At 35.9% G+C, this 144,179-nt stretch overlaps 1 protein-coding gene and 8 pseudogenes across 1 annotated transcript; 3 read left to right on the forward strand and 6 right to left on the reverse strand.

Moving 5' to 3' along the window:
- Nucleotides 1-3,404: 3,404 nt before the first annotated feature.
- On the forward strand, nucleotides 3,405-20,844 carry LOC120201740 (annotated as a pseudogene).
- Nucleotides 20,845-21,286: 442 nt separating this feature from the next.
- Nucleotides 21,287-26,686, reverse strand: LOC120201748 (annotated as a pseudogene).
- Nucleotides 26,687-31,203: 4,517 nt separating this feature from the next.
- Nucleotides 31,204-33,008, reverse strand: LOC120201744 (annotated as a pseudogene).
- An 8,727-nt stretch (nucleotides 33,009-41,735) lies between these two features.
- Nucleotides 41,736-42,721, reverse strand: LOC120201745. The gene is made up of 2 exons (XM_039202289.1): nucleotides 42,281-42,721; nucleotides 41,736-41,867 (listed from the first exon to the last, which is right to left on the reverse strand). Exons 1-2 carry the CDS (start codon nucleotides 42,542-42,544, stop codon nucleotides 41,736-41,738), a joined length of 396 nt encoding a protein of 131 aa, XP_039058220.1. The 5' UTR covers nucleotides 42,545-42,721.
- Nucleotides 42,722-56,360: 13,639 nt separating this feature from the next.
- Nucleotides 56,361-71,203, reverse strand: LOC120201746 (annotated as a pseudogene).
- Nucleotides 71,204-71,636: 433 nt separating this feature from the next.
- LOC120201750 lies at nucleotides 71,637-73,012 on the reverse strand (annotated as a pseudogene).
- A 7,809-nt stretch (nucleotides 73,013-80,821) lies between these two features.
- On the reverse strand, nucleotides 80,822-87,380 carry LOC120201747 (annotated as a pseudogene).
- Nucleotides 87,381-111,473: 24,093 nt separating this feature from the next.
- Nucleotides 111,474-113,231, forward strand: LOC120201741 (annotated as a pseudogene).
- A 1,823-nt stretch (nucleotides 113,232-115,054) lies between these two features.
- On the forward strand, nucleotides 115,055-134,333 carry LOC120201742 (annotated as a pseudogene).
- The last annotated feature ends 9,846 nt before the right edge of the window (nucleotides 134,334-144,179 follow it).

A 144,179-nucleotide genomic window follows, 5' to 3' on the forward strand; every position in this document is an offset into this window, starting at 1 on the left:
CCCATGTCCTGCTGTATCTCTTGCAGACAGATATTCTTCTGTTTTGTTGATTCTACCACCGGCGGCTAGATAGCCTCCATAGAAATACCTAGCACCGATTAGTTCTTGTTGCAATTTGATGGAGAGAATCTGGTGCCTTTTTCACAAGCCCTCTCCATCTTTCCGGTACAGGAGGCAAGCCATGGTCGCGGAAACTAACATGCTCCGGCCAATTCCACTGTCCACCACACCATTATGACATCTGACCGTATATTAGAAGAACCCCAGTCCTTTTTTCCTTCTAAGCCAAGAAACAGTGGACTCCGAGTGGTGTGGAGGCTTAGCATTTTATCAGGACCGCAGACACGAAGCCATCCATCTTTTTCAAACGATTTTAACTGCGTTCGAGAAGCTTTGCGGCGAAACCAGAAAAGGGCGGTTTCGTAGGAATAGTAGCCTCGGAGGTGTCACATCCAGTTCCTCTTGAGCTAAAGAATCAAGAACACTTGGTGCCATGGTTTGGAATCGCAAGGGAATTGTAGGTTTTTGTGATCTGGTCTTGTCCATATGAACTATATATGTTTGTTTGTACGCTGAGGCAGTTGAAATAACGGCAATGAATGCTAGTAACAGCAACATTGCATTAAGATCTTGACGACTAAAGAAAGAGAAAAAGAATGGAGTTAATTTAACATAAAAATAGTAATTGAACTCAAGCATGACAGTTAATCCTGCATATTGTCAGTTCCAAATTCAAACATGTCTCAGCACTGATCTTCATGACTTTGGGAACTTAGATACTTCAGGAAATGGAAGTTTGGGAGGTTTTAACAATGGTGATAAATAAGGATGGAGCAAATAACGAAAGTATGCATGTCATAAGTTAATGAACTAAGCAAAGAAAATGTAATTACCAGTACTTTTCATGGCTTTCTAAGCTGAAGATGAAGAAGAATAAGAACACATGGAGAATTAGGTGTTATTGACGAGTGACGACTGGCAAGGATCTTATAGGCAAGGCCAAGGACGAATCATGAGAAATTGAATACTGCTTCCTTTGTTACAAAGACGAAACAAGGAGTGATTGGCGTGATTCATGATGTATCCTTTTACAAAAAAATATATATTTGAAGGATCAAAACATTATTTTATATTTTTTAAAGAGATTAAATTATAATTCACTATTTTGTGAAGTCAAAATATAATTAATTTTTATATTAATTTCTGTGTAGGAATGGGGTGAGTAGATTGGTCCTCAAATGATAAAGTAACACCACGCCAATTAAAAATGAATTTTGACTTCATAAATAGAAATTTACATTAATCCCTCTAGAATCTTTTATTCCTTAATAACTATGATAAAGGAGGTTTATTTAAAGACCTTATTGATGGAGTGTTAACGAAGGTTTTATAATATATTTGAAAGATTAGATCTATATTATCTTAATTTTAAATATATCAAGTGACTAGTGCCGTTTTATGATCTGTCATTGATTCTTTTTTGCAAATTTTCTTTCTTTTCTTTTTGGGTAAACTATGCATATAGTCCCTTATTTTTAGGGCCCGACCGACTTTGGTCACCAATTTAAAAATTAAGAGGAAATGATCCCCAACATTATCTATTCATTCGATTTTAGTCCTTATCCATTAATTTTTATTAACCCCTTTGTTAAGTCCCTTTTGTTTGAAGTCTCTAACGGGACTAAAATTGAGGGACTAAAATCAAACGAATTAATAATATTAGGGACTTAAATCAAACAGATCGATAACGTTAAGGGTAATTCCCTTTGATTTTTAAATTGGTGATCAAATTCGATCCGAAACATAATGAATTATCTGCATAGTTCATCCTTTTTTTCCAGAAAAGTTATCGTTATCCATTCATATCAACCATTTGTGTTCTTCAATAATATGATTTCTCACGAAACAATTTAAATTTTTATTGATTCTAAATCATTATTATAATTTATATTTTGGGTAAGCTACATGTTTAGTAACTAAACTATTACTTTGTTCCGTTTTAGTGTCTAAACTTTATTTATTTTCAAAATTATACTTAATATTTAGTTTAAATTTCATTTGATATCCCACTATTAAAAACTTAATAGTGATAGGTGTCACCATAAGTAATACATCAACATTGAATTTTGTAAAAATATCACACACCAGCAGCTCTGTTAATTTGTTAACGATAGATACCAACTTGAAATATAAACTGAATGTTAGGTATGATTTAAAATGAGTATCAAATAGAATAAAAGTAATAGTTTAGGTACTAAACGTGTAGTTTACCCATTTATTTGTATAATTAAAATTATTAATAAATAATTTTAAACTAAATCATAAATTTATAAAAAAATATGGGCTAATTTAAAACTAAATAATAATTTAAAGAATAAACCGAATAAAAACAAAACTTGAAAGATTTGACATGTAATTCATGTAATGCACTCTTTTTTTCTATTAAATTTAGTATTATTTCTTTAATCAAGAGTGTCATATGGGGTATTTTGATTGACTAACATTTATAATCATAGATAAATTAATGGAAATACGTATTTGGAAATCATATAAATATTTTTAAATATTTTTTATTTTTTATTTTATTTCTTTATTTTTTTTTATAAATTTGTTATCCTTAAAGTTTTCGAAATTCAATTTTCTACCATAAATCATGCTTTCGTCCATATCGATAACAATTTCAAAATAAAATGAATAACTTGTATACTTCAAAACATTATTAACAAAAACACATTAAAGATCAAAATAGAAAACATGCAACATTAGGGTAGCAACTAGAACTAGTAATTGGTATTTTATTTTGCACGAACCAAGTGACCGCCGTGGTAAAGTAATTGTTGTTATTCATTGAAGGCATGAGTTTGATATAATATATGTCATAAGTTGAGCGTTTAATATCGAAAGCTGAGAGTTTATATTAAACACATATTATTTTTATACTTATTTTATATTAATAAAAATATATATTGGTCTTCTATTTTGACCCGTGATGCTTGTAAAATACGCAAGGAAGGGCTAAATTTGTTATTTCCATTGGATAAAATAAAGATCAAAGGAGTTGATAATTCCACACTTGCCATTTATATTTCCTTGTTGCAAGTTGCAGCAAAGTATTTTTCACGTTGAAGAGTCATCATTACTTCATATTTAGAAAGACTTGAGCTGTCCGAGTCTCTTCTTTCGTCATATGATTGAAACAATAATGGGTAAAATATATTAAAATCCTTAAATTATTTCATTTTTTAAAAGGTCCAATACTTTTTTTCCTTCGGTCCCTCAACTTTAGAGAATTTCACTTATCATTAAACATTTCAAATATTCATGTTTTTTCACCCATGTGTTAAATTAGAAACAAAAATTTTGTGTTGACGTGAAGATCACTTGTTGTTCATCTTATTTTCTATTTTTTCTTTTTTTATTTGGATTTCTTCTTCTTCACAATTAAAAAATTTGTACTCATGATTTCACTGTCAAAACCACCATTATTCGATGTTTTGTCCAACCACTTTAATTCATATAAACTCCTCTTATCGTCAACTATCATTTCAATCAACATAAAATCAGGATATATAACTCGTCTTCTCCTTATCCACTTCATTGTCATTAAACTTGGAAGAGGATGCTCCAATATTGAGAAATGAATAATAATAAAAATCATATTTTAGTAAGATTTTATGGGGTTTTCAAAAGCAAAATGAAGAAAGTTTTTGAACCTTTCATAAATTTTAGAGAAAAAATGTTCTATCATACCGCTTAAATTATTTAACAGCATATTTCAAAATTCGGATGATTAAATTAAAAATTATTAAAGTAGAGTTGCCAAAGAGGAACACAAGATTGAGTGATGAATAGAATTGTTTATCCATATTCTCGCTATCGTTCATAGTTTTTTTCCCCTCCTTTGTAGCTGTCGAATTTAATTTCTCTTCGACTTTTCTCTCTCTTTTGGTTAAAGTAATATGAACGCCGGGCAAGAATATTTTGCAGGAGGGGAGCACTTTTGTAGTCAACCATAACTCGTTTTAACTAGCTTTGAACTCGTTTTCACAATGATTAAGTATAAAATAAGTGTTTAAACTATACATGTTTTTAAAAATAAGTGCCTAATATTTTTTGGGTCATTGACGTATGTCGTTTTTAGCGTCAGAATAATTCCTTTATTTTTAAATAATATGTAAAGAAAATTAACATAGTAAATGAGAAGTAAGGGTTGATCCCATAGAGATTAAAAAACTTTTGATTTATTCGTGATTTGTTTAATTTTTACGTCAAGAAATGGATGGAGTAGAGTTTGAGTGACAATTGATTTGTAGATGAAGAGTAAAGTAAATAAAAACAAGAAAATAAAGAAGATAAAAAAAATTTAAAAAGAAGATTAAGGAAATAAATTTGATATGGTAGAAATCAGCCTTAGGCTTTTGCTTTGATTCAGTTTTCTCGGATCATCGAAACTGGATTTTACTTCGAGATTCACGTCGGTTATTTGTCTACAAGGATCAATCCTTGTGACTATGTTTTGTATACCGAATACCCCAATTGCAACCTTTGGTTTCGGCTTTTGAAAATTAATCTAATAAACATCAATTGTTGTAGATCAAGAACCAATTAAGTTCGTAAAAACCGACTCGGATTATATTGTTTTCAATAATAACATATTCCGATCTTAATTCCCTCTTAGCAATCAATTTGTTAAGTGTGTTCCCAGTAAGTCGAATGTGCTTCAATAAGTCGGTTCTTTCTCCCACACAGTTAATCGCAACAATATCTTAACCATAGTCGATCTTTGGTTTTGAAAATAAGCACAAACAAAAGGTGAGAGATTTCCAAAGATATTTGAGTAAAAGAAATAAATGTAAGTAAAAGAAAATATAAGTTTTAAGTACTCAAATAAAAGTCGTACTTAGCATTCAAATAAAAGTTTTAAAGTAAAAGTAAAGAAATGTAAGTAAAAGAAAAATAAAGAAGTTTTATAAAACATAAATGAAGAACTTCAAGATTCGAATGATCCTTGTTTAGGCCCACCATAGGAGGATATTTATTGCCTTCGGAAACCCTAGAATGCTAATAATAATCCAAATTAAATCACAAAAGATAATTCTAAAAAAATATTTGAATTTAATTTTAAAAGATAAATCCTAGATCGTGAATTTGAATGTGCTTAAAATACTCAGTCGTCCGTCATATTCTAGAAGCAGTTGACTATATGCTGATTGGACGCTTCTAGAAATTGCTAACGTGGTAGTGAGTCAGCATTTCATGCCCAATTACGCACGGTTCCACACTTGATTCCAGAACAAAATGTGTAATTTCCAGGCCTTTTTAGCATATTTTCCAGCAATGATCGTCCTGCACTAAAAACATATAAAAACATCCAATTTAGTAGTAAGATGGACAAACAAATAGCATTTAAGCACGAAAAGTAGCACAAAATAAACACTAGTCACTCATCTATATGTCTAACATCACAAACGTTACCACTTTACGTGTTTGTACCGTTAACGACGTTAATTTCCTCCGTTAAGTAACACATGTCACAATGATAATTTTAAAATTTTTGTATAAAAATTAAAAAATAAAATTATTATTTAAAAAACACAAAATTTAAAAAAAAAATCCCAAAACTTTAAAAATCTTCATTTCAATCCCTAAACTCACACGACCACCACCCTTTCCTGTCGATGAAGCTCCACCCGGCCTAACCTCCCCTAGCGATCAAAACCCTATGAAATCGTGACTGATCGACATTCGATCGATGACGAATTGATTTTTTATACCCCTCGAATCCTAGGTTGAAAATCGTGATCCCACGTGATTCCTACGACCAATTGGCAGCAAATACGGCGGCGTATGACTAGGAGGATGGTAGGAACTATGTTGGTAGCGGTGGTCGTGGCCGGAAAGGGCTGCGCTGGCGGATTAAGGTTAGTATTTGTAGATTTTGGGGATTTGGGGGTTATTTTATAATTTAAGAGAATTAGTTTTTTATAAATAATAATATTTTTAATTTAGAAAAAATAAATTTCAAAATCACCAGGTTTTGACACATGTCACTTAACGAAAATTGTCGTCGTGGATGGGCCGAGCACCTAAATGAGTAACATTTGTAACTTTAGGCACCTGGATGGGTCGAAAAATACTTTAGAAACCTATTCGTGAAAATGTATAGTTTGGGCACTTATTTATATTAAGCCTTTTTACAACCATGTATAGCTTTGTTTGGTTTAATTCTTGTTTTAGTCCCTCTATTATCTTGAATTTGGATATCTAACCATCCTACTTTAATCTAAAATGATTTACTCCTCCATTTTAATGTAGTGAAATTCTTGGCAAAAGTTGTTATATATCAATATGAACACACATATAAAAACCTTGAACAGGAAGCTTCAATGGAGAACTAAAGAACACTCTATACGTTTATTCGTCTCATTTTGTTGTCCGCCTTCCACATCAAATGTTCACATTATTGGAAGTGTGTGACCAAGTTGATCAGTTTGTCCGCATATAATGTTAAAAATGAAATTAGGATGAATTGAATTAATATATATAAAGTTAAATTATTATATTAATTGCATAGACATCAAATCATATTACCTATTTATTAATTAAAGATTAGTGATGAAGAAAGATAAACTTAATAAATTAATTATTTCTGTAATATTTTACAGTTAAATAATATTTATAGTAAAGCGTCTTGCATAAAGGCGAAAAGGGGTTATGTTAGCCCCGACAAAAACGACCATGGCTTGGTTTGCTTTTGTTCTTCTTTTGGCCTTTGCAATAATTCATTCATGCTGGGTGGCCCCGTACATGGAATATTGAGATAATGTTTGTTTCTTTCGTATATGCAATAATACAAAGATTTAAAATATAAATTGTGTATATTTTACTAAAATTCTTAAAATAAAATTTCAATTATAGATTATTAGACAAATTTACAATACAAAAAATTAAAATTATAAAATTAAAATAAATTTTATAAACAAAAAACTTGAACAAAAATAGAACATGCTCCTGTTATATCGAATACTATACATTGTTTTGTTAAGATGTGTATGTACAATCTTCTTATTTATTATCCTCTCTTCAATATTTAAGATATCTCCCAAAATACAAAAACAAATGTTCTCTCTCGCCCATTAACGGAGCCAGCTATATGTGTGAGGGGTGTCCCAATTTTTTTTAAAATTTATAAATTAACACTTTAAAATATATATAATTTTAAATTTAACACCCAAAAAATCTTCTAATTGCGCCCTTACTCTCGTTATCACAACTTTGGTGAACAATCAACACGGCTTTTTTTTCAAAAACATTTTTGAATATGACATATTTTTCAAATTGGTCGACCAATCTTCCTTTTTCAAATATCTACATTTATAATATTTTAATATTAAAATCGGTAAAACTTAAATAGAGCAAACTAAAAGAAAGTTATTTTAATTTTTTCTTATAGTTGTTAGATAAGCAACCAATAATAAAATTAGATTAATAACTAAAGGAGAGATCAAGATATTGGGCTTTCTAACACTGTATTTTCAAGACACCACACAAGGGATCCAAAATGATGACCCGGCTACTCGTTTTGTTCTTTTTGATCCAAAGAAACTCACCCCATAACTCTGTCTGACCCAACTTGACCTTCACGATGACCGATACTTCTTTAGATTCTTCCACTGGGACTTCGTACATATTTTGAGGAACCTAGATATTTGTGAATCATCATAACTGAAGCTGCATAAGAACACCAGGTAATCGTCTGCACATATATGATTAACACTGGGTCTGAAGCTATCTCGGGATCAGCATGACCGGAGCCGAATGCAAATGGTGTAGCAGAGGTGTTGAAAGCTGCATCCTGGATGGACTCCTTGTGTCGTCTGTGACATATGCTGTTTCCATTAGAACCTATGCCTATGGTAGATTCCGGGCATTTTACCAAAACATGGTGTGGCATTTTACTATTAGTGTGGAGTTTAAACTTTGAATAGTGACATATGATTCAGCGTTTTTATTGTTTGTATTAAATTGATGGGTTATTTGATTTTATTCTTTAGAGACGATAGGGACCTTGAAAGCCGCTTTAATGAATGTACCCTAAACCAAAGTGAAAGTAGTTTACACTCTTTTTGGGTAATGGAATGGCTCATCATCAGTCGCGGACCATCCGTGACGATGAAGATTTCGAATCCTCCGATCAATCGCCGTCCAATCAACAGTCTTCCCTCCCACCGAACACTCATCATCGGAACTACAATCACAGCCGGGTCAACAACGAGAAAGTTAAAGTCAGCTCTCCCTCCCAATTCCTTTCTTTTTTAGTTTTTTTTTTTTTTTTTTTTTGTTTCAAATCATCTCTTCTTGCAGCGGTTGTGTTAACTTAATGTTTTTTAGGGTTCTACGACTAAAGGCTTGTAAACTTTCTGAAGAGAGGTCAGTTGCCCTTACGTTGTCTATTGATGTTGAGCATGGTTAACATTAAACACTTTCTTCTTGTTTGCTCAGTTTCATGACACTTTTTCTTTTTTCTTGTATTGTGATTATTTTCTCGTGCAGATTTTTGGATTCCTTGATGTTAGAAGAATGGATCCATAACATATAAGCAGGTCAGTTCAACTGCCAGTTTATTTATGTCTTCATGTTGACATCATGCTATAGTGTGGCTACCTGACAATGGCCATGGCAACATATTCACGGGAAATGATACGGCTCGTACCTCCTACGAAGTTGTGAATTTGTCTTTGGACTCACTACTTTTCCCCTGCAAGTTATGGTTGGACTTATCCTCTTTTTCTTTGTCATTGCCACTACTGCGACCGTTTCTACTATATTGCCTTTAGAGATAAACTTTTAGTGGTCTGCTGTACTAAAGCATTAGGAGATGTAGAGATGATGATATTTATAGGCATACATGCGGTTTTCTTTTCTTCATGGCAGTTCTTATTTGGAGTAGTTCATGTCATGAAGCAACCACTATTCATGCAAGCCTGCGAACTAGCGTTTATCGAATGTGATGTGAGGGGTGATAAGTACGGTTACTACGGTATGGAGGAAATTTTTAGCTCTTTCTTGCTTCTTTGAAACTCTAACGTTTGTGCCTTTTATGCTTAGAACATTAACTTAAAAACTCTGTTGTTTCTGATAAGTAATATTTTGGGGTTCATCTGGTGACTCGATAGAATCTATATATGCACCGATTTAGGTCCATGGGGCTATATTCAAAGATGGGAGAATCAGCAAAGGTGGTGATAGAATGCTAGAGGAGATAGTTTGATGGATGGGCCGCCGTTTTCTGCAATAGATTGTTTTCCACTAGTGTAAATTAAATTAGTTTTACTCTAACACAACAGTTCACAAATGACTTTAAATGTCACACGTGATTTTGCTAAATTGTGGGGGAGGGGGAATCTAAGACAGGACCACCAATCCTTAAATAAAGGGAACATCTCAGAACTTTCTAAAAAATGAGGGTTCTCTGTAAAATAAGAAATTTCACCACAAAGGAAGTTGAATGAAGGGTCAGGATGCGATGCCACACATCCCAAACTGGAATATGGATCCTTGGATTGAAAAGGCAGGCAGCATGAGTGGTCCCCCTTGTTAGAGACGGCAGGCTTGTTTGTCAAGTAACGGACGCAACAAAGGGGGACCCTTGGGTCTTGGCCTTGGGGCAAGGCAAAAGGACAACCTCGGCCGACGCCCATAAACGGTATATATACATGAGATGAGAGAGACCATCACAGTTGAAGTCTTTTAGGCTTTTTTGACAACCACATGCGATGCGTGGTAATTAGTAAACTAATCGCACTTACTTTCACCTTCGTTTTCTTAATATTATGATGTTTGCATTATTATAGTACCAAAAAGTAATCAAAATATTTAAGAAACTATTCAAATTGTGGAACATCGATCTCAGAAATCTGATGTAGATTAAATTAATAAATACAATATTTTTATCGATTAAAAGTATTTAAAAGAAAACTTTTTGTTGAATTCGTCCAACTTTTCATTTGGTTAAAATGTATTTTTTTTTATTAATTTTGAGTAGATAATATCTGTTTAAAGATATTTTTCAATATTTTTGAGATTTAATGTTCACACTCTCGAAATCTATAATGCTTGAATTCGACTCTTCAAGGAACATTAACAATTCATTTACCAGTTAAAATGTACTTGCACTTCATATATTGTTCCTATTGTTGGAATTTAATTTATTTACTTTTATTTCTTGGAATTTACTCTCTTCGTTTTGTATTTAAAAATTCTAATTTAATTACTAACAATGTTAAAATCAATTTATTATCTTAATAGGTATGCCATTTATTTATTTTTAAACAAATATTTACCATAAGAATGTGAATTTTTTTAATAAGAATGTGACATTCAAGTAAATAAAAAAATAAGTCTTAAAAATTTAATAAGAGAACCGAAAGAATTAAAAATATTGAAAGGATGATCATTCCTATAACGAATTTGTATATTTTCTTTGTAAATTAGAGTTCGAATATCATAAATATCAAGGGTGTGAAAATTTAATGTTAAATGATTAAGACTTTTCTTTAAACAGATACTACTTTGTACTTACTCCAAATTAATTAAATTTTTTTATATAATATCCAATTTGGATTCATCAATTAGTAAATCAGATATTAATAATTATAGAATCAATTACATTATATGTCCTCAAATTATGACTTTTATTTTAAATTAGTCTCTAAACTTTTAAATATTTTAATTTCATCCCTAAATTATAAAGTTCATTCTAAATTAGTCCTTAAAATTTTAAACATTCTAAATCCATCCTCAAACTATGACCTGCATTCTATATTGATCCCCGAACTTTTGAATGATTTAGGGGCAAGTTTTTGGAATTTTTAAAAGTTTGGAAACTAATTTAGAATGAGGGTCATAGTTTAGGGATGAATTTGAAATTTTCAAAAGTTGGACCAATTTAGAATGACGATCATAATTTGGGGATGGATTTAGAATGTTTAAAAGTTTAAGGACTAAATTAAAATGGGACCATAGTTTAAGGACGCATAATGTAACTAACTCACAATTATAAAAAATGAGGTTAAAAAATGAATTTTAACAAAATTAATAAATAATATTTTTAAATAAAAGACTATTTTTTAAATATACAATGAGTATATAAAGCATGCGCATATTTTTTTTCTCTTTTTTATGTCTAATAGAATCATATATGATTCGAAAATATGAAGACTCTATAATACTATAGTCACGTAATCATGAAGCGGGCATTTGCCATTCCATTTCCACCATTCTCATTATTCCAATTTCCACCAATATACACACAAGTGGGTGACTTTGTAGTTATATGAAAAAACAATCGTCACTTAGTATTTATTCTTTTTATAACCTGATATATGATCTATTGATTAACTAACTCCTTACCTTATTTAAGAGATTTAATGTCTCATCTCACTAGACTAATTGGTTGTTGGTGTCACTTTGTATTTATACATAACGATATAAACTCTAATTTACATAAATGTAATTATTCTTAATAGAAGCATTAATAAATTAATCTGCTAAATGGTAAATAATCAAATAATTTTAACCAGTTTCAGGTGACATTAGACAAATTTATATACTTAGTCACATAGAAACCTGAGTACCAAATCCAACGCTCACTCGGATCTACCTTTCATTTTCTTAAAAGGTTTTTGACAAAAGAAAAAGTGAATTTAGTGAGCTTTCGAAACCTAATTGGCATCCTGCGTACGGGATTGTACGGACGATGTTGCCATGTTTCTCACATTGTCCTCCCATGCTCCTCCACTTACCATTTTTCACTTCAAATGAAACTGCTTGCTTTACGTAATTATTTTTCTTTTAACTTTTCCAACAAGTTGGTTTCTCTTTCAACCACTAGGCATTGTTTTTAGTAAAGTATTCTTTGCCTTTTCCACCTAAGTTGAGTGATTTGGATATGTGTTACGAGTTTTGTTGGGGGAAATCGTGTTATTTCCCACACGAATGTAGTTTGAAAATTGACCTAAAATGTTAAAATTAAAACCACAAAAGGTTGCACAGCGGATAAACCTGTCAAACTATTGAATATTGAAACATAATGGAAAAAACCGAATAAAAACAATAAAGGAGAGAACACACCAAATTTACGAGGTTCGACGAGAATATCGTCTACTCCTCGGGCACCACACCGGATGATAACTTCACTATATCACCAATATTACAACAAATGGAATTCTTTAGAATTCCCAAAGTGGGAGAATGAAGAATATAAGAGGAAGAGAGAACTTGTTTTGGGATGATTTCTAATGAAATACTTATGCCTATTTATAGTTGAGTTTTAAGGACTAAACTTATAAATAACCTAATATTTTAGGGATCAAACATGAAAAATAAGTTGGCCACCTACCAAAGAAATTTTCAATATGTACAAGTTAGCCACCAAATATGAAATTCTCATATTCAAAGTTTGGCCACCAACCAAGATGAAATTTTTAATAAGTTGGCCACCAACCAAGATGAAGTTTTTAACTTGCTAACTTAATTTCAAGCCAAATCTATCAAATCTTCACCTTGGCTTGAAATTACCAAGCCTACTCAACTTCTTCAACTCCCCAAATTTGTAGTGTCTCTAATTGCGCTCACAAGCGCCACACACCCGAAGGTGTTCATACCTTCAGGATGTTAATCAAGTTCAAACAATGATTGAACTTGATTACTGTTACCACCTTGGTCATCATATCTGCAGGATTTTCTGATGTCGCAATTTTCTGAAGTAGAATCTTTCCTTCTTCAAAGATCTCCCGCACAAAGTGATACCTAACGTCGATATGCTTAGTCCTTGAATGGTAGACTTGATTTTTCGCTAAGTGAATAGCGCTCTGACTGTCACAATAGAGACTAATGTGACTTTGAACAACTCCCAAGTCTTCCATCAACCCGTTAAGCCAAATTGCTTCCTTTACAGCCTCTGAAACTGTCATTGCCTCTGTAGTAGACAAGGCCACCGTAGATTGCAATGCAGACTTACAATTTACTGGGGCTTTAGCAAGAGTAAACAAATACCCAGTAGTTGATCGACGCTTATCCAAATCACCAGCATAATCGGAATCAGCATATCTAACCACACATTGACCAAGTGTTTCATCCTGTTCAAAAACTAAACCAACATCCACGGTTTGTTGGAGATACCGTAGAATCCATTTCACAGCTTGCCAATGTCCTTCTCCAGGATCATGCATGTACCTGCTCACAACTCCAACTGCTTGTGAAATGTCAGAACGCGTACACACCATTGCATACATCAAGCTCCCAACTGCATTAGCATATGGAACTTTTGCCATATACTCTCGTCCTTCGTTAGTTTTAGGAGATAATTGAGAACTAAGTTTCAAATGAGAAGCCAGTGGGATACTTACATGTTTGGTATTTTCATTCATGCCAAAACATTGTAATACCTTTCTCAAATACTGCTTCTGTGTTAAACAAAGCTTCATTCTCTGTCTATCTCTGCTTATCTCCATACCAAGAATCTTCTTGGCCTCACCTAGATCTTTCATCTCAAACTCTTGATTCAACTGATCCTTTAATTTGTCTATCTCCTTTTGACTCTTCGAAGCGATCAACATATCGTCAACGTACAAGAGAAGATAAATGAAAGATCCATCTTTGAGCTTTTTCAAATACACACAATGATCATATTTTCTTCTAGTGTACTTTTGTCTCCTCATAAAGCTATCAAATCGCTTGTACCACTGCCTCGGAGATTGTTTCAATCCATATAGCGATTTGTTCAGCTTACAAACCCATTTCTCACAACCACCATCTTTGTATCCTTCTGGCTAAATCATATAGATCTCCTCTTCTAAATCACCGTGCAAGAAAGCCGTCTTTACATCAAGTTAAGCTAGCTCCAAATTCAACTTTGCTACCAAGGCCAACAATATTCTAATGGAAGAATGCTTCACAACAGGGGAAAATACTTCATTGTAGTCGATTCTCTCCTTTTGAGCGTAGCCTTTAGCTACCAACCGTGCCTTGTAGCGAACATCTTTCTTGCTATGAGATCCATCTTTCTTTGCAATTACCCACTTGCATCCAATTACTTTTTTACCTTTCGGTAATTGAGCCAGTTTCCAAGTGTTGTTCTTTTGGAGAGATTGCATTTCTTTATCCATGACAGTTTTCCACTTATCACTTTCCAAGCTTTGTATTGCTTCTTGGTAAGTGATAGGGATATCATCATCAACAACTGGAAGAGCATAGGCAACCATATCAACAAATCAAGCAGGTCTACGAATTTCTCTCATTGGCCTTGTAAATGCAAGTGGTTCCAATGTCTCCAATAGTTATTGGGTTTGAACCTCTTTATCTTCTAATTCTTCTATTTGAGTTGAAGAATCATATGCATCAACTTCTGGGATTATCGTCTGCTGAAACTCCACCTGTTTTGGAGTATGCTCCACCTGTTGCGGAGTACTACTTGTCTGGACAGCTTCATTTGTTATCTTCTTTATTAGGGCAGATTCATCAAAGGTAACATCTCTGCTACAAATTATCTTCTTGGTGTCTAAACACCAAAGGCGAAATCCCTTCACTCCATGGGTGATTCACATAAAGAATGCTTTCTTTGCTCTCGGATCAAGCTTGGATTCCTTCACATGATAATAAGCAGTGAATCCAAATACATGTAAGGAATCATAATCAGCAGCAAGTTTTCCAGACCATACCTCCAATGGTGTTTTTCCTCCTATCGCTGATGACGACAGATGATTGATGAGATGGCCAACATATGTCACAGCCTCAGCCCAAAATGTCTTGCCTAACCCAGCATTAGACAACATACATCAAACTTTCTCCAATAGTGTTCAATTCATATGCTCTACCACCCCATTCTGTTGTGGTGTATTTCTAAACGTGAAGTGTCGAAAAATACCATACTCATGGCAAACGTCAAAGAATGAGTCACTTTTATATTCCCCTTCATTGTCTGCCCTAAGACGTTTGATCTTTCTACCAGTCTGGTTTTCGATCATATTTTTCCATTTCAGGAAAATTTGGAGCACTTCATCGGATACACCCAAACTCTTCTGGAAAAGTCATATATAAAAGTTACAAAATAATGGTTTCCTCCTAAAGACGATGTCTTTGAAGGACCCCATACATCTGAGTGAATATAATCCACAATACCTTTTGTATTATGTATAGTGGTGTCAAACTTGACTCTCTTCTGCTTTCCCAGAACACAATACTCGCAAAAATTCAATTTGCAAGCCTTTGCACCTTTCAACAATCCTTTCTTTGCCAGAATTTGCAAGGATTTCTCTTCAGCATGTCCCAACCGCATATGCCACAACTGGGTTGCATCCAAATCATCACCTCTGGAAGCTACTGCAACTGCTCCAATAATTGTACTACCTTGGTAGTAATACAAATTATTTTTCCTGATGCCCTTCATCATCACAAGTGCGTCATATGTGACTTTTAAAACTCCATCTCTCATAGTGACTGCTGAGCCTTTGGATTCCAAGGCTCCCAACGAGATGAGATTTTTCTTCAAACTGGGCACGTATCGGAAATCTGTCAGAACTATGGTTGATCCATCTTGATTCTTCAATCGAATTAAACCTATCCCAACAGTTTTACAGGCATTGTCATTACCCATATGAACAACTCATGCATTTAGTTCTACTAAATCGGATAACCACTCTCGATTAGGGGACATATGATAGGTGTAACCCGAATCTAATATCCATTCATCTGAATGGAATGTTGTTGATGAAGCAACCAATGATATGTCAGAGTCATTTGCATCATGCTCTGCAACATATGCATCTGGAGCAGCTTTTCCTTTCTTCTTCAGCTTCGGACAATCTTTCTTCCAATGACCTTTCTCATAACAAAAGGCACATTCATCTTTTTCTAGCCAAGACTTCGACTTTGATCTCCCTCTCCACTTTGGCTTTTGACTTTTTGAGCGACCTCTTGCCACCATGGCCTCTGCTGCTTCGTACTTGCTCTCCTTCTTGGTTTTCTTCTTGAGCTCATAACTATACAAAGCATCAGTTACATCTTTAAGGGTACATTATCCTTACCATAAAGTAACGTTTTCTCAATGTGCTCAAATTCATTTGGAAGAGATGACAACAACATCAAAGCCAAATCTTCATCTTTGAAGGTTTCATCCATGCCCAATAAGTCTTCCACTAGCTCATTGAACGTAGTGATATGTTCATTCATACTGGTGCCTGGTTGATAATCAAATATGAACAATCTTCTCTTCATGTGGAGACGATTCTAAGAGCTTTTCTTTAGGAATTTTTCCTCCAATGCTTTCCACATCTTACTTGCAGAAGTCTCGTTCTTGTAGCCATACTTCTGCTCCCTAGAAAGACAAGATCGAATTGTGCTGCACGCCAAACGATTGATTGTTCCCCATTCTTTCTCCTCCATATATTCGGGCTTTTCTTCCTCAATGGCGATGTCTAGACCTTGTTGGAATAAAACGTCTAACACCTCGCCTTGCCACATGCCAAAATGACGGATCTATCGAATAACTCCACCGAGAAATTTGCATTTGACATCATCCTCCTCACCGGTCTGGATGAAGAGCTTGATGTCTCAACTGATCCGTATTTTGGCATTTTAATTCCAACGAACAATATTCAATAGAACGAATTGTATCTTTTCAACAACGAAACCACCAGGATAACCTCCTCAACCGAAGTTCTGATGCCAATTGTTGGGGAAATTGTGTTATGTCTCACACGAACGTAGTTTCAAAATTGACCTAAAATGTCAAGATTAAAACCACCAAAGGTTGCACAGCGGATAAACCTGTCAAACTATTGAATATTGAAACACAATGGAAAAAACCGAATAAAAATAATAAAGGAGAGAACATACCAAATTTACGAGGTTCGACGAGAATATCGTCTACTCCTCGGGCACCACACCGGATGATAACTTCACTATATCACCAATATTACAACAAATGAAATTCTTTAGAATTCCCAAAGTGGGAGAATGAAGAATACAAGAGGAAGAGAGAACTTGTTTTGGGATGATTTCTAATGAAATACTTAGGCCTATTTATAGTTGAGTTTTAAGGACTAACTTATAAATAACCTAATATTTTAGGGATCAAACATGAAAAATAAGTTGACCACCTACCAAAGAATCTTCCAATGTGTACAAGTTAGCCACCAAATATGAAATTCTCATATTCAAAGTTTGGCCACCAACCAAGATGAAATTTTCAATAAATTGACCACCAACCAAGATGAAATTTTCAACTTACCAACTTAATTTCAAGCCAAATCTAACAAGTTTACCCTAAGAAGCAAAAAGATGAGGGTTCAATTACAAAAATGTGCTCTTTGCTTTACACCTGTGTTGAAAATAGAGAATTTTGTCGTTCCTTTACTTTGGTGGGTGGGGGATTGAAGCAACAACGAGAAAAACATGATAGAAAATGAAAGGATGATCTTTGAGGGGTTTATAGATTTTTTGTTTTTATTTTCACCTTTAGTTGGTGATTAATAATAAAGGGACAGCCCAAGCAAATCAATCACATTAAAAACTTCCAAACTTGGGTGTTCTGGGTATTCCATATTCTTCATCACAATCAGATTTTCTTCCTTCCTGGGTTTTGTTGAGGGGGTAAGTTAGGCTAGGTTTGATGATCTCTTTTCCATGTCTAGTTCTTTGAAGCTTGAACCTTTGTTTTTTAAGGACCATATCACAAATAATTTGAATTATTTGATTTCCTATAAAAACTTGTTCTCTTTCTTCCATTTCTTTAAGTTGAAAGTTCTTTGCTTGGCAATTTGGTAAGAGCAGACTTTGTTCTTCACACTTTTATGCTGTCTTGTTTTCATTGAAACAATCAAACTACAGTACCCTTCAGTTTTCTCTTACAGATCCCTATTATTTCTCATTTTTCTTGGCTCCTTCTCCTCTAACATCACTGAAATCAAACAAACAAAGGGTTTATGGGTTTTGCTCAGCTTCGATTTATCTTTACTTAAAGTCTTGCTCGTTTACAGTCTTAATTTGCTTCCTAGGGAACTGTCTGTCATGTTATATTGGTGCTTGGTTTCTGCTTTGTGACATGAAAGCTCCATCTTTTTTTGGCCGAAGGTACGGGGATCATGGTGAGGGGGAAGACTCAAATGAGGCGCATAGAAAACGACACAAGCAGACAAGTCACATTCTCAAAGAGACGAAATGGGTTGCTAAAGAAGGCTTTTGAACTATCAGTTCTTTGTGATGCTGAAGTTGCCCTCATCATCTTCTCTCCCAGGGGCAAGCTCTTTGAATTTGCAAGCTCTAGGTATCTTCTCATATATCATCATATGCCACTTTCAACTAATTACTATCAATTTCATATTCTTTTTGGTTATAGTATTTGCAACCTAGGGTTGTTTGATTCTAGCATAAGCCTTCATATATACGCACAGTTAAACACATACTACAATTAGTAAGCTATAAGATCTCAGTCTCGAGATTTTCTTAGTCTAAAGCGGATTTGTTTTTGTCTTGAAATTGTTTAAAGTGTCCTTCAAATGTTTCATACGAATATACAATAGATATAGGTTGTGTCCACATTGTTCTTCATATGGGGTTTCCAAGAACCGAATACTATAAGCTAAAAGTAAATCTTTGGGTATCTCAGTGACCAAAATAATGCAGGCTTAGTATGGCTAAGAAAAAGCAGAAACCTAAGTAGCATGTACCTTGTCCCAAAAGAAAACTTTTATTTCCTTGAAAACTGGTTTGCAAAATAATGGTTATTCAAGGAAATGGTACAATGTCTGATATTATTTTATGAAGGGTATTGTACTATCCCTTTCATCAATGTACTGATATTAGCTTTTGGGAAATCTTAGAGAGATTCTTCATTGTTCATAACACAACTCTTATGTGCCTTATTGAGTATATAAAAACATAAAAACAGCGAAAGATCGAAGAAAAATACTTCCGGCCATTATTTCAACAAAGCATTAAAACTGAGATGTTATAATCCTATTGTTGAATACGTATATACCAGATTCTACTGTTATATACTAAAAGCAAAGGTTAAACATTCAAACATATTAATGGGTGGTAGCGTAGTAGGTGGAAATGGTCCACCATATGAACCACCATCACGTTCACCCAGTACCTTCTTGTTTAAGCTTTTAAAGTTATATATTTATATAACTTTTGGTATTTTAATAATCTATAATGTATATATTTTGATATATATGCTTGTACCATTGTATAATTTTACTCTTGCCACTAGCTTTATTTTTAGTACTAAGAATTTAAAACAGAAAAGTTAATCATCCCAAACTATATATAGTTGAACTTTGTCTCTTACATTTTTTCCTGTTTTGATTCGAATTATGGGGTATGATTTATTAAAGAAAAAAGAAGATAAATCTGCCATATGATTTATTAAAGACGGTCAATATAATGTAATAGTAGTGGAGTGGTCAACTTATTCACCTAATAAGATCCACAGATGAATTTATACAGGTATGATTATGAATGAAAATGTTTAGGTTATGCTTTATAAACATAAATCTGTATTGTAAGCTTCCATGCATTGATTGTATTGCTATTGGATATCATTGCTTAGCATGCAGGCGACAGTAGAACGTTACATGCGGCATACAAAGGATTATAATCGAACCAAGCCGACTGAACCAAACCTGCAGGTTAGGATGTCTTTTGTTTATTTGTATGTTTACCATGAAAATGGATTCTACTGTGTTTACTACGTTTAATTCCATGCACTATCATGGAAAATGGATTCATTTTAACTTCATTTCTACTGAAATGACATGATCTGATGAATACCGAGTATTTCGTGTTTCGGGTGGTTTTTTACTATGCTGAAATGGCAGCAGATGAAGAGTGAAGCGGCAACCTTACTGAAGAAAAAGAGGATCTTGAAGTTTCAAGACGGTAGTTTAAGATTTCATTTGGTGATTTCGAATGCATTGAAACAGTGGAGGGCTTTGAAATTTGATTCTGCAATGCCTCAGGAAATTACTTGGAGAGGGTTTGGGTTCATGCACACTTCAAGAACTACAACGGATAGAGCAGCAGCTAGAAAAGAGCGTGAGCATCATCAGAGCAAAAAAGGTTGATTATCAAAACCTATGTTGCTCACATCTTTTTTTTTTCTAAAGTATTCAAATTCGATACTCGTATCTTACATATGGATATAAAGATATAACACTTGAGTCCGAGTCCAAGTAGGGTTGGTGAAGATTATTAATATGTTTTTCAACATTCTATAGAGTGAAATTAAACGAATATTAACCATGACTGTCTACTTTCCAGACACAAGTTTTCAAGCAACAGATTGAACAATTGAAAGAAAAGGTGAGTCTTTGGGTTTGAACAGTATTCTGAGTTCTTTCCTTGAATGATTGAGTTGCTAATAGCTAACAACTGTCTTCAAATAACTCAGGAGAAAGCCCTAACTGCTGAAAATGAAAAGCTTTGTGAAAAGGTCAGCCTCTCCTACATATCCACTAAAATGCATGGCAAGGAATATGGATTAGACTTTACTTTGATTGTGGTTTCGATGTGTGTAGTAAACTTAAGTATGGTAAAGGGGGTGAAAGCCATAATTTGTCCCTGATTTGACACTCTCATTGATCCCTTAGACACAAACTTACTTACCCTTCTCTTTTCAATTTTTTTTCATTCAGTGTGGAGCTAAGCCATGGGAAGGTTCAACCGAGCAGGAAGAGAATGTACCATATGATGAAAGCAGTCCCAGCCCGGACGTCGAGACTGAACTGTTCATTGGACTACCCGAAGGGAGAACAACACGCATCCTGCAGCCCAACTAATTGACCATAACAACTTATCCCACGTCTAGCCAGAACTCTACGTATTAAGCATGCATATACTTTGTTGTTTTAGTTTCAAATAAAATTTTATGGTATATTGAGTATAAAACTTGCTTGTCCAGAAAACCTACCATTCAAGATCTGCTACATAAAATACCTTTATTTGGAGCACGGTATATGTCATTAGTCTCTTAACCCCGCAACTTTATTTGGATAAATTAGCTGTTTAAATTAAAGTACAACAATTTACAGGATCAACATTATTTTACAAAAAAAAATTGATTATAAAGAAACTAGAAATCTAAAACAAAAGAAGAAGAAGAAGAAGAAGAAGAAGAAAAGTTTCATAAACCTGATAATTCTTTACAGTTATGGTCATGAACAACGCCTAAAGCCCTAAATACATAATATAAACCCAACGCAAAATTGGCTTACTTTAAACACACCAAGGTCTTTTGCTAACCACGAACATAAGGTTCGAAGAGCTTGACACAAGGATTTGGATCATACTGCATGATATCAGCAGCGCGTTCAAACTCTTCTCTCAGAACTCTGATGCTGAACCTGTCCACCACACGGCCAAGGTATGCAGATCAAATGACGATCATTCCCAACTCTTCTTGTCCAATCTTTTTCTTGCTTACTGTACAAAGAAATGTCATAAATGAGATTTTAATCTACCAAAAAGAAAAGCATTATCTTATCCTATTCTTCGCACCTTCATCTATTTATTCCTCAATTAAGGCAAAACAAATGTATTTACTTTAAGTAGTCATTGATCTTTTACAAATTGCAAGCCATTCTAAGAGTAGAAACATGTTTCTTCCAGCCCAAATATTGTAATACCGTCTCGAATTTCTAGACCTAAGAGAACCGGAACAGAAAGGCATATTGCATAAGGGGACATTCACCACAAGCTGCAAATAATACCCAAAGTGCTTCAAACTAAAACTAGATTCATGCAATTTACTTGCACTTGCATATTCAGCAATCGTCAAGAGAAATTTGTATTTCACCTGATTATGCAGCCCATGCGAACAGATATTACTGAATTTGCATAATCATGACCATATGCCCAATAGTTAAAAAATCCCCACACCAGTTGAGCAACGGTTTCCTTGTTAGGAGAGCCAAAGTTGCTAAGTTGTTCAACTTTATCAAAGTAAGCACACTCAATATTATCCACTGTAACATTGTAGGTTTTCTCCATCCCCTGAGGGAGAATAAGCAAATGCAAAAAAAAAAAAAAAAGGTTAACCCAACAACATTCAGTCACAATATTTGACAAGTAAAAAAGAAAAAAATGCAAAGCTTCTCATTTAAAAAGAAAAGAAAAATGCAAAGCTTCTCATTAAGTGTTTCACGCAAAGGAATAAAGGTTGTGGATAGATCCAACATGAAACTAACCATATGTTAATTACGAACCATAAGATTTATTGTAAGAAACATAATCAACAATCATAAATGAATCATACAGGTAACATATGACTGCAACACTACCTAAATAATTGGAAAAAAAACATTATTAAAAGTCCACTCATTTCTGACAGAATTTTCCATTGGTTACGTTATCTAACTTGTTGTCTGCCACTCGTTCATTATATCAATAAACTGAAAGTGGTAAAGCAGAAAATAGATATCATGTTACCATTACTATTTAGGAGAATATTCACTAAAAATAAAGTAGCAAGGGTAGAACAAAATTCAAATTATTAAGTTTCATAAGTTTTTGCACCATAGAAATAACATAAAAGAGCCATATGAAATAGCAGATATAGGAAGCAAGAAGGCCTACACACCTGCAAGCATGGAAGGATGGCAGGTCTACGCTGCTGTAAGAAATGAATGCACATCAAAACATACCTGAAAAGAAAATCCTAATTAAAAACAAAACCTGAGAACAAGAAAAAATGTTTCCCTACTCTTTTCTAGATGCACAAATCCTAACCACATTGACCATCATTAGCTTGTATTTTTATCTATGCTTGAACTCCAAAGCAAGCTAAACAGCCTAACCACTAGCACCAATTGGAATATGCTGCACAAGGATTACATTTCTGATTGTTGGAATAGAGTTATAGTAGCAAATTACTTACGCATAGCTGGATAAAGTTCCTTGATAAGTTGCATTCACAACTCTGTACTTGGCCCAATGTTTCACAACAAATGCCAACTGCCGTAATCTTGCATCTATCTTTGCATAATCACATAGAAGCTTAGTATTTACTACAGCCAAAACATTGTTTATGCATATGTCACAGGAAATTCCAGTTGCCGGATCCATAAGCTTTACTATGGGGACTCTGGCACGAGTCAATGCCTGCACAGGAGGCAAATGGTAAGTTATACTCTATTTGCTGTGTAAGTTTTAGTCTACGCTTCAAGGGCAAAGTTCTGTATACACTTCATGGAAGTAGATTCCCCATGTAGTCTTTGTTGTTGTGAAGATGAAAACATGGACCATCTCTTCTTTGGATGCAGTTATGCAAAGAAAGTTTGGAAGGAGGTAGATAGGATATGAAGTCTTAACAGAGAGGTAATGGCATGGCAGAGTGAGCATGTGTACACTGAAAGGAAAATCTTCTCACTATTATATTGAAAATTGCTTGGAATGCTCGTACTTATTTGATTTGGAAAGAAATAAATGATAGATGGTTTCAAAAGGTAAAAAGAAGTGAAGATGATATGATCGAGGATATTAGAAATACTACACAAACAAGGTTTTTAGGTAAAAACATTAATATGAGTAGTGACATAAATTCTCAGCTTTGTATACACTGGGGGATAGTTCAATTATTGTATAGATTAAGGTTCATTAGTTTATTTGTATGATTCTTATACTATTGTACTGTAGCAGACATGCTTTCTTTGGATAATGAATATTCAGCATTTATCCATAAAAAAGTGTTGTCACTTCATGGAAGTATAGTAGCAGGAAAGGAAAACAAAAGGAAGTTTAATGAAAATATAATACAAAGATAACATGGAATTCTGAACCTATCTACACAAACTAATATAAATCAGATAATGAATCTTAAGGGTGTAAATTCAATATTTCTTAGGTGCATGTACTGATTCGAATCCGGATCAATATACTCAACTTATATTATCATCCACCTAGAAAAACAAAAAAGTAATGAAATAACCAAGTTTATTTTAAAAGAAAAAGGCCACATGTAGTGGCCATTAATAAAATAAATACGAAAACTAATCAGTTAAAGAAAGCAAAATTGGCAAATTACGATCAATAATAGAACATACCAAAAATCTCAGCAACTATTTTAAAACCAATTTTAAAAGGAAAAACACAAGGTAAGATCACACTTATAGTTGATTGCATTAAATTTTAAAGGAATTGGCAATATAACCAACCTGCACATTCTGAAGATTATCTGACTGCAAAATAGCTGCCAACTTTAACAAGATTTCAGATTTGTTGTTAATGTTCTCGTTAAATGCAAGGCAAACATCAATATCACTTTTTGAAACCCCAAAAGAGTTGGCACATGATCCATATAGAAATAACTGTGCTTTCGGCCATTCATTGCAAACTAGTTTCTCAAGTAATGCCAATAACTGTTTCTGCTTAGTTCTTTCCTCCTCAGGTGGAATAAGCGACTCATAAATAGCAAGCAAAGGTGTATTTAGCCTGTGAATGTCACCACGACATGCAATCTGCCTTTTCACCATTCTAACTCTCTGGCCAAGTAACCTTTGGCCTCTGTTATCTAATCTTGATTCATGATATGAAAATCACAAGTCAATACCAAATTTAAACAAGAGTCCATTTGGACACCATTTGAATTTAAAATGCAAAGCATTGGAAACTAACATTACAAACTAAATAAGTGATTGACGCCAGACATAATAGTGATTATCCTCTAGGCTAGCTCCGACAGACGATTCACAAGAGAAAATTTGCCCAAAAATCAGAGAAAAAGTCTCTAGGGTTTAATAAAATATTATAAAATCAAAACTATCAAAAAACAGTCCACAAGCCGGACTGTTATAGCAAAAAAAATCGTCTTTATTCGAATTTTGCCAAAAATAGCAAAATCCCGAAAATCACTCTAAATTGAAATTCGAAATAAAATAAGCAATCTCCCAAATCACTCTAAATTGAAATTCGAAATAAAATAAGCAATCTCCCAAAAATCCGGCCTAAATCGGATTTAAATTGACTTCCTAATTAACAATCGAAATATTATCATAAATAGTAAAAAATAACTAAATCTAGTGATTCAGAGGGGAAAACGACAGAATTTGAAGTTGAAAAAAAGGCCACATGGAGCGTAGCTCATGTGGAGAGCGTGCGCGTCGAAAAGAGCTTTCCGGATTGGGGTCTTATGCGCGATTCTGACACCTGTAGCCAAAATGATGACCAAAAGACTGAAACATACTCAAAACGACCCCAATGAGGAACATGTCACAATCAATTCCCGCCTTTGCGTTGATCTGCTAACTCATGGTATCTCAGCGCCATCAACGTGCAATCTGACAGCTCAGCATCATCTGTCTCGGATCCCCTGCATCAGTGATCTATTAAGCATATAATACCAAAATTAATTGTGTGCCTGTTGAATCTAAATCTAGAATCCAGACCTACACGACTATGCCTTAATCGTTAAGTCTCTGATCTCTCAATGCTTCACAAACCATTGTGATAACTTCAAGGTAAAAGAAGTAATATTAGGGGGGAGTTTACCTTCTCATGACGATGCTGCTTCTTATCATCAGAGTCTTCCCCAATCAACAAAGACACAACAAGCTTTTCCCCAACCTTGTCCACTTGGCTACCACCTTCACTCTTAAACTTATCACGCTTTGACAACCCATCTCTATAACCAACCCTACACGATTCGAAAAGAGACTCTTCAATATCAGTAGCTGAAACAGACCGTAGATTACTCCCTGCCGGCGGCCCAGGGTGATCAAGCTGCCACGAAGTCCCATCTCATTCTCACTACTCAAATGACTGTATTCAGCTTTTAGTTCATCTACATTGTGCTCAACATGCTTTTTCCTTCTGAAATCCCAGCTCCCTCCTCCTCTAGGCTTCCCTGAAAACCCAGCAGGCGCCCTTATAGTTTCCCCTGATGAGGGAGGCCTGTAATTTCCATCATTCTGACGTTGCTTTCCTCTTTCACCAGAATTTTGATGTTGAAAGGCGTATGGAGTCAAATTCGTATTGGTATTACGCTTCGACGCTGGTTGCTGCTCCGATAGTTCCAACTTCAATTTTTCAAGCAAATTACCATTAAGTAAACTCTCAGGCTTCTGCGGCATTTGAATATCACTAGGCAAAGAACCAAAGAGGAGCTTTTGTTCCTGATGCTTTTGCTGCAGGATCAGGTTCTGGATCACGTGACTGTTGTTATTATCCATGCCTGGAAAACCTAGCCTTCTCAAGTCATCGTTCAAAGCTCCTTGATTACCGACGAATTGGTTTCCCGATGAAGACCAAGGGTTTTGGGGAAACCCTAGAAAATTAGGCGCGAAAGGCGGATGGTTTGTTTGCGGCCAGGGAGTCTGTAGATCCCGTGCATTAGATGGCCAAGATGGCGGCAAAGGGAGTGCACGCCCAACTGCTGCAACGGCCGGATCTAAGGGCAACGGCTGCTGCTGCTGCTGCCACTGTCGCGGTTGAGGAATAAGCATGGCTGTAACACTGGACATTAATGGAGATTGTTGCTGCTGTTCATTTGATTTGGGCTTTCGGAGTAAAGAAAGAAGGAATTCGCCACCGTTGGCAGAGGATGCCAGTGGCGCGTCGCTACCACCGCCGGGCATCGCAGCTAGTTTCTCCAACGCTTGAATCGATTGGCACAGGGAGACGCGAGAACCTGTCAGGTTACCTGATGAATCGGCTATAAGGTAAAACTTTGTGAGATTTTAAAATAAGGGTAAAGTATAGTAATAGTCACTGAATATTTCTGAAGCTTGTATTTAGGTCTCTCAATTTTTAAAACTTACAATACAGTCCCTCAATATTTATTCCGTTTGCAATATGGTCCCCTAAATTAAACCACCGTTAGAAATTAGGGTAAATTATATAAAAGGTTATTGAACTTTTCAGACACTTGAATTTAGGTCTCCCAACTTTTAAAACTTGCAAAACAGTCCTCAATTTCATTATAAACCCCAATTTCCAAAGTAATTCAATTTCATTCTCAACCCTAAATTCCAAAATAATTCAATTAAATTCAATTATGTCAGATTTATTATTATTTAATTTCATCTTATTTCATGTGATACGTATTTTTTATATAAATATAATAGTATAATTCTTATCTGTTGAAAAAAAATTTTAATTAAAAAAAGTAGTTAGGATATAGAAGAGGTTGAAAATAATTCGAATTTTAAATTTATAAAATGTTATTTTGATGTATAAATAAAAGTGTAAACTACTAGGTTGACAACTTAACTATCTAGCCCTTTTTACTTTTGTCATCGATCTTTTAAATTTATCAATCATACAACATAATTATTTAACTATTTCAACTAAGTCACTAGTCGTTACCAATTGATACAAATGATGAAGTGGCAGTTAAAAGGAATTGACATTATTATACATTCAATCTTTATTATTTATATAATCAATTTGGTCCTAAATTAAATAGAATTTAATAAATTAATCATTTAATTAGGATCTGACATGTGTTAGCACATGATCATGACACGTGTCATTGGTGACGCATGTCACCACCTAATTATTTATATATGCTATCAATTTGGTCCTAAATTAAATAAAATTTAATAAATTAATCATTTAACCAGGATCTGACATATGTTAACACATGATCATGATATATGTTATTGGTGACACATGTCACCACCTAATTAGAAGAAAATTAAGTTACAAAGAAGTAAAATTTGGGTATTGGGCAAACTCAAACCTGAGTCACGCAAATGAAAGATACAGGGTGGAGCCACTAAGCTAACACCATCGTTTGTGTTAAGAGATATACAATAATACATATACTAATAGTATGACCAATGCCAGAAAAAAAAGAATATAATGGAAAACGAAAATAATGAGATTTGAACTTCGGCAAAAAATTTGAAAGCAATAAATGATGGGAAAATATTATATTTTTTTACAATAAAAAATATTATATTTGATAAATTGTTTGATAGATTTAATATATTTTTTAAATATTAGTTGATACAATATTTTAAAAGAATAAATTTAAGATTTATATATTTTTAAACTAAATATAATATTTATATTTTTCATATTTATAATTCATGATTATATATATAATCTTAAGTTGAGTATTTCTAATATAATTAATAATTTTAATTTCTTATTAAAAATAAAATATTCAAAAAATATAAATGATTCATACATTAATATATGAATATATTTTTTTATTTATACATCTAAATATAAATATACATTTATATAAATATATTTTTATTCGTATATTGAAATATTTTGATTAAAATATAAACATATTTTAAATACTAGTTTATACAAGAAAAATAAAATATATCAAAAATATAAATGATTCATACATTTAAATATAAATTGAATCATTTATATTTTCTATACATCTATATTTAATAAGAAAATAAAATTATTGGGGGACTGTTTTGAAAATTTTAAAAAGTTGGGGACCTAAATTCAAGTGCCTAAAAAGTTCAATGACCGTTTATATAATTTACCCTAATTTTCTAACAGTTATTTAAGTTGGGGGATCATATTGCAAACGGAATAAATGTTGGAGGACTGTATTGCAAGTTTTAAAAGTTGAGGGACCTAAATGCAAACTTCAGAAATGTTCAGTGACCATTACTATACTTTACCCTTAAAATAATGGTATCTAAAATCTTAAATCAGGTAAACATACAGTTCGGTTGACGTCCGACAACCGTTGGATATTTTAGATCGAAGAATGTCGGATTGTGGTATTATGTAAAGACTTTCGGATATTGGCTTTCAGTGTTCGACTATTTGTTACCTACTACGAATCAATCCTGAGCTATCAAGCTTAGGGTACAATTCCTTTTGCTTTTCCGTAGCCACCAAGTTTGGACTACACTAATCTATTCTTACTTTTAATTTTGTTATTGAAATTTGGTGAACTAATTTTTATAATGTTTTGATATAACACATCTAGGTAAAATATTTTTAGATTAAATTAAATTTGTTGAAAGTTTTTAAAAGATTTCACAAATAATTTAAAGTCCATTAAATTTAAATTTGAGCATAAAAACAATTTTCACGTACGATGTAACGATACTGCTCTCATAGTATCAATATTATTTGAATAGTATCGATATTATTCATATGATACTGATATCAAAGGTAAGAGAAGTAATGATATTATCTAAGTAGTATCGATACTACCAATTTGCTTAAATTCCAAAATGCAAAATAGGTAACGATACCCAAAGGGGGTACCGATACTACTTTACATAGTCGTATCGATACCGTCATGACCAACGGCTAGTAACGGGTATTTTTATTTAAAAATATTAAAGAAAATACCAATACTCATTAAAAGAGTACTGATACTCCATGTCCTGGACAATTCTATTTTGCATAGAAATTATCTCTCCAAATCATCCCAACGACTAGAAACAGTCACAAACACATTCCAACCTATAAAAACAAGTTAATGACACTTGAAGATAGATTAGAACACATATCCAAGAAATCAAACAAGAGATAAGAGTTTTTTATTCTTATTTTTATTTCTCTTGTAAATATTAGTGTTTAGTGAGCCTAATCTTTGTAAACACCTACTTTAGAGAGGTTTTATTGTTTACATTTTTTTTGTAAAAGGAGTTTGATTCTATCTTAGTCAATTGAAAAGATAGAGAATTGTAAATGTTATCTCTTTATCATTGAAAAAGAAAGAACAAATTAGTAGATTTGTTGAAAAATTCTAAGTGAGGAGCTTAGGTAGTGGATGTAGACTTGGTTGATAAGTCGAACCAATATAAATATTTGAGCAAATTTCCTATCTTTATAGTTCTTACTCCCTAAATTTTAAATTGTCAATTCATCCTCTCTTAGCACATTTTCGGTTGTCTTTTTTAGCTTCATCAATCCTAACAAAATTTAACTTTTTTATTAAAATAATTATTATTTTATCAATTAATTAATTCAAGTGGTGATATCGTTTAAGTATACTTCAAATTCGAGGCTTTTATATATGCAGAGATTTTTTCCTATAAAACTTATCCAGCGATGTTGGGTATGCAATACATGATTAATCGGTATGAATCTAAGGTATCGGAAGTACAATAAAAAAATATAATCATTATTTTAAAGAAAATTATTTTGACTACTGAATTGATAAAATATGAACAATAATTTATGTGATACGTTAAAAATATTAACAATTTAAGGTTTTTCTTTTTTTTATTATTGTAATTTTCTCTTAAATTATAAAATGTTCTGTTTGAATTCTTAGAGTGTTAACATGATTTACATTATCTTCCTATTAATTTAATAATAAATATTAGTTTAAATCTAATATGAATAAATTTAAATTATTAGATCAAACAGTGAATATATTTATTTGTACACGAACAAATTAGATATTTGTTAATGTTTTTCAATTGTTTTAAGGGTCATTTTTGTTCAGTAATAGATCTAACTTATCATTTTCGTCTCAATTTAACCTTTAAAGTTGTTCAATTGCATCATTGTATACGATACCCTTAATTTAAAATCCTAAATTATAAACCTTAAGTTAAGGTTTAAGGTACATGGTTTATTGTTTAAAGGTTGTAGGGTTATAGTTTAGGACTTAGATGTTATAGTTTAGAGTTTTAGGTTAAGGGTATATTATAATTGAATAACTTCAACGGTTAAATTGACGCGAAATACGATAGAGACGAAAATAACAAATTAAATATACTATAAGGAAAAAGTATCCTTATACGTTTTCAATTTTACATATAATTCAACATTTTAATTTGTGTAATAACACAATATAAATAAGAAAGAAGTAATCAATATAGTATTCATATTTTATAACTGAATTAAAATATTTTAAAAAAGAGATAAAGTGATAAAGGAAACAGAGAAGAGGGAATCTAAACAAGGCCAGGGCCGCATTGAGCAGATAGATGATTCAGTGTAAACAAGAGTCTTGTTCAAAACCACAAGGGTACTGGAGAATCTTTTCCTGACCAATTACACAGAAATTGGAATCTTTCCGATTCAACCGGTAAGAGCGCTCAATGAGCTTTCTCTGCTTTTGGTTGGTTAAAGCTGAGACCATCGCATATCCCCAAAGGCAAAGCACCACAACTCATTCTCATTGTAGACACAGGCAAAGGCAAAGGCAAGAATGAAACAACCTTTGTTTGCAACTATTTCTACTACACAGTGAATCGAAACTCATCCGGTGATCCTCCTGGGGGATGGCGAGAACTCGAAAGGCAAATGCGGTGGTTCGGCCTCACCGGAAAGCATCTCCACAATCTCCTTCATAGTGGGCCGCTTGCTCGGTGATCTTTGGAGACAAAGCAATGCCATGGTGATGCAAAGCAATGCTTGATCCTTGTCCACTGAATGAATACATGGATCAACAAGTTCTAAAAGCCACCCACTGCAACCCACTTGCCTTGCCCAAGATATCAAATTCCTCCTCTCCAATTCACACATCGTCGAGCCCGTTACTTGGAGAGGTCTCCGCCCGGATATTATAACCAAAGCCAATACCCCAAAGCTATATACATCGCATTTTTCCGAAAGTAAACCGCCGCCGCCATATTCCGGCGCGATATAACAAACTGTTCCTCTCATACTCGGTGTATTACTGATCCCACCGCTCTTTGGTACTCTGAATTCACCACTAAATCCATCTAACCACCGATCAATGCTGCCTCTCCTACTTCTTTTCCTTTTCTTTTCTACCGTTTCTTCATCTCTTTCCCACCACGATTCTCCTCCATTGTTACTTGAACTAGGCCCTCTTTTCTTCTTCTTCTTCTTTGTTAGTTCTTCACAAAATTCTTCTTTCCACCATTCTCTCGGCTTCCTGTTCCTCTGCTTCTTGATGCCAACACTGGAACTCGATACCTTGTTATCATTAATATTATCAACTGAGCCCGGAGAAGCAAGCCATTCATTTCTGGGCTTTTCTTTTTGAATCTCATTTCCCACCCATTCCATCACATAGTCTTTAATTCTCACGGATTCAGACCCACCTCCATGATTTTGGTTCCACCACCAATCTCTTCTCGAGCCACCCTTTTTATCAAACAACCCTTCAGATACAACACTCCCTTTTCCGGTGACAGTCCCGGCGACGCCTCCGGTGATCTATCAGCGACCGTCGAACTCGCCCCTTCTTCGAACCCGGTCAAACCGCTCTCTGTTTCTTCTAAAATCGATCCGTTTTCATCTTTTTTCTTCAAAATGTCATCTTCTTCAAGCCCTTCAATCAGAACCTCAGTTTTCAATCTAGCAAGCCCGAAATCACCAATCTTGGCCTTAAATTCTCCATCCAAGAGGATGTTGCTTGGCTTAATATCACCATGAATGACCGGAGGATTACAAAAATGGTGAAGATATTCAAGCCCTTTAGCTACATCGCATAAAACACGATATCTTCTGCTCCAGCTCATTAATTCTTCACATTTTTTATCCAACAGCGCGTCTTGGACGCTGCCATTTTCCATTAATTCGTAAACCAAAACGAACCTCCTCTTTCCCGAATCTGAAGAGAAACCGAGGAGAGGGACAATGTGGGGAGAAACCAAGGCGCGTGATAGAGAGAGTTCGTTGTGGAACTCACGCTCTCCGTGCAATGAATCCGCTGACTTCATGACTTTGATTGCAAGTTGTTGAGGCAAAGAAGGAAGACTTCCTTTGTAAACAGAGCCAAAACCGCCATGTCCTAAGCGGTTGGAAGCGGAGAATGAGGAGGTGGCGCGGCGGATAAGGGAGTACGAAAAGCGATGGCATTGACGGTGGCTTGGAGAGTCCGATGGAGCAGTACGGTTGCGAGAGAGCTTCCGGTAGATGAAGATGGTTAATAGGGTTAAAAGGATTATGGTTATAGTTATGGTTCCTGCAAGTAGTGGGGGAAGGAGGTGGTAGGAGTTTATGTGGCGGTGGTGCTTCAACGACGTATCCTCCCCAATCTCCGGCGGTGAAGACCGTGACGGCATGATTCTGAATAAAGAGATCAAAGCACAAGTTTGAATTTCATTTGCTTTCACATAATACATAGTAGTTTCGAATTTTTCGCTTAAAGGATAAAGAGTTTTTGGGTGACCGTGACCGTGACCGGGAGAGAGTCCTTTTATGATGCAGATGGTAATGTTGACGTGTCCAACTAGTGTTGTTGGAGTGTCACGAACTTAATCGTGACAGTTGAGTTCGGTTTTATTTTATTTTATTTCTAGTTGAAGAATTTGAACAACACGCGCTATTGTGATGAAGATGAACATGGGACGACTGAGGTTTCACGTGAGATCGAGATCTACATTAACTATAAAACTAGTTCTTTGTCTCCTGTTGCTCTGTGAGCCACTGATGGCTGCTGGTGCCCGCATCCTGGCTGGTTAAGGAACTGAGGAAAGGGAAACTCGCTTTGCGAGTCGCGTGAGTTGAATGGAGTCTTGTGCCTTGTTTGTCTTGCTCGTATTTGCTCGTATATGTTTGACCCATAGTATTAGATTATGGTTACCTTGGTTGGTTGTATATACAGTTACGGTATTGTAGTTGTGTATGTTACAAATACAATACTTTAAGGGTTGGAATGGACTGAGGTCATGTGAGTCCCACTTGCCAATAGCCATTGTTCTGTTTTTTTATGCACACATGTTGTTGTTCGCTTCTAAAAGCCAAAGTCTTACAGCCCACGCTTGCCGGGGTTGTCACTGCTGACCCCGTGAGTGAATGTGAATGTGACGATGATGATGAAACAATGTGCTTGCTTTTAATTAAATACTTTTTTTGGTCTAACCCAGAACAACAAATTATTAATAAAGTTCGGGAAACAAAACTGAGTAGAATGCGATATATACAATAAAATAATGTATTAATAATTTTTTCTTAAAAAAGTAAACAGTGTTGGAGAATGAAACAAGATTTTCACATGCACAATCCAATTCCAGACAACGAGCAATAACAATGAAGAAGCATTTGAATTACTTACTTGCAGTAAACTGAACCTGGGCAGCTTTAAGTACACACATGTTCTTTCTGGTACTGGAATTTAAAGGGAAGGGGGAGGGGGGGCTTTGATCCACCATATGCTTGGATGATGCTAGTCACCTCTTCTACTAGATTGCCCGTTAATGTCCTGCCCATGAACTTCCCACTGCCAACACTCCCCATGATCCCACCACCACTACCGGCCGCTGTTGCATCGACTGCAGCCGTTGTGCTTTGGATAACTCCGGCTTCTTTCAATTCCTTTCTAGCTTCTAGGATCCTCTTCTCTTCTTCCACCGCATTCGCTTGTTCCTCCATGTTAAACAGAAAGTATGAAACAGATACGATAATCAGAACAGTTAAACAACATCAAGGCAAGAATAATACTCTATTCTTCCACAAAGCATGTATAAGAATCATCTATATACTTCAGTAAAAACTGCTATAAATAACCACTTCTCTTTCAGAAATTTATGAAATTGTGCTCCAGATTCTAGACAATCTTACAACAAAAGCAAGCTGCATGTATCGTCTATTGCGCAATTAAATGTTTTTATGGAACATCCTGGAAAGTTTGTTCAACCAAAACATCTATACAAACCCCTGTAAGGTTGCAGCCCTTTAGAAATTACTGAATGGTACCTCAGAAATACAAGGCATCTCCTCAGTAAGTTGGAAAATGACTCGAACCACGGAGAAAATTTGATATCCTTCAACTGCATCATAGAGCATAACACTAATAGTAAGCCAAAAAAAAGATCACATCTCATAAGATTTTCAAACTATGAAGATCGAAAAAATAACATGGTATGCAACACTGTTCAAAATATATGATACTAGAATATCATGTGTATAAGTTTGAAAGGTTGTTAATGCCCCAACCTGAATTGGTATTGCAACAACAGGTGTATCAACATCTATAACTATATTTGGATCCCCACCCTATCGAAGATCAATATCCACCGTAATATGGCCTTTCTTAAGACTCTGAACACGAATACCTAAATTTTCGTAAGTAACCATGCCAGTAGAAATGCTGAAAAAGTGGGCATATATAGATATTTGGTATACATTTACATGACATGTATAAACAAATAAACTACATGAAATCTTAATAACAAAAACAGTACATTTTTCTATTCCTAATACATGAAGATGTATCTAGTCTTTGAACATGCATATTTTAGATAGTAGATGGTAAACATGATTGGATAAAAAATCAAAGAGACGAATGCATTCGAAAGTTTAAAGATGACCAAGTCAAAAGATCTAAATTACTACCGAAAAGTTCAGTTCCCATGAAGACTAAATAAAATGTAACCCATTACCTAAATGAAAAGGCAGGGGCAATACGTTTCTCCCGCATTTTTGCATCAACCACTCTTAACATAGAATGAATTTTGACACGATTAAATGAGAAATTTGTTCGGTATTAAGCATAGAAGAAGATATTGTAAAACCACCTCAGAATGCTCACTTAGTTTCTAAGTACTGCCTAACCACATATAATCAATCATATTCTAAATGAAAATGGGAAACAATAATTCCTTCTCCTTGAGGATGCTTCTGCTGAGAGAGTTCCTTCAAGCAATACTCAGAAATCAGAGTTCAACTCAGCAGCCAATTCTATCAACTGATAACAAATGAAGGCTGTTTAATGAGTTGATCCCTTTACCGAGCAATAAAGCTATTGCTTATACTTGGTTCAAAACACAACACCTTCTGGCCAGGTCAAATATATTCGTTGGATTCAGATCAATTACAGCACAACCGTCTCAATGCTCTGCACAAATGTTTAAAATCTTTTGCATTAATTCCTATGATCCGAAGTCCTATAATAAAAACTTTTCAAGTCCATTGTCTAGAATAGAAAAAATTGACCAAGTATAAGACTCCTATAAATGGTTTTTCTGGTCAAGACCGCTGAAAACCTATACTTTTACCAAAGCCTTTACAATGCAATCACAAACTGAGGCACCTCAGATCATCAATTCCAAACCCATATATGCATTTCCGTTGCTTCTTCCATTTCTTTCACTAAAGAATTAAAAAAAAATCAATGAAACTATGTCTTCTATATTAGCTTCCTAATTATGATTCAGAACTTGGTAAAGCTTCATCTCATGCTTAAATCACAGCCTACTCCAGCATCGACTCTTCCTGGCGTAGTCGATCGAGTCTCTTCTTGGTGCGAATGCCGATAAAAATCGTAGCCCCCACCGATGCACAGAATCCGACGACGTTGAATATGATCTGTTTGGTAGTAAGACTCCTTTTGTCCTGCGTCCTAATCAACGTAACAGTCCGGAACTGATGAAACCAGCCCCCTTCTCCTGCCAGTCTCAGTATTGAAGATTCCTTTGGATATTTCTCTAACAACCGCTACGTTATACCAACCCAAAACCAAAACAAAAATGTTAGATACTACTGATTATTGTTGTTGAAACCATGAAACGAAAAAGAGATAGCTAGTGTTTCAAAACAAACTTGAATCTCGGCGTGAAAGACAGAACCAACAAAGTAAGGTAAGGATACACCGACAGAAACCCCGGCCATGACCAGTAGCATTCCTTTTACATATCCGTAAGCCATTCCAGCCATCCACATTGATGGTGTAGGTTTGTTTTTTGGCAAAGTTCCACATTGGTTGTGTATAAGGAGGAGGAGAAATTCTTTTGTTATAAATAAAGTCATATTCCTTCTTAGTTTAGCATCCCACAAATATAAGCCTTCTTCTATATTAAAGGCTATTTGTACTCTTTCTCTCTTTGTAATATTTCCTCTATTAGTGAAATATTATTTTAGTAGTGTTCGAGGTGGTAGGTATAATTTTGGCCTAACCTCGTTAAATTTTGGTGTTCTCTTTATGTCTATTTAATAGCTATTGTCGGGTATAGTTGTTGTTAATTATTGTTCTATTAAAATTACTTGTCTTGGTAGTTCTATCTAAGGAAAGTGGGTTTTAAGAGGGACCATTGTGACCCCTCCTCTTTCCTGGGATTCTACCTTGGGGTGTTTTTTTAGTACAATCGTTTTCACACTAGTCACCTAGATAATAGTTTTCAAGGTGAATTTGTTATTATTGGTGGAAATTAACCCGAATTCCACAACAATTGGTATCACCGCTCTTGGTTTATTTTAGTATGCTCTGTGGTTGCGGCTTAGGCTGATCTTCCACATCAGAAAAAATTTCCTTAGGGTAATTGACATTCCGCATTGACAGCTATTAAATAGAATTTGTAGCAGGGTAATTGACATTTCGCATTGACAGCTATTAAATAGAATTTGTAACAAAAATGGCAGACGACACAAAAACATCCGCAAGAAATGTTGTGACAAATGTTAGATTTGCAGTGGAGATTTTTGATAGCACCGGTCATTTCGGCATGCGGCAAAGTGAGGTTTTAGATGCCCTATTTCTGCAGGGTCTAGACATTGCTATTGAAGGAGAGAAACCAGATGATGTTGAGGAGAAAGAATGGAAGAGGATCAATAGATTGACATGTGGTACTATTCGATCGTGTCTTTCTAGAGAGCAGAAGTATGCATTTTCTAAGGAAACTTCTGCAAGTAAATTGTGGAAGGCACTGGAGGAGAAATTTTTGAAGAAAAGCGGTCAAAACAATCTCTACATGAAAAAGAGATTGTTCCGCTTCAACTATGTACCAGGTACCACTATGAATGATCACATTATTAGCTTTAATCTGCTGGTGACTAATCTGATGAATATGGACGTGACTTTTGAAGATGAAAATTTGGCTTTGATGTTGATGGGATCACTTCCTGATGAGTTTGAGTATCTTGAAACTACTCTACTTCATGGGAAGGTTGATGTGTCTCTCAGTGAAGTAACTGCTGCCTTGTTTAGTTATGAATTGAGAAAGAAAGACAAACAAGAAAACACAAGTGTCGAAGAAGAAGCTCTTGTTGTTAGAGGCCATTCGAAGAGTCAAAATAAAGGAAGGAGAGGGAGATCGAAGTCAAAGTCCAGCTTGAACAAAGATGAATGTGTCTTTTGTCGAGAAAAAGGGCACTGGAAGAAAGAAGTCTCAAGCTAAAGAATAAAGGTAAACCTGAAAGGGGAAAGGCCGTCTCAGAATCAAATGTGGTCGAGTATGATGATACAGATTCAGATTTCGCATTCGCTGCTACGCCATCAACCAGCTGTTCCAGTTCATGGCTGTTAGATTCAGCTTGTAGCCACCATATGACTCCCAATAGAGAATGGTTCTTTGATTTTAAAGAACTAAAAGGTGAAATTGTCTACACAGCAAATAATTCCCCTCTTGACACACTTGGGATTGGTTCAATTCGCTTGAGGAATCAGGATGGATTAATCAGAACCTTTATAGGTGTCCATTATGTACCAGATTTAATGAGAAATCTCATCTCTGTGGGAACCTTAGAGTCAAAAGGTTTAGAAGTGAGAGCAAAAGATGGGATTATGAGGATTATCTCTGGTTCACTGGTGATAATGAAGGGAATCCGGAAAAGAAACAATGTGTATTATTTTCTGGGTAGTACAATTGTTGGGACAACAACAGTGGCAGCTTCTACTGAAGAACAGGAATCAGAAGCAACCAAGTTATGGCATATGCGCTTGGGGCATGTTGGTGAAAAATCCTTGAAATTGCTGATAGATCAAGGATTATTGAAGGGTGCTCGGGCTTGCAAATTAGCTTTTGTGAGCATTGCATCAAAGGGAAGAAGACGATGGTGAAATTTAGAAAAACAATTCATGATACTAAAGGTATTTTGGATTATGTTCATTCAGATGTATGGGGGTCTTCTAAGACAACTTCATTGGGAGGAACACACTATTATGTCACCTTTGTTGATGATTTTTCCCGGAGAGTTTGGGTGTATACAATGAAGACAAAGGATGAGGTGCTAGGATTTTTCCTTAAATGGAAAAAGATGGTGGAGACTCAAACAGGTATAAAAATCAAACGTCTCCGTACAGACAATGGTGGAGAGTACAAAAAATGATCAATTTCTGAAAGTCTGTGAAGAAGAAGGTATTGTCAGGCACTTCACTGTCAGAAGTACACCACAACAGAATGGGGTGGCAGAGCGTATGAACCGGACATTAGTGGAGAAGGTTCGGTGTATGTTGTCTAATGCTGGGTTAGGCAAAGAATTTTGGGCTGAGGCTTTGGTCTATGCTTGTCATCTTGTCAACCGCTTACCATCGACTGCTATTGGTGGTAAAACACCATTAGAGAAATGGTTTGGAGAACCTGTTACAGATTATGATTCCTTACATGTGTTTGGTTCCAGTGCATACTACCATGTTAAGGAGTCAAAGCTGGATCCAAGAGCAAAGAAAATAATCTTTAGCAGGGATGTTACCTTTGATGAATCTACCATGTTGAGAAAGGTGACTTCAGAAAAATTGGAGCAGACAGATGGAACTCCCAAACAGGTGGAGTTTGAAGGAAGCAGAATTGACCCAACCAGTAAAGAAACTGTTGTTGACTATCCTATGGTAGAAGAAGAGTCAGATGAAGAAGAGGTTCAGACCCAAGAACCTCCACATCAACATGAATCAATTGCACTCAGAAAGGAAAAGATGACCATTAGACAACCTACTCGTTATGCTGATATGGTCTCTTTTGCATCACCAATTGCAATTGATGACGTTCCTGCCACTTTTAATGAAGCAGTCCAAAGTTCAGAACATAAAAAGTGGAGGATCGCCATGAATGAAGAAATTCAATCCCTTCAAAAGAATTAGATGTGGAAACTAGCTAGTCTTCCGAAGGGAAAGAAGACAATTGGGTGCAAGTGGGTATATGCAAAGAAAGATGGATTTCCTGATAAGAATAACATCCTCTACAAAGCAAGATTGGTGGCTAAAGGCTACGCTCAAACGGAGGGAGTTGATTATAATGAAGTATTTTCTCCAGTTATAAAACATTCCTCCATCAAAATTTTGTTGGCTTTGGTAGCACAGTTGGATTTGGAACTAGTTCAGATGGATGTAAAAACTGCATTTTTAAATGGAGACTTGGATGAGAAAATCTACATGACTCAGCCAGATGGATTCAAAATTGATGAAAAAGAAGAGATGGTGTGCAAATTAGAAAAATCGTTGTATGGATTGAAGCAATCTCCAAGGCAGTGGTACAATCAATTTGACAAGTTTATGATAGGGCATAAGTACACAAGAAGCAAATATGATCATTGTGTGTATTTACGCAAGCTACAAGACGGATCATATATATATCTTCTTCTTTATGTTGATGATATGTTGATAGCTTCCAAGAGTCAGACAGAAATTGCGAAACTAAAGACTCAATTGAACAGGGAGTTTGAGATGAAGGATCTTGGTGAAGCGAAGAAGATTCTAGACATGGAAATATCAAGGGATAAGAAATTGGGGAGGCTTTGTTTATCTCAGAAAGAATATCTGAGGAAGGTACTAAAACATTTTGGCATGAATGAGAAGTCAAAACCAGTTAGTACATATCTTGCTCCTCATTTCAAGCTCGGTGCATCCATGTCACCTAAGGATGATGCAGAACGGGAATATATGTCAAAGGTTCCGTATGCAAGTGCTGTTGGTAGCTTGATGTATGCAATGGTGTGTATGAGACCTGATATTTCATAGGCAGTTGGGGTTGTGAACAGGTATATGCATGATCCTGGAAAGGAGCATTGGCAAGCTGTGAAATGGATTATGCGGTATATTCTGAACACCGTAGATGTTGGTTTGGTCTTTCAGCAGGACAAACAAGATGGTCATTATGTAGTTGGGTATTGTGATTCAGACTATGCAGGTGATTTGGACAAGCGTCGATCAACTACTGGTTATGTGTTTACATTTGCAAAGGCACCGGTCAGTTGGAAGTCCACCTTACAGTCAACAGTAGCTTTGTCTACTACAGAGGCAGAGTATATGGCAGTTACAGAGGCTGTGAAGGAGGTAATTTGGCTTCAAGGGTTGCTTGGTGAATTGGGAATGGAACAGAAGCACATCAAAGTGCATTGTGACAGTCAGAGTGCTATTCATTTAGCAAAGAACCAGGTTTACCATGCAAGGACAAAGCACATCGATGTTCGATATCACTTTGTACGAGAGATTCTAGAAGAAGGTGGAGTCATAATCCAGAAGATTCGGACCGCTGAGAATCATGTTGATATGTTGACAAAAGTGGTAATTGCGGTCAAGTTTAAACATTGTTTAGACTTGGTCAATATTGTTACAAATTGAAAGATGAATTTGCACACACTACTGAAGATTGGATTTTTGAGAGATGTGTGTGGAATTTGCCAAGGTGGAGATTTGTTGGTTTTTTGGCAAAGTCCCACATTGGTTGTGTATAAGGAGGAGGGGAAATTCTTTTGTTATAAATAAAGTCATACTCCTCCTTAGTTTAGCATCCCACAAATATAAGCCTTCTTCTATATTAAAGGCTATTTGTACTCTTTCTCTCTTTGTAATATTTCCTCTATTAGTGAAATATTATTTTAGTAGTGTTCGAGGAGGCATGCATAATTTTGTCCTAACCTCGTTAAATTTTGGTATTCTCTTTATGTATATTTAATAGCTATTGTCGGGTATAGTTGTTGTTAATTATTGTCCTATTAAAATTACTTGTCTTGGTAGTTCTGTCTAAGGAAAGTGGGTTTTAAGAGGGACCATTGTGACCCCTCCTCTTTCCTGGGAATCTACCTTGGGGTGATTTTTAATACAATCGTTTTCACACTAGTCACTTAGGTAATAGTTTTCAAGGTGAATTTGTTATTATTGGTGAAAATTAACCCGAATTCCACAACAGTATAGATGGAAAACATATGGTTGGAAATACAGCTAATGTAACTAAGATTACACTTATTATCTCGCTCGAGTTGAAAGCATGCGCCTCCCATTGTAAAGCCGGGACAACCACCTGTCGTCATACAACCATGTATATCCTTTCTACTGATCTTATTTCTTCATACAGTTTTGTCAAAATATCAACAAATACAGCATAACTTGATTGACTATCAAAGGCCTAGCACCATAAATGAACAATCAAAGTTGTGAGGCTAGGAGGTAGCTACTATCCATAATATAATGAGCATTTTGGAGCACAAACTTGGATTCTCTTTAGCTCATGTCCATCTTGCGAGACCCTAAAATTATCAAAGTACGTCTCATCATCTTAAAAGATCATTCTTCAGCAAAATAACATCAACAGCAATCAACTTCTAATATTTCTCTGGGTTCAAATCATAGCTTCTACTATCCATTGAAAATAATTAAACATGTCATGATTTATGAATATTAAAAAAAAGAGAAAAAAATGAGATTGCTGGTTACCTTTTTCAACACAAAGGGTCCAATCCATTTAATTGCAACTATGACCACAATGACCGAAGAGATGCCAACTGCGATCAACTTGAGTAGCCGATTCCATGATTTCTCGTTGGTAGGGATTTGAGGTAAGGGTTCTTCCTGAAAAGGTAACTCAACTTGGGAATCGCAAGAATTTTCTTCTTCACCCTGTTCTTGTTCTTGTTTGAGTTGTTCTGCTCCTGTTTCGTCTTCTTTTATTCTCACATACGCCACATTATTAATTTCCATTGAACGTCGAGATTCATGATCAGTGGTCTTGCTGCTTTAGATTCATAACAATAAGAAATTGTTGCAAACAATTTTGATCCCTTTATCACCTATCGAAGAACAAGAGCAGAAAACGACTTTGATCCTTTGTGTATTATATATGAAACGAAACCATTAGTTATGAAAGAATTACAGTGGTTGGGGAGAGAGAAGGTTTTTTTTGCAACGTACATAATGCAAAAAAAAAAAAACGGTTTTCTACGAGATAATCGGCCATAAATTCTCTGGAATCTATCAAGTTTTGTGGTCTGTTGAAACTGACTTCGGCTACCAAAATTAACCTTTAAACTTTAAGATGTTCATTAATCAGGAACAATTATGGACCATAGGCAGAGAAAAGACATGGACCGATTATAATGGGAACGGTGCCACTAAGGCAGGCTCCAATTGCTTCAGCTCAGTGGATTAGTATTTCTAGTGGTAAAGCCATTGGCTAAAACACAGGAGGCAGAATTTACTAGTGCCAATCATTTTATTAAAGGTGGCTTTGGTTTTGACATAGATGGTGTGGATACAGCACCTGTTCACCAAGGAGATATCATTGGAACTGAGTGTGTTGCTTAGGAATCAAGGTCAAACATAATTTTGAGTTGAACAGGTCCGGAACTCTAGGCAAGGATACAATGAAGTTCGATTGTGAAACAGATGCAAATGAATGCAACAGACAGATTTCCCAGATACTTGCATTGCATGCATTCTGGGCCGAATAAACAAATTTCGTATTCCTCCACTACTCCTTCCCAGTTTCCACTTCATACGCATTCATCACTAATTAAACTATCTTGGCTTAATATGGGTTTTAAAACAGCCATGTGTGGCAGGCTGAATCTATGAATTGGGCTCTCTAACTTCATTTTGTGCTCAGCCCTTACTGGGAATAAGAGAACAAGAGACGAGGGTTCTTTCCATCTCTTGCTACAAACTAATTGATTCCACAGTGTAATGATTGAAATACAGAAAAATGACAAGTGTATTTAATAGTGGGGAGTCAGAGATTGTTCATAGATTTCTGCTTTGAAAATTAGGGATGGCGATTTGGACCACATGGTTGAGGCCTTGACGGAGGGTGAAAGAAGCTAAATGCTCTACCAGAGCTCGTCAGTGGTGCACGTGAACCTATCATACAACGTGGCTCTCTAGTCACTAAGACCATCAAATCAAAGCAAGAAAAAAGAGAAGAAAGAACATAAAAATAAAAACATTGATATTTGTTGGTTTGAGTGTTAAGGAGTGTGACCTTTAAGTAAGACTGCTATTTGAGTACTTTGTCTTAGTAACTAATACAATAATGAATGAAGCCTAGACTAGGGTAGTATTTTGGTTTTGGTGGCCATCAATTGCTTCGACCATTTATATTCTTCAAAATGACATGATTAGGGTTTTTTTACCGTCCGGGTTGTTGCAGAAGACGGCTATTAGTTAGAGCAAAATCGTAATTGATAAGTTAAGAAAATAAAAATGAAGATAAAAGATGACACAAATTTTACGTGGAAAACCCCTAAATTATATAGGGTAAAAACCACGGGCAACTGTAGAAGAATTTCACTATGAGAAAATAGAAATTACAACTTCTCTCGATCGACCAAGGAGAAAACAATGATAATTCTCTCTTGATAAAAAGGAGAAAATAATTCTCAAGAAACTCTCTAAATTCTCTCTAGTATTGGAAGAAAGCTAGAATGCATTGGGATGATTTTGAAGCTAAATGAGCTAGGGTATTTATAGTTGAAGCTTAAGGACAAATTTGTAAATACCCTAAATTATAATGTCTAAAATTGAGATTATCCCTATTACCAAAAATCAACAAAAAACCAGCTCATTTTTTCGGTGCCCATATTTTTGACTAATTATTCGGTGCATTCAATGCACTGAAAATGCTTGTCTTTCAACAATCTTCCACTTAAAGATTTAATTGGAACAATCATATCTTCACACCATTCTTTCTACCTTGTACCATCATGTTGCTTACATCTCTGACAGACCACAAGAGGATCGACATAGAGTAAATGTATCAGCATTTACCGCCTTTGTCATGAAATCTGCTATGTTGTCTTTGGTATGGATCTTCAGCATATCTACCGTCCCTTTTTCCACCTTTTCACGAATAAAATGGTCCTAACTCGTATGTGTTTTGTCCTTGAATGAAAGATTGGATTCCTTGCTAGATGCAAGGCGCTTTGACTGTCATAAAACAAAGAGACATACTCTTGATTGTGCCCAAGCTCCTCCAATAGCATATTCAACCAAATTGCTTCTTTACTGGCTTGTGTAGCTGCTACATATTCTTCCTCTGTTGTTGACGTAGCCACAACTTACTGCAATTTTGAAACCCAACTTACAGCCCCACCATCAATTTTGAGCACATATCCTGTAGTAGATTTACTTTTATCCAAATCCCCTACATAGTCAGAATCTACATAACCATTTATTAGTAAGTTTGATCCTCCATAATATAATGCAACATTTGAGGTTCCTTTGATATATCTCAGGATCCTGTTTACTGTATTCCAATGCTCTTTGCCTGGATTCGCCATGTACCGACTAACCACTCCCACTGCTTGTGCAATATCTGGTCTTGTGCATATCATAACGAACATTAAACTTCCCACTGCCGATGCATACGGTACTCGAGACATCTCCATCCTCTCTTCTTCACTGCTAGGACTCATACTGGATGATAATTTGAAGTTAATAGGAAGATGGGTAGAAATTGGCTTACAATCTTGCATGCTGAATCGTGACAAGATCTTTTTCAAGTAAATCTTTTGTGAAAACCAAATCTTCCTATTACTTCTGTCTCGATGAATTTGCATCCCTAAAATCTTGTTTGTTGATCCCAAGTCCTTCATTTCAAATTCCCTAGCCAGTTGTGCCTTCAATTCTTCAATATGATATTTGTTGGGTCCTGCAACCAACATGTCATCAACATACAACAACAATATAACAAAATCGTTATCACCAGACCTCTTGAAATAAGCACAAGGGTCTGCGTTAAGTCTGTTGTATCCAAATCACATAATGAAGGAATCAAATCTCTTATACTAACACGTCGGCGCCTGCTTTAGACCGTACAAAGATTTGTTCACCTGCAAACCAAGTTCTTCTTTTATTTTTCTTTAAAATCTTTGGGCTTGAGCATGTAAATCTCTTATTCAAGATTTCTATGAAAAAAAGCCGTTTTAACATCTAGCTACTCTAGATGTAAGTTCAATATAGTACACATTGCCAAAACTACTCGAACTGTTATTAGTCGAACCGCAGGAGAAAATATTTCATTGAAATCAATACCTTCTTTTTGAGCATATCCTTTGACCACTAGTCTTGCACGATACCTCTCCACTTGATCGTCACCATTTTGCTTGATTTTGAAGACCCATTTGTTACCAATTGACTTTATTCCTTGTGGTAGTGGCACAAGGTCCCATGTATTATTTTTATGAAGGGCTTCAATCTCTTCTTGCATTGTCATCATCCACAGTGAAGCATCTGAGTTGTTTATTGCCTCTTGGTATATTGATGGCTTACCATCCTCTGTTAAAAGGCAGTATGCAACATTTCCTTCTATAACATAATCTGAGTGCCAATTGGGACGTCTTCTCACACGATCTGATTGACGAGTTGTTGGAGCTTCAGAACTCTCTGGTTCTTGTTCATCATATGCCGATTCTGCTTCAGAAGAATCTCCTTGTTCAAGCTCATTTTCCACATGTATTTGTGTAGTCTCTGACTTTTCAGTGCTATCATCGTCTTCTTTGCTTGTAGTTTATCTTCTACAAAGATAACATCCCTGCTAATGATCACTTTGCGGGCAGTGGGATCCCACAAACGATACCCATTTACTCCATCAACATACCCCAAGAATTTGTATTTCCTGGATTTTGGATCCAGATTTGAAATTTCTTGGGAGTTGTACATCACGTACACAATACTTCCAAATACATGGAGGTTTGAATAATCAGCTGGTTTACTAGTCCACATCTCCATTGGTGTCTTCAGCTCTATTGCAGTTGATGGAGCTCGATTCACCAAATAACAGGCGGTATTGACTGCTTCTGCCCAAAATAATTTTTCTAGGCCTGCATCCCTCAACATTGCTCTTGTTATTTCTAACAAGGTTATGTTCATCCGCTCTGCCACTCCATTTTGTTGAGGAGTGTTCGCCACTGTGAACTGTCTTTTGATGCCTTCTTTCCTGCAAAAGTCATCAAATTCTTCACTTGTGTATTCTCCTCCATTATCTGGTCTGAAACACTTGATCTTATTTCCAGAATCCAGTTCCACCCGCGCTTTGAAGTTTTTGAAAGTTGAAAACACATCTGACTTCTTCTTAATAGGTACACTCAACATCTACTGGAGTAGTCATCAATAAATGAGACAAAGTATTTTGCTCAGCCTAGGGATGTAACTGGTGCTTGCCATACATCAGAGTGAACCAATTCTAGAACACATTTGCCTCTAGAATTTGATGTGTTGAATTTCAACCGACGCTGCTTACTTGTTATGCAATGCTCACACAAAGGAAGTGTTACCTTTGTTAAGCCTGAAAGTAGTTTTTGCTCCACAAGGACTTTCATTCCTTGTTCTGACATGTGTCCAAGTTTCTGATGCCATAGCATTGTAGAATCTGAACTACATGAGGCAACAGAGGCTTCTGCTTCTAGCAAAGTCTTCCCCTTCAACATGTACAAGTTTGCTGCTATCTTTTCGCCTTTCAGCACCACAAGCACTCCACGGAACACCTTCATGATTCCATTCTGTGTTTCAATCTTGCTTGCATTATTATCCAACAATCCATAGGATAATACATTTTTCTTCAGGCCTTTCACGTGCCGCACATCTCGAACAACTTTAATTGTTTCATCATACATCTTCAATTTGATGGTTCCAACGCCAACTATCTCTAAGGCATGATCATTCCAACTATACACAGATCCTCCTGAGACAGGTTCATAATGATGTAACCATTCTCTTCTTGAGGTCATGTGATATGTTGCTCCCGAATCAATGAGTCATATATGTAAATCTTTTTCTGCCTTCCACGGTGGTTGACGTTTCACAGCATAGAGCATCTCCATCATCTGAAGTGTTTGCAGTATTGCCTTGTGGATTGGAGTTTTTATTTAGACTCCAACAATCCTTCTTCAAGTGACCCTTCTTTCCACAGTTGTAACACTTTAAATTCTTCTTGCTCCTCAACTTCGATCTACCATGTTTGTGACTGCTGCTTTGGCCACGTTCTGTTGATCTCCCTCTCATCGTTGTCATCGTTGTCAACGCTTCTGCTTGTTGTAGATTTACTTGTCTGTTTTCCTTGTTCTTGCACCGATTTTATTCTTGTAGAACAGCAGCTGCAACGTCATCGAAGACTAGACTGGTGACATTACTGTTTTTCAAGTTGATGATGAGTTGATCATACGAATCCGGTAGACTTTGAAGTAGAAGTTCAGCACGTTATTGTTCTCCTATTTTACAGCTTAAGGATGTAAGCTGAGAAAATAAAGTGTTCAGTGTATTTAAATGCTCTATCACTGAAGTAGATTCTGGCATACGGAGAGTGTACAATTTTCTCTTAAGGAAAATTTTATTGTGCAGCGATGTGGCCTCGTACAGTTTGGTGAGATGATCCCATATCTCCTTAGTTGTCTTCTTTTCCTCGATGATACTTCATCTACTAATGCTAGATGAAAGTTTGCCATAACATTCCCGTCCATTCAATCCATTTGTTGTCATATGTGAAATCTACCGGCCTTTCACTGATAGCTGCTAGACAATCGTCTTTCCTCAGGATAGCCTTCATCTTCAATTTCACAAAGAGAAATTTCTCCCATTGAATTTTTCAATTCAAATTTTGTTTCCATAACTTCTATTACAGATAGCTCCCAGTATTTCACTATCGTGAATAGTTCTTTGGAACCTTCAAAGAATGGGTAATACCTTCTTACTTTCTTATGTTGAAGGATCCACCTTTTGGTGGCAACCACAAAGACAATAAGCAGATATTACACACTCAAATCTGGCTCGGATACCAATTGTTGCGGAAGACGGCTATCGAATAGAGCAAAATCGCAACTGATAATTTAAGAAAATAAAAAATGAAGATAAAAGATGACATAAATTTTACCTGGAAAACCCCTAAATAATATAGGGTAAAAACCAAGGGCAACGGTAGAAGAATTTCACTATGAGAAAATAGGAATTACAACTTCTCTCGATCGACCAAAGAAAAAACAATGATAATTCTCTCTTGATAAAAAGGAGAAAACAACTCTCAAGAAACTCTCTAAATTATCTCTAGTATTGGAAGAAAGCTAGAATGCTTTGGGATGGTTTTGAAGCTAAATGAGCTATGGTATTTATAGTTGAAGCTTAAGGACTAATTTGTAAATACCCTAAATTACAATGTCTAAAATTGAGATTATCCTTATCACCAAAAATCAACAAAAAACCAGCTCATTTTTTCGGTGCCCATATTTTTGACTAATTATTCGGTGCGCATATTTGAGTACTTTGTCTTAGTAACTAATACAATAATGAATGAAGCCTAGACTATGGTAGTATTTTGGTTTTGGTGGCCATCAATTTCTTCGACCATTTATATTCTTCAAAATGACATGATTAGGGTTTTTTTTACAGTCCGGGTAACTTGTAAAAAGATTTGTTATTTCAAAGGACCATGTGAGTGAAGTGGGCAAGATGAAACTGGACCAAAATCAACCACCCACCCACCCATTAACCCTCTTAATGATCCCAAATTGACATTCCTTTTACCTTGACGATGAAGATAGGAGTCTCAAATGAAGGGTCTGGCTTTTGTTTTTTGTTTTGGGTGCAGAAAGTCCAAAAGGGGAGGTTTCATTTTCCAAATTAAATGAGCATGAGCTAAGGGGTACTCAATTGCATGAAAGAAATAAGGGCAAAAGAACCAAACCACATTGACTATTCCCCCCCTTCCTAGCTAGTCCCTCCAACCCTACACTCATTTGCTTTTGGACTTTTCTCCACCCTTTCGTAGGTAGACACGTGACTTGCACGTGCCTTCCATGATTATTCAACTACAATTCAATATTTCAGAATGTTACTACTATTTTTTATTTACAAAATTGGTTTAGAGGTAAGTACCCCTAACTCATTGGCTAAGTTGATGATAAGCATAGGAGAAAGAGGGTCAAAAGCATCAAGAATCATCAATCCCATCAAAACTTAACAGAACAATCATGAAGTATATGTGTCGACAAGTATGATTAATAAGGTCCAAAGGAAGTGGAGTTGTGTTGGATTTACATTTGTTTCTACTTTGGCAAATCATAGACGCTGAAGGAATAATAATGAGGGAGTGTCGGCTTTACAGTTTTTCACCAAACTCTGTAGTAGGAACATCAACATGTTTCCCAACTCCAAACCCTAAAATATAAACCCAACTCCTAGTCATTGGTAAATTTTGGCAGTAAATGGAAGCGCCAAAGGCTGAAGATATATTAAGAAACCCAGGGGGAAAGGGTTAATGCAGGTGTGTAGGGAATAGTCGTTTTCTGTGTGCCCCAACACAACTTGAAGCTTGTCAGCCAGCCAACACCCTCCCTTTGGCTTTAAAGTCTCTTCCACATTTCAATTAACTAAATATCTAAAAACGAAAAAACTTCTAATTGATCTTCTGCCTTGTGCTCTCCTCAATTCTTCCATCATCCATCCATCGCTGCCCCTGGTAATCATTATTTCTTTTGTCATCATTACCATGAAAAGCCTCTCTCTCTCTCTCTATCCACTCCGCAATTCAATTATATAACACTTTCGGAGACAAACACAAAACATAACCCAGCAGTATATATATAATCTCTTCCAAGTCCAAACCCTCTCAAGGCTTTGGCATTTTTTTCCAGTGCAAAGCAAACACTGTTCTACTCTCAATCCTAAGATGTGCATGAAGCCTTTAGGCAACTCCTTGCGTCGAAACCCTCCTTTCAAAAGACATAACATTCGTGTTCCAAGACTCAACAGGTTTAAGATTTGTTCATGTTTTGTTTCCTTTGCTGTGTTTGGTCGTAAATTTAACAGAAGTGTCAAACAGGTGGAGAAGGTTAAGGAAGGGAGGGAAAACAAACAAGGTTAAAACGGATCATATGGAAAGGAAGAACTTGAAACTGTACATGGAGAACCAAAGCATCCTAAAACAGAATGAGGCACTGAGGAACAAAGCTCTTCTCCTTCACCAGGAGAATCGAACCCTCTTGACTCTGCTGCAAAACAAGTTCTCTACTCCTCAAAATCACTTCTAAAATGGATAACCTGCAAGCTCCATCGATATCAATAACGTGTACCATGTTGTGTAATATTATGCTCTTTTTATAGATTCGAGTTGGGAATAATGTTTCGAGTTTTATTCGTGTATCAATTGATGAATAGTGGCGATAGAACAAAGAAGTTTAATGTAGAATTTAGCATATCCATGGAGAATTTAATTAAATGTTTAGTATTATTGAAGCTGGAGCCTGGAACAGAAACGCAAAGGAACGGACACCTTTCCGTGGAAATCAAAGAACAACCATTTCTAAGAAGTGCAAAGCAAACCAGTCTAAATAGGCAAATACTCAGATATCCATAAACATATCAGTACCATGTGTTTTTTTATATTTATAAACAACCGGGTAGACTTTATCTGTGGTTCTATAAACGAAAATGTAAAATTGCAATGTCGAAATCGAGACACCAGCTGCTGAGTCCTGAACATCGACAATAATCTAATATCGCTGTTAAAAGTTTCAAAGTTTGGCAACCAACTTTGGAAAATGTTTTTTTCAAAGTTTGGTAAATGTTTCTTTGAAAAATGTTTTTCAAAGTTTGGTAAAATTTTGGTAGATGTTTGTTGAAAATAGGAATGGGTAAATTCACTTTAGTCATTGCACTTTAGAGTATTTTCAAAGATTAGTCCCTAAGTTTCTACTATAAATACCCTTACCCATTTAGCTTCAAAATCCCATCCCAAAACATTTCTTTCTTCCTATACTAGAGAGCTTTCTTGTAAGTAGTGAGTGTTTTTGTAAACACCTGTAAATTTTCTCTCTTAGTAAAAGATCTGCAGCAGCCCGGAGACGTAAGCACAATTGGCTAAACTCCGTTATCAATTTTCGGATATTATTTTTCCGCTTTTATTTCGCATTCTCACTAATCTGGTTATAGGAAAATTACTTGTACTCGGTTTATTTTCCTAACAACTGGTATCAGAGCTTTTGGTTGTGAATTTTGTCAAATTTTCTGCGAGGTTACTATTCATTACTATTCACGTGAATAGTGAATTTCGTGAATAGTGAATTTCGGTCGGCGATACGAGTTTATCGACGGTGGTGTTCTAATACACGGTGATTCGCAAGAATTGTCAGAAACGATCCAAACGAAGCCAGATTCGAGTGGGAGCGATGGCTGCAGACGAAGGGAAGGTGAAAATTGAAAAGTTCGATGGTGCGGACTTTGGCTTTTGGAAGATGCAGATTGAAGATTTTTTGTACCAGAAAAATCTATATCAACCTCTCTCAGGAAAGCAACCAGAGGGCATGAAGGATGAAGATTGGGCTCTTCTCGACAGACAAGCCCTCAGAGTTATCCGACTGACGTTATCCCGCAATGTTGCTTTTAACATAGCAAAGGAAAAGACCACGGCGGGTCTTATGGCGGCTCTCTCCAGTATGTACGAGAAGCCATCGGCCTCAAACAAAGTTCATTTGATGAGGCGATTATTCAATTTGCGGATGGCGGAAGGGGCATCGGTGGCACAACACCTAAATGAACTCAACACAATCACAACCCAGTTGAGTTCAGTGGAAATTGAGTTCGATGATGAAGTTCGAGCTTTAATTCTCTTATCATCTCTACCAGACAGTTGGAATGCTACTGTTACAGCAGTCAGCAGTTCGTCGGGAAACAGCAAATTAAAATTCGACAATGTTCGGGATCTGGTACTGAGTGAAGAAATTCGACAGAGAGAATCGGGTGAAGCATCAACCTCCTCAGCCTTGCACACGGAGTCTAGAGGAAGAACTTCAGAAAGATATTCAAATCGTGGCAGATCAAAATCCAGACGGGAAAAATCTAGAACGGGAAAGAAAGATTTTACCTGTTATAATTGTGGCAAGAAAGGTCACTTTAAAAGAGATTGCCGAGCACTGAAGAAAGATACCGATGCACAGGATTCTGCCAACGTGACAGAGGAGACAGGTGATGCCATGATTCTAAGCGTCAACAGTCCGATTGAATCATGGATCTTGGATTCAGGGGCATCTTTCCACTCCACCCCATGCCAAGAAATCATGGAGAACTATGTCAGTGGTGATTTTGGGAAGGTTCATCTTGCTGATGATGAAACCTTAAAGATCGTCGGAAAAGGAGACATCCGACTAAAGTTGCCAAACCAGACCACCTGGAAGCTGACAGGAGTGAGACATATTCCTGGCCTCAAAAGAAATCTGATTTCTGTTGGACAGCTTGATGGAGAAGGATATAGCACAACCTTTTCAGGCTATGAATGGAAGATTACCAAAGGAGCACTCGTCATTGCTTGTGGTAAGAAGACTGGTACTCTCTATGTAACCTCAAATTTAGAGAATATCATTGCAGTAGCAGATGCTGATGGAAAATCAAACCTATGGCACCAAAGGCTTGGCCATATGAGCGAGAAAGGGATGAAGACACTTTTGTCAAAAGGGAAGCTGCCGGATCTAAAAAATGTAGATGTTGGACTATGCGAGGATTGCATCTTTGGCAAACAAAAGAAAGTCAGTTTTGCAAAGATTGGCAAGACACCCAAGGCAGAAAGGTTAGAATCGGTTCATACTGATGTATGGGGACCATCCCCAGTTCCATCTCTTGCAGGCTCACTATATTATGTCACCTTCATCGATGATTCAACAAGGAAGGTGTGGGTTTATTTTCTGAAGAAGAAATCAGAAGTCTTCGATATCTTCAGAAAATGGAAGGTCATGGTGGAAAATGAGACTGGTTTGAAAGTCAAGCGGTTGAGGTCTGACAATGGAGGAGAGTACAGAGACAGTAGATTCAGAGATTTCTGCGCAAACAATGGGATCAAGATGGAGACAACAGTTCCCAAGACACCGCAACATAATGGTGTAGCAGAGCGCATGAACAGAACTCTGAATGAACGTGCCAGAAGTATGAGGATACATGCCGGCTTGCCCAAATTTCTATGGGCTGAAGCAATCAACACTGCAGCTTACTTGATCAACCGTGGGCCCTCAGTTCCTTTGGATGGCAGAATACCAGAGGAAGTTTGGAGCAAGAAAGAAATAAACCTTTCACACTTAAGAGTGTTTGGTTGTATTTCTTATGTACACATAGACTCTGCTGAAAGAAGTAAGCTTGATGCTAAGTCCAACAAATGTGCCTTTGTTGGTTATGGCGGTGATGAGTTCGGTTACCGGTTTTGGGACTATGAAAATCGGAAGATCATCAGAAGCAAAGACGTCATTTTCAATGAAAATGTGATGTACAAAGATAGATCAACCGCAGAATCAAGTAATACCGAAGCTGAAACAAAGGAATTTGCTGAGTTCGAGGAGATTTCTGGAAATGATGTTCAGATCAATCCTGAAGCAGTTCAAGAAGAACCAGGCACACCAGAACTGAGACGCTCCTCCAGAATTCCTAAACCAACCCAACGGTATTCTCCTTCTTTACACTACTTGTTGCTGACTGACAATGGTGAACCAGAGTGCTATGATGAAGCAATGCAAGTGGAGGATTCAGTCAAGTGGGAGTCTTCCATGAAAGATGAGATGGACTCGCTTATGTCAAATCAGACATGGGAATTAGCTGAATTACCACCAGGCAAGAAAGCGCTCCACAACAAGTGGATTTACAGGATCAAAGAAGAGCACGATGGGAGCAAACACTACAAAGAAAGATTGGTTGTCAAAGTCTTTCAGCAAAAAGAAGGTATTGACTACAATGAAATTTTCTCTCCAGTCGTAAAATTGTCTACAATCAGACTGGTGTTGAAAATTGTAGCTGCAGAGAATTTACATCTTGAGCAGTTAGATGTAAAGACAGTTTTCCTTCATGGTGATTTGGAGGAAGAAATCTATATGAGGCAGCCAGAAGGCTTCATAGAGGCATACAAGAAAAACCTGGTATGCAGGTTGAAGAAGAGCTTGTATGGTTTAAAACAAGCTCCTAGGCAGTGGTACAAGAAGTTCGATAGCTTCATGAGTAGCAGTGGTTTTATCAGATGCCAAGCAGATCATTGTTGCTACATCAAGAGGTTCGACAACAGCTTCATTATTTTATTATTGTACGTTGATGACATGCTCGTTGCAGGCTCAGACATGCAAGAGATTATACACTTGAAGCAAAAATTGTCGAAGCAGTTTGCTATGAAGGATCTGGGCGCTGCAAAGCAGATTCTTGGGATGAGGATCAAGAGAGACACAAAGTCGGGGACTTTGATGTTATCACAGGCTGAGTACATCAACAAAGTACTCTCCAGGTTCAACATGCAAGATGCTAAACCAGTAAGTACACCTTTAGGTGTTCATTTCAGACTCTCCAAAGACCAATCACCAAAGACGGAGGAAGAACGTGCACACATGGTGAAGGTGCCGTATGCCTCAGCAATTGGAAGTCTGATGTATGCCATGGTTTGTACCAGACCAGATATTGCTCATGCAGTGGGAGCTGTTAGCAGGTACATGAATAATCCGGGCAAGGTACACTGGGAAGCAGTCAAATGGATCCTCAGATATCTTCGGGGTACCACAAACAAAGCACTTTGTTTCAAAGGTGGAGATATGATACTGACAGGCTATGTAGATGCTGACTTAGCCGGAAATATCGACATCAGAAGGAGCACTACAGGGTATGTCTATACTCTAGGAGGAACTGCAGTGAGTTGGGTTTCTCAACTACAGAAGATAGTTGCTCTCTCCACAACTGAAGCAGAATATGTCGCTGTTACGGAAGCCAGCAAGGAGATGGTTTGGCTCTAAAGTTTCTTGGAAGAGTTAGGCAAGAAACAAGAAAACAATATCTTGTATTGCGACAGTCAAAGTGCTATCCATCTAGCAAAGAATCCGTCTTTTCATTCCAGGACAAAGCACATACAATTGAGATATCATTTTATCCGGTCTCTTCTGGAAGATGGGATTTTGAAACTTGAAAAGATTAGTGGAGCTCAAAATCCGGCAGACATGTTGACAAAGACGGTGACTACGGACAAACTGAAGTTGTGTTCAACTTCAGTTGGCATGCTAGAATAACAAGACCAGACATGCTGCTACATTGATCGAGGTGTGAAGACATATTAAAATCAGTCTTCAAGTGGGAGATTGTTAAAAGTTTCAAAGTTTGGCAACCAACTTTGGAAAATGTTTTTTTCAAAGTTTGGTAAATGTTTCTTTGAAAAATGTTTTTCAAAGTTTGGTAAAATTTTGGTAGATGTTTGTTGAAAATAGGAATGTGTAAATTCACTTTAGTCATTGTACTTTAGGGTATTTTCAAAGATTAGTCCCTAAGTTTCTACTATAAATACCCTTACCCATTTAGCTTCAAAATCCCATCTCAAAACATTTCTTTCTTCCTATACTAGAGAGCTTTCTTGTGAGTAGTGAGTGTTTTGTAAACACCTGTAAATTTTCTCTCTTAGTAAAAGATCTGCAGCAGCCCGGAGACGTAAGCACAATTGGCTGAACTGCGTTATCAATTTTCGGGTATTATTTTTCCGCTTTTATTTCGCATTCTCACTAATCTGGTTATAGGGAAATTACTTGTACTCGGTTTATTTTCCTAACAACCGCCCAACCAAGATGAATTCGTTGTCATCGAGCACCTTAACATCTTTTTTTCCAACAAAGTTCTCCCGCCCAATTTCCTTGACCAGATTAACAAATTCTACTCTCTTTGCCAGTGGAAGAGGTACATATGGTAACCTGAAAACTGGCCTCACAACCCCCAGCTGGGCAAGGGCTGTGTTAAGGCCAATGGGGTTAGGCTCCTAAAAGAGCCACTCGATCAGAGGTAAGAGCTTTGCGTTAAGTGAAAGGGTTTTCCCACTGAACATGAGTTCACGCATCAAGCCTGGAATCAAATTGCTTGTAACAGAAATTACCCCGGTAGCCCCATGGCTCAACCTAGCATCATGGCACTGATTGTCGTTCCCACTCCACACTACAATTCCATTGCCTATATATTGCTTAATGCGGTCATTTCCAACACATTCCTTGATACCAGCCAAGTTAGGACTCTGTGCTACAGTGTTGACAACACGTGGAGGAATATCTTGTCCAGTTCTTGATGGCACATTGTATATGATCGTAGGGCCCATTGGCAGAACGCTATCAAAGTGAGAAACTAAGCCTTCAAGAGAAGTTTTGCCATAATAAGGATTGATGTGAAGAGCAGCATGCACTCCAACAGCAAAACCTTGTTCTGTAGCATGAATCGCTTCCCTGGTTGAGTTGCTTCCCTTTTTACCAATTACCTTAACTGATCCACCAAAACAGTTGACAGTATGACCAATAAGCATTATGTGTTCATCCCAGCTCATCAGCTGGCCCTCACCAGTTGTGCCGCCAACAATTACCCCTTCAGTACCATTTTCAATCTGCATATTCACCAAGTTATCATATGCTTCAAGATCAAACCTTCCATCAGGTAGATATGGGGTTTTGATGGCTGTTATCAGTCTAAGAGCTTTTATATCTTCTGTCGATGTCCTGCAAAACACAAGGCAGGTAAAATCATCAACAACAGTGATTCTTACAAAAGAAGCTTCATTTCCAACAAATCTAAAGCTACAGACAAACCATCTCTCCATCGATTAAGACACTAAAACATTCACCACAAGTTTATGACACAGTGAATATACATACACCATAGCACCATCATCACAGAACCACTAGATCTTAGGCATTCTCCATGAATGGAGCATTAGACAAGTACCAACTTCAAACATAAGACTATAATAAGTATGAAAAGATTATTCTAATTGAAATTATGCACGGGTCAATACCAAGTAATTCGGTTATGTTTATTTCAAGGCACGTAATACAGATTTGAATAACAGAACAATGTCAATGACACATCCAAAACATATGGATTATAGCAGCTTAAGAAAAGAAAACAAACAGATACGAAAACATGGCAAACATTGACATTTCAAGAAGGAACACAGTGTTGGATCATAAACTTGATCTATTATGGGAGCTTAAACCCAAACCCAAACTAAATTGATGTCATCGCTTACATCATTTAAGTAAAGATGTCATTGCTTACATCATTTAAATAATGATGTCATTGCTTATATCAATTTAGTTAGGTGAGAGTTAGGTATTTGTTGTATTTGTAATGGTTTAAATTAGTTTATTTGTATGGTGTAGGATTATTCTTGAGTAGTATAAATACCTCTCCCCATTTTAGTTTTAAGCATCAAGAAAAATTAAGAGCTTCTAAGTGAGTGAAGAAGCAAAGTCCTATAAGAGTGAGTTGTAGTTCTTGTTTTTGAGTGAGAGTACTCTTGTAATATTTGTTTGAGTTTCAATAAAAGTTGTTTGTGTGAGTGTTTTATTTCCAGCAAAGTGGTATTAGAGCGAGTTGGAAAGATCGAAGGTCTCGACGAGAGGAATCTGACGCCGCCAGAATATTCTCAATCTAAGTTCTGACGCACCGCCGAAAGACTGCTGCCAGAAAATCCAGTTGACTCACCGAGTTGAGCCGAGTCAGCCGAGTTAGAGCCCTTGACCGAGTTGTCAAAGTCCCTCCTAAGGTTTTTTCGGTGTTCCGGATTCATCCGTGCAATCGGATTTTACAAAATCTCATTATATTGAGAAATATGGAAAATGGTATGTCACCATTCCAAGTTCCGACACTCAACGACAACAACTACGATAATTGGAGTATCAAAATAAAGGCACTTCTTGGATCACAAGATGTGTGGGATATCATAGAGAAAGGCTATAACGAGATTGTGGATGATGTTGTTTTTGCTACTCTTACACCAGATCAAAAGACAACTTTGAAGGATTCAAGAAAGAGAGACAAGAAGAGTCTCTACCTCATCTACCAAGCATTAGATGATGATGGTTTTGAAAAGATTTCAAGTGCAAGCTCTAGCAAGGAAGCATGGGAGAAGCTGCAAACCTCTTACAAAGGATCTGAGCAAGTGAACAAGGTTTGTCTCCAAACATTAAGAGGTGAATTCGAATCCTTACACATGAAGCATCTGAGTCTATTTCAGATTATTTCTCAAGAGTAGTAGTTGTTTCTAATCAATTAAAAAGAAATGGTGAAAAGTTAGAAGATGTGAGGATAATAGAGAAGATACTCCGTTCGTTGGATCCCAAATTTGAGCACATCGTCGTGACGATTGAAGAAACTAAAGACTTGGAAGAAATGAGGATCGAGCAGCTCCAAGGATCATTGCAAGGATACGAAGAGAAGCATAAGAAGAAGCATGAGTTTACTGAGCAACACCTCAAGCTGCAACTCAAGGATATGCATGAGAGCCAACGCAATGATAGAAACCAACGTGGCTAAGGCAGAGGTAGAGGTCATAGACGAGGTGGAGAATTTACTTCTAGGGAGTTTGAAGAGTTCTATGAAGCAAATGGAATTCATCGACCAATGACAGTTCCTAGATCCCCCCCAGCAAAATGGTGTGGTAGAAATAAAGAACAGAACAATCCTCGACATGGCACGAAGCATGCTCAAAAGCAAGAAACTACTTAAGGAATTTTGGGCGAAGGCAGTAGCGTGTGCAGTCTACTTGACAAACCGATCTCCAACAAGAAGTGTATGGGGAAAGACACCGCAAGAAGCATGGAGTGAAAGAAAGTCTGACATTTCCCATTTGAGAACCTTTGGAAGTATAGCCCATGTTCACGTACCAGACGAGAGAAGAACGAAGCTTGATGCTAAAAGCGAGAGTTTTATCTTTATCGGCTATGATGCTAATTTGAAGGGCTACAAGTTGTACAATCCAAACAATAAGAAGTTTGTGATTAGTCGAGATGTGGTCTTCAACGAAGAAGGAGAATGAGATTTTAACTCTCATACGGATGACTTCAATTTCTTTCCTCAGTTTGAAGAAGATGAGCAGACAATGAGGGAACAACTAGATGAATCTCAACAAGAGCTTGCAACTCCACCCACTTCACCAACATCAACCACTCAAGGAGACTCATCACCTTCTTCATCGTCAAGTGGGAGTCAAAGTGAAAGAGTTGTGCAACGCACAAGAAGCCTTAGAGATCTGTAACATCCTCAATACCGGGTTAGTGATTAAATTGTAAGGTTTCAAAATTTGGTGATTTAAATTAGAATAATTGAGTGGTTTAAAGACTTATATGAGAAATGAGGGGTAAGATCAAATTGAAAAGAATGAGGAATGAAAGGATAGTATGGTCATTTGTAAAGAAAAGAAAAATATAATAATAATATATGGTATATATTGATACACATGGAAGGAAGGAAACAAAGTTTAGAGGTTTCCAGAGTTCCCTTCTTTTTCTTCTTCTTCTTCACGTGTGAAGCCAAGCAAAGGTGAGTTTTCTCTTGAGTTGATTATGTGCTGAAATTTAAGTTTAGCTTTGATTATTAGATGCTAAGTAAGATTATGGAAAGATTAATTTGCTTTAAAACAACAAAATGAAGAGTTTATGAGGATTTAAAGATTTGAATTTTTTGAATGAAATATCGAAATAAAGTTTATATTGAGAATTGGAAGTTGAATTTGACTTGTCATCAAGGGATAGGAAGTGTTAGAATAGGAATTTGAACATGTTGCAAAACTAGTATAATTTTTGCAATTACATAGGAATGACTAGCTTTGAAGTTAAAGAAGTGATTATGGAATCGAAATAAGTTTAAGTATGTGTATTAAAGTTAGGAGTATTAAAGGAAGTGAAATAGGAAGGTTTGAGCTGAAATAAGGTGATTTTCGAGCTCAAATTGGGATTTCTGGGCTAGGGGAATCGATCCCCCCTCAAACGAATATGAATTTCCAGAATGCTAGAGGGGAATCGATACCCCCAGGGGGGGAACCGATTCCCCCATAATGAAAAAAAAGAAGAAGAAAGAAGAGAAACTAAACTATTAATCCCTTAAATTTGTAGGCTATTAGAGGTTAATTTCAAGACTTAGGCATCTGATAATCATCTTGAAAATTATGCTTATGTAGATATTGAACGTGACTTTGCTTCAAAGTAATCGAAGGGTTAGAATTGATTCAATTCAAACAAGGGTAAGGTGAGTGCATGTGCATAACATGATTATGTTAGTATATTCAGTTTTAGAATTTCGATAAGTCTAGATTTAATATCTTGATACATGATTCATTCAATATTATTAAATATGATATGAATTCATACCATATACATTATGGGATATACTATGCAGATTGTGGTAAGTCTATTTTCCAGATTAGAGCTTATATATGAATGAGTTACGAGATATCTATATTAGGTATATGAAGTGTGTGTGCCGTGTCTGTTATGGTTTATATGTATGAATGAGCATATGTATTGACATGTTACAGTATATATATATGATATGAGTTGTGTAAATAGGTAGATAAATGTGTTAAATATGTGAAATAGTTAAAATGATCAATATGATTTCATAAGAATATGAAATAAGAAATATGAAAAGGGCATAAGAAAGAATATGAAATATATAGAATATGAATATGAATCATATGAGGGGTGACATGAATTATATGAAAATATGCTAGTGTGATGGGAACTAGGAACTAGTATACGTGATAAATATACATTTATATAAGTTATTGGATGAAAAATGAACAAGAGATAAAAGAGATGAAGGATAATACTATAGGAGTATGATAAAAACATAAATGATGACATGTATGTATGTATGTAATGGTTATATGAAAAGGTATAGGTAATAAGATGATCATATGAACATGTGATAAAGAGCTATAGAAAAAGAAAATGTGATATGATGTATGAATATGTAATAAGGTAAAAGACAATACCATGATATGAGTTATGAGAACTGTAAGTATAGTTGATATGCCAAGAGTCGAAGAACTACCTATGTCTTTCGAGACATATGGACAATATATCTATGTTCTAAGGAACATATGGATAGTTACCGAGGATCTTTATGACCTCTGGATAGTTACCGAGGATCTTTATGACCTCTGGATAGTTACCGAGGATCTTTATGACCTCTGGATAGTTACCGAGGATCTTTATGACCTCTGGATAGTTACCGAGGATCTTTATGACCTCTGGATAGTTACCGAGGATCTTTATGACCTCTGGATAGTTACCGAGGATCTTTATGACCTCTGGATAGTTACCGAGGATCTTTATGACCTCTGGATAGTTACCGAGGATCTTTATGACCTCTGGATAGTTACCGAGGATCTTTATGACCTCTGGATAGTTACCGAGGATCTTTATGACCTCTGGATAGTTACTGAGGATCTTTATGACCTCTGGATAGGTCTTTCGGAATATTCATTGAGCTGTGGTGGCAGCATACGTATGCACAACCTCATAATACTCGTATACCTTGGGTTCTCAATAGTGTGTATGGGCTTAAATAAGACATAACGAGGATGCATATAATTGTATCTTAATATGGTATTATTATGATTTATATTGGCTCATATGTGGTATAATACATGATGGGATGATAGTATAATTATGTTTGGATAGTAGACGACCTGTTTATATTTTTGTAATTCTTTATTATGTAATTATGCCTCACTAAGTCTATGACTTAGCGTGTAAGTGTTTTTACACGTAGGTTTCTAAGAGCAGGAGAATCAAGAATAGGAATTTGCAGATCAACCTATCTCTACTCAGCGGTCAGATCAGAAGTAAAGTCACAGTAGGTATTTTATTGTATGTAGTGTGTTGGCATGTAAGAAAAGTGGTAGTTACAAATGCTCTGATTAGTTTTGTCTTGTTTTGGTTAACTCGTGTACAGTGACAATGTTATTTTAATGAAAGTTTTAAATTTCATTGGTTTTCGTTAAAAGATTAAAGTTTGAAAAGTCAATGTGACACCTCAGACTTGTATCCGGGTCGGATACGGGTTGAGAGTGTTACATTTAATGGTATCAGAGCTATGGTTTAGTCGATTCTCGGCATGAATCGGAGTCCAGAGTGTCTTAAAAAGTGTTCATGCCAACATAGTAGTAAGAACTTCTGATCTGATACGAGTAATGAGTATGTTGTTTAGCTGATAGAAATATTTGGTTATCTCTTATTAGATGTCAGGACAAGATAGCTCTCGGGGTGAAGCGAGAGATGATATATTAGCTGAAAGTAGTAATTCACCTGCCCTGGCCAGGCAAGGTGAAGGACAGACACCCTTTGGAGTGCCTGTACAAGATCAAAATGTATTCTTCAGGACGTTGGGCACTATTTTGACACGTTTCCAAACTCTTGCATCCTCAACGCAGAGGATTAATATAGCTAAAGAGTTAAAGGGATTAGGAGCTCCAGAGTTCAAATGTGAAGCCGAAGAAGGTCCTGTTGTTGCGGACCTTTGGCTTAATGATGTAAAGATCATGTTAGAGGGACTCCACTGCTCTGATATGGAGAAACTAGATGGGATGGTCTCTTTGCTCCGTGGGCAAGCGAGAATCTGGTGGACGAATGTTATTCATAGGATGCCAAATGATCAGAAAACATGGTATTTGTTTTTAGAAGAGTTTAAGCACAAGTATATAGGAGATCAGTTCATTAGGGAAATGAAGCAAGAATTCTTGAATTTGAAACAGCTGAATCACACTGTGTATGAATATGAGTGTGAATTCAACAAGTTAAGTCGATTCACGGTCGAATTGATTCGGACAGAGAAAGAAGCATGTGAGTGGTTTGTTGAAGGACTACGACCAAGGCTAAAAGAGATGTTGATTGTTTTGAACTTGTCATCGTTTCAGGAAGTAGTAAATCGTGCTAAAGCTCTAGAAAGAGCTCAGAATGAGCAGTTTGGGGATCAGAAAGCTCAATCTTCCAAAAGAACGGGGGCTTCATCGAGCTCTGTACCACCCAAGAGAAGTAGAGATTTTGGGTTCCAATACCAAGTAAGGTCTGAATCAGTGGTATCCTCTGCTAGAGGATCAAATCAGATGAGAGCTAGACAGACTCAATTAGGAAAGTCTGGTGATGGAAGAGCACAACAGAGACACTGTCAGATTTGTGAGAGATATCATGGTGGGGCATGTAGAGTTGAATCTGGAGCCTGTTTTCGATGTGGGGAAATAGGACATTTCATGAGAGATTGTCCATTGGGGACAGGAAAGCCTGTGCAGTCGGAGCGATCTGCTTCGATATTCCAGAGAGGACGGGGTAGAGGTAGAGGAAGAAGTCAGACAGAATTTTCTACTCAACAGGAAATGCGCTCTACGGCTAGAGTATATAATCTCAATATCAGTGAAGACAATGAGGATCCAGAGATAATAGCAGGTATCTTCTATTGTACAGTAAATGCTTTATGATATTAGTTGATATGAGCTTGTATAACCATATAAGATTAGAGAATGGGTAAGAGAATTGCAAATTTAGTTGGAAGTCATTTTTTTTAAATAGTGTAGTGACAATTCCATTAAGGTACAGTGCTAAAGTAAACAAGATATGTTAGAAGTGTTACATTCGAATTCAGGGAATTTAATTCTATGTTAATCTAATGGAGATAGTTCTCAAGGGATAAGTAAGGAGATAGTGATTTATAAAGGAGTATATATATAGGTAATTAAATGAAAAAGGGGTGTAAAGTGTGAATTATAAGTTGATAAGGGTAAGGAAATGGTAGAAAATGTTATAAAAAGATTGATTGATTTCATAAAGTATACGTTTAATAATAATTGAAGAGGTTTAGGGTTGTGTTCTGAGTTATAGAATGATGGAATAAGAGATTGGGTATGGTTATAAGGTAATTAGAAATGGATTGGGTTCTTTGGGAAGTGAAAGCAAATCATTCATTACAAATTGCAATGGAATAAGTAGAGAAAGGAGCATGAGAACATTGAAAGATATGTTCTTATCGATATGTGTAATGGAAATTTGAGGACGAATTTTCTTAAAAGGAGGAGAGATTTGTAACATCCTCAATACCGGTTAGTGATTAAATTGTAAGGTTTCAAAATTTGGTGATTTAAATTAGAATAATTGAGTGGTTTAAAGACTTATATGAGAAATGAGGGGTAAGATCAAATTGAAAAGAATGAGGAATGAAAGGATAGTATGGTCATTTGTAAAGAAAAGAAAAATATAATAATAATATATGGTATATATAGATACACATGGAAGGAAGGAAACAAAGATTAGAGGTTTCCAGAGTTCCCTTCTTTTTCTTCTTCTTCTTCACGTGTGAAGCCAAGCAAAGGTGAGTTTTCTCTTGAGTTGATTATGTACTGAAATTTAAGTTTAGCTTTGATTATTAGATGCTAAGTAAGATTAAGGAAAGATTAATTTGCTTTAAAACAACAAAATGAAGAGTTCATGAGGATTTAAAGATTTGAATTTTTTGAATGAAATATCGAAATAAAGTTTATATTGAGAATTGGAAGTTGAATTTGACTTGTCATCAAGTTAATTAAGGGATAGGAAGTGTTAGAATAGGAATTTGAACATGTTGCAAAACTAGTATAATTTTTGCAATTACATAGGAATGACTAGCTTTGAAGTTAAAGAAGTGATTATGGAATCGAAATAAGTTTAAGTATGTGTATTAAAGTTAGGAGTATTAAAGGAAGTGAAATAGGAAGGTTTGAGCTGAAATAAGGTGATTTTCGAGCTCAAAATGGGATTTCTGGGATAGGGGAATCGGTACCCATTCAAGGGGAATCGATCCCCCCTCAAACGAATATGAATTTCCATAATGCTAGAGGGGAATCGATACCCCCAGGGGGGGGAACCGATTCCCCCATATTGAAAAAAAAGAAGAAGAAAGAAGAGAAACTAAACTATTAATCCCTTAAATTGGTAGGCTATTAGAGGTTAATTTCAAGACTTAGGCATCTGATAATCATCTTGAAAAATTATGCTTATGTAGATATTGAACGTGACTTTGCTTCAAAGTAATCGAAGGGTTAGAATTGATTCAATTCAAACAAGGGTAAGGTGAGTGCATGTGCATAACATGATTATGTTAGTATATTCAGTTTTAGAATTTCGATAAGTCTAGATTTAATATCTTGATACATGATTCATTCAATATTATTAAATATGATATGAATTCATACCATATACATTATGGGATATACTATGCAGATTGTGGTAAGTCTATTTTCCAGATTAGAGCTTATATGAATGAGTTACGAGATATCTATATTAGGTATATGAAGTGTGTGTGCCGTGTCTGTTATGGTTTATATGTATGAATGAGCATATGTATTGACATGTTACAATATATATATATATGATATGAGCTGTGTAAATAGGTAGATAAATGTGTTAAATATGTGAAATAGTTAAAATGATCAATATGATTTCATAAGAATATGAAATAAGAAATATGAAAAGGGCATAAGAAAGAATATGAAATATATAGAATATGAATATGAAATCATATGAGGGGTGACATGAATTATATGAAAATATGCTAGTGTGATGGGAACTAGGAACTAGTATACGTGATAAATATACATTTATATAAGTTATTGGATGAAAAATGAACAAGAGATAAAAAAGATGAAGGATAATACTATAGGAGTATGATAAAAACATAAATGATGACATGTATGTATGTATGTAATGGTTATATGAAAAGGTATAGGTAATAAGATGATCATATGAACATGTGATAAAGAGCTATAGAAAAAGAAAAATGTGATATGATGTATGAATATGTAATAAGGTAAAAGACAATACCATGATATGAGTTATGAGAACTGTAAGTATAGTTGATATGCCAAGAGTCGAAGAACTACCTATGTCTTTCGAGACATATGGACAATATATCTATGTTCTAAGGAACATATGGATAGTTACCGAGGATCTTTATGACCTCTGGATAGTTACCGAGGATCTTTATGACCTCTGGATAGTTACCGAGGATCTTTATGACCTCTGGATAGTTACCGAGGATCTTTATGACCTCTGGATAGTTACCGAGGATCTTTATGACCTCTAGATAGTTACCGAGGATCTTTATGACCTCTGGATAATTACTGAGGATCTTTATGACCTCTGGATAGTTACCGAGGATCTTTATGACCTCTGGATAGTTACCGAGGATCTTTATGACCTCTGGATAGTTACTGAGGATCTTTATGACCTCTGGATAGGTCTTTCGGAATATTCATTGAGCTGTGGTGGCAGCATACGTGTGCACAACCTCATAATACTCGTATACCTTGGGTTCTCAATAGTGTGTATGGGCTTAAATAAGACATAACGAGGATGTATATAATTGTATCTTAATATGGTATTATTATGATTTATATTGGCTCATATGTGGTATAATACATGATGGGATGATAGTATAATTGTGTTTGGATAGTAGACGACCTGTTTATATTTTTTTAATTCTTTATTATGTAATTATGCCTCACTAAGTCTATGACTTAGCGTGTAAGTGTTTTTACACGTAGGTTTCGAAGAGCAGGAGAATCAAGAATAGGAATTTGCAGATCAACCTATCTCTACTCAGCGGTCAGATCAGAAGTAAAGTCACAGTAGGTATTTTGTTGTATGTAGTGTGTTGGCATGTAAAAAAAGTGGTAGTTACAAATGCTCTGATTAGTTTTGTCTTGTTTTGGTTAACTCGTGTACAGTGACAATGTTATTTTAATGAAAGTTTTAAATTTCATTGGTTTTCGTTAAAAGATTAAAGTTTGAAAAGTCAATGTGACACCTCAGACTTGTATCCGGGTCGGATACGGGTTGAGGGTGTTACAACATCTCTATGAGGTAACTGAACGACAAGATAATCTTACATTATTTTGTCTGTTTGCCGATTGTGAACCAGTGAGCTTTCAAGAAACAGTTCAAGAAAAGAAATGGAGAGATGCGATTGATGAAGAAATCAAGGCCATCGAGAAGAATGACACATGAGAACTTACCTCACATCCCAAGGGACATAAGGCGATAGGTGTCAAATGGGTGTACAAAACAAAACAAAATGCCAAAGGAGAGATTGAAAGGCACAAGGCGAGACTAGTTGCTAAAGGCTATAGTCAAAAGGCTGGAATTGACTATGATGAGGTATTTGCTCCTATTGCTCGATTGGAGTCTATCAGACTAATCATTTCTTTGGCAGCTCAAAACAAGTAGAAGATACAACAGATGGATGTAAAGTCCGCCTTCCTAAATGGAGTTCTTGAAGAGGAAGTTTATATTCAGCAACCATCAGGTTATGAAGTCAAAGGGCACGAAGACAAGGTGTTGAAGTTGAGGAAGGCTCTTTACGGGCTAAAACAAACACCAAGGGCATTGAATAGCCGAATCGACAAGTACTTCCAAGAGAATGACTTCAACAAATGTCCCTACGAGCATGCTCTATATATCAAGATCAAAGATGAAGATATTTTGATCGTATGTCTATATGTGGACGATTTGATCTTCACCGGAAGTAACCCAAACATGTTTAATGAATTCAAGGATGTGATGATGAAAGAATTCGAGATGACAGACATGGGGCTCATAGCGTACTACCTTGGCATTGAAGTTAAGCAACAAAATGATGGAATTTTCATTTCACATGAAAGCTATGCAAAGGAGATACTGAAGAAGTTCAAGATGCAGAACTGTAAGACAATAAGCACACCGGCAGAATACAGGATCAAGATGACCAAACATGAAGAAGGTGAAAGTGTAGATCCAACATTCTTCAAAAGTTTGGTAGGAAGTCTATACTATCTAACTTGCACGAGACTCGATATTCTTCACGTAGTTGGATTGGTTAGTCGTTACATGGAATCTCCAACAATCACCCATTTTAAAGCCGCAAAGAGAATTCTTCGCTATCTGAAAGGTACAATTGACTTTGGATTGTTCTATTCAGTTTCTAATGATTACAAGCTTGTTGGATATAGCTACAGTGATTGGGGTGGAGACATAGATAATCGAAGGAGCACTACTGGATTCATATTTTTCATGGGAGATATTACGTTCACATGGATGTCAAAGAAACAACCGATTGTCACATTGTCCACTTGTGAAGCGGAATATGTTGCTGCTACCTCATGTGTTTGTCATGCAATTTGGCTTAGAAATCTACTGAAGGAGATAAGTTTGATACAAGAAGAGCCTACCAAGGTTTGTGTCGATAACAAATCAGCCATTGCCTTATCAAAGAATCCAGTATTCCATGATCGAAGCAAGCACATCGACATTCGCTACCACTATATAAGGGAGTGTGTTGCAAGAAATGATGTGGAAGTTGAATACGTGAAGTCACATGATCAAGTTGCCAATATTTTTACCAAGCCACTGAAAAGTGAAGACTTCATAAGATTAAGGAACTTACTAGGGGTCACAAGATCAAGTTTAAAGGGGGTGTTGGATTATAAACTTGATCCATTATGGGAGCCTAAACCCAAACCCAAACTAAATTGATGTCATTGCTTACATCATTTAAGTAAAGATGTCATTGCTTACATCATTTAAATAATGATGTCATTGCTTACATCAATTTAGTTAGGTGAAAGTTAGGTATTTGTTGAATTTGTAATGGTTTAAATTAGTTTATTTGTGTGGTGTAGGATTATTCTTGAGTAGTATAAATACCCCTCACTATTTTAGTTTTAAGCATCAAGAAAAATTTAGAGTTTCTAAGTGAGTGAAGAAGTAAAGTCCTATAAGAGTGAGTTGTAGTTCTTGTTTTTGAGTGAGAGTGCTCTTGTAATATTTGTTTGAGTTTCAATAAAAGTTGTTTGTGTGAGTGTTTTATTTCCAACACACAGGTATAAATGCAGTACTTATCATGAAAATGGAGAAACTATGAGCAAATTAACAACACATTTCACACAGTGGAACATCAACCAGATTCAAACAGTGGGAAGTTTATTAGTTACCTATTTTTAACCTCAAGACTATGCATAGGGAGATGAAAATTAGGTATCACTGCTGCTTGTGGGGATCTCCATTTTACGTTTCTCCAGCTACAAATCAAGCAAACAAGATGATAAGCAGATCAACTATGCAAATAGAAAAAATTCCAACTGAGACTAACTTTGCTTCACGATAACACCCATCAAGCACTAAATCAAACAAACCAAAATCTTTCACTATAGACCAAATCAGCCAACAAATAACGTTGATTAAGAAATTAACATACTAATTTAACAGCTACCACGATTAAGAAAAAGAACAATATCTTATCCTAAATAAAGAATGTTAACAACCTCTTGCGATTATCGGTGTGACTGGGAATCGGAAACTGTAACGTAGAGTCTCTCAAGCAAGCGCCATAGCTCTTCAAAATTATTGGGGGGGGGGTTTCATTAGCGTAGGCGGGTTAATTATTTCATCATCTATGATAAATGCTACAGTATAGAAATAATTTATCATGCTCACATAATAGTTTGTCCAAATAATAATTTTTATTTAATTTATCATGTCGATCTGACGAATTTTAATAAAATATATTTTTTTATTAGATTTTATCACATCGAATTGAAAAGTTTAAATAATTTTTTTCTAAAACTCGTTATTATAGTAAATACCGTATATCTCTAAATAATTTGCTTTGTACGGTATTAGGCTAAACAATTAAACCGCCAGCCCTAATGGGCCAAAAAGCCTAAATTGTGAATATGTTAGACCCAAACATAATGGGCCTCAATCAATATACGATTGAGCTGCCCAAAGGTGTTAATATTTTGATATATGAAGCTCAACAATTTAGCCAGTTCCAAGGATGACACGTTATTTTTTGTAAATTTGATACTATATCTGGTTTTCATTTACTCCATTTATAATATCATATATCATTAAATGTTTAATCATTTCAACATTGTATAAAGCACATGTATAACCTTAACATTATGTACACTTTATATTTATATGCATATAGATAGTAATAGTAGGGGGTGGACGATCCATAAAAGTGAAAATTATCTACGCTTTAAGTTGCATGAGATATCTACCGCAAAAGGGCGAAACCTTACTATTATTTTTATATGGTAATAATCATTGAAGTACCTTTTTTCCCCCAAAGAATGAAGGGATCGATGTTAATGATGAAGAAGAAGAATGAAGTGACATTATCTCATACTACATTATTAGCGGTCCACCCAATTATTACCTTCATGTTGTGGAAAAGCCTATAAGTTGTGACTTTAATTTTATATCAGGTAGTTGATCATCACCAAACTTTGCAAATCAAATTATGAAATGTGAAACAATTATGCAAGGCTACATTATTCAAATCATCACTCTTGAATTTGAATCATCCCCATCGTATTAGTAATCTGGATACCGAATCTAAAATCGGATAATTTTGTAATAAGCCTTTCATGATTTGATATTATTTGTATGGTTTTTTTTTGAAATATGGTTATACTAAAATACATATCCTTATCCGATAGGATGTTGCCTTACATGGAAGTGTATGGGAAATGGCTACCTCGGAAAGGTGCTCTCCTCTTTTATGCTATTTACAGAGCAGCGCACGTGTGAGCCAGTACCCAGTGTTCATCTCTGATTCCATAATGAACCCTAACAAGTCAGAAAACCGAAAAGAAAATGCCCATAACCTCCCATCACCTTGCTTTCTTCAAGTCATTATTTGCCGACCAACGTTCAAACTGACACTACCTTAAATAAAAGAACCCATGTATCTTCATTTACATCAAATTATAAAAATAAAAATCCCTTAAAGTATACTGCTTTTGTTAAGGATCTGGATCGTGCGAAAGAATCTGAAACTTGAAAGTATTGTACGAAAAAAAAGAACCTTGAGTTCTATTTCTTTTCTTAATTAAAACGAGGCTGAGACAAGCTGAAAAGGAATGGCAGCCATCTTCTGCTGCGTCTTTAACCTTAAGCTACTATAATGAGGAGAAATGAAAAAGGATATTTTCTAATAAAATACTATTCAAGTGATGATAATTATAGAAAAAACACACATCAAAGTGAAATCCATGAAATTTGTACATCCTTCTTCAAATCAAAGCCAGCTGAATCCCATGCTCATCGTACTTAAAATTAAAACATTGACTATCTTATAAAAGAAGAAGAATGGAAAAGGTTATCAAAAGGTCAAACTAACAAGAGAAGGGAAAAAACCCCGAAAGTTTCTGTTTTGTTTGTTAATAAGGAGGACGGCCTGTGCCCCAGTAGGCCTCATTTGGCAATTGAACTGAATTGAGAAGATTCGGTGGCAACCCTTGAGCAAAGGATCCATTGGGATCTTGCAATAGTTGTTGTTGTTGTTGCTGCTGCGCCTGACTAACCATGCTTCCGGGTGACCCTAAGGGTCCACTTCCAGGAACCGGCGCCGCAGGTGGTTCTTCTTCCTCCAATGGAAGTCTTTCGTACGCTGCATTACCGAAAGAAGCTGCCATAATCACCACGGGCCCTGAAGCGATGAGTTGACCCACCACGGTTCCTCCAACAACCTGACCTTGACCGCCGGCTAAGTATATGGTCAGCGCTGATGCAGCCGGTGGTGCTGGAGGAGGTAAAAAAGACCCAGATAGTGATAAAATTTCGAATCTTCCATGTAAAGTGACGACCGCACCTGGAGCTCCTGGTTGCCTTAAGGTTACATTCGTTACGGTTCCGCTCCCACTTAAAATGCAAACCCCTCTTGCCTTCGCCTAGCGAAAGTCGAAACACTCTCCACAATATCACAGCCGGTGGCAATTTCCAAAACGTGAGATCGGAGGGCATTGGCACTGTCCCGGGTTATGATGATCGGTGGCTTAGGCTTGTTCTTGGAACCCGCAGGCCTACCGCGTGGTCTTCTCGAGATTACGCCTTCGGCTCCGGGGACTACAGCGAGTTCTTTACCTTCACTCGTGTCGGTTGTGGTGGCCGTTTCCTCTCGATCCCGTTTCTGGCCACGGTTTTGCTCGTCCTCAGAGTTATGATGTTGTAACTGTTGTTGGTGGTGGTTATGCTGAAATTGTTGGTGCGGATTTAGATGAAGATCTCGTGTGAGGAAAGGAGGAAGAGGGCGTCCGTGAGCTGTTACTGGGTCCATTTCTTTTTTCTTCCCTTCAAAGCTCAAACACTACTTAAACAATTAGCTAAACACATACAAGAACCGACTGAATTTTGATCAAGAAAGAGAAAAAAGAAAGGACTTCTAAGGATTGAATGTCTGTAGGTTTCAACAAGAAAGTGGAAGAAAAGGGGTTTGAAGCATCTGCCACCAAATTTTCAGCTGAAAAAGCTCAAACAACCCATGTTTCTTCTCTCCAGTACTCTTCATGTAAGTTGAGATCTGTGTATCTCTTGTATGAAGATAGGTTGTAGGCTAAGGGTTTGGGAGGAAATGAGAGAGAAAGGAACGAGGTAAGAAAATAGGAAAAAATGGTGGAAGGGGAGAGTTTATGGGTTTGAGTTTATTTGGGAGCAATGTTGTTGGGTTTAGGGTTAGGTCAAGGCATAGTAAAAATATGGATCTAGTGTTGGTTTGGACAGCGTGCGCTTGGGCGGTGCGTGGGGTCTCCTTTTTCTCTCTGTCCCTCTCCCCCACCATGGGGTCCCAACAACACCCCACGTTCTCTCTCCTTTTTCCTCTTTCAAATTGTCTGTCTTTACATGAGAATTAAAAGCCCTGCAGTTTAAGTTGTTCATTTACTTGCCCAAGTCCCTTCTCCCCTTTCACAATCTTAACAGCAAATGGTACTAAAAATTGTATCTTTCAAGTCCCAAAAAGATGCGTACTTTCTACTCGAAACAATTCCTTTGATGGTGACAAGACCGGACTGCTCTGCAGGCTCTTATAAAGTAGAGAATGTTTGTTCCATCATAAGGTCTCTTTCACGGGATCCTTTGTTTCACCCATCCATACATTATCTAAAATAAACGGGTGGAAACACAAGCTTGCAGTAAGCAAAGGAATAAAACTAGGAGAAGCATGGCAAAACCCGGGTGGACTGTAAAGGTTTCGAAGATTGTTTTATACATAATAATAGTCTTGACTTGTTTATAAAAATGAAAGACTGCGCTGGAATTGTTGTTTATTAATGTGTATTTTAATAGGAGGACAGGTCAGAAAAGTGTGAGTGTGTGTGAAGACTGAAAGAGGCGTTAACGTTATTGTGGTTGGGAAAATGAAAAGTTAGTTGAGATATCTAGCTTAGCTAGCGTTACAATACAAAGTGTGGCGTTAGGCAATGGGGAAAGAGGGCATTAATGGAATGGAGTGGTGCATGTGAGTCATGGGAAATAGGAATAAAAATGAAAAATGGGTCATCAAAGTCAGAGCGGGGGACTGTCGTTTCTAGGAATGAATGAATCTCTCTTCTTCATTCCTCTATTCCTATCTTTTCCTGCAATCTGTTCCTTTCTACCCATGGTTTCACGTAAGCTAGGTGACAACTCATGCTGCTAAGCCCAATCCTTCCACTGTGCGGAATATTCCCATTAATTTCCCTCCATCACCAATATTCTCTGCCTTCTCCTTGGCTTTTAATTCAATCTCACAGTTACACTGTCCCTTGGTGCAAGGAAAGCACTGTACTGTAGCCTTGCATCCCAAGTGAAGTCTTTTGCTTCCACATTACTTCATCTAATCTGAAAACTTTTCATCATTGGATTCATGCATATATTATGTAATTATTCCATTTCACTTCCTCTCTAAATGTAGTGTTTAAAATTAGTTAAGTTCTACGTGTAGTTGTATCATTAGTTTAAACATCAAATGCTAATTCAATTCTAACACAGAATTTAGAACACTTTTATACCTATTGCACTGATAATTCAAATTTGACATTTTCGAATAGATCCTTTCGACATTGAACACTCACACTCTTAACATCTAAGGTGTTCGAACCCGGATACTCAAGGAATAACAACAATTATTTTACTCAGAGTCCACTTAATTTGTGCAAGAAAGTAATTTATTAATCCTTGATTTTATAATAAAAACGGATGAGGGAAGGAAACTGTGTTTTGAAGGAGTAAGGACGAAGAAAGCATTTAAAAAAACCGACAAAGAGATTTGACTGCATCGACAATGGTGCAGTGGTGTGTGTTGAATGAGAAACCAGGGCGTGTGGGCGTGAATGTGATAGAAGTAGAGCGTGGGTGGCGCTGACAATGCCTGCCTCAGCCTCACTCCCAATATCAGCAATGCTGGTTCCGCTGATTCAGCTCCAATAAGAACACAAGTCTGTATTTATAGCTACTGCTAAATGGTGCGTTTCACTATCCTTATGCCACTGTCGAGGTCTCCATCTTTCTCTTCCAATCGACCCTGTCCGCTTTAATGTTACTTCATCCATGTTTTCATGTCAAATTTTTTCATCCAAAAATACTTGGTTGTAATGTCTACCTAATACAACGTGACGGTATCAATTAGGTTGTCTTGGAATGAAAACGATGGCTCACCTCCATATATACAATTATTTTATATCAACTTGTCCATAATTAAATATATGTCATCTATGAGATGAATTAATGCTTAGAAAAATGTTGTAGTTTAGGCCATCTCTAGTCCTCATCTCTACTCTACAACATTTCTATCTCTACTCTAAAGATGAAACATTAATTCATCTCCAGTGTTATCTCTACATTACTATCAACTCTACTTTGTTCACAATATTTAACTATTATAATATTAATTTTACAAATATAAAATAAAACATACACATTTCTAATAAATATCAATATAAAAATCATAAATAAAACATTCATAAATAATATTGCGAAAATACAAATAAATAAGAAAATTATAATTCATAATAATAATGTAAAAAAATATAAATTACATAATTATATATTTTTATCTTACAATTTAATCTATTTGAATTTAAAAAAAATCAGAAAAATTTAAAAAAATACAAAAAAATACAAAAAAATTAGTATGTTTATTTATCTAATTTCAATGTATTTTTATCTATCTTGCAATTTAATCTACTTGAATTTAAAAAAAAATACAAAAAAATCAGAAAAGTTACAAAAAAAATTAGTATGATTATTTATCTAATTTCAATATATTTTTATCTATCTTATAATTTAATATACTTTAATTTAAAAAAACACATATAACGCGAGCTACAGTACCGAGCAAGATGTGATGTGGCACTATAGTAATTCTCCACAGTGGCGGTATATCTGGCGCAGGGTTGGAGAGAAAATTCTCCAAATGTAGAGAGGCAAACACTAATATTTTAATAAACAATATTGTAATCTAACCACCTTTTTTTCAACAAATCAAGACCCCATTATCTTGTCCAGATTAAAAATTGTTTTAGCAAAGCTAATCCATCAAGAAAGTGGACCACCTCAACGTGGAGAATTCTTTATTTATTTATTTTGGAAAGGTAATTTTAAGGGTTTCGATTCCATGTGAGGGACGGGGACGCCTATTGGTTTGAACCGAGCATTTCGTGGTTGCATGTTATCCCTCTCTAAGAAGCTGCTTTAATGGCCAAAGTGGGGTTGCTCCTCCACGGGAAGGCCATGCCAATAGAAAGCTTTTGCATTTCTTTTTAGTTAATTAATCAAAAACACACCACATCGAGCAGTGGGGGAATTTTTTAACAGCGGACCAAACTGAGGTTTTCCATTTGATTGATAACTATAGTTTTGGAATCATTATGCTCATCTCTTCATCTGCTTGGTATGACCTCTTTCATTAATTAATTCAATCACTATGGTGCAAGTGATAATGTTGTAGAATTATGTCAACGCCTTCTTTCCACATTCATTTTCATAATTCCTGGCCTTATCTTTTTTATGTTCCATTTCTAACCCATTGATTATTTGATTCTTTCTTTGAGCAATCATTTTCATATGAAAAGTCCTATGAATAAATCATTTTTCACAATTCACATTATATATTTGTTTAAGTTTAAATTTAAAATGTAATATTTAGTTAAAACTTTATTTCTATTTGTACAACATATTTAATTGGTTAACCTTATCAAATTTAATACTATAATCTTTAGATCATAAAACTAACCATCAAATTTAAACTCAAACTCATAAGCCTAATTACTTACTTACGAGTGAATAAAAGATTAGTCTCATACCATAAAATGAAAAAGATACATATGACAAGTATTAGAGTTTGTGACCCAGATTTAGTTTTGAACTAGTGAAAAAAATTTGTCATGCGATTTTTTTGGTGAAGAAATAAAATTGACAGAAAATAAAGATCTATGATTAATGTAGAGTCTTTCGAGATTATATTTCTTGTTACTCAAGTTTCTTTTATAATCAACTATTTGACTAAATGTTAGTTGTTTCAAGTATGTGATTATAAAAAACTATGAGATAAATTATGATATTACAAATCATCTTGTATTATTCATTTTCATTCTGATTTTTATATAAACATGCGTTCATAATCTATGATTTTATTATCGTTCACTTTATTATATTTACCGTGATTAACAAAAAAAATAGTATAAAACAATAATATTCAATCAACTATGATTTAGGTGGCCTAAGAACTTTATGGTTTTAAATTATTTTTGCTAGGGCAAGGTGTTATGTGTGTAAGGTGCCATTTAATTAAATATAGGAACAATATACATGAAGTGAACCTTTTTAATTTGCCAAACTGGTAATAAAAACATTATCCATCCAGAAACTAAGCTCTTTCTAAAGGCAATTGCCCTTGTTTCCCATAAACAAAGATCATTATAAAATTTGGTTCCCACATATCTGGGAGTGCTGGTTATTATTAGAAACCTTCTTCAATAATACTTTGAAAATTGTAATTTAAATATTTAGAAAAAAAAAACCGGTTAACGTTAGAAATTGTCTCCAAAGGACACTATAATGATAACTTTGAGAAGTTGCCTTTTAGCTATCTTTTGCATCCTATATACAACTTTATATATTTTAAGAGATTATTAATGTGATATCTATACTATGACCCCGTTAAGTAATGTGATGCATGTCTCTAATATTATTAATTTCATGACATGTATAATAAAAATAACAATTATTATATTCACTTATAATAACATGTCCCATAGTTCTTTTAACGAATCTTTATTTGTTTTAACTGGTGTAATTGTTTTCTAATATATTAAGTATTTTTATTGCTTTAATTAAATTTTTCTTTAATTAAGTTCAAAATATTTAACGAGACTCTAATACTTTTAAATAAAAATAATAGCACATGTCATAGTGATCTTTTTAGTTGTATTTGATAATCATATGTTTTTTTATGAGTTTTTCATTTATTATCGTTGTCTTCTCAAAAGGTGTAATTTTTGACATGTTGAGTGTAAAAGTAATGCAAGCCGGTGTTAAGGGAACTGTTCAAGCTTTGGGTTGAGACTGCTTGTAACACCCTAATCCAGATAGATCCGAAGATCTATGGATTATAATGTTATACGGGATTATTGAAATAGTGACCCAAAATTTTCTTTTAAAATTGTTTGTAAATCTCTAAAATTTAAACATGTATAATGTAATATAAAAACATAATAATAAATCGGGTTTACAAATAATGAGAGCTCCCAAAATATATACGCTAACTAATACAAAATACAGAGTTTCAAAAGAATTATAACTAAATACATAACAAGGTCCATAATATTATATGCCCTCTAAAGATGACTTAAGACGTACTTTAAGAGGTCTCTAGAAATCTGCTTTCCTGCAGTGGAATATCTAATGACGATAGCTCTCCACGACCTGCTCCATAAGAACCTGCGCACGAAAACAAATTCTGAATGTTGAGCTTACGAGCTTAGTGCCTCACTAAAATTGTACTATACTATATGCATTCACTACATGAAATGAAAAGTGGCACAAGTCTGAATATACAACTACTGGATTGATAATCTGTGGCCGACATCATAATGCGACCGAGGGATTCTGAATCTCGGTGGTCACGCACCCCTCTAGCACTGCCGAAGCCCAATTGGTTACTCTTGGGTGAGATCCCAAATTCTGCATCTGAACGTACACCCACCGACTTACTCCAAGTCTTGGGGCATTTGCACCCAGTCAGCTACTATAGTGCCGTGACACTAAATTGGATCCATCGACTGTCGTATTTTTGCTAAAAGGAACTCGGGTGTCCTGATTGTTTCTCGAGCGTCAACCAAGGCTAGTTTTATATAAACCTAGCTATTTATGTTTCTACTATTATGATATTAATTATTGTTCTTTCTTGAAGTCTTATTTGAGGATATATTGAAGTGTTGGGGTACCTCGAGTCTAATTCCCTTAAAAAAATGGCATTGTTGTCCAAAACATACTGAAAATATCGATAATATCCCAAGAGTATCGATACTCTTTCAAAGTTTCGATACTTTATATAAGTACCAATACTTTTAAACATTATGTTCTGCTTAATTTTAAAATTTTATGGGAGTTTCGAAACCATGACCCAAAGTATCAATACTCTTGAAAGAGTATCGATATTCTTGCCCAGAAACTCACGAGTTTGCCCGAGAAGATGAACAAGTTTCGATATTATCCCTCAAGTATCAAAATTCAACCTGCATAGAACATAAAATATGTGTAAAAACTTCTATTATACTATCTCAAAGACAGACCTTAGTGAGGTCCTCAAACATTATTAATGTTTTATGAAGATGTAAAGGAGCATAATTAGGACTTTAAACATGTTTATAACTCTAAAACATGAAATCTACCATGAGGATGCTTCAAGTTATGCAACCTACCACATTTCATTTAAATGACTTACATATGGTATAGTTGAGTCAAAAGTGAGTTACCTTTGATGCTATACTGCTGGAAATGTCAAAGACTCAGTCTAAAGTAAGCTTTTCCTTCCCCTTAGCTTTGGAGCCTTCTCCAACCTCGTGCACTAAATAAAACTAAATGCAAGTGTTACTAACTATTGCAAGGGATTAAGGAGGGTTTTAAAACACTTCCTAAGGCTAGCAATATCTAAAAAATGGGTTGGAACCATCTAGTTCCTAAAACTCTTCTAAATTTGTTCTTGCAACTATGGTGAAATGGGTGTCTTGAGAGCTAGATACAAAGCTTGGGATACAAGAATCATGATTATTACCTTTAGGTTACTGAACTAGGGTTGCAACACTACCAAGTTTCTACCTTTACTTGGTTATTGGTGAGGAAGAAAGAGCTATTAAGATGAAGTTTTGAAGAGGAATAAGAGACAAATGAGAGTTGAGAAAAAAGGGTGTATCAGGCGTGATATCACCAAGCAATTAAGGATTTCATCCTTATTTTTTAACAAGGGTAAAATTACATCTTTGGTCCCTCAAAATCTGATTGCATATTAAAAACATCATTTTTGTTTCACTAACGGGCTCAACTTAAGCCTAAATCCTCTTTAATTTTGGTTAAGGATTCCTACAAGCTAAGTAATTAAACCAAGACCCATCTCGGGTTAGCCCAATATTCTAACCCGGGATTCAGGAAGTTACAACTCTCCCTTCCTAAATAAAATTTTGTCCTTGAAATTTACCTTGGTAGAAGAGGTGAGGATACTGAAGCATGTCCTCTTCTGTTTCCCATGTCGCTTCCTCAATGCCATGGTTCCTCCATAGGACTTTCACCAAATGAATCCTTTTGTTCCTTAACTCCTTCACTTCACTAGCCGAGATTCTAACTGGTTCTTCTGAATAGATCATATCTGAGCTGACTTCAATATGCTATAAGGGTATGACATGCGAAGGGTCGGAGCGGTATCTTCTAAGCATAGATACATGGAACACATTGTGAATGCGCTCCAACTCTTATGGTAAAACTAGTTTGTAAGCCACTGGTCCAATTCTCTAAGAACCTCGTAAGGTCCTATGAAACGAGGAGTCAAACACCTTGTAAGGTCCTATGAAACGAAAAGTCAACTTGCCCTTACACCCAAAGCACCTTCTTCCAGTTTTTAGTCTCATAAATTATAAAATAGTTAATAAACTTCTCAAACATTACAAAGTGGTCATTATATTACCAAAAAGATTATTTTTAATATAGTTTAATACTTTATCCAAAATGTACAACTTTTCCTTAGGCATTTATTATATTCTAAGATGTTAATTAGTATGGTGATATATGCATGATGAGTAGAGGGAGAAAAGGCAAGAGAAATAAAACATTTAAATTTGAACTATAATTACTAAATTTACTTTTTAGTCGTAATTTATCACATTATAAAAGCATGAAATCATTACAAAATCCCCCATTAGATGTTAGCACTGAAAGGCACACCAGTCTCAAGAATCCAATACTCTCCCTATATGAACCTGGAGGCAGTGAAAGGAGTAGCCTCCTGGAACTGTTGAAGACGTGAAAACCAGGCCACTTGATTCTGTTTCCAGTGGAAGCACCACTCCCCATATTCATATACTCACCATAATAGAGTGTGGAAAGTGCAAAGGTGCCACTCCATTCGTCCCACCCCTCGGGGTGGATTAAACTATCGAGGTCCGTTTTCATAAACACAGTCCTGGAATACTTTTTCCATGGCCTGCCCAAGTAGCTCTTGAACAAATGCTTGACAGGTTCCAAATCAGATGCCGACCTTACTCGGGATTCCACTATTGAAATCCCTGTGTTTTCGTTCGTCTTCTTTCCCTTGTGCTGTTAACATGTTGGATTGGTGATCTATTGGTTTCTTTACCAATATGTCATAGTTCTGTAACACTGCCGAGGCATCACCGAATATGAAATCGATTGTGCCATATATGTGGCAATCTCGGTAAAACTGTCTTAGGGAGTGGACAAAGAGTGTGTCTTGGTAACCCTTGAAGCTGCAACGGTAGAACACAGAGTGGTCTGAGCTTACCCTAAATACTACTGCTTGGTGCTTATATTGACGGCTGTGTTCTCAAAAGTTATGTCCCTTGCCCAAAACCCATCTCCTGAAACATCTGCAGAAACAAATCAAGTTACACTTTTTTTCAACAAAAAAAAAAGATTTGAAACCATACCAAATGTTGCAGAGCCGTAAGTGGTGGAACCGTCTGGTATATTTCGGTTACCAGTCACTATTGTCCTATCCATGCCATCACCAACAAACATTATGTTCTTTAGGTTCGTGTCTATGTCCACTTTCTCATTATACACCCCTGCTTTCACATGAATTATAACTCTCTGGCGACGACTGTTACCCATCCTAGCAACAACAACCACTGTCTCATTGATTATTTTGTGAGTGTCGGAGCCATCTCTTGACACCACAATATCAGCCTTTGAAGTTTTTGGATTCCAAGATGTTAAAAGTTTCCCACATCTGTTGAACTCTGCTCTAGGCATTGCCTCTGTCAAAAACAAATGAACATTGTCTATATAAAAGAAAATGGGCACTATAAGGGGGGAAATGTGAGACCAAGGAACATACCTTGCTCAACCACACCATCTTTCCCATACATCGCATACAATGCCAAAGCTTGTCGAAGCATATTTGTCAAGTTATGAGCATGTGCGTGACCTTGCATCATAATAGCCTTCTTGGCAGACCCCTCCAAACAAGTCTGGTGGTTTGCGAGCACGGCACTCAACCATGTTCGAGCATCATCAACGGTGAAGCCTGGAGAAGAGAGTAACAACGAGAGCCTAGACTCGCTTTCATCGTACAACTTAATACAGTCATTGAGAGTCATGCCATGATAATTTAAGGTATTGTGCAATCCATATAAACTCATTGAAGCCTTAGCCTGTTGGGAAATAAAACGAGTAACAAGTAATTTTCCTATAACCAGATTAGTGAGAATGCGAAATAAAAGCGGAAAAATAATACCCGAAATTGATAACGGAGTTCAGCCAAGTTGCTTACGTCTCCGGACTGTTGCAGATCTTTTACTAAGAGAGAAAATTTACAGGTGTTTACAAAACACTCACTACTCACAAGAAAACTCTCTAGTATTGGAGAAAGAAATGATTTGGGATTTTGGGATGATTTTGAAGCTAAATGAGCTAGGGTATTTATAGTTGAAACTTAGGGACTAATCTTTGACAATACCCTAAAGTGCAATGACTAAAGTGAATTTACCCATTCCTATTTTCAACAACATCTACCATACTTTGAAAAACATTTTTCAAAGAAGCATTTACCAAACTTTGAAAAACATTTTTCAAAGTTGGTTGCCAAACTTTGAAACTAACTTTTAACAATCTCCCACTTGAAGACTGATTTTAATCTGTCTTCACACCTCAATCAATGCAGAAGTATTTCTGGTCTTGTTATTCTAGCATGCCAACTGAAGCTGAACACAACTTCAGTTTGTCCGTAGTCACCGTCTTTATCAACATGTCTGCCGGATTTTGAGCTCCACTAATCTTTTCAAGTTTCAAAATCCCATCTTCCAGAAGAGATCGTATAAAATGATATCTCAATTGTATGTGCTTCGTCCTGGAATGAAAAGACGGATTCTTTTCTAGATGGACAACACTTTGACTGTCGCAATACAAGACATTGTTTTCTTGTCTCTTGCCTAACTCTTCCAAGAAATTTTGGAGCCAAACAATCTCCTTGCTAGCTTTCGTAAGAGCGACATATTCTGCTTCAGTTGTGGAGAGAGTAACTATCTTCTGTAGTTGAGAAACCCAACTCACTGTATTTCCTCCTAAGTATAAACATACCATGTAGTGCTCCTTCTGATGTCAATATTTCGGCTAAGTCAGCATCTACATAGCCTGTCAGTATCGTATCTCCACCTTTGAAACAAAGTGCTTTGTTTGTAGTACCCCGTATATCTAAGGATCCATTTGACTGCTTCCCAGTGTTCATTGCCCGGATTATTCATGTACCTGCTAACAGCTCCCACTGCTTGAGCAATATCTGGCCTGGTACAAACCATGGCATACATTAGACTTCTAATTGCTGAGGCATACGGCACCTTCACCATGTGTGCACGTTCTTCCTCCGTCTTTGGTGGCTGTTCTTTGGAGAGTCTAAAATGAACACCTAAAGGTGTACTTACTGGTTTAGCATCTTGCATGTTGAACCTGAAGAGTACTTTTTTGATGTACTCAGCCTGTGATAACATCAAAGTCCCTGACTTTGTGTCTCTCTTGATTTTCATCCCAAGAATCTGCTTTGCAGTGCCCAGATCCTTCATAGCAAACTGCTACGACAATTTTTGCTTCAAGTGTATAATCTCTTGCATGTTTGAGCCTGCAACGAGCATGTCATCAACGTACAACAATAAAATAATGAAGCTATTTTCGAACCTCTTGATGTAGCAACAATGATCTGCTTGGCATCTGGTAAAACCACTGCTACCCATGAAGCTATCGAACTTCTTGTACAACTGTCTAGGAGCTTGTTTTAAACCATACAAGCTCTTCTTCAACCTGCATACCAGATTTTTCTTGCCTGCCTCTATGAAGCCTTCTGGCTGTCTCATATAGATTTCTTCCTCCAAATCACCATGAAGAAAAGCTGTCTTTACATCTAACTGCTCAAGATGTAAATTCTCTACAGCTACAATTTTCAATACCAGTCTGATTGTAGACAGCTTCACGACTGGAGAGAAAATTTCATTGTAGTCAATACCTTCTTTTTGTTGAAAACCTTTGACAACATCATTTGCTCCCATCGTGCTCTTCTTTGATCCTGTAAATCCACTTGTTGTGAAGAGCTTTCTTGCCTGGTGGTAATTCAGCTAATTCCCACGTCTGATTTGACATAAGCGAGTCCATCTCATCTTTCATGGAAGACTCCCACTTGACTGAATCCTCCACTTGAATTGCTTCATCATAGCACTCTGGTTCACCATTGTCAGTCAAAAATAAGTAGTGCAAAGAAAGAGAATACCGTTGGGTTGGTTTAGGAATTCTGGAGGAGCGTCTCAGTTCTGGTGTGCCTGGTTCTTCTTGAACTGCTTCAGGATTGATCTGAACATCATTTCTAGAAATCTCCTCGAACTCAGCAAATTCCTTTGTTTCAGCTTCGATATTGGAGCTACTTGATTCTATGGTTGCCCTGTCTTTGTACATCACATTTTCATTGAAAATAACATCTCTGCTTCTGATGATCTTCCGATTTTCATAGTCTCAAAATCGGTAACCTAACTCATCACCACCATAACCAACAAAGACACATTTGTTGGACTTGGCATCAAGTTTACTTCTTTCAGCAGAATCTATGTGTACATAAGAAATACAACCAAACACTCTTAAGTATGAAAGGTTTATTTCTTTCTTGCTCCAAACTTCCTCTGGTATTCTTCCATCCAAAGGAACTGAGGGCCAACGGTTGATCAGGTAAGCTGCAGTGTTGATAGCTTCAGCCAATAGAAATTTGGGTAATCCGACATGTATCCTCATGCTTCTGGCACGTTCATTCAGAGTTCTGTTCATGCGCTCTGCTACGCCATTCTGCTGCGGGTGTCATGGGAACTGTTGTCTCCATTTTGACCCCATTGTTTGTGCAGAAATCTCTGAATCTACGATTTCTGTACTCTCCTCCATTGTCAGACCTCAACCGCTTGACTTTCAGACCAGTGTCATTTTCCACCATGGCCTTCCATATTCTGAAGGTATCAAAGACTTCTGATTTCTTCTTCAGAAAATAAACCCACACCTTCCTTGTTGAATCATCGATGAAGGTGACATAATATAATGAGTCTGTAAGAGATGGAACTGGAGATGGTCCCCATACATCAGTATGAACCAACTCTAACTTTTCAGCCTTGGGTGTCTTACCAATCTTTGCAAAGCTTACTTTATTTTGTTTGCCAAAGATGCAATCCTCGCATAGTCTGACATCTACATTCTTTAGATTCGACAGCTTCCCTTTTGACAAAAGTGTATTCATCCCTTTCTCGCTCATATGACCAATCCTTTGGTGCCATAGGTTTGATTTTCCATCAGCATCTGCTGCACCAATGATATTCTCTAAGTTTGAGGTTACATAGAGAGTACCAATCTTCTTACCACGAGCAATGACGAGTGCTCCTTTTGTAATCTTCCATTCACAGACTGAAAAGGTTGTACTATAACCTTCTCCATCAAGCTGTCCTACGGAAATCAAATTTCTTTTTAGGCCAGGAATATGTCTCACACCTTTCAGCGTCCAGGTGGTCTGGTTTGGCAGCTTTAGTCGGATGTCTCCTCTTTCGACGATCTTCAGGGTTTCATCATCAGCTAGATGAACCTTCCCAAAATCACCACTGACATAGTTCTCCATGATTTCTCGGCATGGGGTGGAGTGGAAAGATGCCCCTGAATCCAAGATCCATAATTCAATTGGACTGTTGACGCTTAGAATCATGGCATCATCTGTCTCCTCTGTCATGTTGGTAGATTCATGTACGCCGTTATTTTTCTTCGGTGCTCGGCAATCTCTTTTAAAGTGACCCTTTTTGCCGTAGTTATAACAGGTAAAATCTTTCTTCCCCGTTCTTGATTTTTCCCTTCTAGATTTGGATCTGCCACGATTTGAATTTCTTTATGAAGTTCTCCCTCTGGACTCCGTGTGCAAGGCTGAGGAGGTTGATGCTTCACCCGATTCTCTTCGTCGAATTTCTTCGCTCAGTACCAGATCCCGAACATCGTCAAATTTTAATTTGTTGTTTCCCTACGAGCTGCTGACTGCTGTAACAGTAGCATTCCAACTGTCTGGTAGAGATGATAAGAGAATTAAAGCTCGAACTTCATCATCGAATTCAATTTCCACGGAACTCAACTGGGTTGTGATTGTGTTGAGTTCATTTAGGTGTTGAGCCACTAATGCCCCTTCCGCCATCCGTAAATTGAATAATCGCTTCATCAAGTGAACTTTGTTTGAGGCTGATGGCTTCTCATACATACTGGAGAGAGCCGCCATACGACCCGCCGTGGTCTTTTCCTTTGCTATGTTAAAAGCAACATTGCGGGACAACGTCAGTCGGATAACTCCGAGGGCTTGTCTGTCGAGAAGAGCTCAGTCTTCATTCTTCATGCCCTCTGGTTGCTTTCCTGAGAGAGGTTGATATAGATTTTTCTGGTACAGAAAATCTTCAATCTGCATCTTCCAAAAGCCAAAGTCCGCACCATCGAACTTTTCAATTTTCACATTCCATTCGTCTGCAGCCATCGCTCCCACTCGAATCTGGCTTCGTTTAGATCGTTTCTAATAATTCTTGCGAACCACCGTGTATTAGAACACATCCATCGACAAATTCGTATCGCCGAAATTGTTTTTACTATTCATGAAATTCACTATTCATACGAATAGTAATGAATAGTAACCTCGTAAAAATTGACAAAATTTACAACGAAAAGCTCTGATTACCAGTTGTTAGGAAATAAAACGAGTAACAAGTAATTTTCCTATAACCATATTAGTGAGAATGCGAAATAAAAGTGAAAAAATAATACCCGAAATTGATAAAGGAGTTCAGCTAAGTTGCTTACGTCTCCGGACTACTGCAGATCTTTTACTAAGAGAGAAAATTTACAGGTGTTTACAAAACACTTACTACTCACAAGAAACTCTCTAGTATTGGAGAAAGAAATGATTTGGGATTTTGGGATGATTTTGAAACTAAATGAACTAGGGTATTTATAGTTGAAACTTAGGGACTAATCTTTGAAAATACCCTAAAGTACAATGACTAAAGTGAATTTACACATTCCTATTTTCAACAACATCTACCAAACTTTACCAAACTTTGAAAAACATTTTTCAAAGTTGGTTGCCAAACTTTAAAACTAACTTTTAACATAGCCAAGTTCATGGACTGCACAACAATGGTCCTAGCCATTTGAACCGCCTCTGCAATGAGTTCTTGCGAGGAAGAGGCGGCGGAAGCCATGTCTAAGAGAAGAATAAGGAAGGTGGTAACGCTTGTAGACATATTTGATTAACTGAAATTGGTTGTTGATAGCAAATAGTATGCATGAACTTCGTGGGATGGGGTTTTGTTTCTGGTTATATAGCTCGGTGAGTAAGCAAACACATGAACCATCTGTATCCCAGCTGTCATTTGCAGCATGCAGCCATGACATGGAAGAGTTGGTATTAATTTAATAACTATGACATGAACCATCGGTTCTGGTGAGGACTAACAATCGTCGGACTTGGACAGAGGAGAATGATTTTAAAGACTTGTCATCCGTGTGTTTAAATGAGTGTTAAGCAATTATAGTACATGCATTATAACTAATTGCCGAATTTTGAAACTTTGATATATTGTTTTTTATGACATCTGTAAATAAGTTTTGACATTATATAGCCAAATTAATTAAAAAATCTGGCAATAAAACCAAGGCAACAAGTTTCGGAGACAGATTAACAGTGATTTTTAACTATCTCTGATGAAGTGAAAATGTCAGTGAAATCCGACTGTGAGAGTGATAATATTTACTAAACTGAATCAATGTAGGTTACCGAGACTGAAAATGCTGGCAAAACGTGTTAACAACAGGATTGAAGCGTGGGATATATTTGGCATTTGGCAAGGCAAGAACAAGGGTACGTGTTGCCAGCTATATTAAATGATCGGTGCAAGTTAAGCTTATACTTGTCACCACCGATAGCTGATGAGAAGGACAAATGACTCAATACCAGTAACAAAGTCATTGCTATGATGCACATGTAACAAAAACCTTAAAAATATGTAGCGGTTGGGCCTTCTACCGGGCCCCTACTTAAACTTCCATTCGGGGGATTAATAGTTGCTTACCTAAACATCTCATTGATTAAACCAGCCCAGACAGACTTGCGAATTCCATTCTCTTTCAAATAAGTAAGAGTTGGGTGTTATGTGTGGCTCGTAAAATTACAAGCCTACAAGTTGTAAAGTCAACAAAATGTTGGTCAAACCTGGTAGATATTGAAGAAGTCAAGTTCAAATTTATTACCATAACATTAAATTCAAATTGAAAAGTGGTTATAATGGACACCAAAGGTTGACAAGTTGGCAAGTGGCCAACGTGTGCACATAGGAAAATTCATCTTTAGTCCCTAAACTATTAGGTTATTTATAAGTTTAGTCTTTAAAGCTCAAATGTAAATAAGCCTAAGCACTTTCATTTGAAACAATCCAAAAAAAAGTTCTCTCTCCCATTTGTTTTATTCATTATCTCACTTTGTAATATTTTTTGGGAATTCTAAAGAATTTCATTTTGTTGAATCATGTTTTATAATATTTTGATATAACAAATTAAGACAAAAATATTTTTGGACTTGAATTGAATTTATTCAAAATTTATTCAAAGTTTTCAAAAATAATTCAAAGTCAATTTAAAGTGAATTTGAGCACAAAACTGATTTTCACGTACGAAGTACTGATACTGTTCTTATAGTATCGAAACTATATAAACATTATCGATATTGTGCATGTGGTACCGATACCTTAGGGAAGAGAAGTATCGATACTCTCTAGGTAGTATCGATACTACTAGCTTGCTAAAATTCCAAAATGCAAAATAGGTACCGGTACCCAAAGGGGTATCGATACTACTTTACATTGTAGTATCAATATCATGGTCATAGTATCGATACTGTCAGGCCCAACGAGAAGGTTTATTTAAATATTACAAAGGTAATACCGATACTCCCTATAGGAGTACGATACCCTCTGTCTTGACTAGTTTTATTTTGTAGAGAAAACATCCCCAACGGCTCCAAATCACTCCCAATGACTAGAAACAACCACAAACTCATTCCAACATATAAATACAAGCTCAAGACACTTGAAGAAGGATTAGAACACCTATCCAAGTAATCAAACACAAGAGAAGAGTTTTTCACTCTTTATTTCTATTCTCTTGTAAATATTTGTGTTTTTGTGAACTTTAATTTGTAAACACATTCCTTTTAGAGATTTCTTTGTTTACTTTCTTTTATCCTTTGTAAAGGGGTTTTGGTTCTAGCTAAGTATTTGAAAAGCTAGGGAGTTTGTAAAGGTTATCTCTTTGTCCTTGAAAAAAATAAAGAACAAATTAGTGGTTTTGTTAGAAAATCCTAAGTAAGGAGCTTAGGTAGTGGATGTAGACTTTGTTGATAAGTTGAACCACTATAAATCGCAATGCAAAATTGTCTATACTTTCTTTCTCCTTACTCCCTAAACACAATTTGTCATTTCACCCCTTTTGGTACATTTTTTGTTGTCAATTGAGCTTCACAAATCATAACAATTGGTATAAGAGTTTGACTCATTAGAAGGTTTAACAACCTTGAAATAATTCTTGAAGAAGCTATACCGATTCCCGACTCAACAGATAAGAGGATGGCTTTGACCTCAGGCTCTTACTATATTGAAGACTCTCAACCGGTCAACAAGCCACCTTATTTCAATAAAGCAAATTATACCTATTGGAAGAATATGTTGATGTTCTTCATTTAAGCCAACGATCTAGGAGCTTGGAACTCAATCGTTAAAGGATACTCTATTCCAACCGGCAATATGGATGATTGGAATGATTGAAAGAAGAAGTTCTAAATCACTGCTAAGGCTATGTATATCCTCTTTTGTGCATTAAGTCTGGATGAATATGAAAGAGTCTCATATTTTTCTAATGCCAATGAGATTTGGGACAAGCTATAAGTCACTCATGAAGGAACCATTGAAGTGAGGGAAACCAAAATCAGTCTTCTCAACCATAACTATGAGAATTTCAAAATGAAATCAGATTAAGACATCAAAGCTATGACGGATAGATTTTCCGTGATTGTTAACGATCTCAAGGGATTTGGAGAAGTAATCCCAAATGAGAAGTTTGTGAGGATGATGATTTACTCTCTTCCAAAGTCTTTGAAATCAAAGAAGATGGTAATTATCGAAGCTAATAACCTCAAGTCACTCACTCTTATTGAGCTTATCAGTTCTCTTCTCACTCATGAGTTGATGGTAAAAGAAGAAGATGATGATGAAAAAAATAATAACAAGAAGAAAGATGTAGGCATTGTCTTTAAATCCACCAATGAGAGCAATCAAGATACAAATGAAGATGTGGATGAAGACGATGAAGAAGAAGAAGAGATGTCCAAGCTCTTCAAAAGAATAAATAGATTCATGTCTTCTAAGGAAGTGAAGCATGAATCGAACAAAAAGAAGAGTCCCCCGATGTGCTTCAATTGTCAAAGAACAGGGCATGTCAAGTATGATTTTCCCCTCATAAAGAAGAATGGATCAAGTAAGAAAAAGGCATTTGTGGCAGCTTGGAGTGATGAAAATGACTCCAACGATGAAGATGAAGTAGCAAACCTATGCCTTATAGCCATAAGAGAATATTCAATGGTAGCTTCGAACTCTAGTGAATTAAATTCTTATTCATTTGATGAGTTACAAGTTGCTTATGATGAGTTGTATTTGGAATTTAATATCATGAATTCCAAATATAAGAAATTAATTTCAAAACTTAAAGTTGAAAATGATTTGGTTTTAGAAGCAAAAGTTGATTTTGAAAAACAAAATGAATCTTTGAAAATTGATTTAGAGCTTTTAAAAGTCAAAATCAATGATTTAGAAAAAGAAAATTTTGATTTGAAAGTTAAGCTTGAGAGCTTAAAAAAAGAAAAATAATTAATTTTAAAAACAACTCATTAAGTTTAAAAATGGCAAAATGCTCACATTATCATTTTCATAGTCATTTGGAACTTTCTTGTCCTTTGAAGAAAGGAAAACGTTTTAAAATTAGACAAGTATGAGTTCCTAAGGGAACAAGAGGCATTGAAACTAACGTTCAAGGATCCAAAGTAATTTGAATACCAAAATCTACTTAAATGTCTCTTGTAGGTGTGTGGGAGCAATGGTGATGAAAGTGAAGATATTCAAATGCTCTAGCCACACTTGAAAATGAATGGGTAACCACTAAGTTTAAAAGCTTTTTGATTTTGCATAATTGGTTGCTCATTTAGTTTATGCATGCATGAGTTTTGATTTTAAATGATTTAATGTTTTCTATCTCATGTATGTTAAAAAGGTATTATGATGAACATTTTAAAGTCTTAATGATTTCTCATAATTTTAGTTCATCATAATGAATTTTGGTCAAAATTGGTTTTAAATGCAAATGATATCTCTATAACAATTTATATCAATTTTTCAAATGCTTTAATTTTACAAATTTTAATTTTTGACCTAAATTTAAATGCTTATGCATGTAGTTTATTGCAAATGATATCTCTCTAACAATTTATATCAATTTTTCAAATGCATAACATTTGTTTTGGATAACTTTATGCATATGAACTTAATTTCAAAAATTGGTATTGCATAAAGTTTATTCAACTTGGATATATTCAATTTCATGTGCTACTAATATATTTTGTTTATCTTTGTTGAAATTCAATTTTTTAAGTGTCAAGCTTTTAAAAGTCAAATATTTATTTGGAATGCTTTTATTAAGGGGGAGCTTTTGATTTTTCAAATGTATTATGATAAAATTTACCACTTACTCTCCAATGTTATTTTTGAACTTTAAAGTTGAATTATTTTTTATATAACAAAAAAGGGAGAGAAGTATGGTTTGAAAAATTCAATTTATCAATGAAAAAATGGGGAGTTTTAACTCCCCCCCCCCCGAAATATGTCTCTTTTTCATTAAATGTTTTATTAAGGGGGAGTTTTTACCAATTTGTTTCCAAATATTTTGTTATATAAAACATATGGAGATTATTGAACCTTGTTTTATAATATTTTGATATAACAAATTAAGACAAAAATGATTTTGGACTTGAATTGAATTTATTCAATGTTTTCAAAAGTTATAAAAAATAATTCAAAGTCCATTTAAAGTGAATTTGATAACAAAATTGATTTTCACGTACGAAGTACCGATACTATTCTTATAATATCGATACTATAAAAACATTATTGATATTGTTCATGTGGTACCGATACCCTAGGTAAGAGAAGTATCGATACTCTCTAGGTAGTATCGATACTACCAACTTTCTCAAATTTCAGAATGCAAAATAGGTATCGATACCCAAAAGGGTACCGATATTTACTTTATATAGTAGTATCGATACCATGGTCATAGTATCGATACTGTCAGGCCCAACGACTAGAAATGAATAGTTTCATTTAAATATTACAAAGGTAGTACCGATACTCCCTATAGGAGTATCAATACCCTCTGTCCTAACCAGTTTTATTTTGCAGAGAAAACATCCCCAACGGATCCAAATCACTCCCAACTGCTAGAAACAACCACAAACTCATTCCAATACATAAATACAAGTTCAAGACACTTGAAAAGGGTTAGAACAGTCATCCAAGAAATCAAACACAAGAGAAGGGTTTTTCACTCTTTATTTTTATTCTCTTATAAATATTTGTGTTTTTGTGAGCTTTAATTTGTAACACCTTCCTTTTAGAGGTTTTTTTGTTTACTTTATTTTATCATTTGTAAAGGGGTTTTGGTTCTAGCTAAGCCTTTGAAAGTTAGGGAGTTTGTAAATGTTATTTCTTTTTTCTTGAAAAAAAGAACAAATTAGTGAATTTGTTGGAAAATCCTAAGTGAGGAGCTTAGGCATTGGATGTAGACTTGGTTGATAAGTCGAACCATTATAAATCAAAATGCAAAATCGTCTATACTTTCTTTCTCCTTACCCCCTAAACACAAATTTCCATTTCACCCATCTTGGTACATTTTTCGGTTGTCAATTGAGCTTCACAAATCCTAACACATTTTTTTAAATATTTTATTGATAGTGAAGTTATCATCTGTTGTGGTGCCCGATGAGTAGATGATATTTTCGTTGAACCTCGTAAATTCAATATGTTCTCTCTATTATTTACTTTGTATGTTCATTATTTGGTTTTCTCCATTGTATTTCAATGTTGAATATTTTGACAGGTTTGTCCGCAGCGTAAATTCAGTAGTTTTAATTTTGACATTTAAGATCAATTTTGAAACTACGTTCGTTTGGGAAATAACTCGGTTTCCCTAATAAATCAGAGTTTCAGTTGAGGTTATCCCGGTGGTTCCGTTGTTGAATAGATACATTCTGTTCTATTGAATATTATTCGTTATAATTAAAATACCAAAATACATATCATGTAAGACATCGAGCTCTTCATCTAAATCAGTGAGGAGGATGCTTTCAAATGTAAACTTCTCGGTGGAGTTGTTCAATGGATCTGGTCATTTTGGCATGTGGCAAGGTGAGGTGTTAGACGCTTTATTCCAGCAAGGTCTAGACATCACCATTGAGAAAGAAAAGCCCGTAGATATAGAGGAGAAATAATGGGGAACAATCAATCGTTTGGCGTGAGCACGATTAAATTTTATCTTTCCAGGGAGCAGAAGTATGGCAACAAGAATAAGACTTCTGCAAGTAAGCTGTGGAAAGCATTGAATGAAAATTTCTAAAGAAAAGCTCTCAGAATAGTCTCCATATAAAGAAAATATTGTTCAGATTTGATTATCAACTAGGCACCAGTATGAATGAACAAATCACTGTGTTCAATGAGCTAGTGGAAGACTTATTGGGCATGGATGAAACCTTCAGTAATGAAGATTTGTCTTTAATGTTGTTGTCATCTCTTCTAAATGAATTTGCGCACCTTGAGACAACGTTACTTCATGGTAAGGACAATGTTAACTTAAAAATTTAACTGTTACTTTGTATAATTATGAGTTCAGGAAAAAACCAAGAATGAGAGTAAGTACGAAGCAGCGGAGGCCATGGTGGAAAAAGGTCACTCAAAAAGTTAAAATCCAAAGAGAAGAGGGAGATCAAAGTCGAAGTCCAGTCTGGGAAAAGATGAATGCGCCTTTTGTCATGAAAAAGACCATTAGAAGAAAGATTGACCCAAGCTGAAGAAGAAAGGAAAAACTACTCTAGATACATGTGTTACAAAGTATGATGCCAATAACCCTGACATATCATTAGTTCCTTCATCGACAACATTTCATTCAGATGAGTGAATATTATATTCAGGTTGCACCTATCATATATCCCCTAATCAGGAGTGGTTCTCTGATTTAGTAGACTAAATGTAAGTGTTTTTTATATGGGCAATTACAACGTCTATAAAATTGTTAGGATAGGTTCAATTTGATTGAAGAATCAAGATGGATAAACCAGAGTTATTACTGATGTCCGATACATGCTCAGTTTGAAGAAAAATCTCATCTCTTTGGGAGCTTTGGAATCTAAAGGCTCAGTGGTCACTATGAGAGATGGAGTTTTAAAAGTCACATTTGGCGTACTTGTGATGATGAAGGGTATCAGGAAAAATAATTTGTATTACTACCAAGGTGGTACAATTATTGGAGCAGTTGCAGTAGCTTCCGAAGGCGATGATTTGGACACAACCTAGTTATGGCATATGCAGTTGGGACATGTTAGAGAGAAATCCTTGCAAATTTTAGCAAAGAAATGATTGTTGAAAGGTGCAAAGGCTTGCAAATTGAACTTTTACGAGCATTGTGTTCTGGGAAAGCAGAAGAGACTGAAGTTTGGCACCACTATACATAATACAATAGGTGTTGTGGATTATATTCACTTAGATGTGCGAGGTCCTTCCAAGACACTGTCTTTGGGAGGAAAACATTATTTTGTAACTTTTGTAGATGATTTTTCTAGAAGAGTTTGGGTGTATCCGATGAAGTCTAAATATGAAGTGCTCTGAATTTTCCTTAAATAGAAAAATATGATCGAGAACCAAACTAGTAGAAAGATCAAATTTCTTAGGACGGACAATGGAGGGGATTATAAAAGTGAATCATACAATGATGTTTTCCATGAGTATGATATTGTTTGACACTTTACTATTAGAGATACAACACAATAGAATGAGGTGGCAGAGCATATGAATCGAACACTATTAGAGAAAGTTCGATGCATGTTGTCTAAGACTGTGTTAGGTAAGACATTTTAGGCTGAGGCTGTGACATATACTGGTCATCTCATCAATCTTCTGTCGTCATCAGCGATAGGAGGAAAAACACCATTGGAGGTATGGTCTGGAAAACATGTTACTGATTATGATTATTTACATGTATTTGGATCCATTGCTTATTATCATGTAAATGAATTCAAACTTGATCTGAGAGCAAAGAAGGATCCCTTTATGTGAATCACTCATAGAGTGAAGGGAATCCATCTTTGGTGTTTAGACACCAAGAAGATAATTTGTAGTAGAGATGTTACCTTTAATAAATCTACCCTAGTAAAGAAGGTAATAAATGAAGCTCCGCAGCAGATGGAGCATACTTCAAAACAGGTGGAGTTTCAGCAGACGATGATCCTAGAAGTTGATGCAGCAATTCTTCAACTCTAATAGAAGAATCAAAAGATGAATATGATTAACCCTAAAAACTATTAAAGACACCAAAACCACTTGCAGTTACAAGGCCAAGGAGAGAAATTCGTATACCTGCTCGATTTGTTGATACGGAGGCCTATGTTATTCCAGTTGTTGATGATGATATCTCTATCACTTACCAAGAAACAATACAAAGCTTTGAAAGTGATAAGTTGAAAAGTACCATAGATGGAGAAACGTAATCTCTCCGAAAGAACAACACTTGAAAACTGGCAAAATAACCGAAAGGTAAAAGAGCAATTGGATACAAGTGGGCATTTGCAAAGAAAGATGGATCTCATAGCAAGAAAGATGCTCACTACAAAGCAAACACTAAATATTATAATCCTCTTTACATATGCATAATTATGCGAACGCCATAATTTGAGAGCCTAATTTCCTGCTTCCTCAGGCTTCTTATAGATAAACGATGCGATCAAGCAAAAGCTCAAAGATGAGAGGCGTGTTAAAGATGAAATATCTCTCAGTACATCACATGTATAGTATAGGTTGGGTCAGTTTGATTTATGGTTTAGGTTTAACTGCCCACGATCTACAACTGCTAGCTTTGCGGCTATCATCCGTAGCTGTCGAGACAGTTGCAAGGGGGTAGCGGGGACCAACATTATCTATATTCATTCTCAGTTTTTCAATTTCATTTTGTCTTTCTTTCATGTCTGTGGAGTAGTGGAGTTGGGCATTGGTTGAAATGAATCGCTACAAAGCCAAAACAATGACTAAATAAGAAAAAAAGAAAGATGTATATCGTGGCGGGTAGCTAACGTACCTCGAGGTGGAGTAAAGTAAGAAGACAAACCATCTTTGCTTTGAAGCTACAGTTGCAGTGCCTACTTTGTTTTAACTGTACCCTGTTTACTACACAGTTGAATTAAACTCATCTCTCAACGCAAATCAATTTACTAGCTATCTACGCCTGAGAAAAATAATTAGCTTCTAAAAGTTTATATCTATATACATGTATTCTTAACCAATATCCGTAGTACTAGTCAGTGTCCAACTTGTTTTCTTTTCCGGTACAATGTTTCAGCTGCAGTCACTTAAATATTCTTGGCATAGATTTGCTCAAATGATGGGACAGATTCTTAATCTAATAAAAGCATTAAATGTGTCTTGTCGGCCAATAAAACTACTAAATCAATGCATTATATATAGCATTCAATTGATATTATGTTAGGTTTATCGTAAATGTCTAGCAGGAAATATTCAAACTACTATCACCTCATCAAACCGATGAGATGCGGTAGATGAAAGATGATAAGAGGGACATTTAGTCATCAATCAAACCCTGAAGATTAAAAACAAACTGATGTACTTGTATAAAATGTAGGGTCATTGCTATAAAATGGCTCAGGTTTTGATATTAGGTGTTATTTTTTTTCCTCTCACTGAAATTCAATTACATGTCTGAATCCCATCTCTTAAAGAGTGTACGAAGAAACTGATATGTCACGTGGTATGTTTCATATTCTTGAAAGAAAGCAAAGAGAGTAAACTAAGAAAGTATACAGAAATAATACAACTTTCATTGCAGAATACTTCTGTTACAAAAGGTTTATATATAGACAACGTTTACATGCAGTTATACTCAGCTAACAACCCTAACCAACTAATAACTTAGCTGCTACTTAGCTTCTCGTGAAACAACTAAACTCACTTCACAACACAACTATTGAGTGTTATGAGTACTATAAAATTATATGCAAATAATGTACAAGTATACACAATCGCTCAAGTAATACAGTAATGAGTGAGTATCGTCTCCACATGGATTGGGTGAAATTACTAAAGTCTAACCAAAGCAATGCACTATTCTATCTAAGTATAGTTAGTCTTGATATATACAAATGTCACAGCAAATGAAAAGTGTATGAAGGTGGATGTAGATTGATGGTCTGATGGTGTAGCAGATGGAAATGCAGTGGTAAAAATAGATGTTTAGTGTTGAAAATGGTGTAATGTCAAGGCAATGAAAAATGGTAAATAAACAGTAAATAAATAGCAAATAAAATGATAAATATATAATCCTCACGTGACAAGCTTCCAATGGAATGAATGGTTGGGGTTGATTCAAGGATGCTAAACTAATCTCTCAGGTAGATTTAAGCTATCTAATCTTTACTTGCTCGACAGGGTTTTCCTAAAGTGTTCTCAAAGGAACCTAACATAATAGGATGCCAAGGCATCTACTCTCACTCAACGATGTTGGCCAACCTACCCTATTGATAAATACACCCTTTTTAGTCGTTGAAATCCTATCCTAGTCTCTCCCGAGATCTAAGAGATTAGGTTATAATATTTCTAGGCCGGTTTAAAGCCCCTTGAAAATACTATAACACATTGCTTATGAGGATCTTGTCTTGCGTTTCTCTTGAATACTTACAAGCTTAGGTTTCTCTCGAACACCTAACCTTCATCTAAGAAATGGATACTCCCATACCTTTTAAAAGCCTAGATGGTGAATCATTCATAAGCAAAGCAAATAAAGAAAAAAAAAACTTAAATATACCATTAAAATAAAGTTCAAACATCCATTAAACCAACCACCACCAAATAAGTTAGTTCATGGTGGGTTCAAAATATCTATAGAAAAATCCATAAAATATTCGTTCCAACAACCCACAAATAAGATAAATAAAATAGCAGCAAAGGGAAGTGAGAAAAAGCCTTCGACGCTCGCCACCGGAGGTCTCCTCGGCCACCATGAACCACCTTAGCTCGCTAGCTCCTTTCGGCACCTAGCTCACCACTCCTTGAAGCTTTATCAATGGAGGAAAACACCAAGGAAGAAAAATAGAGAAAAGAAAATAAAAATTTGATTTTTTCTGCTCTATATGTGTGCCTCCTCTTGTGTCTCTCATGAGGTGTCATATATAATAAAAAATATCTAGAGGTAACGATGAGTTTGTTGGGTGCAAAATACCCCTCATACCCCTAGAATCACATGTAGTGCGTGAACATTATCCTCCAGGTGGCAGTGGACCTCTAGCAGCTCTGGCAGGCGGTTACATCAATCATTTTATGTGCAGAGCCAACTGTCCACGTACGGTTGTATATTTTTGTCATTTTCTGTGCCAGAAATGCCAAGGCATTTCAATCTGCTTCAGCAACATGTGATGTCGCGGCATTACTTCCCAAAGAGTCATTTTGCTTGTTTTTCCCTGCACACCACAGAAAAACTTCACCTTTCCCTCAAGCAGCACCATTAAGAAATATGTTGAGTTAATAGATCGATGGAATCGGCCAAGAGGGGTGAATTGGCAATTGAAATTTTGGTGGAAGATTTTGCAGAAAATTGAAAGTAATTGCACAACGATTTAGAGTGGTTCGACTTTCTCAACCAAAGTCTATGTCCACTACCTTAGCTATCCACACTAAAGATTTTCCAACAAATTCACTAATTTGTTCTTTCTTTTTAGGCAAAAGAGATAACCTTACAACTCCCTCAAGAATATACCCCAATTCTTGAGAACACTCTTTCTCAAAGAAAAGATTACAAATTTGCAAACTTACAAGGAAATCCTCATAAGGTAGATTGTTTGCACAATTCTAGAACAAAGAAAGAACACTCAAGAATAATACAATTGAGCAAAATAAGTGTTCTTGAAAGCAAAAATGAATATTTAATGAAATAGGCTTGAAAATGCTCAAACTTGAGGTTTGATACTTTCTCTTTGATTCTCTCCTGATTCTTGTTGATTGTTGTTTCTTGTTATTGATCAATGGCTTCTAAGCTTGTTTAAATACTCCTTCAATTGATTCTGAACGTTGGGGATGATTAGTGGAGTCAATGTAGCTGTTTTAGTGTGAAATCAATTAATAAAACAACTTAGAGCGTGGGGGGAATCGGTACCCCCTCATGGGGAATCGGTTCCCTAAGTGTAAAATTCAAATATTTTGACCGTTGAACAGGGGGAATCGGTTCCCTCCGAGTAATATGTTATTCTCAGAGCCAAACCATTCAGGGGGAATCGGTACCCCCTTGGGGAAGAATCAGTTCCCTCTGGACAATCTGAAATTTTTAGCTTTGAAACGGTTCGAAATACTTTGTAAAATTGTTTTGAAATTATTTTAAGATTAAAACTTAATATTACACTTGAGTAAGGATTAAAAATGTCATTTGAAAGATTTTGAGTAATATTTTGATATTCGAATAATTATATTGAATATACTTAGAAAATCTTTTGGAAAATCTTAAAATTCATTTAACTTAATTTGTTATATAGAAATATCAAAATGTTTTCAACCAAAATAAAATAGCACTACCACCACAAATGCAATTATATGCAACCACATGATCCTAAAATGTCTAAAATGAGCTTTTAAACAAACAATAACTTAAGTGAAAAAGGCCTTAAAAGTAGCCTTTTTAGGAAGTGAACAATAATTTACTTCAACATTCTTCCTACTTTCTCTCCTCTCTCGAGCTTCAACACAGCTTCACATAAAGCTTCTCACGGAACTCTTCAAATGCACTTCGAGCCAGAGGTTTAGTCAACCCATCTGCAATCTGATGAGCAGCAGGAATATAGTTGACACATAGTTGTTTTGTTGTGATTTTCTCTCAAACAAAATGGATATCAAGATCGACATGCTTGGTGTGAGCATGATAGACAGGATTCGCGCTCATGGTCATAAAACTGGTGTTGTCGCACCATATGACTGGTTCTTCTCGCTGAAAAATACCAAGCTCCGCAAGCAAGGCTCCAATCCAAGCCACGTCTGTTGTAGTGTCAGTAACACTCTTGTACTCAGCATCCATTGTAAAAAGCGAGACATATACTTCTACTTTTTCGAGCTCCAAGTGACCAAATTGTCACCAACAAAAATGTTATACCTAGAAATGAACCTTCTATCATCAAGACTATCGCCCCAGTCTGCATCTATAAAGGCAACAACCTTCACTCCAGTTCCAGTAGCATAAAACACAAGACCAAAGTTTAATGTACCAGCCAAGTATCGTAAAATTCGTTTGACTGCAACAAGATGCGACTGACGTGGAGCATGCATATATTGTGCAACTTTATTCATGCAGAAATCAACGTCTAGACGTGTGTGGTAAACATAAAAGCAACCCTCCAATATTGTTGTGATAACTATGTACATCAGCAACTAGTTCCCATCATCACGAAGCAACTTGGTGGTTGCTACCATGAGAGTATGTGTAGGAGAAGCCTTCAACATATTGGCTTTCTACAAAAGCTTAAGGACAAACTTCTTCTAACATAAAGCAAGGTTGTCATTGGTTCGTTTAACTTCAATACCCAGAAAATAAGAAAGTTGTCCGAGATCCTTCAGCGAAAATTTTACACTCAACAGTTAAACTACTTCATCTACCTCAAAACTCGATTGACCCGTAATAATTATGTCATAAACCTAAATAAAGAGATAAGTGTAGTGCACACCCATCTTCTTTATGAACAATGACACATCATCTCATGATTATTTAAAACTAGTGTCCAGCAGACTATCTCGAAGCTTAGTATGCCAATTTCTGGGTTCCTGACGTAGACCATAAAGCGCCTTCTTCAAGCGATACACGAGCTTGCATCCATCAGGGATAGTTTGTTCAAACCCTGTAGGTTATTGTATGAAGACTACCTTGTGAAGATCTCCATTCAAAAAGACATTGTTTACATCTACTTGTTGTAGAACCCAGTTGTTTGTTATTGCCAACGAGATAATGATATTCAAAGTGGTGAATTTAATCACAGGGTTGAACGTGTCTCTAAAATCATAGACCGAAATTTGTGAGTATCCTTTCATCTGGTAACCAAGTAAGCTCCCAAGTTCCATTACACTGAAGAGCATTGTACTCCTCATGAACTGCTGCTTTTTATTCTGTAGACTCGAACGCTTTATGAACGTTACAAGGAACATCATAAAAAGCAGAACTGATATAAGCTTTGGGTTTAAACACTCTGCATTTACTACGAGTAATCATAGGGTGAGTGTTTACATGAACCACTTCATTTTCAACATCTTCACTTGTAGCTATATCATCGGTATGTTGTTCTGGCCCAACATTGTGTTCTAAACTTTCATCACTACCACGAGCATCATTTACAGGTAACTCTTCATTAGTGATAGAAGTAGCCTTGGTTTCACCCATGACATGAGAATCACAAGGCAAGTGCATACTCCATGATGAACTACTGACAGCATTTGTTGACACACTACAATTTGCTGGTTGTTGAGACCGAAACCTGGTGATATCGATAACAAGCTTAAACGATCGAGACTGTTGTTTACTTGTGGTTGCACCAGAATTCTTGCTATGATTATCTGTAAAAGGAAACACATTTTCATTAAACACTACATGCCTAGAAATATAGACACGCTCATCACTTACCAAGCACTAGAATCCCTTGTGTTGCATATTTTATTCGAGAAAGGTACATAGCTGAGATCGAAACTCAAGCTTGTGCCACAAAAACGATCTCAAATGTGGGAAACACCTGCAGCCAAATACTCGCAACCCACTGTAATCCGGAACCTTACCATACAACAATTCAAATGGAGAATTATCTTGTAACACTTTTGATGGTAGTCTATTAACTAGATGCACAATAGTCTGGACAACATAGAACCAGGACTAAATAGGCATTGAAGCTTGAGCAAGTAGTACGAGAGCCATTTCAACAAGATACCTATGTTTTCGTTCAACCACCCAATTTTGTTCAGATATATGAGGACCAGTAAGGCGATGAACAATACCAGCCTTGCTTAAATCATCCGTCAATGGCCAAAATTATCCTCCTAATCGGTCTGAAGAGATTTATCAGTACCACCAAATTAAAATAGCAACCAGTTTTTGAAATAAATGAAAAGATGCAACCGCTTCAGCTTTTGTTTTTAACAAATATAACCATGTAAACCGAGTAGCAGCATCAACAAACGAGACATAAAAGCAAAAACCATTCGAGGAGATGTGGGGAGGTCCCCATAGATCAGAATAATAGTTCAGTATACACAGTATTAGTCCAAGGAATTAACAATTTATGGCTTTTACCCAAATGACAAGCAACATAGTTTTTATTCACAACATGAAGAGGTTTTACATCAATTTGTTTACAATTTTTTATAAGAGTATCATAGGCAGGCTATGCCAAATTTCAGAAGCCTTGGAAGATGCCATGGTATAATGCACTTCAGTCAAACCAGGTGCATCTTGAGAGTTGATGGACTTAAAAACGTACAAACCATCACCCTCTTCACCTTAAAGTAAAACAACCTTGGTGACTTCATCTCGAACACAACAAGTTTTTGCATGAAACTCAAGGAACACATGGTTATCCCTATCACGCTTAGATACAAAAAACATATTCTTAGTTATAGAAGGGACATGCAGAATGACACTAAGAGAACAAATGTGTGATGAATTGAATAACTCAGTCTGTCCAACCATATTAATAGATAAAGAGTCACCATTCCCTACCATTAACTTACCAAGATTACTACAATTAGTGTGTCGAGTGATCGTAGCAGCATTGGAAGTACCATGATGGGTTGCACCAGAATCAACCATCCATTGATCTTGACCAGCGGTAACAACATGAGCCCGAGTTTGCCCAGCTGACATATTATCATCACGAGACTTACCATTGTGACCATAGCAAACTACATCCATTATCACTAGTTCCATTTGTAGCATAATAACCTGTCGAAGCTTCAGTATTGGATGTATGATCATCAAGAGTTATACCAGAGAAGTCCTGTAATACCCCCAACCCGTACCCGACCCGGATACGAATCCGAGATGTCACATTGACTTTTTAAAACACTTTTCTTACAAAATAACAAAACATTTGAATTCATATTAAGGAAATACGATAATATACTATTTAATTATATTCGTTATAACCAATTTAAGAAAATATACATTTTATGAACAGTAAAATACGGTATGAATAGTATCGTGAACAGTATGAACAATATCGTGAACAGTGCTACAATGCATCGATACATTGTTATAGTGCACTGATGTACTAAAATTTTGAAGCAAAATTGTGCATCGATGTACTGCTACAGTGCATCGATGCAGTGATACAGTACTGCTACAGTAACTTTCGTAAAACGTACATAAAACTCGTAAAAATTTAACTGTTCATTACTATACATTTATATTTACATAAATACGTTTAAAATATTAGAAAAGTCGATCAGAGCATTCGTACTAAAATATTTCTTACATGCCAACATACTATATACAATCAAAATACATACTTTGTTGTTTACTTCTGATCTGATCTTCTAGTAATGGTACTTTCTTTGCCACTTCTATTTCTACTCTTCTTGTTTCTTGGTACCTACGTGTAAATCACTTACACGACTTAGTGAGGCATAATTAAATATATAACAATGAATTCATGAAACATGCACTCTTACCATTCAATCGTAAAATTATAACAGGTATGTATCCATTACACTACAACATATATAATCATGTCATGCATATATGAAATTTATCGTCTTATACAAGTTTCACTTCACTTTATCTTTGTATTGCCCATGTACATTATTGAGAACAGGAGGTAAATGAGTACACTGAGGTTGTGCACGAATGTTGTCACCACAGCTCGAATAAATTCCCACTAGGGGCACTGAATATTTATCCCGAAGGACCACTGTATATGTCCCGAAGGACCACTATGTCCCGAAGGCCACTGTATATGTCCCGAAGGCCACTATATATGTCCCCAAGGACCACTATGTCCCGAATAACCACAGTATAACCCTCGACTCTTGGCATGCCAATTATACCTATAGCTCTCATACTAAATAACATGGGCTTAAATATGAATACATTTCTCATTTTCATATTTTTTTCATCATTGTTCATATAAACACATATTTCACTTTACATGTACACATATGATCATTTCCATTATTTCACATACTTGGATTAATTCTCTGACAACTGCATTCTTTAATATAATATCATATTTAAGCATAAATGAGTTATGCATAAAATCACTGTATCCAATATATATATATATGGATGCATGTACATGAATATAAAATCATAAATTCAACTATAAGAGATGGACTTATCACAAGTCTTATCTCCATACAATTCTATCTAGTATGTGCACTCACCTTAGCCTTGCTTAATTGACTCGATCCTAATATTTCGATTGTTCCGGAACAAGATTACGCTCTAAATCTACATAGTAATACATTGATACATATCAGTATACTAATTAATATATTCTAAACTATCACTTCTTAATATTTTTATCTCTTAATGAAGGTATGTATCGATGCACTCTACAGTGTATCGATGTATCCCTTACCGTGTGTATCGATGCACTATCTATGCATCGGTGCACAAATCTCATTTGATGTTTTCATCTTAAGGAGGTGCATCGATGTACTCCTTATGCACCGATGCACTAATTGCATTCGATGTTCATTTATTTGAGAGTGCATCGGTACACATTGAAGATGTATCGATGCACACAACCCATAAATTCCATTTTAAGCACGAAATTCACTCTCTTTTCAACTCAAATCTTCATCTTTCACCTCCTTTAATATCCCTAACATACATACACATGCTTAGCCTTACTAATATTAATTTATCTCATCTTTAACCTTAATATCCTCTCCTCTTTATGAAATTTAAGAAGCATACCCAAATTTAAACATGTTCTAAATTCAATTATAACGCTTCATATTCCTTAATTAGAATGATGACAAGTCAATATTCACTTCCAATTCTAATTATGAACTTTACTTCAAGATTTCATTTAAGAACCCCTAATCTTTAGTCTCTCTTATACCTTTCATCTTGTTGTTTTAGAAAAAATTAAGCTTTCCTTAAGCTTAATTAACACTCAAAGAATCAAAACCCTCTTTAAAATTCCAGAAATTAACCATAAAAATCGAACTTACCTTTCTAGCCAAAGCCACCGTGAAGAAGAGAAAAACAAGGAGAAGAAGAGAAAGAGAACTTTGGAACAAATTTTGCCTTCATTTCCTCTTCCACGTGGGTTAATATAAACCCATCCCAATTTTTAATTATTTTTCCTTGCAAATGACCATTATCTCCTTTTACTCTTCCTTCATTTGCTAATTAATACTACACCAACATCTTTCAATTAATCCATTCACTTTTCAATTTATTTAATTTGGTCATTGAATTTAAAAATCTTACACTTAAATCACTAACCCAGTATTGAGGATGTTACAAGTCCTCATCGAACCGATGCCAGCACTGACTGACCAAGTGACCATTCTTACCACATAGCTAGCATTGAACACGGGGTCAGCCTCTACCTCTGTCACGAGATCTTGTTGCTTTTCCCGATTCTTGTTGGAGTCAGAAACCACCTTCCCTTGTGCAAGATTGGGACTATCAGGCAAAGACTCTGACTGATAATTAAAACAAACAAGTTGTGTTTCAGCGTCAATAAGAATGATGCAGATGCTACCAAGTGAAAATGAATCACGCATAACAAATATGACTATAATGAAGGGCTGATATTCCTTGTAAGACCCTTAAGAATGCTTGCAACATGTTTAGAAACGGGAACTAGACTTCCACAAGAAGCCAAAGCATCAATCATTTTTTTTACCTTTGTAAGATATACTCGCATGTTATCTCCTCCTTTCTTGAGGGATTAAAGCTTGTAATGCAAACTCATTACAGCAGTTGCAGAACGGTTAGCAAAAAATTGTAATATTTTGTTCCATAAATGGGCAGACGTTTCAACACCAACAAATTGAGGGAGTAAATGAGGACTAACTGTTGATAATAGCCAAGAAGCTAACGCACTATCTTGATCCAAGAACTACTCATATTCTTCATTGTGAACTACAACACCCTCTTCATCAATAATCATTTTTGGAGGAGGCAACATCGTTCCAGTCAGCATTCGCTCAAGGCGATGGCTTCTCACGGTAAGCAACACTTGTTGCTTCCAAAGGAGAAAATTCATTTAATCAAGAATCACATTCACCCTTTTGTTAGTGAAGACTTTGGTATTCCTTGAAGAAAACTCCATTGACTCAACTGTCAAAGTAGCACTTTGATCCATGAAGAAGACGAACAGCGAAAGCAGAGCTTTTCTTAGAGAGGAAACCCTAGGATACAAACAGCGAATGATACCATCTTGAAAGAAAGCAAAGAGAGTAAACTAAGAAATTATACAGAAAGAATACAACTTTCATTGCAGAATACTTCTGTTACAAAAGGTTTAAATAGACAACGTCTACATGCAATTATACTCAACTAACAACCCTAACCAACTAACAACTTAACTGCTACTTAGCTTCACGTGAAACAACTACACTCACTGCACAACACAGCTTACTTCAGCACATATGTTTTTTCCCGAAATCCTAACAATAGCATTCTAATCAGTATACAATGCAATATGCTCTAGTAGCACAAGTATGATGAAAATATATATTTATTTATCATTATAATATACCATATATGTATATTTTCTTAATATGTAATAATAAAGTTTAATTACTATTTATTTTTTAATAATATAAATGATTACAAGGTAAAATCAATTTAGAACTATACGTATAATTTATCAAATATAATGTATCAATTAACGTGTATAATGGGAAATCAAGAGCCAAAGGTGTGATTGGTAGCCAAATTTGTGCCTCCGTGGGGCACCTGCAGCAACGGGGCAATGGTTCTTGGGGTGTGATTCCAAAGGCAAGACCATAAACTTCCAACAGAGCCTGCAGATTGTAGGTCAGCTATGCCTTAACTAGGCAGTGAAAGCTGCCCAAAGGCATCTATTCAGGACCCACCGTTACCTTAAAATAACTGAAATGAAATTTTACCAATGAGGGGAAATCTGGTGCGAAAAACAAAAGAAATCCTTTTGCACTCATGGGGGATGGATGGTGGTAGTTTTCAAAAATGTTAGAGAAATGAAATGACAGCCATCTTTCTTAGCAAAGTTTAGGGTTAGTTTGCAACAAAAAGCAAAAACCACCATATCCGTTTAGATAGATAGCAGTTGCAGCAGTGTAGGGTAGAGGCCTAATGAAACCAACCCAAAAGGAAATAAAAGAAAAAGAAATCTGAAAACCCTCCGTATCTAAGCAATGTAAGGACAAAATAAAGTAAATTCGATTAAAGGATCTGTGCCTGCTGTTATCGCCGACAGCTATGTATCTCTGTACATTATGAGAGAGAAGATTATTACGCGAGTAGTCAAATCGATATTTCAAAAAACTTTTATAGTAATACTCCTTGTTTTTTTATTTTGTTATTACTATGTTGTAATAATTTGGCGGTGAATTCCCTCGCAAGGAGGCTCTCAGTCTCAGAGTACCTGAAAAACAAGTCTCCGGCTCCGTTATATGGCAGGCTCGGCTTACCCTATTCTTAATGCTATCACTTCACCGACGTTTATACTGCTAGGCGCTAGCTGTTCTGTTTGAAGTGCTTGGACGGTAAATCAGATGCCATTAATTAATTCTAGCAATAGTATAGTGGTAACAGTGGTATATAGAATGGTACTGGCCGCTCTCTATATCTAAATTTACTCGGTTGCATCACCTATATGCTTTAAGAGTTATCAAGAAGCAGTTAGTCTGTTTTTTTTGCTTGGCAAAATATAGATTTATTAATAAAAAAGCCGTCAAGAGTCTCGTTAAAAATCTCCATAAACTTTAAGTGGAGGAAAAGAGTATTCTTGACTAGGATCAAAATACAACTCCAAACGAATCAAAACACAAAACACTCGAAGATGCCCCTAAAAATTTTGAAGCCCGTAGACCAAAGATAAGACTGAGAACAAATCAACGTTATAACAAAACAACAGCCTTTGTGCAACAGCAACTCCTTCAACTGACACTCTAAAAGACTTTATACATACAACATCTCAAGAACCAAGACAAACCGAGTAGAACAAAACAAAGCTAACATCATCTAGATGAAGAACAAAATTCGACTACATGACTCAACAGTACCTCTCTAGACCATACGTCGAAAAATTTGATTGGTTATGGACCTAATCGACAAAGACAGGACAAAATAACAAGTAGAGCAGCTAACGAAAACCCATCAACTGCAGAGGTCCTACATATCGACTCACAACATCATAACACAACAAAAAACCAGCACCGTAAGCATGCCCGACATTAAAACGACATTAATCAATCGGCTCAACACACCCCATCAAACGCAAAGCAATGCACCAATCCATTTCGATCACAAGGCACGAACAACAATGAACATCTTTGATCATCCAAACAGCCTATCAAAATGCAGGAAAGAACGTTTGGATGTACTATTCGGGGTATACCACTTTGACGAACAACTCCTCTAGAGAAATATCATCACAACACTGCTATCTGCCATCGGACCCTAATACGATTCAGAGCAACTTTAATTCATTTCTAACAAAGCTAATTCCTTCACCACCTCCTCGCCGGAAAATTGGATACCAAGTCTTTTACCCAATTCCAAAGTTTTCCCGGCTTATTTATATGCAGCCAACCATCTACCTTTTAAATCTGAATCAGATAAAGACCTTCCTGATAACTCTAAGGACTCCAAATCTTTTATCTTCAATTTGAGCTTCTTAAATGCTTGATCCCTCTTTCTTCTACTTGGAACCGAAATAACTTGATTTTGTAGTTTCAGAAGAGAACCATACCTTTTCGATTTTTTGTTTTTTCTAAAATGCTCAATTTTTTGAAAGAAATTGTCCAAATCATCAGTCACAAAATCTTCCCGACCCTTAAAGTTCTTAAGAGTCCTTCGCAAGTGATTCAGGTCTACATTAGTTGCAAGAGAATCAATACCGCTACCCATAATCAAACCAGCATCTTCATTATTCAAGGAACTACTCTCATCTATCTTACCAACATCTCGATTGATTTCAACATACTCCTCAAGTGAAGCTTTAACCATCTCTATTGAACCTTCACCTCTTGTAGCATCAACATCAAAAGGACCATCAATACAAGGAGGAACATATGCTGCCATAATATCTCCTCCACCACTCAATTCTAATTCATTCAGAAGGCGTGATTTCTCGTGTAATTGAGTGTCATCATTTCTATTGAATTCGTTCCCAAAGCAGCACGCAGTTAACTCAGCATCCCTCACCTCTTCAGTTCTCTCAAACTTATCCGAAGACGCGCCAGAGTTATCCTCTTCCATTGAACTCATATGGAAATCTTCCTTATTAACATTCGAACCTTCCTTTAATTTTTGTTTGATTCCCCATTGAGTAGAAGTACCACCATCATCCGAAATGCCGATCTCCAATACTCGAACCAAGTGAATATTGTTTCCAATTTCTATCTCCATTGTTTCATTTATCCTCTTATCTTAGTTTGTAGTTATCAGAATTGTTACGTTCTCACAATCAATGGAATGGTCTGCATTCTCACCTAAAGATTCAAAATTTCCCCATAACTCCGCCACCCTTTTAAGTGTAAAATGATTCCAGCATTGCAATGGAACACCCGAGACCTTAATCCAGGTCGCCCTCTCTGAATTAACCAACGATTCTTACCAGAGCTCAACCTTCGAGAAGATTTCTTTGAGATATGACCAATTCAAGTCTTCTAACATCAAGAATAATTCATCATCTTCAAAGGTTAATAGAAATGATTTAGCTCCGAAACGTTGAACTTTGATGCTCTCCAAACCCCATTTCTACAAACGAAAACTAATATCCCTCACACTACAAACTGTCGACATCTTACCCACCAAGCATCTTTTCAATTTCAACAAGACCTCATTCTCTACAATGCCTTTTATTTGCTTCACTGCACTCACCTCATTTCTGCCCAAACTTTCCCCTTCTATAGTTTTAGTCTGAAAATTACCAATTTGTTTCTGCTCTTGGTTCAAGTTCCTTAGAAAAGCCTCCTTAGATGAATCTGGTTGAAAGAACCCCCCCTTCTCCTTGTCTCCATATCAACGTTTCTAAGACCTCCCACTCTTGATAATCCTCTAGACTTTTCAAACTGAACCGATAATTTAAAACCATTTAGAACAAAACCATTTAGCTTCTCCATACCACGTTCTGCCTCTACCTTGCTTCCAAACCTAACAAAACCAAATCGTTTACCTTTTATGCTTAGCTTATTTGCAATGAACGCACCAACAACATTCCCATATCGAGCAAATAAGAACCATAGACCCTTCCAATGAAAAATTTCACACACACATAAACACAAACAGATGAAGGGCAACTAAAAAACTACTTGAGTTCACATTTCACGCCTCAGATGTTCCCCTGTTAGTGTGGGGGTGAAATTACACTTGCAGCGCAGGAATCACTGGGCAATAAGATTGATGAGGATGGATTGATTGGAAAATTCTAACGTTGACTTAGCAGCTGATTCTATTATCATATATTTAAAAATAGGGAGCACAAAAGGAATAAAAGCAGTTAGTCTGTTATATACCATGTACAAATGAGTTATATTTACTATACAAAAGTGAAGAGAGAGAGAGAGAGAGAGAGTCTGGGTCTGTTTCCAGCTCGTAGTATATTAGTCCGTCTTCTTTGTAATCTTTAGCACAGACTTCACAACCAAGAAGATCAGATCAAGGTGTGAGTGTGTGGTAGGGTCCTATCATAATCCACTGATCAGTCAATCAATCAAATCAAATCAAAAAGAAAAATGTCGTCCTCGTCAGCTGCTTTTTCACTGGACACCTCTCTCCCTCCGACCAGCTCTGTTACGTCCATTGCAACTTTTGCGACACTGTTCTCGCTGTATCACTTTCTCTCCCTTTCTTTTGTCTCCATTGTGTTGTATATTATGGTCTTCTCTTCCTATTTAATTTCCATTGTGTTTATCATTTCAGGTGAGTGTTCCTTGCACTAGCTTGTTCAAGACCGTCACGGTTCAATGCGGCCACTGCACCAATCTTTTGTCTGTCAACATGCGTGGCTTGCTTCTTCCCGCAGCTAATCAGCTTCACCTTGGCCATCCCTTCTTGACTCCTCAGCATCTCATGGTATATAATAAATTAGGGTTTCAAAATATTCCAACACAGTTAACTTAGTGCAGCTTTTCGGGAGTGACATTGACATATTTATATGGCAGGAGGAGATCCGAAGTACTGGCCCACCTAATATACTGATGAATCAGGCCAACCCAATTGACTCGATTATGCCTGCTATTCGAGCAGGAGTTGAGGAGATCCCGAAACCTCCCATGGTCAACAGACGTGAGATTTCTTGCTTCATATTTTGTTACTTTATTTTTATTCCTTTTTTGTGCTTCTCATTGGTCTTTTCTTACCTTTCACTAGCTAGAAAGCTACCATAAGTCCCACTCAAATCGATCTAGGTCAATTTGTTGAGAAATCTCTAAAAGACTAGGAAAAGTCTTGCTATGGTTTTACAGGCTTATGTTTCTTATGCTTTTCTTCTTTCTTCCTCTTTTCAACCTATTTTTCTTCCCTTTAAAGACTTTCAGCTTCATACTTCTGCATGTGTAAAAGAGAAATCTTCACAAGATCATCATATCCAGAATTTGTTTCCCTTCAAGGACGAGAAAAACACTTTTTTTTCTTTGCTGTGTGTGTGTTGGGGGGGGGGGGTGTTCTTTAACCATAGCGTACGAAAATGTGACTGGAGTTCAGGTCTCTTTCTCCCCAGGAAATATAGATTTGTATGTGTAGGGATGATGATGAGAGAGAAGATAATGAAAGCCTAAATTTATCAGAAAAGTCAGAGATGTGATTTTAATGCATCTGTCGCTTCGCTTGTCTGTGCTAATTTGTTTTTTATATGTCCAGCACCGGAGAAGAGACAGAGACTCCCATCTGCCTACAACCGCTTCATCAAGTAAGCGAAATTTAAATCATGATTTATTTAAGCACCGCGTTATTATATGTCAACTTAATCCACTCATCGTCCAAATTTTACTTTTGACAAAACGATTTATATACAAAAAAAGAAAAAAAAACAATGAAACATATGCATGATCTCGACATCTATCATATCTGCAGGGACGAAATCCAACGCATCAAAGCTGGGAATCCTGATATTAGTCACAGAGAAGACTTCAGTGCCGCTGCCAAGAATGTGAGATCCTAGATTCCAGAATGTCTTTTCTCTCTCCTTTTAACATTTCTGTTCTTCCAAACAAGGGTTTAGTCATGTTGGTGTAGTAATTTTCTTTTGTTTCTATCTTCTTCAAGTGGGCTCACTTCCCTCACATACATTTTGGATTCATGCCTGATCAATCCGTGAGGAAAACTAACGTACGCCAACAGGTATTGCTAACCCTAAGGCCTAACATTCTATGATATGCCATCCCTAAAAAGTATCATCTTCATATTGGTTGGGATATTTGTAGGAAGGAGAGGAAGTGATGAAGAAAGATGGGTTCTTGGCTCCAACCAAGGTGGGTGTGGCTCCCTACTAATAAACTACTGTTAGGATTTCTTTGTTTCTTCTCTATTGCCTACTGTTGCTTAAGCTGTTTTTAGGCGTCGTATCAATTTTTAAGTTATGTTCTGCTACAAAGACATGGGCTACTTAGAACCGACTTTAATGTTTGCTAATTCACATCTGGTGGAGGTACCTTACTATTATGAAGATGAAGGCTTTCATGCTGATGAATTTACAATTCTCAGATGTTATAGCCTTATGTCATAATAGTTCGTCTAATGCTTACTGTTAATCCTACCTTAATCTTCCCCTTTCAACGTTTATTTTGTTCTTTTTCTTTCATTTCATTTAAGATGATTATGTTCCGCTCGACGAGCAATGTAGAGTATTACTAGCGATGAACACTATTAATTTAATTTATAAAAATTTAAATTGTCATCGCTAAAATCGTTATTATTATATCAAATGACATCATTATTCTAATGTTTAATGGACAATATTTAAAATGTAATAAAATATTGACGATTATAAAATATAAAAAATAGGAAAATTGTAAATTTGAGGCTAAAAGAGAGAAAATATTGAAAAGACTTTTTTAATAATTAAATATTGAATTTTATGAATTAATAATTAATTTATGAAAGAGGATTACATTTGACATGTTAATTTAACTATCGTTAAATATAGCATACGATATATTATATATATATATAGACGTAATTGTTCGAATTCATAATTTTAAAAATAATAATATTTCTTTTTACTATTAAAGTAAACCGGAGATTTCAAAAATCCTAAATAATTTAATGATAAAATATATTTAATCTCACTTAATTATTGGTTTTGTAATAAATATGTCACTCTGATTTCTTTTAAAAGTTATTATACATAGGCCACTTAATTAACATATTGTTACAAAAAACAAATTGTCATTAAAATTGTAATGGTCATCTACTGTGGTTACTGTGAGATGATATAATAATATTTTTAGTCATCAAAATTGATATATCATATCAACTTTTCATAATTTGAAATAAGTTATTAAATTTAACCTTTCACATTTAAAAATTATATCAATCTAGTTTTTTTTTTCGTGTAATGATATCGAATGATCCATCATATCAAAACAATGATTGATAATTGCATCATACCATAAAGAGACAACAAATTAATATTAAATTAGTATTATTTAAATAAAAATAATACAATGTTATGAGAGAAGATCAAGCATTTAGAAGAAGAACAAAAACTAAAGTGAAGAACATTTTATATATTAAAGGTTAAATTTATTAGATTATTTCAAATTAAGATCAAATTGATAAACTATCTAAGTTTTAAGTATTAAAAATGTTATTATACTAAGTCACGTTGTTGTTCCATCTAATATTTACCATTTATTTATAATAATATTTTATTTAGTTACATATTTATAAATTTTAGAAAGAAAATAACATATTTATTATGGAACTCGTAATTAAGTGACATTAGGTGTAGTTTATCGATTATTTAATTAGTGGATTTTTTAGCATAAATTAAATTATATTAGCGATTGAAGTGATAATTTTTATATTTAAAGATATTGAATTTGAGCGCAGTCAATTGTTTAATATTTTATTATTAAATGATTAAAAAAATATTATACCGCATAATAATATTGAATTAATAGAAACTAATAATTTATCCTTTGGATCATCTTATCAAGGAAACAACCCCTAGCGGCCACATTGAATCGCATAAAGGGCCCCACGGACATGACACGGCTGTGGAGTTGGTATCCTTTAACGAGTCAAAAAAATTAAAGAAAATCAAACCGCTGTGTTTCGGAGTCCCTTTCTTTCTTTCCGATCTCGCAGATTCCAGTATTTATTTTTCCCTGGATATTTCTCTTCATTTTTCTATTTTCGCAGCAAAAAATCAATTAAAAGAAAATTTAAATTTTGTTGATCTGGATCCATGAGTATGGGCGATTTTATCAGTATTCATCCATCAGAGCTTAAATTCTCATGTAAGTTCTGGCCTTCATCCTTTTATTGTTCTTGCTGTAAATTTTGGTATTAAATTAAAAAGAGAAATAATAAAGCGAATGTAAATGAAACAAGCTAACAAAAGCTTGAAATGTAAATTTTTAAACTGATCCAAGAAATCATAAAATAGGAAAACAATCAAGTGTTGCAGTTCTGATTCCTAGAAGAAAATATAAAAAAATGTATTTATTTTTTGTTTCTATTATTCTCATTTACGTTTTATTTTAATCCGTGAAAGAACTAACCATTAGATGTTTTGATTTTATGATATGGAATTTCATAATTGAATTGAGGAGGCAAAGTGTTTGTCATATGCAATTGACCAACAAGACAGATAAATATCTTGCTTACAAGGTTATTATCTGTGATCGGATTTGATATTGATACACTTATATCATACTATGTAAATTCTCTTTAATTCTATTCATAGGTTAAAACAACCAACCCTAAGAAATATTGCGTCCGTCCCAACTCTGGTATTGTTTTGCCTGGAAGTTCATGCAATGTCACCGGTAAGTATTGTGTAATTTATTGGTTTTTAACTAGTTTTTTGTTCATGCTTTTGATCTTTGTGGCAGCTAAGTCATTGACTTTTACTTGTTTTATCGTTCTTTTCTTCCTCTTATATAGTATGGCTTATTGACACAAGTTCTTTTCTCTGGCAGTTACCATGCAAGCTCAAAAGGAGGCACCTCCTGAGCCATGCAGGGACAAGTTCCTCATACAGAGTGTTATTGCTCCTGATGGTTCAAACCAACAAAGACATAACCCCAGAAATGGTATGAGGGCTATGTGACTGTTGTTTGTTTGATCAACATTTTGGTTTCTGCTTTGTGTTGCATGAATTTGTGGTTTGAATGCAGTTTAACAAAGAGGATGGTCATCAGGTCGTGAAAGAATTCAAAATGCGAGTCCTCTACATTCCTGCTAATCCTCCCTCTCCTGTTCCTGAAGGCTCTGAAGAGGGGACCCCTCCCAGAACATCTTCACAAGAAAACGGAAATCAAAATTTTGAAGAGGTATCTATCTTGCATTTTTGCCGGCTGGCAAGAAACATTATCTTTTATTTTTAAAGGTGCGTTTGGTTAACGGAATGTAAGATTACTACTGGAATGTTACATTATTGAATGTAAGATTACAGTGTTTGGTTGAAGGAATAAAAGATTACTGGAATGTATATTTTACCAAATTGTCCTTGTTTTATATTTTTTAACAAGTTAAATTCTAAATATTTAAATAAAAATTATTTATATAAAAATTCTATCTGTTGATAATATATTACTTGAGTATTTAAATATATCATATATTATTTTTATTTTAATTAGTATTAAATTTTACATAATTTATGTAAAAATATATTAAAATTTTACATCAACATTTAACTAAATGTTTACATTGTGAAAACTAGCTTCAGTTCATACGTGACGCATTAACTGGGAGATTTCTTGTATTTTTCAATCGACAAGGTTTACATTCTTCTATATACAATAATTTATCATAGATATTCATAATAATAAAAAGTTGTAAACTATTTTTGTTATTTAAGATATAATATTTATTATATCTTCTATATACAATAATTTATTTATCTTTTATATTTATACTTAATTGTGCATATTTTATCATTATTATTTGTCTCATGAATTTATATTACAAAAACATAATTCAAATAAGAAAATATAACACTAAAAAACATATTGTCTATAATTTTATATTTCACCGTCATTCATCATTATCTTTGCTAAATATTTTAATAAAATTATTAATACTCAGACCTAATCTGATTTGTATTTAATTCCTGATTACGAAAAGCAAGCAACCCAATAATTCATGTTTCCCAACCTGTAATTTATCTGAGAACATACAAAAACCGACAGAGACCAAGCTTTTAACATACTAAACCGTTAATTTCTTTCGGATCATACACAAAGGACAAGTGAAATAGTTTACCTGTATCTAAAGAGAATTCTAAAACAATTTTAAGTGACTGCTAATATGGCCATGTTCGAATTATTCTAAGCTATCGGTCATGAGATTGCTTTTCGAAAAAAGTGTTAATGACATCTACTTCAGGGTTGGAACATTCATGGCTATTGCAATGATAGGATTTGCATGAATTCTGAAGACAACCTATCTCAACTGCCTGAATATTTCCACAACAGAACGTTTGGCATTAAGAGCAGGACCTCATTGCCGACCAGCTTATATATGTATAACAACTATCAAGAGCTGTGAATGCAGAGGAGGATAACAACCACCAAGCAAACGATCCCGCCACTGTATAAACCAGACAAAAAGTACATACAAAAAGTGGGTAAGGTACTCAACTTTGATGCTTGATGGCTGCCAAGTAATGGAAATACAGTTATAACGGTACTATAGATCCTGGTAAATAAACCAGTAAAAATAAGTAATGGTACCATATTAGAGAACACACCTGATTGGTAAAAAAGAGTATAAAAGACCACCCATTCATCTCTCATGATTACCAAAAGTACTAAGCAACTTATGTAAAGGTACATGAAAAACAAATATCTTCACGGATGAAGTAAAATGTAAAAGAAACACCGAAGTAGAAAGGGAGATTCAACTTTATTAATGGATAAGAGTCTAAAAGAGGATGTTTAATATAAAACAAATACAAGTGCGGCACTTGGGTTTGCACAAGTAAAATGTAAACAAAATACCGAAGTAGAAGAGAGATGCAACCTTAGTAATTGATAACAGTCTGAAAAAGAAAGTTCAGTATAAAATATATACCGGTGCAACACTTGGATGAGTACATTTCAAGCATGATAGTATGGCATTTTTCAAAGTATGATGTGCTCCATAGACATGAACCACTTTGATTACAAAGCTTGGGGGATCCAAACTGAGTAAAACTGGTAGAATGCGTCCATAATATGCTGGTCGCTTATTTGCAATTGCTGAAAGACTGATATCAAAGACAAAACAATGGAAACCCAATAAATTAAAAACAGAAATATAATCAAAAGTGAAAACCAAAATTTGCACTTCCGTCGATGCCTTAAATTAACCACAGAATGAGAAAGTGGACATTTAAAGGTTCATATGCAAGGATAATAGCTATGTCAGTAATAAATTTTCTTCTCAGGACTTCTGGTGGAAACTTTTAATTAAACTACAATTTCTGTTCTCATCTTTATAACAGAACTGAAAATTAGAACTGTTTTACATAGATATCATTTCCTGGTTATTCACAATTCATATCAGTGTTAAATATAGAGATTTCATGTATCATGATGAACTGAATGCCAAGAAAAGAGTCGGTTGAAATAAGTTGAATGGATGACATACCTGTTGATAAGCACAACAATCATAGATGTTGTTCGAGACTTTACTGTTGGAAATCTAAGCTGATCAAGCAACAAAACCAAACACTGACTGGCTTCAATTGACAAATCCTCGACATAGAGAAAAGGATGGCGCCCATGAAGCCAAGCTATGTTAAACTTTATTGGGGTTCCTACAAAGTAAATTGAATAGGACATAAAATTTCTTAAGTGCTAGTCAATAACGTACTAAAATGACATTATGAAAATCTTTTTCATCAAGCACTCTAACCTTGATGAGACAACTATCTAAAGCAAATTACCTTCATTAGAAGGGGGTTCTACAGAGCCATTAGGATTAGGAGTATAAAGAAGAATTACTGCTTCAACAAACTTCAGTGCCACTAATCTTATCCCACCACTTCCTGGCTGATTAAATTTTACAATGAATCAGGTAATGAATAAATTTTGAATCGTCGTGAAACAGAAAGAATCAAAAGCTACCTGGAAAGCTATAGAATATATATTCTCCTTTAAGTTTAACAACCACGACCATGTTGATTCAAGATCACTGACCAATTCACTGGACTGATGACCCTGAAACAAACACAAACACCATGTGAATTTGTAGAAGGTGCAACTTAAAGTTAGCAAGCTGCAAATAGACTACTGCCTAATGTAAAGCTTAAATGATGTCAAATCATCCATCACCTTCTAGAAACTGACATGAAATACAATGCAACAGTTAGTGAAGACAAAACTAAACGCTTTTCCTTATAAATAATTGAATCCATGAAAATCTAGTATTCACAAATTAATATTCTACAAAATAAGATTATGGAAACAAACCTGAATTGTAATCTTTTCGAGAGTATGACGAACTGCAAGAAATAGACTGTCGGGCAACAGCAGGTGTAGCATCTTCCAAAACAGTTATCAGAAAAGGTGCAATTTCAGGTACAAATTCGAGGTACTTCACTCCAATTTCACCAATAATCCTACATTTAATTTAAAAAATAATTTGTAAGAAATAAAGAAAAATAGCTAAGGCATAGCGGATTGAAGTAGGGATTTCAAAGGAGGCGTACTGGGTAGCAAGTTTGCGGACAGGACCGGACGGGTCCGAGTAAAGGTCGAAGATACGAGGAAGGAACTCGGACAAAGCAGCAGCGTCTTCCTCCAAGAAATCATGCTTCAATTGACGACACAACTCTAGTTTTGCACTCAAGTCATCAGCAAACTTCACTGAGTTGGATAAACTCTCGAGATTTTCTCTCGAAGCTAGATTCATGATCCCTACCATTGCCAAATAAATCAGGAAAACCGTAAACTCTTTTCTTTTATTTCATCAACGGTTTCCCCGCCTCTTTTTGTTTCTTGGAACGAAGAGGGATCGGGAAAGTGTAGTTTAGGCGTTTAAAGGAAACTATCTATTGAGGTTAACTTAAATCGACTATACTAATTTCCAATCAAAAAGCAACCAAAACCTTAAGAAGAAGATATCACAGAGGTAAGTTCACGGGAGAAGAAATCTTACCAGGAAAAGATCACTGGGAAAACGATGAATTTTCGTAGAGACAAACTCACGGGGAGAAGAAATATCGCAGAGGCAAGCTAACGGGAAAAGAAATGTATTTTAGCCCTTAAGAACGAGAATAAACACATATGGGAATAACATTCCCAGGAATAAACACATTAAATTTACTGTTGGTATTGAAACATTATGTTGACGAAAACGGGTAAAGAAAACGAAAGAACACGAGAATTTTACGAGGTTCGGCAATGTGCTTACGTCCTCGGTGCCTAGGCGGCGCTAGAAGTTTTATTCAATGATTTTTTAGGTCTAGGTTACATCTCTATTTATAATAGAAAACCCTGGTACATAATTACAAAATCAACCCTGTACCGTACCGCGGGAGCTGCGCCCCCGCACCCCCAACCCACATAATTTGTAACCCCACAACGAGACTTTCTTTGTAAAGACAGTTGATGTTCGCTTCGCTCACTCCGCTCCATCTCCTGTCCTCTTTACTGGTATATTTATGAGCCATATCTAACAAATCTCCACCTTGGCGAATATCCTGCCCCTTGGAAACTTCAATGTGGGTTGGATTACCTTGCTTCTTTAACAACTCGAAACATTCAACAAGTCCAAGCAATGCTTGAACTTGTCTGTCGTAACTGGCTTGGTGAACATATCAGCGGCATTCTCATCAGTATGTACCTTCTGAAACAAAACCTCTCCAGATGCAACCAACTCTCTGATCTTGTGGAACCTTACATCAATATGTTTAGTTCTAGCACGATACACCTGATTCTTAGCCAAGTGAATAGCACTTTGATTATCACAAAACAACTGAACTCCACCTTGTTGAACACCCAACTCCTTCACTAAACCAGTAAGCCATAAAGCTTCTTTTGCAGCTTCAGCCGCTGCCATGTATTCAGCTTCAGTTGTAGATAGTGCCACGACAGATTGAACAGTAGACTTCCAACAAATAGGCCCTCCACCAAGAGTAAACACATACCCTGTCGTAGATCTTCTATTATCCAAGTCACCTGCATAATCTGAATCCACATATCCTACAACCAAAGGATTATCCCGCTGACTCCCAAAAACAATTCCATGTCCCACAGTACCCTTTAAGTACCGAAAGATCCACTTGACTGCATCCCAATGTTGCTTACCAGGTTTAGACATGTACTTACAAACTTGACTAACAGCATGAGCTAAATCAGGACGAGTACATACCATCGCATACATCAAGCAGCCAACAGCATTAGAATACGGAACCTTTGCCATATTTTCAGCTTCCTTATCTGTCTTAGGGCACTGTTCTGATGAGAGCTTAAAGTGATTCGCCAATGGAGTGCTAACTGGTTTCGCGCTGCTCATCGCAAACCTTTCTAGCATTTTCTCAACATAACCCCGTTGAGATAGCCGCAGTTTCCTTGAGTCTCTGTCCCTGCAAATTTCCATTCCAAGAATTTTCTTTGCAGCACCTAAATCTTTCATATCAAATTCCTGACTCAATAAAGTTTTCAAACCGATAACATCATCCATGTTCTTCGCAGCAATCAACATATCATCAACATACAGTAATAGAAAAATAAAAGAACCATCATCAAGGCTCTTAACATAGACACAACAATCATACTCACATCGGTTGTAGCCAATCTTGATCATATAGGAGTCAAACCATTTATACCACTGTCTCGGAGACTGTTTCAACCCGTACAAAGATTTCTTCAATCTGCAAACTAAATGCTCGTTTCCAGGTTGAGTGAAACCTTCAGGTTGCCGCATGTAGATCTGCTCCTCTAAATCACCATGCAAAAAAGCAGTTTTAACATCAATCTGCTCTAAATGCAAATCCCAACTAGCCACCAATGCAAGTACTGCTCGGATTGAAGTGTGTCTGACCACAGGAGAAAAGATTTCATCATAATCAACTCCTTTCTGCTGTGAAAAACCCTGCGCTACCAAACGAGCCTTGAACTTCTCCCCCTCTTTTTCTGTTACTACTGGTTTCTTCTTATACACCCATTTGCAACCAATCGGCTTCTTACCCTCAGGAAGAGGAACTAACTCCCATGTGCGATTGTGATTCAAAGACTCCATCTCCTCAACCATGGCTGCCATCCACTTGTCGTTTTCCTGACTAGTAACGGCATCATGAAAAGTAACCGGATCATCACTGCTAACAATAAGTGCAAAAGATACCAAGTCTTCAAAACTCAATCTGTTCGGAGGCTTTATATTCGTCCGTCTCACCCTGTCTCTGGCGAGGCTATAATCCTGCAAATCATCCGTAGTGGAACCACCAGAAGTCAGTTGAGAAGTTTCTGGTTTCTCAACTGGAAACTGCTCGAAATCTACCACTGTCGTGTCTTGCTTCTGCTGCAACATAGACTGTTCATCAAAAACGACATCTCTACTAATCACAACTTTCTTCGCAACTGGATCCCAGAACTTGAATCCTTTGACACCTTTCTTGTAACCAAGAAAAATGCACTCCTTCGATTTTGCATCAAGTTTGGATCTCTCATCAGCAGGTACATGCACATAAGCAGGACAACCAAAAATCCGTAAGTTATCAAAACTAACATCATGACCAGTCCATACCTCTTCTGCAACTTTCCCAGCCAGCGATGCCCTTGGCGATCTGTTGATAAGGTAACACGCCATGTTAACAGCCTCAGCCCAGAAGTGTTTGGGAAGCCCCGCATTCAACCGCAAACATCTGGCTCTTTCATTCAACGACCTGTTCATTCGTTCCGCAACACCATTCTGTTGTGGTGTCTTGCGCACTGTAAAATGCCTCTGAATCCCATGCTCCTTACAGAATTGTAGGAACCGTGAATCTGTGTACTCCGTACCATTATCAGACCGCAAACACTTGATTTTTCGTCCTGTTTGGTTTTCTACCTCAGCTTTCCACAGCTTGAACTTCTCAAAAACTTCAGATTTCTGTTTCAAAAAATACACCCAAACTTTCCGTGAAAAATCATCAATAAAAGTAACATAGTACCTAGATCCACCCAAAGACGATGTCGTGGAAGGCCCCCATACATCAGAATGCACATAATCAAGAATCCCTTGAGTTGTGTGCTTCGCAGTCTTGAAACGGACTTTAGTCTGTTACCAAGAACACAATACTTGCAAAAATCGAGCTTACAGCTTTTGACACCATGCAATAAGTTTCTCTTGTGTAATTCTGCCATACCACGTTCACTAAGATGAGCAAGGCGCATATGCCACAATTTTGTCGTATCATCACAGGACTCAACAGAGTGAACTCCACCTGCAACGGTACTCCCTAACAATCTGTAGATATTCCCTGCAGTCATCTTGCCTTTCATCACAGTCAATGCTCCTTTAACAATCCGAATGGTTTCCCTATCCTCGTCAGCCTTAGGGATAAAACCATTCTTGTGCAAAGTGCCCAAGGAAATCAAATTCTTCTTCAAGTCTGGGATATGTCGAACACCACTCAACGTCCGAACGGAGCCATCGTGCATCTTAATTCTGACATCACCAATACCAACAATATTGCAACATCGATCATCACCCAAATAAACCGAACCAGAATTAACCGGCCTGTATGTCGAAAACCATTCCCTATTTGGCGTGATGTGATAAGAACATCCAGAACCAAGAATCCAAGCATCCGTCAATTGTGTCGTTGAAATAGAAAGCATATCACCCTCACTGCAATTAGAATTATCATCCTCGACCACGTTCACAGACTTGGATGAGCCATCACGCTTCTCATCAGTCTGCTTTTTCAACTTCGGACAGTCTCGTTTCATATGTCCCGCCTCCTTGCACTTGTAACAGTGAATCGTCTTCTTATCCCTGGATTTGGATCTGGAATTCCGCTTCCCGGACCCTACCTTCTCTGGCTTCCGTCCACGATCTCGATTACCCTTGACATATAAGCTATCGGCTTGAGAGCTTTCCCCTGCATTCTGCTTCCGCTGGTTGTGAGCCAACAAGGCTGCAGTAATCTCCTCAACGTTGATAGTCTCTTTCCCATATGTAAGAGTAGTCACCATGTGTTCGTAAGAGGAAGGCAACGAACACAACAGAATCATCGCTCTGTCTTCATCCTCAATTTTCACATCAAGCCGAGCCAGATCAGAAACGATTTGATTGAAGACATTCACGTGTTGCGCCAAATCGTGATCGTCCTGCATCTTCAGCCCATACAACCGCTGCTTCAGATACAGTTTTATCGTTAAGGATTTGGACATAAACTGACTTTCCAACTTCCTCCAAATTTCGTCTGGAGACGATAGATGCATGACGTGATACATGACCTCGTCCGCCAAGCATAATCGTATGGTTCCTGCCGCTCGCTGCTGCAATTCTTCCCAATCTTCCTCATCCATCGACGCCGGCTTTGTAGGTCGCAAAGCCTTCAAGATCCCTTGCTGCGCCAATAGATCCTTCACCCTCGTTTGCCATAATCCGAAGTTACCCTGACCATCGAATTTCGCGACTTCGAATTTTGCTCCTGACATCTGATACCAATTGTTGACGAAAACGGGTAAAGAAAACGAAAGAACACGAGAATTTTACGAGGTTCGGCAATGTGCTTACGTCCTCGGTGCCTAGGCGGCGCTAGAAGTTTTATTCAATGATTTTTTAGGTCTAGGTTACATCTCTATTTATAATAGAAAACCCTGGTACATAATTACAAAATCAACCCTGTACCGTACCGCGGAGCTGCGCCCCCGCACCCCCAACCCACATAATTTGTAACCCCACAACGAGACTTTCTTTGTAAAGACAGTTGATGTTCGCTTCGCTCACTCCGCTCCATCTCCTGTCCTCTTTACTGGTATATTTATGAGCCATATCTAACACATTACCCTCTCTTGGGAATCTTACCCAACCAAAAATGAACATCTTTAGTAAGGAAAAAAATATTCCTACCGCGAATGATAAAATACTTGATCCAAACGGGCCCTAAAGGTTATCCCCGTTTTAATCAACTATTACTGGAAAAGCTATTACTCACTAGTGATGTACTTTGTGCATCACTTGTTGCTCGACTTTATATGAAATTTAGGTATCAAGATCTTTAGAGGATACTAACGAGAAGTCCTCAAAGGTATGCCATCCCTCTGGTGCTTAGTAAATATTTCAGACTTATTTATTCAAAAGAGCATTTCATCTTAATACTAATTGTAGTGACGTTTTCCCTGTTAGTACCTTACTGGTTTCCATCTTTAGTATGTAGGTTCCTTAAATTTCATGTTTTTCCAATCTCCTTGTATAGAATATGAAGTATGCATTTCAACTATGTGGACTTAATTGTTATTGTTTACTATCTGGTTTGTGCGAAATGCACGTATTTCATAATCTAGTTATAGTCATAGGCTCCTCTGGAATTTTCTTCCGAGTGTGGCTAAAGGAACTCCAGGGCATGCTCATGTTTAGTATGAATAATGATAAATTTCTTGCAAAAAGCTTAAGAAGGGTAGTAATAAAAGAACATGTAATTGCTTGGAATTAAAGTTCCTCAACCTGCTCTTATTTGCTTCTGAAGGATAAACGATAATTGTAACACCCTCTACCCGTACCCGACCCGGATACGAGTCCGAAGTGTCACATTGACTTTTCAACTTTAACTTTTGACGAAAACCAAGGAAATTTAAAAACTTTATTAAAATAACATTGTTATTGTACACAAGTTAACCAAAACAAGACAAAACTGATCAGAGCATTTGTAACTAACACTTTTCTTACTTGTCAACACTATACACGACAAAAGACATACTTTATCCGTTACTTCTGATCTGATCTTCTAGCAGTGCTGCTGTTCTTGCCACTCCTATTTCCGTTCTTCCCAATTCTTGGTACCTACGTGTAAATCACTTACACGCTAAGTCACAGACTTAGTGAGGCAATAAACATATAATGTGACTTTAACTAGTAGTTATACATAAACAATTACTACCATCATTTCACACAACTCACATACTTTTACATATAACAAGTACATACATACATACACATATGTTATTATCATTTATATCTCTTATCTCCTATTCTTATGATCTTTTATATCCATATCATATATCTTATAGATTTGTTATTATATCATTATGTTAATCAATTATACTCATTCATATATACCTTACAACATATATATATCATGTCATGTAAAACATATATCCTATCATAAATCAAATATACATAAGCAACTATATCATCATCTTCATTCTTATCGCTATTATTGATTCCTTTTATCATATAATCTTATAATTACTATTTATACCATCATATATCACACATACATTTCATAAGGAAACAAACATATCAACATATCCAGTTTATTAATATTATCACGTTATTAGCCCATGGTACACATACGAGAACTGTAGATACTTGAGTCTATTGAGGTTGTGCACCATTATACTGTCACCACAGCTCGTATAAATGTCCCGAAGGACCTATCCAGAGGTCATAAAGATCCTCGGTAACTATCCATAGCTCATAAAGATCCTCGATAACTGTCCATAGGTCCCGAAGAAACTAGGTAAACTATCCATATGTTCCTTAGAACATAGGTAAACCCTCGACTCTTGGCATGCCAACTATACCTCTAGCTCTCAATATAGATAACATGGGCATTTTCACTTATACACTTTCATTGCTTCTATGATTACATATTACTTTTCTTCTGTCACAAATCACATGTGCATATAGTCACATAATTTACTTTCATGTATCACATATACTTTCTCTTTCGTATAACTCATGTCTTGTGATCATGTAAACACGTAACACCTAAAATAACATGTCAAACCTATCATTCCACTGATACAAAATTCTCATATATTCATGTAGTTTAGTATCATATATCATATGAATCATATAAATCATGTCATATATACTCATGCATACATAGAATTCACAGATCAAATAACATTTGACGAGTTACTTATTACTATAGTAACTTCGTCACTGGCTCATAGCAAGCCAATGCTTATTCTATAACATAGGTACAATGAAATTGCACTCACCTTAGCCTTGCTTGCTTTGATTTGATTCTAATTCTTTAATTGATCCGGAACAAGCTTTTATTCTATATCTACATAATAATAACACATTGATACATATCAATATACTAATTGATATATTCTAAGCTATCACTTCATAGGCTAAAAGAAAGCCATTTTCATCTTTTAATAAAGGCATGTATCAATGCACTACACTATGCATCGATGCATCTCTTGACAGGTGCATCGATGCACTATCCATACATCGATGCATAAATCATATTCGATGTTTGCATTTTAAGCAGGTGCATCGATGCACTCCTTATGCATCGATGCACTAATTGCATTTGATGTTTAATTATTTGAGAGTGCATCGATGCACATTGAAGATGCATCGATGCACACAACCCAGAAATGATACTTGGAGCACGAAAATCCCTTCTTTATTCTCTTAACTCTTCATATTTCATCCATTTTTCTATTCTTAACTCTTATACACTTATTTAAACTAATATATACTCATTTATTTCATCTTAAACCCCAAAATCCTATCCTCCTTATGAGATTCAAGAATTATACCAACTTTGCAACATGATTTAATTCCACTTCTAACACTTCATATGTATTAACTAGATTGATGACAAGTTAAATTTAACTTTCAATTCTTATTATAAACTCTATTTCAAGATTTCACTCTAGAACTCCAAATCTTTAATCTTCTCTAACTCCTTTATCTTTTAATTTTAAGATAACTTAAGCTTTCCTTAAACTTAGTTATCATCTAATGATCAAAACCCATACTTAAAATCAACAAATAATCAACTAATCAGAAAACTTACCTTTGCTATGGAGACACGGGAGGAAAGGAAGAAGAAGAAGAAAGAAGAAAGCTCTGGAGAAATCTCTCCTTTCACACGTGTATAAATCCTTACCATATCCTATTTTTAATTAATTTCTTGGTCAAATGACCCTTTTTCCCTTTAATACCTTTTATAATTACTAACATCTTTAAGGTAATATTTCCAAATAAATCATTAAAATTTTCAACTATTCCATTTTAATCACCAAATCCTGAAATATTACAATTTGGTCACTAACCCGGTATTGAGGATGTTACAATTCTCCCATCCTTTAAAGAAAAATTTGTCCTCGAATTTTTCACTGTACATCTTAATAAGAATAAGAATATATCTTCTAATGTTCTAATGTTGCTTTTTCAACTTATTCCTTCGTAATTTATAATCAGTGATTTGCCTTCAATTCCAAAGAATCCAATGTTTATATATCTTTTCCACTCTTTCAATTGTTTAAATTTTTCTTTCACCTTCATAAAATCCATATGATGTTACTCATCCCGTAGGCAGTAACCAACCTCTTATTTCATTATTATTTAACCAAGAATATAATCTTGAATCTTCTTAAAATGTGATTAAATATATATTTTACAAAATCAAACAATCTTTTCATATCACCTTGCACATTTCCTTCATTTCCATATTGAACTTATCATTTACCCTCCATATAGTCTCTCTCATATCTGATCCTTTAAACTCAATTATTTTCATCTCTTTATCTACTTATCCTGTTATAATCAAGATCTTCTTATACATAACCAAACTATATTATATCCTTCATACTTTCATAACACTTATATTTATCTTTAAATAACCTTCCATATCGTATTTCCATAATCATGATATTTAACATTACTTGCACAGCCTTATCCCTTGTAAAATTCTTATTCAGTCAAAATATATTTATCCCTTTTCATCTCAAACTTTTCTGTTAAATCTTTAACTTCCATCAAACATATAAATCCTTTAACTTTAATACATTCCTCCTCACATTACTTTGTTATTCAACCCACTTCTCTAAAGAAAAATGTAAACCTTCGTCAAATCATCCATATATATGTTCTTTCTAATCAAAATAACTCATCCTTTATCTCCTTAACTTATTAAATCTTCTTTCTTTCTTTTTTATTCAAATTCAAACATTTCATTTATCTTTGTCTTATAAACTGATCACAGATATATATATATATATATATATATATATATATATATATATATATATATATATATATATATATATATATATATATATATATTTCCAAACTCTTCCAAAACATACTTCTATCACTTGCTCTTTTAATATTTCCTCATAACATATATCCTTCAACACTGACATTTCTAATCCGTCTAAGCTGATTAGTTGTACCTCTTCCTAATTTACGATTATCATTTGCATACTAACTATATAACTAGTTCATCTCCAACATATCTAATTTACTTGAGCACTGTGCCTTACTAAATTTGTCACTTTAATATTACTACAAATAACTTTTACCTACAATTTTCAATTCTCTCACCCATTCACTACTCATGTATATATATACAACTCAGATTAACCAATATCATAACACATTTATTGTACAACAGAAAAATACCTGCTATTATCTCTGGATCATCAAAATCTTCATTGGTATTAATATTATACATTCGAGCAGTGGAATGTATGTCCTGTTGATTAGAGGATTCAGGTTGACTTCTGCCTCTTCCTCTACCCCTTCCTCTTTGAGACATAAAAGCATATCAATCCAATTGTGCATGCTCTTCTGTCCCCAATGGACAATCTCACATGAAATGTCTTGTTTCCCCACATCGGAAACAAGATCCAGATTTAACTCTACACGTCCCACCGTGATATCTTCCACAAGTCTGACAATGTCTCTGTTGTGCTCTTCCATCACCAGACCCTACTGATTGGGTCTGTCTAGTTCTTGTCTGATTTGATTCTCTAATGGAGGATACCACCGATCCAGTCCTTGCCTGAGACTGAAAACCAACATCTCTACCTCTTTTAGGTGGTACAGAACTCGATGAAGCCCCTATTCTTTTAGAGGGTTAGATTCTTTAATCCTCAAACCTTTCATTCTGAGCTCTTTCTAGAGCTTTAGCACGATTTACTATTTCTTGAAACGAAGACAAGTTCAACACTATTAACATTTCTTTCAACCTCGGGCGTAAACCCTCTACAAACCACTCACACACATCCTTCTCTGTTGGGACCAACTCAGTCGCAAAACGACTTAACTTATTAAACTCGCACTCGTACTCATACATTGTGCGATTCATCTGTTTCAGATTCAAGAATTCTTGCTTCATTTTCTGAATAAACTGGTCTCATATATACTTGTGCTTAAAATATTCTAAGAATAAAGACCAGGTCACTTGATCACTTGTCAATCTTAGAGTAACATTCGTCCACCAAATTCTAGCTTGCCCACGAAGCAAGGAGACCACCCCATCTAATTTCTCCACATCTGAATAGTGAAGTCCTTCTAACATAACCTTTACATCATTAAGCCAAAGGTCTGCGGTAACAGGACCTTCTTCGGCTTCACCCCTAAACTCTGGAGCTCCTAAACCCCTCAACTCCTTTACAACATTCATTCTTGCAGTTGAAGTAGCAGGAGGTTGGAAACACGTCAATACAACATCTAATGTTCTAAAAAACACATCTTGATCAGCTATAGGCACTCCAGAAGGTGCATGTTCTTCACCTTGCCGGGCCAGGGCAGGCGAATTACTACTTTCAGCGGGCTGATCATCTCCCGCTTGAATTCGAGAACTATCATGTCCGAAAATCTATTAAAACATACTCATATCATTCTATCAGCAAAACAACACACTTACTATTATATCAGATCAGAAGTTTTCACTCTTTTGTTGGCATGTATACTTTATAAAACACTCTAAACTTCGGTTTATGCCGAGAATCGACTAAACCGTAGCTCTGATACCATTAAATGTAACACCCTCTACCCGTACCCGACCTAGATACGAGTCCGAGGTGTCACATTGACTTTTCAACTTTAACTCTTGACGAAAACCAAGGAAATTTAAAAACTTTATTAAAATAACATTGTTACTATACACAAGTTAACCAAAACAAGACAAAACTGATCAGAGCATTTGTAACTAACACATTTCTTACATGCCAACACTATACACGACAAAAGACATACTTTATCTGTTACTTCTGATCTGATCTTCTAGTAGTGCTGCTGTTCTTGCCACTCATATTTCTGTTCTTCCCAATTCTTGGTACCTACGTGTAAATCACTTATACGCTAAGTCACAGACTTAGTGAGGTAATAAACATATAATGTGACTTTAACTAGTAATTATACATAAACAATTACTACCATCATTTCACACAACTCACATACTTTTACATATAACAAGTACATACATACATATATTTTATTATCATTTATATCTCTTATCTCCTATTCCTATGAACTTTTATATCCATATCATATATATTATAGATTTGTTATTATATCATTATGTCAATCAATTATACTCATTCATATATACCTTACAACATATATATATCATGTCATGTAAAACATATATCCTATCATAAATCAAATACACATAAGCAACTATATTATCATATTCATTCTTATTGCTATTATTGATTCCTTTTATCATATAATCTTATAATTACCATTTGTACAATCATATATCACACATACATTTCATAAGGAAACAAACATATCATCATATCCAGTTTATTAATATTATCACGTTATTAGCCCATGGTACACATACGAGAACTGTAGATACGTGAGTCTATTGAGGATGTGCACCATTATACTATCACCACAGCTCGTATAAATGTCCTGAAGGACCTATCAGAGGTCATAAAGATCCTCGGTAACTATCCAGAGGTCATAAAGATCCTCGATAACTATCCATAGGTCCCGAAGAACCTAGGTAAACTATCCATATGTTCCTTAGAACATAGGTAACCCTCGACTCTTGGCATGCCAACTATACCTCTAGCTCTCAATATACATAACATGGGCATTTTCACTTATACACTTTCATTGCTCTTATGATTACATATTACTTTTCTTCTGTCACAAATCACATGTGCATATAGTCACATAGTTTACTTTCATGTGTCACATATACTTTCTCTTTCGTATAACTCATGTCTTGTGATCATGTAAACACGTATCACCTAAAATAACATGTCAAACCTATCATTCCACTGATACAATATTCTCATATATTCATGTAGTTCAGTATCATATATCATATGAATCATATATAAATCATGTCACATATACTCATGCATACATAGAATTCACAGATCAAATAACATTTGACGAGTTACTTATTATCATAGTAACTCCGTCACTGGCTCATCGCAAGCCAATGTTTATTCTATAACATAAGTACAATGAAATTGCACTCACCTTAGCCTTGCTTGCTTTGATTTGATTCTAATTCTTCAATTGATCCGGAACAAGCTTTTATTCTATATCTACATAATAATAACACATTGATACATATTAATATACTAATTGATATATTCTAAGTTATCACTTCATAGGCTAAAAGAAAGCCATTTTCATCTTTTAATAGAGGCATGCATCGATGCACTACATTATGTATCGATGCATCCTTTGACAGGTGCATCGATGCACTATCCATGCATCGATGCATAAATCATATTCGATGTTTGCATTTTAAGTAGGTGCATCGATGCACTCCTTATTCATCGATGCACTAATTGCATTCGATGTTTAATTATTTGAGAGTGCATCGATGCACATTGAAGATGCATCGATGCACACAACCCAGAAATGATACTTGGAGCACGAAAATCCCTTCTTTATTCTCTTAACTCTTCATATTTCATCCCTTTTTCTATTCTTAACTCTTATACACTTATTTAAACTAATCTATACTCATTTTTATTTCATCTTAAACCCCAAAATCCTATCCTCCTTATGAGATTCAAGAATTATACCAACTTTGCAACATGATTTAATTCCACTTCTAACACTTCATATGTCTTAACTAGATTGATGACAAGTCAAATTTAACTTTCAATTCTTATTATAAACTCTATTTCAAGATTTCACTCTAGAATTCCAAATCTTTAATCTTCTCTAACTCCTTTATCTTTTGATTTTAAGATAACTTAAGCTTTCATTAAACTTAGTTATCATCTAATGATCAAAACTCATACTTAAAATCAACAAATAATCAACTAATCAGAAAACTTACCTTTGCTATGGAGACACGGGAGGAAAGGAAGAAGAAGAAGAAAAGAAGAAAGCTCTGGAGAAATCTCTCATTTCACACGTGTATAAATCCTTACCATATCCTATTTTTAATTAATTTCTTGGTCAAATGACCCTTTTGCCCTTTAATACCTTTTATAATTACTAACATTTTTTATGGTGATATTTCCAAATAAATCATTGAATTTTTCAACTATTCCATTTTAATCACCAAATCCTGAAATATTACAATTTGATCACTAACCCAGTATTGAGGATGTTACAATAATTATGTTTTAACATAAAACTAAGTCATAATGGATGCAATGTTGACATAGAAACGTGTGAAATTGTACGCCATTAATGTTTTTATATACTTATGTATGAGATGAACATAGAAAGGGGGGAGTAGCCCTATGTTGGGATGGCATTGAACTGTTTTCCATATAACAAAAACTATAGCTATTGACATATTGCCCCATTTTTTAACATTCCTCTGTTTTGTATCTATCATGTTAGATATTATTTTAAAAGTATTATAGTCTCGTACTTTCCATTTTCTTATAACATTGGTTTTTAAATGTATGTTTATCTTTAGGCATGGTCTGCAATTTCGAAGTTGACAGATGAGAAAGCTTCTGCTTTGCAACAAAATCAGAGGCTACGTCAAGAACTGGTACGAGCTTGTAGCAGCAAATATCTTTGTCTTGATTATCTTGTGAATAAGAGTGCCGATCCTTGTTCCATTTCATAGTCTCGTATGCATCATGTTCATCTTTTTTAAACAGCTTATAGTAGTATTAGTTCAATTGATGCTGATTTGTCTTATTTCAACTCTTAAGTTAAAAGGGGCGAATTAAATTGAGAGTAGGTTTGAACAGAATTTCAATGTTGGCATAGACATGATGACTGCTTTGCGGTTATTTTATCTTATTTACTGCAATCATGTTGGTGTTCTGTATGAAGTATTTCTGCATACTACTGCGTTGTACTTCTTCCCATTGCCATAGTTGCCTAGTTTAGAATTGGTGCTGATTTACATATGTAATCTTGTTATTATTATTTGTTTTATTCATGCTCATTATGGCTTCACCATAACACATTCCTTGTGCAGGAAATGATGAGAAAAGATATCAGCAAAAGTCGTTCTGGTGGCTTCTCTCTAATGTTTGTGATACTAGTTGGTCTTCTTGGGGTATCTTGTTAAGAGAGCTTAGACTCGAATTAAAAATGATGAGAAAAGATATCAAGCAGTAATTAACTGCTGTTTTCAAAATGTTGTTTTTCATGACTTTTAGGTTCTTGCCTTTTAGTGTGTAAAAGTTGTAGCCCTGATGAAATGTGTTAATCGTAGCTAATGATTGATAGTTCAAGTTGATCAGGTGAATTGATTGCGTTGTGGTTAGATAGTCTCAAGCTTATGTAAACTAAGATATTGTTAATGAATTTGGATTTTGCCACACAAGTAACATGTTGGTTGGATTAAAATGTTGTACTTTGAGCCAGCATGAGCAAAGCTGACGATAGTGCTTTTCGAGCATTGTCTACATGGATCTTGATTCGACCACCCCTCTGTTTCTGAATTGTTCTAGGCTAAACAGGTCCATCAGTTTAGTTACTAACTTTAGGCATCTAAATTTTTGACATGGTAGCTTGAAACTCTTTGGCCAGCACTCTCTTGGGTGAGTTTAGAATGTTGCGTATAATATGGATCTCAAGCATTTTATTCTCAAAACGTCCCCCCTGTTTTGCATGCGTAATAAAAAAAGTTGTCCGCAAAAGCAAAGCAAATATGAATAATATGAAAATATGTACCGAGGCCACATCGACTGGTTGGCAATGTAAGATAAGGCAGGCGGCACTGGATTTAGTGCTGCTAATAATATCCACAAGGCTTTTATATTGCTTTAGAATTTTTAATGCCAATCACACTTCCATAAAAGTCTGAAATTCTAGCTTTCCATGCCTTTTCTCCCTAGGTCTTCTCAAACTCATGCATCAAATGTTCTCTCTCTATAAGACAAAGTGCTTACCTCAGTGAAACAATGGCATTCAGCGGTTATAATGCAGCCAGCTATATTCATGCTGTGTTATTCTTCACTTGTGTTTCGTCTCACAAGGTCGTCCCGTGACCACTTCACTTGTGTTAATTATCCTCTATTTTGCTCAAACCTCCTTGCTTATATAATGGATTGTTGCTTTTATTTGGACTTGTTGACTGCTCCACGCTTATCTAGTTAACATTAGTCTAGCCTTTTAGGTTGATTACCTCTTAATATCTTATAGTCCAAAGGATTTCCATCAAGTCTAAATTTGAGTTCTAGAAAATAAGTTTTTTTTTCCATCCACAAGACTTAAAAACTTTGTTAAAATATATCAAAATTATTATCGTACGACCTAATAAATTCAAATAATATTTTTACTTATAAAATGTATCATATTGGTTCACTAACAATACATAAAATTAGAGAAATACAATATAAAAGTATGTTTTATTATTCATCTGGTTTAGATTCAATGGCTTCAACAGTTATATGAATAAAGTTTTATGGAGAAAAATATAAATAGGAATACAATACTGGTTATAATCTAATTATTAAGTCATCAATTTAAAATTTAAAAATACAGAAATTAGGATCTAATTTGTTTACTTTTGAACCGAAAGAGATCTATAAAGTAATTAAATAAAAAATAGGCCAAGGCTTAATTTATCTAGTTTTAAAATTGAGAGAACTATAAAGCAATTAAAAATAGAGGACTAGGATTTAATTCACATAGTTTCAAAACTAAGTGGACCCAAAAAAATGATTGAATCAAGAAATTAGAAAAATAAAACTTAATTTATCAAACTTATAAACTAGAAGAAGTAAAAATAAATAAATCTAAATTTTTACGAGAGGCTATTATCCGTATATATGAATATTTAATTGGGTTGAATTCAGATAGTTTCCATAGAATGTCTGCATTTACTTTTAGGAGACAGGACACCCAGGCTTCAATGTAAGTCCTTTGCCCCTAAGATAAACACTCAACCCTATGCTAGTTAGTTTATGCTCTTTGAGTGATATTATAAATGTCACACATGGCTTGTCTGCTGGTATACCTTCATTTGAAAAAATAACATTAATGTTTCATGATACTACTTTTATTGGGATTTTAAACCAGTGGATTTTACGTGATAAATGAAGTAAAATCGTGATGTTAATATCCTTTGTTTTATATACTAGTAGATATCAAAGGAAGAGGAATGGTATGTTGCATTCATGCATTAAATGGTAGCATTTATAATGGTCCACTAATAAATTCAACAAGATTCAAATTTCAACTGTAGAAACTGATACCGTTGATGATCGGCCGACCTCATTTAAGAGAAAAGTGGACCACCACAGTCATATCTTGAGACCTTACATATATGCTCCTACACTATTCTTGCTTTTAATTCTGCTTAGTTTTTGAAACCTATAAACTGTGCTCATCTCCTTCACTTTGGATTTCGAGTTTTTTGAACACTAGGGACCAGCCCTAATTTTCAAGACTAGGTGGATCGTGTGTTATCTTAGGACAGAACGTATTTTCATAAACGGCACCACATAATTAAGGAATAGAGAAAGCTCCAAACTTTTGCTTGTCAAACCAGTTATGAAACATGTCGAAAGGATGTCGGAGTTGAAATTCTGAAACACGTTGTTCTGATACCTAAGTTAATGAATATCAGCAAAAATGACCTCTGTTGGACTATACAGCCTGCCTGATATACAATTACTTGTATCACCATGCAACAGAATTTAATAAAAGAAAACCAAACCATTTCTCCATTTTCTTTCTCACCTATACAGGAACGTGCACCAATTACACTGAAAGAAGTGGAACTTTTTTTTGGGGGGGGGGGGGGAATACAAGAAGCAGTTAATGCAAGAGATCCGGTAGTTGGTTTTCCGTTTTTCCCCAAGACATAAAGCGAAAGATAATGCCATGAAACCGGATTATCACTCCTGCGCAGTCGTGGGCCTGAGCCACCTATTTGGACTAATGGCAGGATACAAAATAAAACTAAAATTAGTCATAGATTGAGGAAGCAATTTGACTGTACAGTAATCTACGGTGTGGAATATGTTGGGAAATAAACCGAGTACAAGTAATTTTCCTATAATCAAATTAGTGAGAATGCGAAATAAAAGCAGAAAAATAATACCCGAAATTGATAACGGAGTTCAGCCAATTGTGTCTACGTCTCCGGATTGTTGCAGATCTTTTACTAAGAGATAAAATTTACAGGTGTTTACAAAACACTCACTACTCACAAGAAACTCTCTAGTATTGGGAGAAAGAAATGATTTGAGATTTTGGGATGATTTTGAAGCTAAATGAGCTAGGGTATTTATAGTTGAAGCTTGAGGACTAATCTTATAAATACCCTAAAGTTCAATGACTCAATTTGGTGATTATCCCTTGCCCAAATTCAATAAAATAGGCTGCCTAACTTTGAAATTTAAAGCAGCCCCCACCTTTGAATTTCAAGCAGCCACCGGTTGCTAGCATTTATTATTTTCCCAACAATCTCCCACTTGAAGACTGATTTTAATCTGTCTTCACACCTCGATCAATACAACAATATTTCTGGTCTTGTTATTCTAGCATGCCAACTGAAAGTGAACACAACTTCAGTTTGTCCATAGTCACCGTCTATGTCAACATGTCTGCCGGATATTGAGCTCCACTAATCTTTTCAAGTTTCAAAATCCCATCTTCTAGAAGAGACCAGATAAAATGATATCTCAATTGTATGTGTTTCGTCCTGGAATGAAAAGACGGATTCTTTGCTAGACGGATAGCACTTTGACTATCGCAATACAAGACATTGTTTTCTTGTTTCTTGTCTAACTCTTCCAATAAACTTTGGAGCCAAACCATCTCCTTGCTGGCTTCTATAACAGCGGCATATTCTGCTTCAGTTGTGGAGAGAGCAACTATCTTCTGTAGTTGAGAAACCCAACTCACTGCAGTACCTCCTAGAGTATAGACATACCCTGTAGTGCTCCTTCTGATGTCAACATTTCTGGCTAAGTCAGCATCTACATAGCATGTCAGTATCGTATCTCCACCTTTGAAACAAAGTGTTTTGTTTGTGGTACCCTGCAGATATCTAAGGATCCATTTGACAGCTTCCCAGTGTACCTTGCCAGGATTATTCATGTACCTGCTAACGGCTCCCACTGCTTGAGCAATATCTGGTCTGGTATAAACCATGACATACATCAGACTTCCAATTGTTGAGGGATACATCACCTTCACCATGTGTGCACGTTCTTCCTCCGCCTTTGGTGAATGTTCTTTGGAGAGTCTGAAATGAACACCTAAAGGTGTACTTACTGGTTTAGCATCTTGCATGTTGAACCTGGAGAGTACTTTTTTGATGTACTCAGCCTGTGATAATATCAAAGTCCCCGACTTTGTGTCTCTCTTGATCCTCATCCCAAGAATCTGCTTTACAGCGCCCAGATCCTTCATAGCAAACTGCTTCGATAATTTTTGCTTCAAGTTTATAATCTCTTGCATGTTTGAGCCTGCAACGAGCATGTCATCAATATACAACAATAAAATAATAAAGCTATTATCGAACCTCTTAATGTAGCAACAATGATCTGCTTGGCATCTGGTAAAACTATTGCTACCTATGAAGCTATCGAACTTCTTGTACCACTGTCTAGGAGCTTGTTTTAAACCATACAAGCTCTTCTTCAACTTGCATACCAAGTTTTTCTTGCCTGCCTCATATAGATTTCTTCCTCCAAATCACCATGAAGGAAAGCTGTCTTCACATCTAACTGCTCAAGATGTAAATTCTATGCAGCTACAATTTTCAACACCAGTCTAATTGTAGATAACTTCACGACTGGAGAGAAAATTTCATTATAGTCAATACCTTCTTTTTGCTGAAAGCCTTTGACAACCAATCTTGCTTTGTAGCGTTTGCTCCCATCATGCTCTTCTTTGATACTGTAAATCCACTTGTTATAGAGTGCTTTCTTTCCTGGTGGTAATTCAGCTAATTCTCACGTCTGATTTGACATAAGCGAGTCCATCTCATCTTTCATGGAAGACAACCACTTGACTGAATCCTCCATCTGCATTGCTTCATCATAGCACTCTGATTCACCATTGTCAGTCAGTAACAAGTAGTACAAAGAAGGTGAGTAACATTGGATTGGTTTAGGAATTTTGGAGGAGCGTCTTAGTTCTGGTGTGCCTGGTTCTTCTTGAACTGTTTCAGGACTGATCTGAACATCATTTCCAGAAATCTCCTCAAACTCAGCAAATTCCTTTGTTTTAGCTTCGGTATTGGAGCTACTTGATTTTATGGTTGACCTGTCTTTGTACATCACATTCTTATTGAAAATGACATCTCTGCTTTTGATGATCTTCTGATTTTCGTAGTCCCAAAACCGGTAACCGAACTCATCACCACCATAACCAACAAAGACACTTTTGTTGGACTTGGCATCAAGTTTACTTCTTTCAACAGAGTTTATGTGTACATAAGAAATACAACCAAACACTCTTAAGTGTGAAAGGTTTATTTCTTTCTTGCTCCAAAATTCCTCTGGTATTCCACCATCCAAGGGAACTGAGGGCCCACGGTTGATCAGGTAAGCTACAGTGTTGATAGCTTCAGCCCATAGCATTTTGGGCAAGCCGGCATGTATCCTAATACTTCTGGCGGTTCATTCAGAGTTCTATTCATACGCTCTGCTACGCCATTCTGATGCGATGTCATGGGAACTGTTGTCTCCATCTTGATCCCATTATTTGGGCAGAAATCTCTGAATCTTCTATTTATGTACTCTCCTCCATTATCAGACCTCAACCGCTTGACTTTCAAACCAGTTTCATTTTCCACCATGGCCTTCCATTTTCTGAATGTATCAAAGACTTCTGATTTCTTCTTCAGAAAATAAACCCACACCTTCCTCATAGAATCATCGATGAATGTGACATAATATAATGAGTCTGCAAGAGATGGAACTAAAGATGGTCCCCATACATCAGTATGAACCAACTCTAACTTTTCAGTCTTGGGTGTCTTGCCAATATTTGTAAAACTCACTTTCTTTTATTTGCCAAAGATGCAATCCTCGCATAGTCTGACATCTACACTCTTTAGGTCCGGCAGCTTCCCTTTTGAAAAAAGCGTCTTCATCCCTTTCTCGCTCATATGACCAAGTCTTTGGTGCCATAGGTTTGATTTTCCATCAGTATCTGCGGCTGCAATGATATTCTCTAAATTTGAGGTTACATAGAGAGTGCAAGTCTTCTTACCACGAGCAATGACGAGTGTTCCTTTGGTAATCTTCCATTCACAGCCTGAAAAGGTTGTGCTATATCCTTCTCCATCAAGCTGTCCAACAGAAATCAAATTTCTTTTAAGACCAGGAATATGTCTCACACCTTTCAGCGTCCAGGTGGTATGGTTTGTCAACTTTAGTCGGATGTCTCCTCTTCCGACGATCTTCAAGGTTTCGTCATCAGCTAGATGAACCTTTCCAAAATCACCACTGACATAGTTCTCCATGATTTCTCGGCATGGGGTGGAGTGGAAAGATGCCCCTGAATCTAAGATCCATGATTCAATCGAACTGTTGACCCTTAGAATCATGGCATCACCTGTCTCTTTTGTCACGTTGGCAGATTTCTGTGCACCGGTATCTTTCTTCAGTGCTCGACAATCTCTTTTAAAGTGACCTTTCTTGCCACAATTATAACAAGTAAAATATTTCTTTCCTGATCTTGATTTGCCCTTTCTGGATTTGGATCTGCCACGATTTGAATTTCTTTATGAAGTTCTCCCTCTGGACTCCGTGTACAAGGATGAAGAGGTTGATGCTTCACCCGATTCTCTCCGTCGAATTTCTTCGCTCAATATCAGATACCGAACATCGTCGAATTTTAATTTGTTTTTCCCGATGAGCTGTTGACTGCTGTAACAGTAGTATTCCAACTGTCTAGTAGAGATGATAAGAGAATTAAAGCTCGAACTTCACCATCGAATTCAATTTCCACTGAACTCAACTGGGTTGTGATTGTGTTGAGTTCATTTAGGTGTTGTGCCATTGATGCCCATTCCGTCATCCATAAATTGAATAATTCACTCATCAAGTGCACTTTGTTTGAGGCTGATGGCTTCTCATACATACTGGAGAGAGCCACCATAAGACCCGCCGTGGTATTTTCCTTTGCTATGTTGAAAGCAACATTACGGGATAACGTTAGTCGAATAACTCCAAGGGCTTGTCTGTCGAGAAGAGCCCAGTCTTCATTCTTCATGCCCTCTGGTTGCTTTCCTCAGAGAGGTTGATATAGATTTTTCTGGTACAGAAAATCTACAATATGCATCTTCCAAAAGGCAAAGTCCGCACCATCGAACTTTTCAATTTTCACCTTCCCTTCATCTGCAGCCATCGCTCTCACTCGAATCTGGCTTCGTTTGGATCGTTTATGACAATTCTTGTGAACCACCGTATATTAGAACACCTCCGTCGACAAATTCGTATCGTTGACAAAATTTTACTATTCATGAAATTCACTATTCACATAAATAGTAACCTCGCAGAAAATTGACAAAATTCACAATCAAAATATCTGATACCAGTTGTTGGGAAATAAACCGAGTACGAGTAATTTCCCTATAACCAGATTAGTGAGAATGCAAAATAAAAGCGGAAAAATAATACCCGAAATTGATAACGGAGTTCAGCCAATTATGCCTACGTCTCCGGACTGCTGCATATCTTTTACTAAGAGAGAAAATTTACAAGTGTTTATAAAACACTCACTACTCACAAGAAACTCTCTAGTATTGGGAGAAAGAAATGATTTGGGATTTTAGGATGATTTTGAAGCTAAATGAGCTAGGGTATTTATAGTTGAAGCTTGAGGACTAATCTTATAAATACCCTAAAGTTTAATGACTCAATTTGGTGATTATCCATTGCCCAAATTTAAAAAAAAAATGCCTAACTTTGAAATTTAAAGCAGCCCCACCTTTGAATTCCAAGCAGCCACCGGCTGCTAGCATTTATTATTTGACCAACAGAATAGAAGTCAACATGCATCGATCTAGAAAAGGAAGTTCAGGTTAACAAATAAGCACCTTATTGCCTTATTGTTATTGCAAGCCGACACCAGTATTTCTGGTTTTTCCTCGTTGCAACTCTCGCTGGATTTCGCCAGACATTAATCTAGTATTAGTGTATAACTATTGAGAGACTAAAAATACTTGAGAAGGATAATGTTAATTATCGTGTGTATATATATATATATATGAAAAGATTAGCGAAATATAAATATATTAAGCATATATATGATCCTTGATCAATGTACATTATATCTGGGGGGAGCGGGTTGTAACTCATTTTCATCCATCAATCTATGTTCTATGTTATGTCTTTGCTGGAATGATAAACATTTAAACCCTAATATATATAACTTCGAGTACTAGGTCTCTATCTTGCATTGCTGCTTTCCCGGACAAGAAAATGAAAAAGAAAACATGGATTAATTGGCGTTAATCTCAGTTGTGAGAAGGAGGATGAGTCTTTGGTGGAGAGTAATCGAGGTTAAAACCAGGATGCTTTTCGCCATGTTTTCTATGGGGCACCCGCCAAGAAACTGAAACAACAGCCTTACTTGTTCCTATTGCACCAGATGTTTTCTCCTTCTGGCTTTCAACTGTCTTATACATGACCTCAGCATCTGGCAGCTTTTGCCTACCATCATTATTCTGCAAAAAGATAAGTAAACTTAAATATGTAAATGTAAGAAGCATGCACAATATGGTTATATATAATGATGACAAACCTTGGTGGATACGTGAAGTTGATTTTGATGCTTATTCTCATTGTGAAGTGCAGGAAGGCGGCGAGAAGTAGATGCATACAGAGACAGACAGAGAAGGAAAACAAGGAAACAAGAAGTGATTGACATGATGAGGGCTAAGTTGTTTGCACTTTGCAGTATAGGTAATGGTATTTGTAGTAAGAGAATTAAATGAGGATAGATTAAATAGGTATCTTACAACATGCAGATGGTATGGGTTGTTTCCCTTATGTCCTTACTCTGATCAATTGGGTCCCAAAGACATAGATCGAAGCACAGGGAAAAGGAGCTTTAATGTGGGGATTCAGAAGAATGTCCAAAAGGTAGTCTCATGTTAAATAAAGGTAAACTGAGAACTAATGAAAGCAAAAGAAACTCAAAGAAAGGTAATGCGGTGCCTAACTAGCTTAGCTTATCGAGTCTTCCGAGGCTGATGGGCTGCAATTAAGCAATGTCCCTCGTGTTGTACTTCATTTTGCCTTTTCCCACCATTTGGTCTCGAAATACTTAAAACTGAAATATTCTAATGCTTAAAATATAGAAAAGTGGGAAAGCCTTTTTAGATCGAAATGGACAACAAGTTTGTTCAAGAATGGTGCTGTTTTGTTAATCGAAATGTGTCCTATTCTATACAAATTCAGAAATCATAATGAAAAGTGTATATTACTAACTTGTAAAGAAAAGAAATTGATAAAGAGACAAGGATACGAGGACCACCGGTTCCTTTGTTCATATTGTGAAACACAAAAGGGCCCCTCCATAACCGTCAATACCGGCTCTAGCGACACGTTCCACCCAAGCATGTGATCATTGAATTGCTATACTCCATGGCTGTGGAAAAGCTTCTTTCGTTTTTTTATTGTATATCAAAGTAGACCGGTGCCCTTCCGACGTGACGGTGTAGTTGGTTATCACGTGAGTTGGTTATCGAAGTAAAAGGCGTTGCCCGGTTCAAGTCCGGGCGACATCTTTTAAGGTTTTCTGATCATACTGAGAATTCCTGGGATCAAAATAAATACAAAAATAAAGAAATTAAATAAAGTTAAAACTGTGTGTGTCTATCTCGTAAACATAAATGAGTGCAGATAAGCATTCTCCTGCATGGCATTAGGCTTTTGGATGTTTTGTTTGTATGGCTTTAGGAGTTGAAGCTTGGAGATCTTCATGGCTGGATGTTGGGTTTAGAAGGG

Source organism: Hibiscus syriacus, unplaced genomic scaffold (assembly GCF_006381635.1).
Source record: "Hibiscus syriacus cultivar Baekdansim isolate YM2019G1 unplaced genomic scaffold, ASM638163v2 tig00007902_pilon, whole genome shotgun sequence".
NCBI classification, from domain to species: Eukaryota; Viridiplantae; Streptophyta; class Magnoliopsida; order Malvales; family Malvaceae; genus Hibiscus; species Hibiscus syriacus.

Excerpts from the sequence above, each read along its gene's own strand:
- LOC120201745 (XM_039202289.1), bottom strand. The coding sequence starts at position 42,544 with ATGGAAATTAATAATGTGGCGTATGTGAGAATAAAAGAAGACGAAACA. Across the intron at positions 41,868-42,280 it reads GACCCTTTGTGTTGAAAAAG|GTGGTTGTCCCGGCTTTACA; the intron begins GTAACCAGCAAT and ends GTATGACGACAG.